This window comes from Dromaius novaehollandiae, chromosome 1 (assembly GCF_036370855.1).
Source record: "Dromaius novaehollandiae isolate bDroNov1 chromosome 1, bDroNov1.hap1, whole genome shotgun sequence".
Lineage (NCBI taxonomy): Eukaryota > Metazoa > Chordata > Aves > Casuariiformes > Dromaiidae > Dromaius > Dromaius novaehollandiae.
In genome coordinates, this window is record NC_088098.1 from 4,822,750 (window position 1) to 4,965,082 (window position 142,333).

The 142,333-nt window shown below is 41.8% G+C and overlaps 5 protein-coding genes and 1 non-coding gene across 17 annotated transcripts; 4 read left to right on the forward strand and 2 right to left on the reverse strand.

The window, feature by feature from the left end:
- Window positions 1-16,398: 16,398 nt before the first annotated feature.
- Window positions 16,399-30,623, forward strand: HSPA14 (heat shock protein family A (Hsp70) member 14). Of its 2 annotated transcripts, none has more exons than XR_010387228.1 (14): window positions 16,399-16,534; window positions 16,621-16,701; window positions 16,779-16,861; window positions 17,921-17,969; window positions 18,877-18,970; window positions 19,087-19,177; window positions 20,531-20,635; window positions 21,417-21,578; window positions 22,638-22,793; window positions 24,067-24,169; window positions 26,469-26,684; window positions 27,127-27,251; window positions 28,211-28,281; window positions 29,937-30,005. XR_010387228.1 is itself a non-coding variant. In XM_026119352.2 (14 exons), the coding sequence occupies exons 1-14, from the start codon at window positions 16,478-16,480 to the stop codon at window positions 30,013-30,015; spliced, it is 1,521 nt and encodes a 506-aa protein (XP_025975137.2). In that variant the 5' UTR covers window positions 16,400-16,477; the 3' UTR covers window positions 30,016-30,623. The 2 variants fall into 2 exon arrangements, 1 of the variants encoding a protein (XP_025975137.2); XM_026119352.2 differs by having other exon boundaries at window positions 16,400-16,534; window positions 27,078-27,251; window positions 29,937-30,623.
- A 1,582-nt stretch (window positions 30,624-32,205) lies between these two features.
- SUV39H2 (SUV39H2 histone lysine methyltransferase) lies at window positions 32,206-43,286 on the forward strand. The gene is made up of 6 exons (XM_026119307.2): window positions 32,206-32,315; window positions 33,499-33,644; window positions 34,641-35,312; window positions 37,169-37,315; window positions 38,954-39,083; window positions 40,192-43,286. Exons 1-6 carry the CDS (start codon window positions 32,297-32,299, stop codon window positions 40,299-40,301), a joined length of 1,224 nt encoding a protein of 407 aa, XP_025975092.1. The 5' UTR covers window positions 32,206-32,296; the 3' UTR covers window positions 40,302-43,286.
- Window positions 43,287-44,551: 1,265 nt separating this feature from the next.
- DCLRE1C (DNA cross-link repair 1C) lies at window positions 44,552-57,715 on the reverse strand. Of its 8 annotated transcripts, none has more exons than XM_026119304.2 (14): window positions 57,554-57,715; window positions 57,408-57,459; window positions 56,620-56,704; window positions 54,174-54,233; window positions 53,508-53,563; window positions 52,770-52,871; window positions 52,381-52,453; window positions 52,077-52,217; window positions 51,378-51,479; window positions 50,633-50,769; window positions 50,415-50,469; window positions 48,830-48,918; window positions 47,876-47,976; window positions 44,552-46,059 (listed from the first exon to the last, which is right to left on the reverse strand). In XM_026119304.2, exons 1-14 carry the CDS (start codon window positions 57,660-57,662, stop codon window positions 45,056-45,058), a joined length of 2,166 nt encoding a protein of 721 aa, XP_025975089.2. In that variant the 5' UTR covers window positions 57,663-57,715; the 3' UTR covers window positions 44,552-45,055. The 8 variants fall into 8 exon arrangements, with proteins under 8 accessions (XP_025975089.2, XP_064360904.1, XP_064360931.1 ...); XM_064504834.1 differs by having other exon boundaries at window positions 53,445-53,563; XM_064504861.1 differs by lacking the exon at window positions 56,620-56,704 and having other exon boundaries at window positions 53,445-53,563; window positions 57,554-57,580.
- Window positions 57,716-57,774: 59 nt separating this feature from the next.
- LOC112994814 (uncharacterized) lies at window positions 57,775-76,733 on the forward strand. Of its 3 annotated transcripts, XR_010387254.1 has the most exons (5): window positions 57,775-57,927; window positions 58,760-58,866; window positions 61,466-61,628; window positions 67,975-68,192; window positions 69,574-70,448. It is a non-coding gene; the product is annotated as an uncharacterized LOC112994814 (transcript). The 3 variants fall into 3 exon arrangements; XR_010387259.1 differs by lacking the exons at window positions 67,975-68,192; window positions 69,574-70,448 and adding an exon at window positions 76,145-76,733; XR_010387256.1 differs by lacking the exons at window positions 67,975-68,192; window positions 69,574-70,448 and adding an exon at window positions 63,012-63,136.
- Window positions 76,734-78,108: 1,375 nt separating this feature from the next.
- TMEM243 (transmembrane protein 243) lies at window positions 78,109-88,769 on the forward strand. Its single transcript, XM_064504894.1, has 4 exons — window positions 78,109-78,260; window positions 85,119-85,169; window positions 86,642-86,746; window positions 88,101-88,769. The coding sequence occupies exons 1-4, from the start codon at window positions 78,183-78,185 to the stop codon at window positions 88,221-88,223; spliced, it is 357 nt and encodes a 118-aa protein (XP_064360964.1). The 5' UTR covers window positions 78,109-78,182; the 3' UTR covers window positions 88,224-88,769.
- DMTF1 (cyclin D binding myb like transcription factor 1) lies at window positions 88,597-119,895 on the reverse strand. Of its 2 annotated transcripts, XM_064504879.1 has the most exons (17): window positions 119,711-119,894; window positions 112,005-112,121; window positions 111,433-111,552; window positions 110,343-110,437; window positions 109,470-109,584; window positions 106,278-106,354; window positions 104,749-104,906; window positions 103,772-103,804; window positions 102,520-102,629; window positions 101,547-101,775; window positions 99,699-99,850; window positions 97,988-98,203; window positions 96,087-96,172; window positions 94,893-95,051; window positions 93,765-94,151; window positions 90,857-91,004; window positions 88,597-89,949 (listed from the first exon to the last, which is right to left on the reverse strand). In XM_064504879.1, exons 2-17 carry the CDS (start codon window positions 112,111-112,113, stop codon window positions 89,840-89,842), a joined length of 2,304 nt encoding a protein of 767 aa, XP_064360949.1. In that variant the 5' UTR covers window positions 112,114-112,121; window positions 119,711-119,894; the 3' UTR covers window positions 88,597-89,839. The 2 variants fall into 2 exon arrangements, with proteins under 2 accessions (XP_064360949.1, XP_064360955.1); XM_064504885.1 differs by lacking the exons at window positions 88,597-89,949; window positions 90,857-91,004 and adding an exon at window positions 91,011-91,672 and having other exon boundaries at window positions 119,711-119,895.
- Window positions 119,896-142,333: the final 22,438 nt, after the last annotated feature.

Genomic DNA, 142,333 nt, shown 5'->3' on the forward strand with positions numbered 1-142,333 from the left:
CTCCGAGGGTGAGACTCGCAGAACTGCCTGTGTGACACAGCACTGTGCTATCGGGCCGGTGCTTCACGCTGGGGCGAACGTGGTTACCCCCTCCTGCCCTGTGTCCCCACATGCCGGATGCAGAGGATCACCCCCATCTGCGTCCCACGGTATCCAGCTGCATCTCACCTGGGCGACCGAGAGCAAGAGGAGCAGCCGGTGCTACATGGTATCTGCCAGGCTCCAGGGGGGACCAATGCAGCACGTAGCCTTCGCTCGAAGAAACCTAACACTGCTGCTCTTACGCTCCGGAGGTGAGGTTAAACAAACAGACAGGACAGGCAGAGACAGAGGCTATTATGAGGGGACCTTCTAGCAAATAGCACAGATGCCAAAATTAGCTGGTCTGAAAGCTCCCCAGCACTGGGTCCTTCCACCCTCCTGCTCCTGCCCCTCTCCCCCCAGGATATTATTTAATTTAGGACAGCTATCAACTTCATAGCTGCATTTTGAGATCAGTGGTAACTGCCCAAGTTGCAGAGATCCCGCAGCGGAAAGACTGAAGAGGAGTATTGTTAGCGTTTCCAAGACGGACACGGATCCCTTTGTCACTACCAACAGCGCTTTTCACTTCCGAGGAGTTCTGGGCTCACTTCAGCACTCGGCCCAATAGTCCCTGCTGGAAACTGCTTCACCTATTTACAGTAGCCTTGAGGGAAGGTCAGATCGCAGCCTGTGTCCTTCTGGCAGATTCCTGCTTTATGGCTCACTTGCCAGCAACAGTAACTAGCGTTTCACAACTTCCTTCTTTGCCACTAGCTCTATTATAAGCGGACAAAAGGCTTTCTCCTGTCATGTGATGTTGCGAGACAGAAGGCACCTCTTTTGCCAAAGTCTCTGAAGTGGTGGTCTCAGCACTAGGGAAAAAATAGCTTTTTGGGCTGATGAGTTTGTTGGCATCAGCAAATGTAGACTCTTACAGAGCGAGACAGCTCCAAAGCACTGCAGGCTGATGGCAGCTATTTCTGCATCAGTTAATTGGGTACGGGAGTCCCACCTGATACACAAAACATTTCCACTCCTATATTTTGTCCAGAGTGAATATTTTCCTTCCCCCTAATTTTAAAACTGCTGCTTAACCACGTATCTGACTTGAGTGCCTTTCTACCTAATCCATTTTGCACAGGAACCCCCAGCACGCTATGGGAGGATGCAAATAGTTTGTGCTCTGCTGAGTTCATTTGCCTCACAACAACTACAAGTCTATCCTTACGTGCACACCTGGCTCTATGGTCACTCCACGGGCAAATGAAGACACAGCTGAGCAAACAAGACATCTTGAATCAAGATCTAAATATCTACCCAATAATACATATATGCTCTTGGCCACAGGGAAAACTCTGGTACTCTGCAAACTTTAGGCCAACATAATTTCATCCATTTATTGAAATGCTTTGGCAAAGAAATACATATTTTTACACCTCACTGCAAAATAATAAAGTAGTTTTGGATAGGAAATGCAGAATATCTTACCCAGATGAACCTGGGAAAAAATGAAGGTAGACAGAAAAGTTAAGGTGTGTTTGTCCAGGTCCCAAAGTTAATACTCTGCTCTTTTATGAAGTCCCAGGAAATCTTAATAAGCTGGAAATGCAGAGGAACATGGATTTAACTTCTGTGACAGAGTAGATCCAAAAGACAAGAAATATTAACACCAAAGCACGTCCTTTATTCGTTATGGATGTGGAAGGAGTAATGCCTCTTCGAAGTTACCTTTACCAGAATGAAGACTGAATTACATGTTTTGGCTGAAATTGAACTTCCAGCCCATCTCCTCCAAAATATGACTATCAATCAGAATTACTGTCATGGGGTTGCACTGCTGTTTCTGCGGAAGAGGTGAGCAACAGAGTGCTCACATAGTAGATGGTTGAGCACCATCTTGGTGTCTTCTTCAGCACAACACCTCCAAAGTATAAATCGGCCACCACCACATGGCCTTCTGTGAAATGGGAGATCTCAGTCCTGACTGAAGATCTTTGATACCACAGCAGAGACTAAAACCCAGCCACCCCAAATCACAGATTTTAAATACCGGGCCATAAATCTTAAGGTTTCTTGCTAACGAGCTGTTGCAAGACAGAACCCGCCCAAAGCAGCATGCGCCTGACCGGACAGTGTATCAGGTACTGTGCTGAACAGGGAAAGGCGGTGGCAAATTTCATCAGGTGGTGGCTGAACTGATAACTGATGCTTCTCTGCAGTTCTAGTCCTCACTTTTCTTTGCTTTTCTTGAGACTGCCCAGAACTGGAAGTTGTGTGTTACATGAAAGGTGGCTTCCTTAGTCCCTTTCTCAGAGAGGAGAAAACTGCATTTCTAATTTCCTTTCAGTTCAGTAGACAATCTAAAAACTTACTTACTCATATTTTCCTAACAGTTTTGGTATTTTCTAGGCCCAGGTTAGCTTGCTAGATTTGAGAAGATCAAAGACCAGAGGAGACCCCTAATTAGGAGAACAACATTAAGTAGATTTCAAATGCAGAGCTACAAGTGAATTCAATGAAACCGAGAGAGAAATGAGTTGCTGCTGAAGTCAAAAGAATTACATAAATAGAGACTACAGCTTCAAGGATCTGGATTTTCTGATAATGTAACCCTTGACATCCATGAACTTCCTCTCCGTCTGTGAAATCAGACTGTTGTGTCTAAGAATGAGACATTTACGTTCTTTCTGTCACACAAGAACTGCACTGGTGGACAGATGGATTTAGCCCTTCAATAAGTTAAGCCAACTAGTTTGTAATAAAAATAGAGTATGCTAGAGTAAAAACTATTTGATTCTTCAAACCACTTCAACCACTTTTGACAGATTAATTTTCATACAGTTCTGCACTTCCTTGTTTAAAGCAAATGTATCCCAAAAACTTACAAATATATTTATAGAGAGAGTTATCTATCCATCTATCTATGTTTGCGGCAGGAAACACTGAAAACATGGAGAAACAAAACAAAACACGTTCAATGCAGTTGCCTCAACACATGTATTTGAAATTCTCGAGGCTGAGACATCCATCCAATGCTGCCAGATGAGACACAGGACCGTCAGGATACGCAGACCATTCCAGGCAGCTGGAAGTCAGACAGGATATCTCAGGGCATCTCAAATGTCATTAGACATGTATGCTCAGGCAAGTGATTCAAACTCAGATTTTCCAGACAACACAAGGCTGCCAAGATTCCTACTTGAACTTTCAGGTATTTATTGATTTGTAGGATATTGGCAGTACGCTCATTACTAGTAGGAACACAGACAACCCCCCTTTTTTTCCCCTGCTAGTTACGCTACAGACATGCACCCTGATTGTCTCCTCATCCCTGTTTCCACTCATGGATCTTTGCCAGTCTCAGTGACTTTGTCCTTGAGTTACACCTAAGAGAAAACAGGATCCTGTTATTTAGTCCATCATCCTAAGAAACCACTGGTGCAAAGCCTGTTCAGTGGGATGTTCAGCAGGGACTGCTGCTATGTCTGATGAAAATCAGGGCATCTCAAACAGGTCATTAACCCAAATGTTCGGACAAACAGAAAAAGTGCCACAAGCTACCACTCCACTTTAACTAATTGCAATCTGAGCTCTTTTTCCACTGCTGTTTGGTGTGACAGTGAGCTACAGAAATACCAGCATACTTCAAGGGCTTCCAATGCATGAAATAGCTTTCCCAAGTACATGAGCTTCTTTCCTAATAATGCATCTCTTTTTGTTTCCCTCCTCTGGACAGTAGAAGGTAGGTCTCTCACTTTCCCAGGGATGGGACAAGTTAGCAGGAGAAGGTTTGTTCCTGCCATTAAGGGATTTGCTGCCAGTCTCAGGCTTTGGGACCAGCTCAGTCCTGCCCACAGAGGCTGAAGCTGTTCCCTGAGGACTCGGTATGCGATGGCCCATCCCTCTGCCACCCATACCTTTTGCAGTGTAGGTGCTGCCTGGGCAGCATGGAAGGGGGTGGAAGATGCCAGTTTCCCTTCTGGTGGGGTTGAAAGGGATTCTGCTGACTCTGGCAGGGAAACAGAGGCTTCCTGAGGTGGAAACACAGTGAACCAGCATTTTGGTTTCCTTCTATGAGAGGTACCATCACCTGTCACTGTGATGTGTGATGATGTGTCACATCTTTGTGTGTCTTCATTTTCTGTACTTAAAATTAAGCAAATACTTTTCTGGCTCAGGCTTTACCTATATGCCTGTCACATAATGCCTTTAAACAAGCAAAATGTCCTGTATTAGTGACATTTTCTGGCTGTGTTGCCACCCATTGTACAAATCTGTAACTGCAAGAAATTTGAAGAACAACAAAAAAAATAGAGACCAAAAGATTCCTCAAACTAGAATAAGTGAGTTGAGAGCTCAAATTCTATTGAAATCCTTTGAAAACATCTTAGCAGAGTAAAATGAGGTAGGAGAGCCCTTGGACATCTATAGGTACTGGCAAAATACAATTTATCAAGGCAGGAAGAAATGTGTTTAGAATAGGTCAAAAGAGTTTAAGCTTTTATTTATGACAGCTTCTAAAATGAGCTAGACAGAGGATTTGTGGCAAGCTGCTGCAACGACAACAAGCTAAGGGAAATGCAAGCTAGTTCAAGAATTATTCCCAAACAGTTACGATCTATTGATTATGGAATAATCCCCACAAGAGAAATCATAGAAATAGATCAGACGAGGCACTCAAGAACAGCAAGGAACAATCTGACAACCCTGAATTAGCAGGAACAATTCACTAAACCAGACAGGTCCTACCCTTCCTCAGACTGCTTTGTCTTTATGCTACTTATCTGCAGAATATATCAAGTTATCATTCTAACATTGGAAACTTCCATTTTAATTAGAGCGTAATATATATTTACGCCATACCAACCTTCCTACCCATTATACGTTAATAGTTGCAATAAGAAACACTCTAATTCTGTCCTTTGTGCACTACAATCAGATTTTTAAAAACACTCACAAGCTGGTTTTTCCAGGAGCCTGCCTTCTTCAGTAACGTGTAAAGGACGGGGCTATCTGCAGGAATCCTGCCTCCTTCCTTCACTGCTAAGATGAAAGATGAGTGGCTTTCAGGAAAGCTAGGATGGATTTGCGGCCAAGGAGCTGCCTATGGAAGTTGCAGCTGGTGCCAAATACCTCTGCATGAGATTATAATCTGATGTGCTTTTTCAGCTGGAGCTGATCAGGGTTTAGAACTAGTGCTTAGCCTACCTTTTCCTGCTTGCCAATGCTCTCTCTACCCTGCCTGGCCAAAGATTAGCTCCCCATCTGCTAACTGCATTGCACACACAGATCCTTCCTAGCCTGGTAACATTATGACATGCTTTAAATAAACTCACCTAAAACAGAAAAAGAAAAAAAATCCCCAAATATGATTTTTTGTTAAACTTAAGTTTTCTGATAGAGCTGCATTAAGAAGCAGTTACGTGTTTTCTCAGGAGACATCACATATCAGCAACCATCAGCAGACTGGGAATGCATCACTGGAACCCCCCCCCCCCCAGCTCCCAGCCATAATCTCAGCACAGCTCAGATGCAGCTTGTGTAGCATGGCCAGGGTGATTTAAAACTGCCTCCCGTCAATACATATTGTGCTTGTAAATTACAAACTCCAGCAATGTCAGGCACACTTAAAATCGATGCAGAACCTAATCTCCACTCCGGTTGTGTATTGATTTAACTACTTAAATTCAAATATAGTAAATCAATAGAGCTCCCTAGCACTGACACAAAACTCTGCTTAAAGGTACTTCTATCAGTGTACCTTGTCCTAAGGAAAAAAAATTTAGCGGGATTAATTTTTTGCCCAGCTTTCCCTGTGGGTATGGTTGGACAATCACAGCAGTTAAGTCCGTTCTTTAAGATATTTGTTAAGTTAGTTGTTTAAGACATTTAAGAGAGCAATAACACTGATGAAAGGAAGAAACTCCCAGAAAGCAATGGGAAAACAGCTAAACCGATCCCTGTTGCTGGTTGCTCGAGCATAACTGGGCATGTGAATCCTGCCAGTCTTCTGCCAAAGTAAAACACACTATCTTAACCCACTTTCACAAGTGGTCTGATGTCAGAGTCAACTGCATTAAGCTATTGTGGGGTTGGGTTTAAATTGTATCACTGGACATGGAAAGAACTAGATTCTGTGCCAGGTTCTAGCAGAAATTTCTTACTTGGTATGAGGGACTGAATAAGAGAAAGAAAATCAGAAAAGTGGATGCACAGGAATGGTGGTAATGCATAGTAAGAGGCAGACTGTTTCCTAGCAACACTTGCTTTAGGCTGGTTAGTTTTGGTTAGCATTCTCTGGCTAATAAGCTGCAATTTTTTATCTGTACTGCCTCTCTTGTATACCTGTGCTGAAAGGGAGATTAAAAACATTAGAGAACATAGGATAGGATCCATCTGTCCTAAATTATGCATCTGAAAGTGAGATTTCTGAGTATACCTCCACCGTGTTTTGACATTTCCCTATCCCCATCCTGTAGTACCATGTGCTCCAGGAATACCCCTTGGCTAATTCTGCTCTCAGTATCATCAGTGAGAGACCCTTAATTTCACTGATAATAGGACAAAGCTCGTAGATTTTACTTATTTATAGGTTTCTTTTGTGTCTTTATTTCACACCATGTTATTAGAGAATAAACTAAGAACCATCTTCTGTGCATCTGTCTTGGCATCTTGGGACTGAGGCCTCTATCACCTATTGCAATGAATATAATTAATGATCGTAAATCCATTAGTAACCTTTTCTGAAGGTGTTTAGCACTTCTAGGGTGCTACAAAAGCAATTCCTACTAAAACCTCCAACATTCCTTTTAGACAGCATGTGTGACCAGTATGTGCTTTGTACCAGTGTTGGCTAATGGTCTGATCTAAGATTTCTGCAGGCATACTTAGGGACCAGTGCCTTAATCAGGCTCCCAAGCTCTGTTTTCTCCATGCAGGCTCTGCTCGCTTTTCCCCAGCTTGACAGTAACTTCCAAAGCTCAGCCTCTCTCATCTTGGAGAGCTCCATGGATTTTAAGTCCAGTTTCCTTTCTGCAAGGGGAAAGAATGTGAGACATGCCTTAGAGAGCACGTAAGTTTTCATGTTGTCCTCAACTCCTCTGTGCTGCCAGAGGGGAAAAAAATCACTCAGTTCGCGCAAATGCTGCAGAGGGACTTCTGTAATTAAGGGGGTAGTGGAGTCAGGGACAGCAGTTGCTATACCCTGACTGACACGGGCTTGCAGGCTTGTGCCATCCACAGTGATCCATCTGCAGCTCAAACTATTTAAAGCCAGTGATCAGTGTTTTGGCAGTCTACGACTTCTCTAGAGTTGCTAGCACCAGCTCCTCTGTCTCACTTCTTTCCCTCAGTTAGGGATCTTTGTGGCTTTCCTCTCCCCAAGAGAAAGATTGTAGAATGAGTCTTACTAGACACCAGAGAAAGCACACAGGAGAGTGAAGCACAAAAAGTGCCTCGCTGTGGGAAAAGCTTGTGCCAGCCCTTGCACTTTGTTAGCACCAGAGAAACTGAGCAACCACAAGACTCAAAACCATTCAAAACGAGGCTTCATTCATTCCATGGGACTGTCTGTTCATGTCCCACATTCAGGTTTTATCTGCCATGAAAAGCTCTCTGGGGAAGAGGACAGCAAGCATGTTTTTGACAGAAAAACAAAGCAAGGACTGATTAATTGAAGAGGCAGAAGAGATTTCATTTATTCAAGTTATTTAAAACTCTTCGGTCTTTGTTAGCAGCTGCTTAACTTGAACAAGCAACCTCTCTCTGAAGGATCCAGCACTGCTCCTCCTTCACTGAAGAGCTGGGAAAGTGCCCATCCGCCTGTGTGAGTCATCCAGACTGGCCTGCAACAAAGACTGCTCTGGCTAGGATGAAAATATAAGCCCCAAACTTGTTACTTTTTCTGGCCTAATCTGTAACTAGAGGAGAAGAGGGAGGGAGGGAATACAGAACTATTTATTTCTCTTTCTACTTAGGTTTAGAAAGGCTAAAGAATGGAAAGAGTCTGTGAGCAGGGACCAGACGACACGACTCCATGCCCAGCAGTTTGCTTTAGAACCTGCACCTACCACATTTGAGCTCAATGAACTGAGTATTTGTGGTTTTAAGCTTTTCACAGATGCTTGGCATGGGTACATGGGCACCCACAGGACAACTGACTTCAGCACCCACTTTTGTAGGTGCATAACTGGTGGCTCAGTTTAGCACTGCTCTCTCATTGTAAAGTGCATCATATTGAAAGCAACAGTGTTCCTACTAGCTTTTTCAACATGGAGAAGACAAACAGACCACCCGTGATTTTAAATTAAGGACGAGCTTCTTCTCTTTATGTAGTCAATCTGTCCTAGCAGGACCCACGGTGAATAGGCACTCTTCAGCACAGAAGTATGTAGGAGGCTGGTCTGCTGAAACTTCTGCGTATCATCTGGCCAGACTGATTCATTATTTCTTTGCGCCCTGGGGAATTTCAGTTGATCTGACTGGTATCTCACCTTTCACTTTTATTTTGATTATAAGTTCTTCATGGCAGAGTTTGTCTTTTTGTTATGTGGTTGAACAGAACTCAGAGTAATAATGTCTGGGCATGAAAACAGCCCAGGAAAATCCCCAGATGATAACCTGGGGAAATCAGAAGCTGAAAATCCAGCATATGTATATTTTCAATGAGTAGGTCCATGAGATTGGTGCTGCACATATGTGTCTCCTCTGCTGCAAGAGACAAGCCAGAATCACTCTAGAAGACATGTAACTGTGTTAAGGCACCGCTGAGCCTGAGCTAACACTCTTATTCTCAGTGGGAGCCATTAGCCCAGCCAAGCACATTGCTGCACTAAAGTGAGCATGTCCCTTCCGGACTGCTTTACTCTAGGGCACACATGGCCTTGTGGCTGGCTGTGCCCATTGGTGTACACACACCTAAAGGTTTTCTCAATGAAGTGCCACAAAAAATGGTGACTAGCCTTGGCAGAGCCTGGACCTTGAGGAGAAAAGGTGCAGAATGCATAAACAGAACAGAGCTAAAGACAGCACAGTTCTCATCCAGAGCAGGATTCCTCCCTCATGAGATACTAGAAAGCACCGAGTCTTTTGCAGCAGCTCAAGGATTCCCCTTGCACTCCTTACCAGGAAATGTCTGCTTACCAGAGCTGGGAGAGGAAGGAAAGTTATTTTTTTCCCCACAGAGCACTGGGAAAGAAGTGAGGAGTCCCTGCAGCATGACCGACTGACATCAGAGCATGGAGAGATTTTACAACATAACTCCTGTGATTGTAAGATGCTTCTTTAGTAGGATCAGCCGATGTAATGTGTCCTAACCGCAGGGACCCTAGGCCTGCCCTGAAACAGAAGTCTCTTTCGATCTCCAAGAATTTTAGACAACAATGATAGATATTCTCTTATACTCAGTTATCTGGACACAGATCAATAATACTAGATCTTCACACAGTGAAAAATATTGGGTGCCTGAAACACCTCAGCCCTAAGTTTCTCTTACGAAGGGAAAACTGTGCAGTTGTCTGTTTATAAGCAGTGCAGCCTCCCTCCTCTGCACCCCTTGCCTCTCCAAGATTCAATGTGGAAAGGTAAAAGGGGATTTCAGCATATCTATTCAGTCCTCCCTTGCTGAACTGCCAACAACTATGCTAATTTTCTCCTATTGTAATAAGCCATTTAGGGTCCCAGCCAATGACCAGGAAAGCTGCTGGAAAGAGTCCCACTGATTTCAATAGCTGTCTAACAACATGGATCCATATACACTGAAAATTAACTCCAAACTCATTTCATACAGGCCACAGGACTGTCCTCTGTTACTTGTAATTATCAGTTATTATTGTCATTAGTGGATTTGAATTAATGCCCATGAGTGCAGATGGACAGATATTTTTATCTAACAGAAATTTTACCATTTAACTAGGACTTTCTTAGAACCCGAAACAAAAGAGAATGGTTCCAGATGCTGTCCTTTCCCTTCCACATCCTCACAGCTGCTGACCAGCTCTTTCTTTATGGTGTCCACAGCAAAATCTGAATCTCTTTTTAGTGAATTGTAAAATCTGTCCAAAAATTCTTTACACACTGCAGCAAGAAAATAAAATCCTTAAGCTGAACAGCAGAAACTGGTAAAGCTGCCAAAGGAATGTTAACAAGTTAGCTAAAGACAGGGATCATTAACAATTAAAAAAAAAAAAAAAAAAAGACTGCTATGGAGTTTAAAAAAAGATGTTTAATTTGATCTTTTAGCTTTATAGATAATGGTGGCTCTGTCTGTGGGAAAGGAATTCATTCTGTCAGTTCTGTATGGATCCCATTAACACTTTTTTTAATAAAAGGAGCTCAGAATATATCACCACTTTGATCTCAGTTCAATAAAGCTAATCTTAAGAGTTGGTTTTAACATGGACATTTAATTGTGTTTAATCACTTTTTCCCAAAATCAGTTGACATGATACTGACCAAGACTGGTCAGCAGAGATAAAAGCTATGGTCTAGCTGCTACATTGTCCAATTACAATCACCTGCTTAGACAGGCCACTAATTATTGTAGTTATCCTCATAACACCTTTGGGAGGAAGGGAACTACTACTGTTGTTTCTCTCAGATGAAGAACTCAAGAAATAGTAAAATTAAATAACTTGCTCATGGTTACACAGTAAATCTCTAACAGAACACAAAATTAACTTCTTGTTTCAAGCTAGCACCCTCACCCCTAAAGCAGATCTTATGCCTAGTATAAGACATCTATCACTAACTGACCTGATGCTGATCATGACCTGTTTTGGTGTAGCCAGCTCTGGGTCACTCATTTAATTCTTAAACTGCTAATTGAGGCACTGTTCAGTGTTGTACTGAAGTTATGTCACAAAATGTAAAATTCATCCCAGTTCTCAATGAACACAGGGTTTTCCACTGTAAGTGCAAAACTGAATTTCATGCATATTTCACAGTGGAACTTGCTGGGAAGGCTCTGGGAGTGCATCACTGCACCCTTTGTAATGTCATAACTTAGGTCTGCATTATTGACACAAACATTTTATATTTACAAGGCATCTTCCAGCTAAAGATCTCAGAACACTTCCTATCTATTATTACAACCTTTCAACATCCATGTAAAGGAATTTTGGCATCATTTAGGAGATGGAAAAACTGCTACATGGAGAGGAAAAAGTCCAAAATTTTGAAAAGAAGTTATCTGAAGCTTTTCTGTTATTGTCCTTGGAAAAAAACTCACTTGAATGTATGTTTAAAAGTTCTCAGACTTGACATGAGTAATAAAATTGTTCAACCAGCCATGACCATCATAGATGTGCCTAGAGATGATAATGCCTAACACGGTCTACAGCAATTCCCAAAACAGCAATGAGGGTAATGCATAATTCTAATTTTAGTCACTTAAACTGTGTGTGCAATTATCTGTAATGCATGCTTATTCTTACTCCAAAGAAAATCTTACCTATTTGACTTTCATAATAGGCTACAAAGCCCTCTCAAAGGTGAATTCTGTAAGTTCGCAACTCTACCTGTGAATATGTCTGCTGTGTCTAATTAGCCATTAGTGCCTCCTTAGCCCCATCAAGAATAATCTGCAGTTGGCAGAATGGAGCCAGAAGAGATATCAGAGTAATTTGGAACAGGTTGGTTTCTTCAGGTCAATGCTGTTTTCAGACCAAGTCAGCTGGAGTCATTGGCTAATTCCCTCAGGATACCTCAATGTGGGTCAGCAGCTCTGTTAGTGAATACTGATCACTTTCTCAGGTTAGAGTTTTGGTTGTCTCAGGATGTAAAACAACAGAACTTTTGCTGCTTGGTGACTCAAGCTTGTGATATGGAGTGCAATAAAGGATGGGCTATTTTGCAGGCAATCAAAGCTTTTTAAAGAAAAGAGAGCAAGAAAACTAACATTCTTGACTTCCAAGCAAAAGCAGATTTTTAATACGCTTTATGTCATTTAGAATACAAAAATATTTTGAGGTATTCCTAATAAGCACTCTGGTGTAAGAAAAAAGAAATTTGGCTTCAACTTTACTGTAAACCTACTGAGCTGCCAAACAGACTCAACGTTGCAGAAAATCTATAAGGCGCTGCAATTACATGCTGCATTTATGCCACCTACAGGCATTAATACCAACCTTTCAACAGATTTGCTTGCTAAGGTTTCTAAATACTTTTTATTTTTTGGACTGCAGTGGGAAAAGACTCCAAGGCAGTCAGCCCTGACCCTCTACTCCTAAAAAGCATTTTGTTCAGCTTATTAAAACTTAACAGAAAGATTTAATCAATCTGATCTAGTAATATGAACTTGCCTTTTCCATGTGACTTAGTTACTGTGACAGCGAAGCAATGAGAATACTGAAATCAACTTTGTCAAGCGTGCTTTGAAATGTGTGGCAAGTGTTATAGCACAATCAGAAATGGCTTTCATTCTCCACTGAAATCCAGTGCCTTTGGGGGTGATACACAGACAGACCTCCCAATAGCATGAGACAGGGAAATGTATTCCTGTGCCCAAAATAAGTGATGCAAGAAATCATGATGATATAATTACTGCTTGGGATTTAGGCCTCTTTCTATGCAAAAAAAAAAAAAATCCCCTGGAAGCTTTTATGAGCGCAAGTGACGGGGGAGGAAATTTTACATCATTAGGAAGTCAGCACCTCCAGTGGGACCGTACAGTCTCATGCCATCTCAGGGAACCGGCCGCGTTCAAAACCAGGAGGGAAGTGCCACCTGCTGGACTGCTGTCCAGATCCCATGGCAGCTGAGTTCTCCCTAACGCCCTCCTGAGTGTTGACTCCACTGACCCTGTTTACATCCCAAGGCTGGAGAAGATCACAGGCCATGGTCTTGCAGCTGCTGTCTCTACCCTCCTTAGAGCTTAACTGCCTCAGAATTAAGTCAGAACATGCACGAGATAATTAAAAGAAGTTCTCTCCTCCTTCTTCCCTCACCCCAGGGGGAATTTTAGAGCATATACTATTTGCCAGCCATGAAACAGTCTGTTGTTCAATAGAGACACTTGCTTCCACTCAAAATACTTAGCAGATGTTACTCCCTTTTTGCTGTAATCTCCATGATTTTCCAGCAGTCACCTTACTATGCACAGTGCCAGGGGAATCCACTTCTGCATCCAAGCTTCTTAGTTGACTGTGAGCTCTCAGTGCAAAAATAGCTTGAGCTTTTGCAAAGGCTCATTTTATACTGTGCTAACAGCTGGTCTCACTGTGCCAAGTCTGGTTTTTGGATTGGCTGAGAGATGTGCCATGGACTGGGAGAGACTGGGGAGCTCAGAGATCCTGCCCTACTCTCACTGCGAAGGCTTGTGCCACTAGCTTGTCAGCTGGGAAATAATACTAACAAGTTTCAGCAATGTACCTGGCTAAACTGGAGGCTGATTTTTGGCAGAGGGAGTTAAGAAATCCCTCTCTGAGCATACCCGAGCATGGTGAGCCTGCTTCCTGATGAACGTACCTGCGGCTGTACAGGCCTCTAATCAAATCCTAGCCACATCTATCTCTTGCCTCTGACTTAGAGGGAAGACTCTTCCTGGAGGTGTAAAGATGTAAACCACAAGTTGCATCCTGAGTCCACACTGCTGCTGGCTTCAGTACTCTGCTCCTCAACCCTATCCTTGATGAACAGCAAGAGTATTAAGGCTTTCACTCATTTACAGAACTGCCAGTGTAAGCAGGGCAGCCTTTTACATTTTTATTTAGAAGTGTTACCCATGTCTCAGCTATCCCAGACTCAGTGCAACTCCAGAGCTTCCCACTAGCTATGGATGCTATCGTAAAAGATATGAAGGGCATGGGCAGATGAGCTCTTTTTGCTCCCGAACAACTACTACTGTCTGCATTAATCAACTGCCATAATCTTCTGCCAGGGTGTCTGCTTCCATGCAGGTTTGCTTGAACCTGAAAGGAGTATTAACTGCTTTAGTTAAAATAAGCAGAAGTTCTTTGTGTCTATCCTGACGTGTCCATAGCATTACAACATCCGGAAAATAACCATGGATGTGCATTGCAGAGGCATGAAATAAACGGTGCACATTTGTGTAGCAGAGACTTTGGCAGCATGTTCACAATCACTTTTTGACACACAAATTACACATACAGTTTTATATTCTAATCCCAATATGAGTCTATCAGCAAAAAATGTTGCAAATGGAACTAGGATTTCAGAGAAAGCATGAGAAAGCTATTCTTGGAGGGTTCCTGTACTAGGGGCTTCTTTTCTCCTTTATCCTCCTAACTTCAATGTCTCTTCTTAGACTCCCTCCATCTTCACCTTTGCCAAAGACACCCTCCTCTTCATTGCTTTCTGTCCTGAGACACCCTTCTATAATACTTTCTCCAATCCCTACAGGTCTCTCCTGTCCATCTCTATACTTTTTCCCTTTCCATTCCTCTGTTCACAAAGGGACGCAGAAAGGAGCTACAATTTGGAAACACTTTAAAGGTATTGTTTTCAGCTGTACAAGTTTTGCCTTTATCAACCCCTGGGATCATCTCGTGCACATGGAATCCAGGCAATCTGAGCTCCAGGCAGGCTTCCCCTTGGTCAGACTTCAGCAAGCTCAGTTGTTCCAAGAGAGACAGTCCTAGAGTGACTAGGATACTTAGGAAACGCAGGATAAGTTTTGTGACACAAAATTCCTTTGTGACCTTGGTTAACTCCTTTAACTCTCATGTGATCTTCACACGCTCCTTTAAGCCATCTGCGTATCATGTATAAAGCAAGGATAAGGACAATCTTTACTTCTGAATGGTGCAGTGAGATGGAATTATATTGCATTTAGACTCCTTTTGGAAATCAGAGCCAAATAAACACCCTAACCTGAGTTATTACAGAAGTACTGAGATATTTACAGTGGGAGGGCAAAAAGTTGCATTTTTTAGGTGACTCTGCTGTCTTCTAAGGTACATGGAGAAATTGGCTGCATCCAAAATCTGCTCCCTGAGTGTTCATGAAAAGGGATCTGCAGGCACATGACACCAAAAGTGCCCTGGATACTGGTTTGCGATGCCTCTCCTCTGTGCATTAGCTCAAATATAACAGTCTAAAAATACTCTCCCCTTTTCTTTTCCCAAACTGATTCAAGATCTATTGCTGCTAAACCCATTCGCCTCTCCCTTTCTATTATAGGCCCTCTTAGCTTGTTTATCAACTGCTTGATTATTGTAATACATATTTCAATACACCACACTAAGCCAAAAGCAAAAGGCTTTTGCTATTAAACGCAACTTGTGTTATGAAGTCTACTGTAACACACCTAAACTTGAGGCGGGGGGGAAGGTAGCCAACCTTTCTTTGCTGTCCCTAAAGCAGGCTGTTGCCTGAAGCACACCTGAGAAACACAAAGGTCCAGGGTTTTCTAGGACCAGAAAGACTGCCCCAAAACAGCTGTTCATATATCAGGTCCTGTGAAACCTGAGCAGCCTTCAGCATGGCAATGGTTTTTGTCGGAAAGAAGCGAGCTCTGTATGACATTAAATTCTCCCAAAGCATGACTTAAAAAGCACATGGATTCAAAGCTTTTTGTTTTCTTTTTTCATGTAATAATCATGAGATGGACTTCACTGGTGTCACTGTAGCATAAGGAGATACTGAGCTTTACTTTTCAGACATTGGTCATGCACAGTTAGACTATGCAAGCTTGACTGGCAGCAATTATGACACGTGAAGCAAATACTTGCACCGTCTCCATGTGCTTCACTGCCTGCAATTAAACTGTGAAAGAAACCTTTGACATAAAGCAACCTCCTGCCGCCCCCGCAGTGCAGGCACGAAATAGCCTCATTCACCTTCCTCTGTTTTAACCCCTGCTTTCTTAACCATTGGGTCGTTTGGGGCCAGGCTGAATTTTTAGCTGCGGTTTGGCCGTTGCTGGCGGCAGGTTTCCGTGACAGGGAGCGGCGGCGACCGCGGCCGCCAATCCGGGCGCGACCAGGTCCCCCCAGGGCCAGGCCGCCAGCCGCCTACCGAGCCTTCACGGCCGGGGCTTCCCGGGGCTCGCACGCAAGGACAAGGGTGCTTGGGGGCTGTTTCTAGAAGAAAATAAAGACACTGGTATTCCTCGCGCAGTTCTGTCATACGAAGCCCGGAGGGGCCGCGAGGACCGCGCTGCTAACGGCCGCTGACGCCGAAGCCACCGCCCCCTCCCGCGGCGGCTCTGCCCCGTTACTATGCCCGATGATGCCCTTCTCCCGATTTTTCTCATTGGCCGCTCCGCCGATGACGACACCCCCAAGCGGCGCGGAGCGCGGCGGCGCAGGGAACGAGGGGCGGGAGAAGGGAAGCCTTGCGCTTCTCTGCGATTGGTTTGAGGGGAGGGGGAATTGCGGGCTCTGATTGGTGGGTGGGTCGAAGCGGGCAGCGTGATTGGTCCAGTGAGGGGGGCGGGACCGGAGAGGGCGGCACAGTGCATTGTGGGGGGCCGCGCGCGGAGCGCGGGGGGCTCATGGCGGCCATCGGCGTCCACCTGGGCGCTACTTGCGCCTGCGCCGCCGTGTACAAGGTGAGGGGCCGGGCGCGACGGGCGGGTTGGGGTCCCTGCGCCCGTGTGGCGGCAGGGCGGCTCACGGGCGGTGCCTCTCTCCTCAGGATGGCCGTGCGGACGTGGTGGCCAACGACGCCGGAGACCGGGTGACCCCCGCCGTGGTGGCGTTCTCGGAGAGTGAGGAGGTGAGGCTGGTCCGCGGCCCTGCCCCGGGGGAGGCCAGCGCCGCCCGGCGCTTACGCTCTGCTCGCTTCTCCCCCAGGTTGTTGGCTTGGCCGCGAAGCAGAGCAGGATCAGGAACATTTCCAACACTGTGGTGAAAGTGAAGCAGATCCTTGGGCGGAGGTAAGGGAGTAGGTGCGAAGCGAAAGTCGAGGAGTTTGGTTTCCCCCGTCGAAGCTGCTCAGGGAGGTGTGGTTGCAGTGCTGAAGTTGATCTGCTGAAGATATTTTATATCGTAGATAACTTTATACTTGAGCAATAGCAGTTTAGTTGACCTGGCTTTGACAGGAGTGTATGTATGTCATATTACTAAAACTCATCCTACATTGCATTACAGATGTATTTTGTATCTGAATTTGTTTCAATATTCAAATTTCAACAGGAGTTTAATAATAAATAGAACATTTGCTTTTGATAGGTACTTAGGTTCCTTACCTAAAAACTCATATTTTTTAGCTGAACATCTTACTAAAGATAAAATCAGTTCTGGCTTAGTTCATCTAAAAACTTGAATTGCTTATTATGACAATGATGAAATGCATTGATGAAATGCCTCCTGTTATTCTGCAGTTAGTGGACCTGTGATGATTTGCGGTGACAACTACAATGATTTTAAAACTAAACTTGCTGGTTTAGGTCTGACGTGAGAGATTCCACAAAACATTTCAGTGATAATTTAGTTGTATGTTGCAGCTCTTTAAGTGAAATGAGTTGACAAGAAGCTGTCTGTTCTGATGTTTTTCTTAGCATTTTTTTCAGAGCCATATCTTTCTGTAGTCAATCAGAGTTTAAAGATGGTTAGCTTATTGCTGCCATGTTGTTTCAGTCAATGCAATAAAAGTGACACTAAAATCTTTCATAACTGATTATTGAGGGTAACATTAGGTTAAAACAGATTTTTTTTTTTCCTTTTAATGTTACGTGCTGTTTATTCTAACTTTCAGAAATTTGCTTCTTTCTTAGTTTGGGGGAGGAGATTGAAGGATACCAATGGTCAGAACCATTTTTTTTCCCTCTGATACAGATATATCCATAGGGAGAACAGGAATTCTGGCTGAAGTGTAGTTTTATATACTATAGAACTTACTGAGAACATCAGCAAGATGAATTTTTCATATTTATCTATAATTATATTGAATTATTTATATGATTTATTCTGCTGTTCTGAATTTGTCTTGATAGCTCTGGTGACCCACAAGCTGAAAAATATATTACAGAAAGCAAGTGTTCAGTAAGTATGATCTAATGTTTGTTGTTGTTCTCAGAATAACTTGTATCACTTTCTAGTATTTTTTATTGCATTGTTTGTGTCACACCGTGCTTGTGTTTTTTAGCGATCAGCTCCCATTATATGAGGTGTGTATGATGTTACGTAGAACGTGTTTCTCTTTTCACAAGGTGGAGGCTTCACCATGTCCTGAAATCTGCCATCGTAATATAGTCCAACAGAAAAATTACATATGTCTCTGGGCCATTCTTAAAAGGGATGATTCTTTAATATATTCAGATAATAGCATTGTTGTGTTTCTTAGTGCTGGTAGAAGTTACTCAGGGTAGGGCATTTTGTGTTCGCAAATGGTTAACCCCTTGACTTAATCACATTATTTGGCTAATACTGTGCTTGTTACTGGAAACTTTGTGGCAAAGCGAGAGAAAAATTACCTTAAATCATACAAAACTCGCTCTTTACCTCACATGCTTTTGAGTATGTGAGCACCACTTAGGAAGTTGTAACCAGGTTTTGACTCGTCGCTAAGGGAGGAATGAGTTTTTTCACTAGTCTTTGACTCTTCGTATTGGTAGGCTTATGTGGATAACCATTACTGAATATAAGCAAGCAAACACTCTTGCTCTGAAATTTACTTTTGTACTAAGGAAAACCCTTTAATTGTGAAAGGAGGTCTGGAGCCTTTAAGTCCGTATCAGTGTCACTATCCTATTGGTTAATACAAGGTTTCTTGGTGAGCTGTCTTTGATAAATATTTTAGAAGTGTTTATTCCCTTACAGCAGAATACTAGCATAGAGAGTATTTACAAAGTCCAATGTTTTTGACTTCGAACGGAAATCGAATTAAACATTGTTTTTCAATAATAACCAAATTATATGTCTTATGAATATGTGTTGGTTTTGCTTACAGATAATTGAGAAGAATGGAAAACTTCACTATGAAATAGATAATAAACTTATTAATCCAGAAGATGTTGCGAAACTCATTTTCAGTAAAATGAAAGGTATATAATAAGTAAAATCATAAGATATTTTAATTTAAGCTGTCCTCATATTTTTGAGATGTGGTGTGTTGGTTTTTTGCTTTTAATCAACATGTTCTGCCTATGTTTATAAACAGAAACTGCTCAGTCTGCATTGGGTTCAGATGTAAATGACGTTGTTATCACTGTACCATTTGATTTTGGAGAGAATCAGAAAAATGCCCTTGGGTAAGAGGATTAAGATTTTTCTGTTATTTAATGTGCCTAAAGCAGACCGGCTGGCAGATCAGCAGGAGACTTCTCATTGCTGGACTTCAGCTTTTAGCCATCAGTTGAGAATTTGGAATGCTAGTCTGAATAGCGAAAATGCAATAATTGGAAATAAAATCCTAACTTTAGTAACTTTTTGTGGTATTCACTTTGTCATAACCAGTGAAATTCTGAATCAGTTTAAGTGGGAGGGAGTTTTGATAACATCAAGGACAGAATTTCATTTCAGAAGTGTTATCTCTAATGGCTCTTCAGTGTGCTCTTAGAATAATGTGTACAGTTTGTCTCTGTGTCTTCCTCAGTGATTTTTCCACGTCTTTACACAGCAAAACTCACCAACCCAAGTGGCATTACATAATATTGTTGAGGACTGTTTTTGTCACAGAGCTGATGCTGAATATGTACAAAGACAAAAATCCTGTTATTGGAGATATGGTTTCTTGGCCAAGTTTAAGAGAGCCTGGCAGGGCAGTATAGGATATCTCATGCTACTGTTGCTTCTGCTCTTAGTGTGCTCCATGGATGTCAGTCATACTCTTTTCAGCAAAAATGACTTAAGTAAAATAAAGTTCTGCTTGGAAATGCAGCTGTAAAATTTTCTGCACGTGAAAAGATGAGCAGACTTTTCGACATGTCTAAAGTCTAAGCTATGCATAATTGGCAGCACCTCTTATCAGTTTCTGGTATTTAGAAGCTGTTAAGAGCCCTCCTGAAATGTTCAGGGCACACCTAGTCAAAAAATGTAAGTGAGCTGGGTATTTGCAGTATGTATAATGAAACAAAACCCCCCATTATTCCAGCATACAAGTATCAAAATAATTTCAGAATGGATAAAATGAGTTGTGGGACAGTTGCAGAGATGCTAAAGTTTCAAGAAGATGTTTAAAGTAAGCTGTGGCAACTTGAATTGGAAGTAAAAAACATATTTTTCTAGCATGACATCTAGCAAAATGACATACCAAAACCTTTTAATGCCATACACTTGGGAATAAGTTACCACGATTGCTTGGGTGTGGGTTTTTGATCTTGCTGTTGAAGGGTTTTTTTGCTTTTTTTTAGTGGTATGTGTAAGACTGATACATCAGTGTTTTCCTTGTCCATAAGCACAGAGCAGAACAAACTACCTGAAGAATACAGTAACAACTGAAGTTTTTCAGTTTTTCTTTTCCAGTCACTTCACTTTGTTAATATCATGCTGTAGCCAAGTTCTGAGTTGGTGACATATCTACTTCTGAAGAAGTCTTAATAGCGTGCATAACTGTAGTGAAATCATTAAATGCTATTATGAAATGCTGTTATGCCTTATCACAGGGAAGCAGCTGCAGCTGCTGGATTTAATGTTATGAGGTTAATCCATGAACCATCTGCAGCTCTCCTGGCTTACGGAATTGGCCAAGATTCACCCACTGGGAAAAGGTAGAATTCTAATATTTTACTTCTTAAATTTAAGCTACCGTAGTTAATCCATAGAGGCTTAACAAGTCAAGTTTTATCCTGAAAAATCTTAAATGGGGAGGGAATGCTGTGTTGCTTTGACAGTAAATACAAAATTAGTAATTTGAAGCTTTGTTTTTTTCCTCAATAAAGCTGTTTGCCAATAGCCCATAATGTTTTAAACCGCTTTATAGTTCTGTTTTTTTGTTTTTTAAGATATATCTGCTTCCAGATTCTGTCTTGCTCTTTAATGAGCAGACTGGCTTACGGAAAGGTGCATCCCTTTACTTGCACAGCGTTAGGTGAAGCTGATCTTTAATTGTGGGAGTCACTGTCATTTTACGTGCAATAGAATGACCAAAGCTGAGTTCCTAGATGCAGGGTATTCAGATAATTCACAAGGTTTTCAAAATAGCAAAGGCTGCCCACAAAGCAAACAAATGTTTTGTTTTTTTCTTGGTATTTTTTACCCTCATATAACTGGGTCATACGATGTTAAACCTAATGTTCAGTTCTCAGTTGTGTTGTAGGATAAACATTAACTACTCTTGCTGTGTATGTATCTTGTTCTTTAGGGAACATTGTCAAATAGTTGCCGGTACTTCAGGTGTATTAAATCTAGTCATCCCAAATCAAATTCTCTTTGCAAAGAACTGATCAAAACCTGAAATATATTAAGATGGTAATCTTTTAGAAAGTGTGTCAAAGCAAACATAATTGTAGATGGTTTTAATACTCGTTTCAATTTTTTTTGCTGTGGCAGCAATGTGTTGGTTTATAAACTTGGTGGAACATCGCTCTCTATCACAGTCATAGAAGTAAACAGTGGAATATACCGTGTTCTTGCTACAAGCACAGATGATAGCATAGGTGGACTTTGCTTCACAGAAGCCTTAGCACAACACTTAGCATCCGAATTTCAGAGGTACGTTTTGAATTCCAAGTATGTATGTTGTTGTTAGGACAAGAACTTCATTGTCTAATGTTTGCTTTCAAAAAAATATTGATATTACTTTGTTCTGGCAGACCAGCAGACTGTCCCTGACTGAAATGACTCTGAAGTATTAAAGGAACAGTCAGCTATTGGCAAGGACTGGGGCGGGGGGAAGGATTTTGGTTTTGGGTGGGCATGGTCTGAATCAAGCATTGAACTAGGGGTGACTTTTTTTGTGCTCTGCTACAAACTGTTCTGTGTTTGGGGTGATGCATGTAACACTGACTGCATATATCCTTTTAATTAAAAGCTTTCAGGGGATTTAACTTGCTGCTCAGTGTGTGTATTTGTGTGTACGTGTGCACTTGTTGGCTTGAAAGACCATGCAGGGGCTTGGGTCATCAGGTTGATGCCTGTATGTCATATCACACTGATGATGAACAAAAATCCAATGTATTAGCAGAAGTTATGTTTTTTGGTAACAGTTCTCTTAAAAGTTTCAGTTGTTGACACAAAGGAATATGCCTGAAAGTGTCAGTGTTTTCATGTCCTTCTAAAGTCTGTAAAGTTTCTAATCTTTTGAGAGCTGGGTTTTCTAGTTATCTCTTTGAGGTGGTCAGCTGAGTACTATCACACAATTGAGACTTTTTGAATTAAACATTATTTTGTTAACAAGTCTTACGTTCAATGTTAAATTACTTAAAATAATCTCTGTGGCTAAAATCGGTTGACTTGCAGGCATTTTCTTGCTGTTTCTTGCAGTTACTTACAAGATTCGTTCAGAGGAGAAGCTTCTCTGTAAGACTTAAGAAATCTCTATCTGATAAGCACCAGTATCTGAGTTCACAGGAGCACCTCTATACAGTATTCTTTAGTTGAATTCAAAATAGCCATTTTTATTCTTGGTAAACTTTCAATAGTGGCATTGTAGGCAATGCTAAAATGTAGGTTGAAAACTGCTCAATAGCTTTTAACCCCTTTTTCCTTTCGGAAAGTTAGAGTATCTCTCAAATATCTGCCTTCCTAAATAGACGTTTCTGTTTAACATAGGTCCTGTAAACATGATATCAGAGGAAATCCCAGAGCCATGATGAAGTTAATGAACAGCGCTGATGTTGCAAAGCACTCCTTATCAACTCTGGGAAGTGCGAACTGTTTTGTAGATTCACTGTATGATGGCTTGGATTTTGATTGTAATGTGTCCAGGTAAGACAAATCTTGAAGTTACTTCTCTTATTGTATTATGTTTTAAATTTTTCTGCTTCATTTTAAGGTTATTCAACAAAATTTGATATTGGTGACATTAATTTTAGAGACAAATAAGAAAAGACAAAACTTGCTTTCTTTCAGCTTTGTTTCATGTTAGTGGTTCTATTATGAGTAAGGTCTGCAGTAGTTGGGCAGCAGCACTAAACAATATTGCCGTAGTGGTTTGAAAATAAACTGAAAAAAGATACAGGGAGACCCATATTTGGAATCTGTTTGATTGAAAGGGGAATGGATGCTGGTATTAATCAAGGCACTTTTATTCTACTATTGCACTTTTTAAAAAGAAAAGGCTTTTGGCCTCTTATCTAAATGAGCTCCAGAGGTACAGCAATTGGGGAAACTTTGATGTTGCCTCTCTTTTCCACAACTGGGAGTGGAAAGATGCTTTCTGTCTCTGTTTGGTTTTGTTTTTGTTTGTTTACACTGCTGTGTCCTCCTGCAAGCTTCTCCCTTGCAGTGGTCATTTAATGAAGTATTTGGCTGATTTTTTTTTAGTTGCTTATCTAGTCAGCAACTTTGGCGAAACGAACTAGGTTTTTTTTAACTTCAGAACTGTGTGTGCGTTGTTGCAGCAGTTGGATTTGGTGAGATAAGGCACAGTATGTCTGCAGATCTGAGAAGTTCTGCTGTACAACATCTGTTTGGCTCAGCTTTGATTAGGATTCTAGTTCTGTGGACTACAGCGTTGCAGAACTTGAATTTGTGCTTTTGCAGAGTGAAGCTTCCTCTTCAGGCTAGAAAGCTTGAAACAAACAAAAGTTAGGGATTTTGTATGCTTGTTTTAAGTACCTACTCCTGCATACATGCAGGAGGCAATTTGCCTCTGAAAATTCAGCTGGCATGTTTCAGTCTTTGTTTGTCTTCAGCTTGAAGCTGGTAGAGTGGTTCCAAGATTTTCACTTCTTAATTGTTTTCACTTGTATGTGAAAACTGAGTGAGGATGGGTGTTTTTCTAGAGTGCACTTAAAAGGGCAGTCTGAATAGATGTTAGTGATGGAAACAATAGTGCAGATATTTTCACAGCAAAATCATTTCTTTGTGATTAATAATTAGGGGGAAAAATTTTGCCTGCTTGAAAAAAAATTACTTAATGGGAGGTTTAGCTAGGGAAATGAAGTATATTCTAAAAATCATTGTTCTTCCATTTCAAGTGTGTACTCCTCTAATGGATGAGACAGCATTTCTTATTTCTTCTTTTTTCTTTTTTTAGGGCCAGGTTTGAACTTATTTGTTTTCCACTTTTTAATAAATGTATAGAAGCAATTAAAAAACTCTTGCAGCAAGTTGGATTTACAGCAGATGATATTAATAAGGTAATAATGGAAATCATTTTTGTGTCCACATATGCTTTTTAACTCTACAGGAAATATATTTGAGATCTGTTCTCTTTACAGACTGTTATAAGATCATTTCCTGATGTGTTTTAGCATTTTGGATCAGGTTCAACAAAGTATGTAGGCTCAGACTCTTAAGGCTCCTATCCTTGCTTTGATTTCAGTTGAAATTAAGCGGGAATTAGTTTCCAAATCAAAAGTGTGTTTTGAGGCTACACATTCACTAAGCAATGAAGTATTCATTTGAATTCTGTGTCTAACTCTCAGTAGAGCTGAGGAGTACTGTAAGTTCAGTCAGTAGACTTTTTTCCTCTACCTTCACTAAGCTTTGGATTGGGTTTACTCACACTTGTAAAGACACTCTTGGGTATCAACTTCACCTGTCCTATGAGTTGAACAGATCACTTAATGTCTACTTGGTGCCCATGTTCATCCTCTTTTCGTTTCCCTTGTTAACCTAAAAACTTATGAATACATTAGATGCCAAATCATAGTGTTTTAGGGCCAAAGATGGTGACTAAGGTAGCAAATATTACTTAGCTTCATTCAAATGCCTCTAGCTTGGTACAAGAGTAATTTTATCTTAACTCATGTATACCTATGTCTGGCAAATCATGTTGTATTTGCTACTGGTGCGTTTGGCACACCAGTACAGCATTCTACAGCAAAAGTTAGCCAGTGCTTCTAATGGTACAGGATGCCACTTCAGACTAATTATTGTTCACTGTGTGACTTCTGAATTCCAGACTAATGAAGTATCTTAGGCTGTTGTTTGCAGAATGTCTTTTGTTTTCTGGTGGCAATACTTTAAAGTGGCCCAGTGTGTTGTCCTCTCAGGCTTTAATAATCCTTTTAAATAAATGCAACTTTAGTATAAAACAAATGAGCCTAATTAACAATATCTGAGTTATGCTTTACACAACTAAAAGTGGGAATTAGCTTCATTTCCAGATCTGCTTGACCTCGAGTAAGTTACTGTAAGAAGTAAAAGGGTTTTAAGTGTTTTTTCCTAAGCAAGATGACCAAGCAGCACAAAGTCGAGTAGATGGCAGCTGGTTACCAGTGACATCCCTCAGGGTTTGGTACTGGGGCCAAGATTGCTTAATGTCTTTATTAAGAACCTGAATGATGGGGTACTATGCACTCTCAGCAAGTTTGCAAACAATACCACATTGAGGGAAGCAGTTGATACACTGGAAGGGTGGGCTGCTATTCAGAGGAACTCAAAAGGCAAGAGAAATGGACTGACAGGAGGAGAATCATGAAGTTCATTAAAGACAAATGCAGAGTCCTGCATTTGGGATGCAGTAAGCCCATGAAGCAGGAAAGGTGGGGGTTTGACTAACTAGAAAGCAGCTTTGAAGAAAAAGACTTGGGGTTCCTGGTCAACAAGCTGAACAGGAGTTGGCAGAGTGCTGTTGCAGCAAAGAAGGCCAACTGTCTGCTGGCCTGTAATAGCAAAAGTATAGCCAGTAGGCGTAGGAATGTGTTTGTTTCCTACTTGGGAGTTGATGAGACTGTATATGGACTCTATGCCCAGTTTGGGGCTCCCCGTAGAAGAAAGATTGACATACTGGAGTGAGTCCGGTTGGAGGGGTCCCAGGATGGTTTGGGGCTGGAGCATATGACTTAAAAGGAGAGACCAAGAAGGCTGGGTTTGTTCAGCCTTAAGACAAGATGGCTCAGTGGAGACATTGTTGCTGTCTACAGCTATCTAATGGGAAGGCATAGACAAGGCAAAACGTGACGCTTCTTAGAGGGTATGTGGTGGAAGAGTGCATGGCAACGGACACAAGTTGCAGCATGGAAATTCTAGATAAAAAGAAAAGAATTTTTACTGTAGGGGTGGTCAGACCCTGAAACAGGGGCCAAAGAGAGCTTGTGGATTCTCTGTCTTTAGAGATAAGGTCCTGAGCAGTCTTTTCTAACTGGACCTGTTCTGAGCAGGAGGTTGGGCTTGATGACCTCTGGAGGTCCCTTCTGACAAAACATGATTTTATGCTGGGTTCCTGAATTTTAAAATGTCACTTCATCTAGCTGATGCTTTCTGTAAGAGATACTTCTTCAATATACTTTTGCAGATTTGTGCAAATATACTTGAAAGCTATTTCCTTTCATTTCAAATGCAAAAAGAACAAGTCAAGTCAACATATTTTTTCTAACAGCTACAGATAATAACATATCCCAGAGCAGTTTGTACTTCTGTATTCAAAGCTGGAGCCTGCCTCTCTTTATAATTTTGAAGAAAGATTTGAAGTCATTGAGGCATATTTTCTAGGTTGTTCTGTGTGGCGGGTCTGCTCGAATCCCAAAGCTACAGCAGCTGATCAAAGACATCTTTCCAACTGTGGAGTTGCTGAACTCTATTCCTCCAGATGAAGTAATTCCCATTGGTGCAGCCATAGAGGCAGGAATTCTACTAGGGAAAGAGAATCCTTCTTTAGAAGATGAAGCGCTCTTAATTGAGTGTTCTGCCAAAGATATTCTGCTTAAGGTAAGGCTAAAATTATTTAACTTTTGAACGTTTTACTACTGCGATGAATACATAGTACTGCATATGTGTTACTGATGTTAGACATGTGGTATCACTTTAAAATTGGCTTTACAAATAGGTTATAGGTCAGCTCTAAGTGCTGATCTAAGTCTTTTAGAACTGACAGAAAAACTCTTCTTGACTTCAGTGGGAGTTAGGTTTGGTCCTTGCTATGTTGTAATAGCTGGATTTATCATTTACTTATAATTTCAATTTTTGGAATTGCTGTGATGGTAAGTACAGCAGAAAGGATGGATAGTGAGTTTCTTTTCTTTTTGCATGGCTCACTGTTTTATAGCTTCCAGGTCACTGAAGTATAGAGAAAGGCATGAACTTTTTTTTTCCTTTTTTAAGGGAGTAGACGAGTCAGGGGCTGACAAATTCACAGTGCTATTTCCATCAGGGACACCATTACCAGCTCGAAGGCAGCACACCTTGCATGCTCCTGGAAACACTTCTTCTGTATGCCTTGAGCTATATGAGTCATTAGGGAAAAGTCCTTTGAGTGAAGAAGGCAAATTTGCACAGGTGAGTGTATGCACATTCATATACATTTTAATGTGAATTATTTGGAAATTAAGTGGGTCTGCAAAAAAAAATTAAAACCAACCCCACCCCTACCAAACCTCTTGTTGCAAAACTAGAATCACAAGCATCTTGGAAACTATCACTAAATATTCTTCCATAAATATGCTATAAAATATTTAAGCACTTTTTAAAGAAATTTAACTTTTTCCTCTTAAATTTCTAAATGCTTGTCTGGTTTTTGTGTGTGGAACTAGGGCAGTGCAGCTGATCTGGGATGAAAGATCATAACCAGTGATCTCAGTAGTATACACATCTCCAAGAAATTAAAAATATACTCACTCCATCATTACCTCCAGCAATTTTATGTACTGTTAGGATATTTTTTCTTAATATTCCTAGATTGGACAGGATCTTAGTATTAAATACCACTCTGAAAATCAGATGTGGTAAGATGATTAAATCTTTATCTGGTATGAAGGAGTCAACCCTTTAAGAGAACACAGTTTGCTTGAAACAGTATGATGTGCTTAGTTTTGCCTCAGTTGCCTGACTTACGGAGGCAGTGCAGGGAACGTGGCTAGAAATGGACGTAATGCTTGAGGAAAGTTTCATTCTACCTTAGTCTTGCCCAAAGGTCTGTGAGGGGATAGGACAGAACCGACCCCAGATAAAGGAGCATGTTCAGCCCTTACTCTAGTCTATGAGAGTTGTAGGTTCTCCAGTCATCTCAGTAATAGACTCTGAAACATGAAAACAGGCAGGTAAATAGCTAAATACATAAAGAATTGCACTATAGATGTATGAAGTCCACTAGGGCATGCTTTGATGTTGAATTATTATTAGCAGATGCTAAACAAAATGAATTGTGCACCTGATCACTTGTATCGCTGTTGTCTTTTTATTAAACTCTGTGCAAAGATCTAGAAAATTTAAATATAAAATTTATCTTTTTTTAATAGATTGTACTCCAAGATTTAGATAAAAAGGAGGATGGCCTACATGATATATTAACTGTCCTCACCATGAAGAGGTAACCAAAATATTTCTTGTTCTGCTCTTGAACTTGCTGTGTGGTGCTTCTGAGAAACAGTGTTCCCCCCGCTCCCCCACCAGTTCAATTGTTGTCATCTTTCATTAATGCAGCAACTTGACGGAACTGTTTTGGTATCATCATCAGTTCGCAAATACCATATTCATGCAGATGTGGCAGAGTTTTACAGTTTTATTTTATCTCTGGAATCATGCAGCTTTCTGGTTTGATTTGTAAGGTAATAAAACTTAATGTAGTTGTGCAGAGAACTCTGTGTAACTTTTGAACAGCTGATCAGTTTAACTATGCTTGACAGTAGCCAACATCTCAAATTCCCTGGCCGGGGGGGTCAGGTAGGTTGTTTTTTTGTTTTTTCAGGTTTTTTTGTTTGTTTTTTAGTATGTCCACACTGTTAGGAAAAACTGAAGTGTAATATGTCTTCCTTAGTTGCTAATGAATCCATGAAGGACTTTGTACATATGCTTCATTTGTGATGAAAACCCTTGGTGTTATCCTTTTAGAAACAGTATTGTTAAGCATGACAAACAATGACGCAGGAAATCATGCTTCCTAAATCTGCCTTTTACAGTAGATTAAGTGGAGAAGATTTTTTTATCTTGCATTTGAAAAGAAAATTATTTGAAGGGATTGCTCTGACTTGCTTAGGCCTTAATAGTAGTGGTTGGATCATTTGAAACAGAATTTCACTTTCCATTATCTTTATAAATTACTTAGTCTAAGTAGTTAAAACATATGCTTGTCTTCTGAGGATTGCCATGAAGTTCACATTGCTTTTCTAAATAAGAAAGTTGTCTAGGTGTTGCTAAGAAACTACTTGCTGTTTCAGTACAAAATACTTTTTTTTTCCCTAATGTTAACTACCAGATGTATTAATGCTCTATTCATAGACTTACTGGAAGTGCCCTGTTAGTCATGCAGAGATTTGCACTTAAGGTTGATGGGGAAAACATTTCATAGCTTATGTATGCAGTTGTATATTGCAGAAAACTTCCAGTGTGTTAAAAGGGTTTTTTGATAGTATTTAGGTAAAAGGTTCAATGAAAAGTTCACCACAACACATCGTCTATTTCTCCTAAATATTAAGCATGACTACTTCATATTATGTCTAGATGAAGTAGCATTTGATACTATCTTTAACTCTTTGACTTAAAATTGAGGTTTTCCTCTTTGAAGCCTGCTTAAAAGAATACCTCTGCTTTTCTCAAGTAGAACTCGTGCTTTGAGAAGACATGCTTATCTGTTGGTTACCATTACTCAGTGTTCCCAAGATAAATATTTTGAATGATGTTACTACATATCTGTTTACAAACTCCTGTTAAAGGAACTTAGTTACAGTAATAACATAAATATGTAAGCATGTTCCGAAGACTGTTTCATTGTATTCAGAGAAGATACAAGGTTTAATAGAGAGCAAGTGCATCTCTAACTATTCAACACAGTAAACTAAACTTAGTTTCATGAATCAATTTCATCTATGTTGAAGCTTGTTCTCCACTGCTTTTTGATGTTACTTTTTTTTCTTCCCTTTCATCTGCATGAAGTATATTACTGTTAATCCTCTCTAGAACATGCAGTAACATATTAATAAGCTGTGTGTTGAGATAGTACTAAACATACCTTTCTCTTTTATTTAGGGATGGGTCCTTGCATGTTACCTGCACAGATCAAGATACAGGAAAATGTGAAATCATCACTGTTGAAGTGGCATCATAGTCCCATTTGAAAGGAAACATTTTTCTGAGTTGTTTTTGTCTCTTTTTGGCTTGTCTTCCAAAGTGGTGACTATTTCTAAAGTGTCTTTGGTTAAAACATTAATTTGCCACCAACTCTATTTGGAGTGAAAAATAAGGAATGTTGATCTAAATATGCAGACAGCAGAGCATTGAATTATCAGCAGCACTTTTAAAAAAAAAAAAAAAAAAAGTCCAAAAGGCAAATCATCAGGTCTGTGATTCAGGAGCAAGCATATTACATAATCTGTAATATTTGTCATTTGATTTGATATGGATTTTTCTGTAGACTAAGCAAGACCTGTACCCATTTGACCAGTATACATGCAGTTTCAGCAGCAAAACTAGAACCAGCAAAAACTAGTCTTGTAAATATCCGCTCTCAAACAACTACCAAATTGTACTAAAATCCTGTATTGTTTTGAAGAGATTGCGTAGACCTCTGGAGGTGATGCCCATTTGAGCTGGGCTCTTGAGAGTAGAATCTTTTGTGGAACTATTGTAAGGTGTTTTTGTGATGCTACCTGAAAAATGTGTTTAAGGGGTATATGTGCTTATTTATGTTATTAATAAAATACTTTTTTTTATACAGTTGCTGGTATGCTCCCTATTGTGGCACTCTTCTAACTTATAAGTGATTACATATATTGATTTGTTTAGATATTGACTGATAGCCTTTCTTTCATTTTAGGTATGGGATTAATAAAAAGGAGATGGAGCAGGCAAGGGTACTTATGGGATTTGGGGATTTCAGCCTAATGTGTGGGTAACGGGGACATCAGTTAAGCCCATCTTAGGGTCACATGTTATCTTGCCAAATAATATATATGTTCTGTTACCTCAAAATTAGAGGCATAAGCAGCAACTAGAGAGGGGGATGCCAGTCTGGGAATTAAGAGACTTACATCTCATTATCTGCTTTTCTACAGACTTCAGAAGTTTAGGTCTTATGTTTCTCAGTTATGTATCCTAGAAAATGTATTTTAATATTCTTTCTACCTCCCCAAAGCAGTAGATGCTATAATAGTGTAGTTATGGCATTCCAAATAACTGCATAGATCATGTGGTTTACCAGACTAAACATTGAAAGGGTAAGGCTGCCTGAACTATCTGAAGTGCTTTGTAAGTTCTCCCTCCCTTGGCCCTGCTTCTTTAATCTCTTAAAAACAGGTAAACAGTTCAGGAACTCCTGTGTGAAAACCCATAAATGGAGCCTTGGAAAACCCAATGTCTTGTACATTCTGGCAGTGAAGTCCTACAGCCCTTATCCAGAAATCGGTGCGCTTTCCATTGCTGTGGTATAAATCCAAGTAGAGAGACACTGAGCACTAACTAGTGCTCAGAATTGTTTAAGGGAATGTAAGTTTTGCTCTATGTAACTTTAATAGTACAAATTCATGTTTTTAGGGGATTTTGCACTGACTTGAAAGCTATATTAATAGCAGGAACCTCTTCTGAGAATTGTGATGAGCGCATATGTCTTGTATTTTTAACCTCTTGGAAATCTTTGCATGGTCCATGACTTGCCGTTGTAGTAGGCACAGCACTGCTGTGGGCCTGAGAGGTCTTCCTGGGGTGTTTTGTTGAGTTTCCTCTGCCCCAAGTGCCGATGTGTGTGCAGTGACCTAAGAGAGCACCAGTAACGTGCTCGTGGGCTCCTTTACTAGGTGTGTGACAAAAAGAAAGTCTATGAAAGCGTTTGTGTATCTACGTGCCTTTTAGGTGGTCAAATACTAAACTCTAGTACCAGGTTCATATTAGCGTGAGCCTGGGAGAACCTACTATTTTTAAAAAGCACTAGTTTCACTTCAGTGGCGTTTCCTCTCTCACAGCTCGCTGTTCCTATTCCGCCGTCGTTGCTGAGGGGGAGCCGTGAGGGAGCCGCGCCCCCCCCCCCCCCTCAGGGCGGGCGGGCGCCCCCCCGCCCCCCGCGCTTGGCCCCCCTCACGGCGGGCGGCTCCTTCCCTTCCCCTCGCGTCACGCCGCGCTGGCGGACAAAAGGCGGCGGAACGGGGAGGGGGGGGCGGGGCGGCCCCGTACGGCCGCGCCGCGCCGTGCCGAAGCGGCCGTTGCCGCCAAAGCCCATCGCGCGCCGTGAGGGCGGGGCGAGCCGCGCGCCTGCGCGCTGGCGCTGCGCCCTGTTCTGCGCCGCGCCGCGCAGCCCGGCGGCGCCCCGCCCCTTTCCGGCGGGGGCGGGGGCGGAGCCGCGCGCGGGCCCTCGACCCGCGCGTCGCGCCTCCGGCCTGAGCGCGGCCCCCCCCAAGATGGAGGGCTGGCGAGGAGGTGAGGTCGCGGCGGCCGCCGCGGGGGTTGGGGCCGGGGCCGCGGCCGCTCGGAGCGCCTCTCCCGAGCCTTCCCCCCCTCCTCCTTCTCCTCCTCCTTCTCCTCGCGCTGGGCGGGCCGAGAGGGAGGGCGAAGGGAGGCCGCCCGGCCGCCCTCGGGGACGGGAGATCCGCCGCCGCTCCCGCACCCCCCCTTCGCCGCGGGGCGCCGTTAAGACGGTTTCCCCCCCCCCCAACACCTCAGCAGGGCCCGGCGGAGGCGGGGGGGGGGGTGGGGGCCTTGCCCGGCGCCTTGGCGGGCTCTGCCCGGTGCGGCGGAGGGCTGGGCGTGGGGGCGGGGAGGGGGCCGGTGCCTGAGGTAAATCCGGCGGGGAGGGTAGGAGAGGCGCCGGGGAGCGGCGGCGGCGTCCGCCGCCCCCTCGGCCCCTCCCCAAACTTTTGGCGTTGCGCCGCGGAGGCGGCCTGCTGCCGGGGCGGCGGCGGCGGGGCCCGGGGGGAAGGGGGGAGCCGCCCCGCGCCCCGGCGGGAGCCGGCGCAGGAGAGCGCCGCCGCGGCCGGTAGCCTCGGCCCCGGCTCTAGACTTCCCCTAACCGCCCTCCGCCAGCGGTGCTTCCCGCGCGGGTCGGCCCTGCTCCGCAGCCGCTCGGTAGCCCAGCGTCCCTTTAAACCTTCCTCACCGGCGAGGCATCGGCGATCCTTCTCGAAGAGCGCTTCGGGTCTGTCTTTCTCATCCAGTCACCATGGTTGCATCGCGGATGCTCGGTCCCCTTGGCTAACTGCGCCTATCTGGCGGTCTCGCGAAAGAATGAAAGCTTCTTTGTAACCGTAGTGCAGTGCTGGGATTCTTCATAGGAAGATTACTTAATTCTTAGTATAGCTTTTCACTTGCGAAAGGCTGCTGCTGCAGCATCTGCCCTCTAAAAGGTTTTGTTGCTACTAATAAATATACCTCCTCTTATATGGAATGAAGGTTCAGGCAGGGAATCACTGGCCTGTTTCACTTTACGCACTACAGTAGGATTAAGTTTGGCTTTCTGAAACACTATAGTTGTACAAAAGACTCATGGACTGCTATTGCGAATGATAATCTGGGGACTTTGGGATAAGGCGAACAATCAAGTGCATAATGATTTCAATTTAGCCGAGACATTAAATAGGATTCTTTACCAATTTTCTTATTGTAGCTTGGTATGTGCCATGTCTAGCTTCACTTGAGACCCTCCAAGAATTATGTAGGAAGGAAAATCTCAGATGTAAATCCATTGGAATCACCAACAGGAATCTAAAGAGTTATGAGGTGGAATATTTGTGTGACTACAAGGTAGACGAGGTAAGAGAAATCCAGACCAATTTGATCACTCTTTCAGCTGAAGTTTGGAAGCAAGCAAAAGGTAGTTTTGCTGCTATTATAAAGTAGTAGGCTGTGAGGACAAAGCTTTTGCTGACATCAAACAAAATATCTTTTAAACTTTGCACTGTAAACAGAAAGTGGTATATGTACCGCTTTCACTATGTTGAAGGAAGGTCTATTTCAGAAATGATGGAGATATTGGAATAAAAAACGTTACACCCTTGTGTATCCAGAGGTAAAGGAAAATGTTGATGTCTTTAGGTTGTAGCTTGGTATGTATCACGATGCTTCTCCTCTGTTTGCAGGCAACACTCTATTTTTCTGTTGAATACTGTTGTTCTTTGAAGAGTCAGGGCCATGTGCTGCAACTGGATTTGTATGGCTTGATCTTGCCAGTGAAATTCAGTTTCAGGATTTGGCCTTGTTACAGTTACTGCAGTTATTCGGTCTCTCTTTAAAAGTACAAAATGTATGCTTGTTGATCATAAATACAAAATTAAGTGTTTTGAATAGCTTGCTCCTTAGGTTGATGGCTGATATAACAAGTAGTGGGTTGGGGTTTTTTGAGATTTGCTGGGTAAGTTTAGAATTTTTTTTTTCTGTATGTGATGTCACTGTATTCTGCTTGTGCATACAAGATACACAATTTACATGACTGTTTTAACAAACTGGCCTCCTGCTGGTGTAGCATTAGTGATTTGAGTTCTTCTTTCCAGCTGTGTATTTCTTTGCCCCTAGAGGTGATACGCAGAGTATGCAAAGTTGTGCTATCAGTTAACTTGCAAATGGAAAACTTGGTTTTCTTTTACCTTTCTCCCCAATCCTAACTATTATGGGGACATCAAGACCTTCTTCACTGTATGCCATTACTTAACTCCAGTGACTCTTTTGTATTTATCTGTATACTCTGTGATGCTAGATTTCAGTAAACTGTCTGAAATGTGGCTAAATCTGTATCTGTTTCTGTATTTCAAGGGCACAGAATACTATCTTGTGAAATGGAAAGGATGGCCGGAATCTTCAAATACTTGGGAACCTTTGAAAAATCTGAAATGCCCATTGCTTCTTCAAAACTTTCTCAGTGACAAGAATGAATATTTATCTCGGGTAAAAGAAGGCAAAGCACTGAAAGTGAAAAACCATGTTAAAGCTTTGAAACCTGCAGTTGCAGATTACATTGTAAAGAAGGCTAAGCAAAGAATAGCTCTGCAGAGATGGAAAGAAGAACTCAACAGGAAAAAGAATCATAAAGGAATGATTCTTGTAGAAAACACTGTGGATCTTGAAGGCCCTCCTTTAGACTTCTACTACATTAATGAGTATAAACCTGCTCCAGGAATAAATGTAATAAATGGAATAACAACTGGCTGTGAATGCTCTGACTGCCCTGCTGAGAAATGCTGTCCAAAGGAGGCTGGATTTCTTTTGGCTTACAATAAACGAAAGAAGTTGAAAATCCAGCCCGGCTTGCCAATTTATGAATGCAATTCATATTGTAGGTGTGGTCCTGACTGCCCTAATAGGATAGTACAGAAAGGTACACCATATTCTCTGTGCATCTTCAGAACTAACAATGGCCGTGGTTGGGGAGTAAAAACCCTCCAGAAAATTAAAACCAACAGTTTTGTGATGGAGTATGTTGGCGAGGTATGTATTTATCTCGTATGGATAAATAATTATAATAGAAGAAATAGGAATATAGGTTAATAAGCTTTCTCACCATTCTGACACTTCTTGGCTTTTGCTATATAACAGCTAAGTATACTATTGAGTTCAGGAATACACTAAACAGACATTCAAGTTGGCAGTAAAATTATATCGTGTTGCTCAAGACCTTCTCCATTCCAGAGCAATTGTAAAAGGTTGAACATGAAGAGAATACTGTTGCTGAAGGATTATTTTAGCTATGGGCCCTGACAGTATTTCTAAAGACAAATCCTTTTCTTTCATGTCAGTCATTCTTTATCCTTCCTGATCATCAACTTTGATTATTACAGCTTTTGCTTCCAGGGCCCTTTTGATACTGAACACGCTTCCCAGGCGCAGTTGTTTTCAAATCCCCCACCCAGTCTATCAGACCATTCTTCTGTTTTGTGTGAGCTTTTAAAATAGTAATTCCAAACATGTTTGTTACTTTTGACAAACATCAAGAGCAATACTTAAAATGTGGACATTAGAAGTAAAGTTCTGTTTGAAATTGTATGAGATTAAGTAAACAAACTATTCTTGATTTTTGTACTGCACTGTGTTTCTGGTTCAACATCTGCTCTGCTTCAGGGCTCTTACATCAGAAGGTCCTGGCAGCCTTTCTGATCCCATCTATTGTATTTCTGCCACATAATCTGCCTTGCTAGTAAGGCCAGTCCAAATAATTTCTTTTGTCTCTTCTTACTATATTTATTATCATCTTTACTACACTTTCTGAATGTTTCCTGTCCCAAACCTTCTGCCGTGTCATGTTCATACCCTTTTTATAAAATCTTGCAAACAGACAAGAGATCAGTTACTCAAAATATCTCCACTGACAATTTAATGCAGAAACATGGTTAAGTTATTTTACTGCTCAAAGCAAAGAATGTATATTTACCCTTGCACCTGAATGTACTGATTCCCTACAGCCAAATAAGTTCTTAAATCTTGTTTGTCTGAAGATTTCTCTTTTTGTGAAATTCTGTTACGTTTCATGTCTGTTTTGCTGCCAAGTTGGGATTTCTTTGCTGAGTCTGCACAGCAGAATACGCTTGAAGTAACAGGCTGCGGATGAAGTCACTTGAGCTGTTGCTTCTGTCAAAAGTGACTATAGTTGTTTTGCTCCTTTGGGGAGCTTCTAGTTTTCTCCCTTGTGCTCGTATTTACTGGCCTTATTGCGTAGATCCAGCTTTGCACAGTGCTTGCATCTGTCCAAGTTGTCGTGAAATCAGAAAATCCACAGGGGCATTAAGGCCTTCCATTGCAGTAACAAATAGCAGGGAGAGATGCTTCTAGGAAGAGAAGAGTACAGGATGATAGATGTGACTCGGTTGTAAAGACTGATACGTGTTGTATCTTCATCTGTACAAAGGGAGAGAGAGGGATGAAACTTCTTTTTTGAAGTAATAAGGCTTTTGGGGTCTAAATGAAAAATTACGTGGATGGAAACTGAAGTTTAGTAGAAATAATTGATTGTACCTGTCATCAGCAAACACTTAAGAGACAGTGATGGTATTTTTTTCCTGAGACAAGGTAGTACTGCGCATCAACCACAGGCAAATTACATCCAAAAAAGTCTTAGTCACTAATTAGTTTAAATAGCTGTATTCGTGCATTCTTTATTCATTGTAGACAGAATGCTGTCTTAACATCAAAACAGTGAATGTGCTGGGGTTTTGTTACTGAGTAAGTGTAAGCTTTTTCTAACTTAATTGTGATTTTGTTGTTTGTTTTAATTAAGTAATAGTTAATAATATGACACAGTTTTTTTTCTTTTTTTTTTCTTTTTTTTTTCTTTTTTTTTTCTTTTTTAGGTGATCACAAGTGAGGAAGCAGAGAGACGAGGCCAGCTGTATGACAACCAGGGAAATACATACTTGTTTGATTTGGACTATGACTCAGATGAATTTACAGTAGATGCAGCTCGATATGGAAATGTGTCCCACTTTGTGAATCACAGTGTAAGACCTTGTTTTGTATACTAAGAACTTGGGGAATTATTCAGATTGCACCAGAAACATCTTCACCTATTATAGATATTTTCTTATATAATCACAGTTCTTTCTGGAGTCATTTGTTTCATGCCAACACAGTTCAGTTAGTTAAATAATATAATAGAATAAGTAGACTGGAATACTTGCCCTTTATTCAGAGTAAGACTACTCATTACAAAAATGTGCAAATGACAGGCTACCTGAACTGGACATATGGTAGGACTGAGATTGTCACTGAATTTCCAGCACATCAGGTGCTGGTTCTAGACAACCGAAAGGGTTTTCTTTTCCAGTGACTAAAAGACCTGATGTATGAAAAATATTTAATAAAATCAGTAAAGAGGCAAAGATGATAGGAACTGTTGGATTCTTTGTGGCTAGGTGGCGTGGGGATTATTAAATGTCATCCTTCAAAACTTGGTAGAGGAAAGAACAAAATTTTCTACCCTTTCTTTGCTGTTCCTCTCCTGTAGATACCATTTTCCCCCCTCACTACCAAATCTAAATTTGGCAGAGAACTTGGAAGTAAATTTTAAACAGGATATTTTTGTAGTGTTTTATTTCCATTCAACTGAAATACTAAGACAAAAGGCTGAACTGCATTTATAAAGTGAATTATAATAACTCTTAGTTCAGGAATGATTTATTTCCTACTGATTTAGTGTTTGTGAGGAATACAATTGATGTTCAACAAATATAGTAAATTCATGTATTTTCTTTGTATTTGTGAGCTGCTGACATCATTTGTCTTTTGTGTAGGCTTGTTAGGCAGAAGACTGAGGAAGAGTTTTAGATTATGCCGATTGTTCTTCACTTTTGCGAGTTGGACCAAAGTAGTCTTGTGTCTGAGCGTAAATTTAAAAGTCAAGTTTCATGCCTGACTTTCTAATATGGGATATTTTGCGTTCTTGAAGAGCGAAAGAAGGAATGCTTAGAGTTTTACAGACTGTCTCATTGACTCCTGACTTCTGACACTTAATCTAGAAGAAGTGATAAAGTAATGTTTAGTCTTGCTTAGTGTGCTTGACCCCCTCCGCCCTGCCCATAGCAGATAATTCAGAAGCTGAGCAGATTAGCAATTAAAAATAGAAATTTACCCATAGTATCAAAATATTATTTCTGGCCTGGAAGCAACTCTTAAACCTAAACACAAGCATGGTGAATATATGTGATGTGAAAATAGGTCATCTACCTGTTCTTTCACCTTTAATTCTTTCGTGCGTTTTGTTAGTAAAACTTAACTTCTGAGTGTAGCTTAAATTGCTTTAAGTTTGGTCATCTTTTTTGCCATATTTTGAAGTTACATTTTTTTTAAATAGGCTGTTGCACATTAATACAGCCTACATACTGCGTAAAGGTTAATTCTTAAAAGAAGTCTACTTGAAGATACAAATGTTCTGTTAATGCTGTTTACAAGAATGTAATTCATTGATTTTAGGAGATAACTTGATTTCAAACTTCTGTCACTGAGAGAATAACCAGTGCTTCCTTTCCTGTGACCATTGTTTATTTGCACAAAAAGCACATTGTTTATTTACACTGCTTTCCTGCATATCTGAAGTGTTTATTTTTTTAATCGAAACTACATTAATTTTTGCCTTACAGTGTGATCCAAATCTTCAGGTCTTTAATGTGTTTATTGATAACCTTGATCTGCGTCTTCCTCGGATAGCACTGTTTTCTACGAGAACCATCAAAGCTGGAGAAGAGCTAACCTTTGATTATCAGATGAAGGGTCTGTAGATCTTTAAAACTCTTTTTTGTGTGGGAGGCATGGTTTACTAGCTGATTTTGTTGCAGCCTGATTGCAGTATATTAAGTCAGGCACTGCATCTCACTAATACAGCTATGCGGATTCTAGAGCAGAAATTGTCTCATTGACTTGTAGCGCAGACAGAGCAAACAAAAGATTTTGTGTGTTCCCTGCCTCTGGTATATTATGTCCTTCAGCATTCCTAGTTCAGAGGAAGAGATTGTGGTTGGAAACTCTCAACTAGGCAGCTTATTTGGAAGATTTGTCACAAGGATGCTCAAAAGAATGGTTAGAACAAAAACACGTTTGGATACCATCTGAAGAAACTCTCCCTTATTTAAACTGGCATTTTAGGTGGACTACTTTCTAAGTAATCTCCTTAGATGCAACTGCTGGTGACAGTAACAGAGAAAACAATGGCATGGTCTAAGGTGCATCGTAGGTTTGTGTTTGTATTCTAGTGTTTGTGGGCCTCAGCTGTGTTGTAGGTCCCATGGTGCAGAAGTTAGGAAGGAGGAGGGAAGGTCCAAAGTCTGTAATTGTTTTGCTGAGTTGAATATGTTGATCGTTATGCAGAGAATTCAGGAAATAAATTTCTTCGTAAAATGTTACTAGCTCTTTGATAGTTCATCCTGCATTCAGGATTCCCTTCATTCTTTTCCAATATTAAATAAAATTCTGAAGTCTTGCTAACAATGATTTTCTTTGTGTCAAACTTTGCTGTTGTGGCTAAGTGATTGCACGCAATATATTGCATGCCTAGCAGTTTATTTTGCATGAAAATACTGACAAATTGATCATATTTAAATCTCTCCTTAAAACTTTTTTGTAGTATCTGTGACACTAATGTTCAAGGCAGGCTGAAGGCCCAAGTTCTTTGAGCTTTTGATTCTGATACATATGCTAGGTGTTGTATAAGTAAGTAGTTGTAACATTAATGTCAATAGGATTTGTGTTTAGCTTCACACGCAATTCTTTGAAGAACCAGGGCGGTAGAAAGCCTTTGCCTGTCTTGGATACATTGCACAGTTTCAGTTGTGTGTTTTGTTTGTTTTTTAAGCTTCCTTATTTGCATTTGTCTGTGTCACAGGTTCAATAGATCTGACTTCAGACTCTACTGATGGTCTCAGCCCCTCGAGAAAGAGGATCAGAACTGTCTGTAAATGCGGAGCTGTGTGTTGCAGAGGCTATCTCAACTGAGTTCTGGTATCCAAAGTCACAAATACATTGTTCTCTTTTAAGTGGATTTTAAGAAGACTGTTCTCTTGCGCATATTTTAGAGTATTTTTACATCTAATATAAACAAGTACAATGAAAACAAGGCATTACATTTGTATTTGAAATGGCACTGGCCAAAGAAAGAGATCTAGTGTTACAGGCAAATATGAAACCGATAACATGGATTAAAAGTTGATTTTTTTTTTTCCTAGCACTGTTATTTAGGAAGCAGTAAAATGTATGCTAAGAGAACTCTTTAAGATGTACCTTGATTTGAATATTGAGTGTGAGCTTACAGCCCTAAGCCTTTTAGGAGCTGATTTCAGTGGGATGAAGGGATGTTATATACTTTGTGTACCTTGAAAAGAGAAGACTGAAGGCATTGTATTTAAGTCCTAAATCATATCTAACGGTCCTCTTGCTGTTTTTTTTGCTGTTTAAAAGAAAAGCTTCAAGAGATTAGCAATAACATTTATGGCACCATGGTAAAGGATTAAGGAAAGCCCTCAGACTTTGTCTAGATGAAGGTTCACAGGAATAAAGATTTTAAAATGTCCATGGAACTCCACAGAAGTTAAAGTCATTGGCATTAGCAGATTCTGGATGTAAGATCAGAGTCGCAAAACAAACATTTTTAGTCGATATTACTTTATTTAGAAGTTTAACAAATAGAAATTTTAAATTCTTATGTTCTAATTTTTAGTTAGGATGCTATGGAAGGTCTGCAGTTCTACAGAGAATTTGTAAATATCAGATCATTGGTAGCAACATATGCTGTTTGTTTTCATTGTAGAAATTTGGCAGTCATTGCTGAAACAAATTACTGGTTACAATTTGGAAATAGATAACAAAAGAATAGGGAAAGCTGCCCCGTTGTTTAACAAAGCTGATACAGTACAGAGATTTACTCGGTTATCTGTTTAGGTACAGAAATATCCTGGGAAATGATTTGTATTCACAACTGTTTTTGATTAAGTTTTTACATACTGTGACTTTTTTTATCTAGTGACAGATTTTTAAGATATTAGGCCTCTTTTTTCTTGTTGCAAAAATGTTAACTTCAGTGAAGTTAGACTAGGGGTGAGTTTACCTACTTGTTGTAGACATTTGTAAGATGTTTTTGAATGTAAAGGCTGAGAAATACACTTTGCTTCGGCTGCTTGAATCTTTTTTTTCTGATCATCTTAAAGTTGTGTTGATTTATTGATAATGTATGCTAAGTTTTGCTTGGCTTCAAAAACACCGGAGAGCAGTTGAGTTGGGTTATGAGTAGAGTTACAGCCATGGTCCATACTCCAGGGATGATTTAAGTGCTTTACGCTCACGGATTAAAAGCTTGTAAAACTTGCATACCACTTACAAATCATGTAAATGTTGATAGGTCAGGCAGAAAAATGTTGCTCCGTAAATGGATGCTAGCTATGTATCATAGGTCAGCTAGTTACCTTTATAAGGTACACAGCTGTTGGCTCAGGTGAATGAAGTCAAGTACCCAGCATATAACAATTTACTTTAATTTGTTAGAAAATGCCTTAAATTCTATGTTAATTACTAGCACTCCAATAAGAGTGTTTAAAAGGATAATACAGGTTGGTTGTTGATTAAGAAGCACAGCTGCATTTGCACTGAAGATCTGGCTCTTTGGCAGAAAGTGAAATTTTCTATGCTACTAGACAAAATCAGTTTCACAGTTGGGATGAAGAGTGAGGCCACTGGAAGTACTTTGTAAGTTTTGTAATCTACAGAGAGATACACCTTGAAATAGATACTCTATATTGTTTAATGAATAGGCGAAAGCTTGCCTAGATTTAAAGGTATCCGACGTTACCAGGCTTGCCTGTATCCACACTTGGATAAATGCTGAATCTAAACAATTTTTATCATATCATGTCTCTAACAATCTTTTATAAAGCTTAAGTGGACTGTGGAGCTTTAATGTTAATAAACTCTAGACAAACTTACATCATTTGGAATCATTAGGTTTTCTCTTGCATGTAGCCCGATTCAGCGATGCATTCCACGTGGATGGAATCTGTGATCTCCAGCTCCTTAATCTGTTGCAGGTCTGCAGCCTTTCCTGTTGGTTTAGGATTGCAAGAGTGGCTGTGGCAAGAAGCAGATTCCTTGCCAAATCAGTTTCTCTGGCCTCTCCTGGACAAGATGACGTAGGGGTGATTTGACTCTCTTCTTTTGTTTATGCCCACACCCAGTTTGACTTAATCACAAGTAAATGTGTTTTAAAAGACAGTTTTACTAGTTGTACTTGAGTTTAATGTCTGCCTTTTCTCAAGGCAGTATATGTTATCACCAGCATTGAAATAACACTGCTGTTCTTTAAGGGTATGTATGTTACCTCTTTGTGTGACAAATAAAGGACCTTTAACTTAGACTGTGGGAGGTAACAGTATTTTGTATTTATTTGAAGTAAACCCATGGATCCAGTTTCTAATTTAGAACCTTAAACAGTATTTTATATTTACAGTGCATTTCAGTTTGCCATCTGTGAATTAGCTAAATGGGACACTGTCACTTTTAAAACTCCTTTTGCTGTTTTCATGAGTTCAGGGGAAAAATTGCCAAATTGGAAAAGAGAAAAAGCTATTTTCAATTTCTTAAGGAGCCTAAACCAGCCTAGCTTCTGCCTGTGGTCTGTTAGCTTCATCATGGCCACCAGTTCAGCTGTGTAAATGCACATCTTAGCGACTGGTAACCTGTGATCTGTCCTCTGGCTGGTTTTTTTTAGGTAGCAGAACTAATGCTACAAGATCATCTGTAAGAAAAGCTATTATGTATTTATTTAATCTCAAAGTTAAGTCAATCTTTTGGTTATTTCTAATATATGTTTAGGACTGTGTACGTTAGAATATACAGTTTGTAAGCTCAGGAACATTTTCTTTTCATATTGTGTGATCTCTAGTATTGCTATCTTCCTATAGTTTTTGATAAAATAAATTAAATTTAGTTTTTCTTCTGTTGTTGTCATTCTTAAAAATCTGTCAATTAACTGTAGATGAAGCAGTAGAATTTACTTTAAAACTGCACCATTACTACATTCCTGTACCCAAGTTCTGTAGCACTATAAAGCCTGTAGTTTAGCAAATGGCATGAGCAAGTCATGTGTTTCCTATTCAGTTTATGCTAGTAAGAACTGGTATAAATTTTCATTGATTTGTCTAAAGCAGACTGGGTTCTGTTAAATTGAACCACTCTGCAAACTTAGCCCTAAACTTAAATGTATTATAAAGCTAAGGAAACAAGCCAACAGAAAATATTCTGTTCTGTATGTCCTTATGCATCAGAGGTAGTTACAACAGCAATTACAATCACTTAAGCCTGCTTAAAAAAAACCAAAAAAAACCCAAACCTATTGATAGGTTCAAATTGTGATTTTAAAAAAAGTCTGAGAACCCAGGAAAAGAGTGGGCAAGGTGTGACAATGGAAGAACAGGTGGACTTGAATATCCTTGAAATCGTACATAAATGATAGCAATTTTTCATCTCTCTCTTGTTTTTCTGATACTGTTCCCAGTAGCAGAATGCTGGCTGGTTCAACATTAACGTTTCACAAAAGATGGTATAAAAACTAAAATGTACACAGAGAAAAGCTGTAATACCAAAAGTCTTTTTAATTCTTTGAGACTTAAGACCTCATAGGTGGGAAATGTCATGGATTTTTAGAGATGACTTCTGTTGTTTCGGTATTGTCACAGCTACCAGAACTTAACAAAAATCTGAAGTTACATTTTCACTTTAGAAGGTGGGAGCTTTGCAAAAAGTTGGTTATCAAGGCAAAGGTGGATGGAGAATCTGTTGTTTTGATACAAAAAAAGAAAATCTTAACCTGGTTTAGTTCAATGAAGTCAATGGAATGTTGCAGAGGAGGCAAAACTGGGTAACATTAGAGATCGTTAAGTAACATAGCAGAACCTGTCTAGGATAACATGTTAACTTATGTTACTATGACTTAACCTCCTAAACAGGCTACTTGTGGTAGCTTTTGAACCAAAATCCCATAGGATTTTATTTTTTAATAGTTTCAAAAGACAATTTGGAACAAATGAAAACACCAAGGAACTGATGACAAGTTCTTTACAACAAGTCAGATTTTAAATCATAGACATTGATTCATTGTATCTTGTTAAACTGTTAAATTGAGTGACAACACCTGCTCAGATTAGAGACACTGCTTGAAAAGAATGATTAAAAAAAAAAAAAAAAACTTTGCTCAGTAATTCTCTGTTCTGCTGTTGTTTATTAAAAAAGTGAAAACTCAGATCTCATACAGTTGAAGTGTAACTACTATATTTGCATGATCATTCATGAAAGGGAGCACATTCTTTCCCACAGTTAAAAATATTTTATTAAAGCTTGAGATCACACGCGTCTGTATCAAAGGCAAACTCTTAGAGTTTATAATTTAAAAAGGAAAAAAACCCACTAAATTTCATTTAGTGTTCCAGTCTTCGTTTTGTCTGGTCTAATTTCTATCCACTTATGCTCCTAGAGAACTGAACTGTATGAGGTAGAAGGCTTTTATAGTCCCTTTTAGGAATACTTTCTTTTTGATATTTCATGGAAGGGGGGAAAAAAAAGTTAGGCTGCAACTGTCTATTTATGATAATAATATATGTTTGAAGAATTGCACAGATTACTGTGCAAGAAAATACTTAGCACTAAAGATAAGAATATTTGGGGGGGTTAAAGAACAAATTACAGTATTTATTTTCATGATGTAATCACTTAAACCTGTTTTCAGAAGAGATTTTTTCATTCAGTATGTTTTCACCTGCTGCTAGCTTCCTATATAAACTGCGCAGTTTATCTGGCTGAGGTAGTTCAGCATCAGGAGTCAATGGAATTTCAAAGTCAGAAGAGCTCTGAGAGTCTTTCTTCAGTTCTAGATCAGGAGTCCTGGAACTGTCACTTACTTCAAATAGCACATCTTGAATTTGAGCACTGCCAGTTTCTGCATCTTCCTCACAGTCTTTGCTTTTCAAGTCATGGACAACATCATACGCAGAAGATCTGTTTTGCCCCACTGGCTTCCACCTACTGTTTTCAGTCTGATTATCTTTGGTGGTTTCATGTGATACAGAAACTCCTGTTCTGCTCCCACCTTTGTTGAAGCAGCTGAAGTCAAAGGCATTTCTCTCCTGCGAGGTAATGAGTACTGTGTCCATTTGGCTATCCCAGCCCTGGCTCCCCTGCTCTGATATGTGCGTTGACTGAGAAGAATTTTGGGAGGAGATGTGTGTTGAGTCACTTACTCCTTCTGAATCGCTGAAGAGTGACTGGGACCCACCAGCATCTGCTGAAGATGGAAAGTTGTCCTCGTTTTCAGAGCTTTCATCTGTTCTGTTACACTTAAAAAACGCATCCCAGCGGGGTAAGTGTGCATTAGGCTCCTGTTGGTCACCAGTTACCCCAGAGGTCAAGTCTGAGTGTTTTTTTCCACTGGAATTTGATGCAGATGTGGCATCTGAGCCATGGGAAAGAACTTCAACTGTATTTTCTTCAGGTTCTTCATCATCATCTTCATCGTCGTCGTCGTTTGATTCTTCACAGTCCATGAAGTCTACCTTGTGAGAGGTATATGTTGTGGTTGCTTCGTAACTTTCTGTGTTCTCATTGGTTCCTTCTGCATTTTCACATGGTGTCTTAAACGGCCTGCTCTCTGCCTGCTGTTTTGGAATCTTAGGCCTTACAGAAGTTAGTTCTGTATCAAAGAGATCATCTTCATCTGTCAAGAAGAGAATCAAATCAATCACACTAAGAACACTTATTCCAAATATTTTAGCAGAGATCTGAGAACAGTGTTTTTGTAATGAAAATTCTTTTAGTAAAGAAAGGAAAGAGTTAATCCGGATGCAGGCTTAGCAGGACATTACCAAGTTTACCATACAAAAGATCACTTTTAGTAGCGTTCGCCTTGACTTGTCTAGTATAGAGCCTTACAAGGGAAGCTGCTAGCTGTCACCTTCCATATAAGCCACAGCAATTAGCTCTACCATTTTGGTTTGTATTACTCAATGTTGTAGGTACCTGTCAGAGCCTTCTTCATTGATCAGAGGCATAACTGAGTTCTGAAAGTTTTAGCATTCTACTGGAGCAGATATACTGATAAAGAGAATCCTTATACATAATGACCTTCAGGATCATCTTGATTATTCAGTAATTATTTGTAGGATCATACCCTAAACAGGGATTTAATAAATGAGTTTCAGATACTGTTTAAAGAAAGTGGGTTGCGTATTAGCAAAATAAAGGGTTTCTTTTGTCTACACTACCCATCACAATGTGGACCGTTACTGGTATTAGGAGACACCTTTAATCAAAGCAGTAATGGAGTCTCTGGAGGTGTCAAATGACTAGGGAGTTCTTGTTACTGAAAGAGCTCACCTCATTTCTTCCCTGTTTTGAATAAAGGTTGACTCAAACAGAGCAAACAGTCAGATGGAGCAGTTTTAAGCTGACAAGGCAGACATCCCTGCCTCTGGCCTTTATATGAATGGTGCAGATCAGATGTAGCCCTGGTAGACAGTGATGTAGCTTAACTTAATCAGACCTCTGTCATGTTGTGCCTGGACTACATCAGCCTCACATACCTGGCACTTCAGGAACAGCTGCAGAGAATGCAGCAGGCCTGAAGTTGCCTTCTGTTTCCCGAGTAGCTTTCCAGAGGCTGCAGAATTTATTTACCATTGTAGATGAAAACAAAGAAAAAGCTACTAGGTGCTAAAAAGCCAATTTTTATGGATAATGAAGTAGAACAATTCCACTGGCATACCACTCTGTCCCCCCCCCCACACACACACACATGTTACGTGATACAGAAAAGGTCAGTCCTGTTAGGAACAACTTTACTAGGGATGGTCTAGGACTGTGGAATGGAGTTGCTCTAGAAGCTTAAAGGGATATCAGGCTTTAAGATCACAAACCTGTTAAACTCCAAGGCAGACATAAGGAGGCCAGTGTCTATTGTGTACTTTCCTTACTGTGCTATTGAAAGTCACTCAGAAACCATAGTGCTAATGATGAAAGAGGCCCTCAAGGGCGAGAAAGCCCACATAGAACAATTTGTACCACCTTGTACTTGTCAGAGTAGTAGTTAGGGGGGCAGTAATAAAGACTGCATTCACTGTAAGTTGACAGCGTAGTTGCAGTTCGCTACTAAGCAAACCGTATGAGTTAACACTGGGATTATTTTTAAAGCAAAACATGTCATCAGGCCCAGCCACCTCAGAACAGCCACAGATGACTTCAGGGTGAGTCTGCTACTGTTTCAGGTTTTATCTGAATTAAAAGTTCACTTTTACGCAATTAGTCCATCATCCTCATGAAAAGTGTTGATTTCATTTATATTTCTCCTTTCTAACAGTATTTCTTCTGTTGTTTTGTACACAGACATACTAGTGAGCACCGCTGCTTTTGGCATGTGTTTACAAGGGGTGGCTTGCCTGCTCTGCTTAGTCTCAGGACATTCAGTTAAGGCACAGTGGCACCAGAAAGTTCATGAAAGGTTTGGTCACAAAACCTGGCTCTTAAAGAACTTTTACCTGTGTCAGATAAGTCTGTTTTGTGGACTCTCTTCAGTGTTCCTAAGGGCTTGTATTTGGGTTCCATGTTTCTTCTGTATGATCTGCATAATGGCTTTAATCTGAGAAGAATATGAAAGTCAGGATTTAGAGCTCAGTAGATACATTTTCAGGAACAAAAGTAAAACTTTTAACTTGATCCAGGTACATTGCTTCACGCCTTTCATAAGCACTGCAGCAAGCTGCAAATTTGCAGCTCTGCTGCAAATGCAGCAAGAACTGGGTAAAAGCTCTTACTTCTTTGCTGACTTTAGCCCGTTTAAAGGCCGTAATCTGTCATTTATCTTAAAGCAAGCACTGTTTCAAAACTGTCTTTCAGTCCCTTGCTTGGAGGAGACAAGATGACAGGGATCCAAGTATTTGGTTTTAATCAACAATAGTGAAGTTCTTCTTTTCTTATTAAGAAAAAAATAAAAAAAGAAGCAAAGAGTCAAGTCCTCATTTTGTTTGGGCCCTGTGTGAGCACTACTCTTCTGCCAACCTCTGTAGCAGGACAAGGGTGCAGGCCTTTGTGATAAGATACCAGGGTGCTTGTACAGAGGCTAGGAGTTCAAGTCCCCAGAGAAACTCCATTTAAGAGAAGCTTCCCAGAGGTAGCAATGACATATCAGCAGGTCACAGAATAAAGAAAATAGGATACATGTTCAGATACTACCAAAGTATAATTATCAGAAAAGCATCTATACATGTGTGTGGAAGAGAAACTCTCAGACTTAGCACAACATACAAATGCTCTTCAGAAAGCTGAAGTTTGCAGAAGGACTGAATATAGAAAGAATAGGACTGAATGAATTAGCAGAAGAAAAGTAAACTGAAAAGCATGGGCCTGCTTGAGAGACTGAGACTCAGGAGAGAAGTTGTCTTGACAATAACAGAGGTTAGATCACCTCCATTCACCAGCCAGCTGCTACTTACAGTTCAATAACTTGGTCTTCTCTCAGACCCACTGGCAATACATTGGGATACACGTTCACAGGACAGATATAGCTCAAGAAATCCTTAATCTAAATTGAAGAAAAGGAGAAACAGTTTAACAAATTAAACCAACAGTTAATAATTCCACTAATGGCAGCACAGATCAAAGCACAGAATGAGTACTCCAGATGTCTCATGTAAAGACCAATACAAGCCATGAGCCAAACGCTATCAGAATGACTAGCTTTGTAATAAGAGAACAGGTCAGAAAAGGATGCTGAGTACTCAATCTCACCTAACTGCCCCGTGGCAATATCAACTACACAGACCAGCAATACCTTTGAAAGAAAAGATAAGACAAACCTATAATGGTGACTCCAACACATTCCTAGGGAATATGATCCAGTCTTTGCTACTGTAGATCTTTTCCCTAACATTAGATTGGCATTTTTCTTACTGGACTAGTCACTAGTTCTACAGATTGGAGTATTCCCTTCCTCTTTGTTCTAGACCTATATAATCAAAGACTTTTTTCAAGTCTCCCTTCAGGCCTCTATAAAAAGACCGTATCACAAAACACGTCACTTGCCCAAGCCTTCCTTGTTTTCACTGTTGTCTTTTGGATGCTCTCCAGACCACAAATTTCTTCAAGAACTGTGTCCAGTTTTTGGCACTCCAGTCCAAATGAGGCTTTATCAATGCTGCAAGTTGAAAATACTTGGATGTTTGCAGACTCTACTCCTATCTATACACACCAGTAGGACCCATCCAATTTTTGCACGAGGAGGTATAACTCTCTTACTCACAATATCCTATAGCCCCCATATTCTGACAGCAGTGCTGCCATATGGTAGGTACTACTTAGGACTTCCATTAAAAATGCTGCAAGGCAAGGCAGAAGAAATCAAAATCATTAACTGGGTATCTTAACAGCAAAAGCATCTTCCTAGGGTGCTGAATAGTGTCCATTTTGTATGTGCAATGCTTTGTGACAGGCTGATTGTTAGCTCTGATCCACTTTCATTTCAGCTTAAGTTTCAAATGAGAGAGAAGTGTTTTAACAACTGGATCAAGTCATATTAAATGAAGGTGTGTGATCCTGGAGAGGGTGTTGCAATGATCCATTTAATTTAGTCTTCAATGCGGAAAGAGGAGTAACAGTGGCTGCTAAGATGCAGAATATTCTACTGGAATACGTGGGCACAGGAGAGAGGTCAAACCAACCCAAAACTGAGTCACAGCAGGTAAACAAAGTAATGAAAGCCTAAACTCCAAGCTTTACAAGTATACTGCAGTTACACAGTGTTCTAACATACAAAGGCAGTCAAACAACTGTAGCAGTAACCTATACTTCCAGCAAAGAGAACAAGCAAAATAGGTTTGTAATCCTGCCTTACCTTAACATGTTCTGCTGTAGCTATATTAAAACATTGCCAGTTTTGGGACATCCCTGTCTTCAGCATCCAGAACTTCCTATTCCCTTATGTCTCATTACTGAAAAGTCATGTCACTCACTCCAAAGTGATCAGAACTACTTTAAATTTTTTGTTTGTCAGTGTCTGCTCAGTAATATAGGTTTACAAACCTCGCTGTATGAAGAGTGAAAAGAGAAACAAGCTCTGTATGAACTCTCCCCAGTCCTAAAAAAAGGAGGAGACACAAAATTAGGTAATCTGTCTTCATGCTCAGTTAATAGGCAAGTACAGACTACTCTTAGATAGTCCATTCTGAGTCTCAGTTACAACAAATTGAGGCAAGATTCACACCTGAAATAACAGGTTTCCACATGGCCCAAATGCTCACCTCACTATTACACTTGTTTTTTTGGTCCTTTCTCCAAACCACATAGTGGACGGTTTGATGCTAATTATGTGCAAGGGAGTTCCATTTTGGGAAGTCACTCCACATGGCAGTCTGTTCCCTCGAAAATAATAATCATCCTGTCAAACGAAAAAGGAAAACCAGTGCAATCCTAACCTTTTTTCCTTCTTTTTTGGTCAGAAATTAAGCACCATATCAAGCCAGACTAATTTTTCATCCATCTTCTAACTCTTTTGGAACATCACGTCTTTGCTGATGCCTCTTGCTTCCATAGTGTAGCTGACAAAGCAAATCAATCATCAAGAGCTGCATCCCTGTGTGCCACCTCCAGTTCTACCTGTGCTCCTCCACATTGAAGCATTCAGCTTCATAAGTGTCCTGGGAAGGGAAGGCCATAAGCTACCAGCACACTATCTGCATGGCTGCAGGAAGCATCACACAGGCTGCTTTAGATGCACTTTGACCTATCTAATCTGCTTTTCATCATCTCACTTCATATTACAATAACATTTTCAAGTTTCAAATACAATTATTTCTAACATCAGCAGGTATCTTTTTTAAAAAAAAAAAAAAACTGTAGCCCACTAAAATTGTCACTCTCTTTTGCATAAGCCACCATTTGGCCTAAGTCTCTTTGAGCAGAAAGGGGCTCTAGGAACAACAGCACTGGAATATTAGCATCTACAACCAGTCTTTCATAGCAGAGGCTTTGCAAAACAATACTCACCCGAGGATGTCGACAGGCATGAATTTGAGTGTTTCGATCTGTAGTAACATGGTAGAGGATTTCTGGCATATTTTTGAACATGTCAAGTTTGTTCACATGCACCTAGAAAAAAGCAATGTTTATTCTTAAATAGCTGTGTTTGCCCAATTGCAGCTAGAGTAACTATAGAGATGTGGTTTTGCCCTCAACAAATATTGGCAAACATTTAAACAATTACTGCTCAGCCCAACTAGAGAAGTGTTAACCAAAGGTGTCTTTGATATTTATAACAAGCAGAACATACCTCCTATGCTACAGAAGGATAAATAATAAAACACAGTCAAAAGTTATCTGCTAATTATTAATGTCACTTGTAAATGAGAAGACTTTTCTCATGGCTTCCAAGACATAAGGGAAAGAGATAAACACTGAGCTTGAAAAATGGGGCTTAATTAACTTCTGCCTACAGAACAACTAGTTCTGTACCAACTAGTTAACTCATTCTAGAATACAACTGTAGCTTTTTAAGAATAGTTAATGAAAGTGTACACACCTTTCACATACAACAGTCCTCTGAACAGGCATTTCCAGCTCAATGACTGGACACAATCATTATTTTATTTTATTTAAATTATTTTTATAATATATAAGATAATATATAAAATATATCATTTATCATTTATTATTTCTGTTTTAAAGTAACAATTATGCAAGTGTTACCTTGATTCCAAGTTCCTCGCTGAGGTTTGTGAATAAATATTCATATCCATAGGCAGCTTTGCAATTCAGCCACACAACATGATAGCGACTCAGCATGGTCCAGCTTCGTACTAACTCTAAGATCCCATTTAAACACTCCTCCTAAAAGGATTAGAAAGCATTGTGAATTTGTTGTTGAAGATACTTCTACAGTGCTGGGATTCAGTAATGTAAAATGGCATTGCGTTCAAGATTTACCTAACAAAAGGTTGGATAATTACGAACGGCTTTAGGAGATTTCCTCTCACAGCTGATTTAGACTTACCCTGCTTGGTATATGATGAAATTTGGGATCACAAAAAGTGGTGTCCAAATACACACTCTGGATGTCTCTTACTCTGAAAGAGAGAAACGTAATGTCAGAGCAAGCAGTGTATCACAGCACTAAGCTATATCTCTTCCTCTGTCTTCAAAAGGAGAGAATTCTTCCTCTTTATCTACACAGAGCAAGTCAAAAGGGGCTTGTAACTGCAGTATCACCTTAACTGCCAATTTATTTAGTCCACAATGAAAAATGAGGAAGAAGATGACATTATACCCAAATTCTCCATGCCTGCTTGATCTTTTTAAATTGATCTTTGAGTCTTTCTAAATCCCATCAACAGCCAAAACCTCACCAGAATGTGAATTAAAATGTAGACATTTTTCTGATACCTGGTCCCTGAATGCAGAAGCTCCATTCTGGCTGCTTCTCCTTTTGCAAGCCTGAAATCCCCTGTATACAGCACAGTGCCATTTTCACCTTGAAACAAAAACCTACAAACAGAAATGCTCTAGTCAAACTCAACAACATAAAACATCAACTGTCAGGTGTGAGTTTGTTACTTTACTTAGAGAAGTCTATTTGAATAGCAGATTTCAGAGAAAGTACATGACAGTAGAAATGCTGGGCTCAATTTTGTCCTAGAGTAATTTCAGATAAACGCAATGATTAAGACACAGTACATCTGGGATGTGACCTGTCTTCAACTCTGACCAGCCTACACATAAAAACCTCACAGGTTCTGTGAGGGCAGCCCCACTATTGCAGCCAAGGGAGTTTAACAGGCATCTGTACCATGAAGCTGGACAACTGTCATACTTAAGAATGGGAGAGGTTACTTTTAACCACAGGTTTGCAGGTCATTTTTAAGTACAGCTGCAGTCAAGAAAATTGCTACTCAAAGGCATGGGGAATGGTAACCTGCCCCACCAGGGTAACAAATAACTTCTGTCTGGACAGATCCCAGATAGCACAGTGGTTTTCCAACACTGACCAAAGCTGGCGGATGCTACCACATTTCTAAAAACTAAGTTCACTAGCTTTTTCTAGTTAGAAAAAAACTGTACTTATTGAGGACGTTATAGGACAGATTTCCCAGCAGAGACACTTGGAGCGTTGAAAGGACGTACATAACTGATCCTGGGCAGTGACCAGCTGGTAGAAGTGTCACCTCTATATCTTCTTTCTGGAAGAGATGGGTTAGCATTATTTTCACACTGTAATGAGCACTGCTGGTACTTTCACCGAAAAAGTCAGAGCAGTGCATTACTCCCCACAGCCTCCTGTGGCATTTAGCATTGCTTCTGGAGGGAAGAGACGGTCTCTTCACATTCCAGCAAGTGCTGAAGATCAGCGACCAGCCTGTCATCCCAGCAGAGCTGACTAAATTTTGTATGGTGCTCACAAATGCCATTCAACCAGAAGACAGTCCTATTTCCCCATTTCCTGGATGAACAAGCATCACAGAAAAATCTTGGAATACATTTTGCCTGAAGATGCTCTACAGGACAAAGTCTTGCACTTAAATCTTGTTAAGATAAGCCAGGAAATAAACAGGTGAAAAAATCACAAGAGAAACAGGCAAGCAGATCACTAATAGAGCAGAAAAATGTAACCAAAAAAAAAAAAAACCCCGTGATCATAAGAAAAACAGAGTGAGGAAGACAAGGAATTCCTGTGACTATACACACTGGAGAAAAGAAGAGGGAAACATATATAAGTTCTGTTTCCCATGCTCTTTTTAAACACTATTATTGTCCATTAAAAATATATGAATATTGTTTGTAACTGATTACCTCACCAGATGTTTCATCTACTAAAGAAATCTGAGTGGGAGTTTCAATTTCCAAAGCAACCTGTAACAAAGTGAATAAATGCATCACAAGATGTACTGAACATTTTGTTTCATATTTACGGCTATATATTCACTACACAGACATCTTTAGCACCCACTGTGGCTAATGCTAAGCCTGTAAAATTAAGCCCATTTCCCTCTAGTAAGTTATGCATTTCCATTGAAAAAAAGTTGGTATCTAAAAATGAAATGGAAAAACCCCGATTAAGGTGTACATGCCTAAAAAAGACAAGCACTGGACCTTAACACAGCTCAGGTTGGCTTTCTCTGGCTGGATCACATACCTTATTTTTGGAAGAGCGCAGAGCCTAAGATACTCCATTCCCAGAGCAAACCAATGGATTTGCTAGGACAGGTCTCTGTGCTGCTACAGCACAACTTGCCCTCACTGTTCCCAATTACTTCTGCAAGCTTGTGGCCTCTGCTTCTGTTAATGACAAGTCACATGCAGCAGAAACTTCTGGGGTTTTTTGTTTTTTTTTCTTGTTTGTTTTGTTTTTTTAGAAAAGCTATAGACAGTGATTAATCCCCTGTTTTGCTTCATCCTCTACTAAAATCCAGAGACCTTGAACATAGATGCTTTGTGGCCCTCTGCAAGGTTAATGCTGCTCAGCAGGCTCCTCTCTCACCCTCACCCACCCTTTTCTCTTTCTTTCAGCCAATATTTATATGCAATTTTCCTGCCAAAAAAAGCTAAAGTGGAAGGAAAGACTCCTGTCATCACCCTTCTAGCTGTAACCTCTAGCTTCTCATCTGAGCAGTCTGGGGTTTGCCTGCATTAGATGGATTCACAAGACACCACATCCCAAATTTCTGTGCAGCTCTAAGCATTCCTTTCAGCTGGTACATACACAAGCCTGTAACATTTGGCATCTCTGCCAGAAACCACAACATCAGTCAGCCAACTATCAAATTCCTTCCTTGCTCCAAAACAGATACACATGTCAAAAAGCATTTTATACTAAGAATTCAAATGGATAGCAAGAGTCCTTTTTTAAAAAAATCAATACTAGTTCTATCACCTGCATTTTTTCTTGAACCTGAATGAACTCACGAGGCTGATCTTAATTCCACATGCTCAATGTGCTCTTAAGTGTACCTCCACCTTGGATGGTACCTTGAGAAACTTTGCGGTCTCTTCCCAGATAAAGAGTTTCTCAAACAAGAACTCCAGGACTAACACTGCCTACCTTTACTGCCCATACAAACTCCTACTACACATACCCTCTCAAGGGGCCTCTTCTTCTAGGTCAATCTTAAAAGATACTGGAAGCAAAGCTTCAAAAAAGGAAAAAAAAAAAAAAAAAAAAAGAAATTCCACCCTTTATGCTCCCTAGGAGCATAACACATTCCTAATGATTGCTCAGAGACCTTTTTACAGAGCCCAGGATCACATTAATTCCCCTAAATCATGAAATCTTTCAGTCTCTAAAGGCTTCATATGCAGCCAGTTACCTTCTTCCTCATCTGCCTTCACAATTAAACTAGGACCTCATATGGACAAGTGCCCTACTTCTCTTTCTTTGTACCCAGACTTACCATGTGTGTAACCACCTCCCAGCTCCCCCTCGTATGAGTTTCTTTGGACACAGAGCTTAAGACCCACCATTACAACCTCTTTAAGGAGACTCCAGGCTGTAACTCCCCAAAGAAAACAAGTTTCTGCTTGCCAGAAGTCTTTCTTGAGCTTCCATTTGGCTAGAAGGATTTAAGCCTTGTCTGGGGATACGGAAAAAACCTTACATCATCTGATTAAGTACATACTCAAGATGTGAAAAGACTCACACTTAATGTCAAATCTGCAACTACAAAGGGAGGAGATAACCAACCACAAGTCACACCTACACAATGTGACCACTGATCACTTGAAATTTGGCTCCAAACAGTGGAAATCAAGTAGAGCAATTGGGTTCTTTAATAATTTCACATCACCAAAACATTTTCATGTTAGAGATAATCTATTTTCCAAAAAGCACAAGGCAAATAATATTACTGGAAGATTATACTCCCCAAGTAATACAGGACTTTAAATGAAGCAAAGGAGAAGTGAAATAACGACAAGAGCAAAAAGATATGAGCAAGGTAAGGAAATGAAGGAGCAACAGTAATGAATCAGGGCAGAGTTATACAGATATAGGATATGTGAAGCTCAAGTTGAGAGGAGGATTAATTTTGTAGAAGGAAAAGTAAGACTAGATGGTAAACGAGTACACCAACCTCACATAGCACACAGCAAGGGAAGACATACTATTGTCTGAATTTAACCTCTGAAACACCATGTCAATACCAGCAGCAACACTGAAACATTTCTGAGGAGGGGAATGTTTCCTCCTCTCTAGAACCATGACTTGGGAAGTTTTAATTAAAAAAAAAAAAAAAAAACTTACAATGCGATTCTCCCAAAATTTGTATTTTGAGCTAGTCAACAGCAATTCCTTAGTTACTGGTGAGCAATATAAGTTAACTTTCAAGCTGTGAGAAGACAAGAAAACAGATGAGTATTTTTTAGAGTAGCGGCAGAGAACAACCAGTAGTGGGGAGCAATCAGTACCTGTACTCCAGACCCTCTCTCATCAGAAGAAACCTGCAGGACACAAAGTCTGCAGGGACTGTTTCGCCCCAACCTGAAGCCTTGAAGGTCAAGGTGAGTTGCTCCACTATCTGCAGACTTCTCTTCGACACAGCAGATCCAAAAACTTACCTATGTGTACCCATGCATGTATAGTTTTGTACAGAAATTAATAAAGCATGCGATAGGTCATGTGCACACACATCTTTGCTCATTTTTGTGCCCTTCAGGGGTGCATGTTTTCCCTGGTGCAGGTGTTTGGGAGAGGATGGCTGAAGCTCCTGCCTTTGCACGGCGTGCAAGGAGGTCGGATGAGCAGAGATACTCCCTGCTCACATTTGAGAAAATCCAACATCTACTCTAGCAAATTAAACAGTGCCTAGAAAACACCCAGGCACTGAATTTCCTGCGGAGTTGGCAGACCATTCCCGAGGGCGCTTTCGGTCCGTGCCAACTGGGAACTCGTGGTTCACGAGCGGGATCGCCCCACGGAGCAGCCCCGACGGACATCAGCACGCAGACGCCTGTTTCAAAGACCAGGAAAGTCCGAGCCCGGACGCCGCGACCGCGTGAATATTCACCAGAACGCCTCCCCCGCCCCGGTACCTGCACTCCAGCCGCCTCCGCAGCGCGGGCGCCCGCAGCCCCCTCATGTGATCTAGGAGGGAAGCGACACGGCCGTTACGCCGCGCTGCCCCCCGCCGCGGCGGGCGGGCGGGCGCGCGGTCGCCATGGCGACGGGCGGGGCTCACCCTTGTGGCAGTGCGAGAGGAAGTAGGCGCGCGCGCGCAGGTTGTGGTGGTCGAAGCGGTCGATGGACACCCAGGGGTACTCGCGAACGCGGCCGCCGAACCGGCTCATGGCGCCGCCGCCGCTGCCGCGACGCTCCCACTGGCCCCGCCTCCTCCGCCCGCAGCCAATCGCAGGGCGCCCCCTCCCATGCGTCACGGTGCGCGGAGAGGAGGGCGGTGCTTCTTGGGGGAAGCGGAAGGCGGTGGTTGCTTGGCAACGCCGGGCCGCGGCGACCGTTGGTCCTTTCGCAGCGTGGCCCGGGCGGCTCCGCGCTGCCCCGGCTGCGGAGGGGCTGCGCCTCCGGGGCAGGCCCGCCCGGCGGCCTCAGGCCGAGGTGGCTCCCGCGAGGCGCGGCCGCACTGGGGAGCCGTCGCCAGCCGGTCGCGGCCCCGTTCCGCTGCTCTCTGCGGGCCCGGCGCGGCGGCCCCGCGGGGAGAGCGGCCGTGGCGGCGGGCGTAGGGGTGAACTGGGGGTTATTGCAGTAGCGCAGGGTCTGGCATTCATGGTGGGGAGACTGGGGTCGTAGGCGCAGTCATGGTGATGGGCTGGCCATTGGTGTCCTGGTGGAGAGGCTGGGGATTATGTTCTCCTTAATAGCAGAGGTGTAGGAGCTTGGGGTCATGATCATGGTAGTATTTGCCCTGGGAAAGGTGCCTTCTCTCACAGCTTCAGCCTATGGCTGCCAGGGCTGGGGAGGCTCCTGCTGCCGTTTTTTGCTCTGCTGTGCCCCCTGTGTTTGTGAGGGACATGCCAAGGCCTCGGTGTTGCTTCCTTCCTTTCTAAGGGCTCTGAAAATAGAAAGGGGAAAACATTCACATTGTGCGCTGTTTCATTCATTGATCTTTAAAACAGCCCTTCTTTATGTGAGTCTGAGCAGGGGTTGCAATTGTTGGGTTTTGGCTGGCTAACCAACTTGTCTGCCCTTAACCTGCAGGCTCTTCAGGGCAGGGGTTGCTCTCCTAGGATGGCACTACTGGGACCGTGGGAGCCCTTCCCCTTCTTGATCTATAGGCACTGCTAATCTCTGTGTGAGAGCAAATGCTGGCTAGGGACACAAGGCATTGTATCCTGAGCAATTTATTTTTGTCTCTCTACTATGGTGGTGGTGAGTGCTTCAGTAGTCTTATTTTGTAGAAGACATGTTCTTTTCCTTTGTGAACTTTAAGGAAACAAAGGGAACAGGAGTGGGGAAAGAAGATAAAAAGCAGCAGCATTGTGGAACAACTGATTTGGTGAGAGAGGAATGTTGCACCGTTTCAAGAACTTGAAATAAGTAAGTAGTGAGCTATTTCTAGTTGCTCACCTCCTGGGGGTGCTTAATATTGTCAAGGGAAGCCAAAACTACAGCTCTTCAAGACCTAGGGAGTTCTCCTGTCCCAGTCCCATAGATGCAGGCTGCTGCTTTTCCCGTTCCAGCAAGTAGCCAGGCTGAGTATGTATTACCAATACACACACTGCGCGTGCATGGCTGGCCACACAGACCAACAGCCTGAAAACAGTGCTTTTACCAGCACCCACATAAACATGCATAACACAAACAGTTGGCTCCATTCTCCCTCGCCAGCTGATCAGGGCTGAGGTTCCCTAGTGAAACATGCTCCCCCTCACTCTCTTGATTCTTCCTTCTCACTAGGCTAGTCCAGCCTGAAGTTTGCTAGTGAATTACACATACGCACACAGCATAGAAATCACCCTTGTACAGAATATAGGTAGGAGGTTTATATAGATAATGTGGTTTAAATAGTGGCATGAAAATATCAGGCTGTTCTAATACTTGAATGCACTAAGCTGGCACTTTAAATATCTGACCTTTATTTTACATAAGTTTGGGGGCAGGAACACCTGTGTACAGGCCATCTGAATCAATGGTCAGTCAGGAAGTGCCAGGCATATCTAGATGTACTGAAGAAGCACATTCATTAGATGAATTGAGTACATCCTATTCAGAAGTACATAACCCTAGTAACATGTAAGTTTCTGTAAGATGCTTATAAAGTCATAGTAATTTAGCATTTATTAAGATCTAATATTATTATTACTACTAGTATTGTTAGTTTACTAGTACTTTTTTAGTCTGTCTTGAGTCCCAGTTTGACAACACATGTAAAACAGGTCTACAGCATATGAAAAATTCTGTAATAGTTACAGAAGGGTCCTTTGCAGCAAGGGAGGAAAAAAACAATGTTGAGACAAATCCTTTCAAGACTGCACTATTTATAATACAGATACAGCTGAGCATGCTAGTTTGTGCATGGCACCTCATAACTGGGTGGGAAAATGACCTTTTTTAGTAAATGTCTACTTTCAATTACAAAATGCCGGTAAGACTGCAGAGCCTAGTAAAAGAAGATTTAGAGTACTGAACTGCAAGAAACGGTTTAGTGTTGCCAGAAGAGAGTGTTCATGTGCATTTTTTTATTGATCTTTATTAAAGTGTATGCAGTAAGAGAGGAAAGGCCCTTTCTTTGTTTGTTAATGGCCCTCATACTGTTAGATGAAAGATGCAGATCTCTGCTGTTTCCATGTTATGGTAAAAGTAATTCCTGACATTTTCCGAATGCATTGTTTGCTAGAGTGTAGTTTCTTTTCTGTCCTTGTAACAGACTAAAAGCATTTATGCCTCAGCATTTGACTTATAGAGCTCCCAGTTGATGTAGAAAATTGCTAAATAAGGAATTTTACCTTGAGCACAAGATTTGGAGGCAACTTATTAAGTGTGGGGAGGAAGACTGTTCATCCTCTCAATACAAAATCCAGAAGCTTCCCCCCCTTTTGGGAAATACCTTTTCTAATTACTGAACTGAAGCTTGGTGACAATACATAACTAGGAGAGGACTCATTTCTGATCATATCTTCAAGATAGTATAGCATTTCATGTATGTTCCTTGTTGAAGTAATTCAAAGTTTGATTTTTTCAGCAACAGAGTAAGCTATGCTCAGGAAAGCTAATTCACTGAAACTCAGATATAAGGTAGAAGGCAAATGATTCTTTTTAAGTACAGTTCAGAACCATCCCTGGTGTGTTTCCACTGACTTCTCGGAATGTGTTTTTTAATTGTGTATTTTATTCTTTTGTGGTTTGGGTTTCATCTGTGGCTGAACTAGTCCTAGTTCTGCTCTGGTTCAGGTTTAGCAGTTGATTAACCTATCTAGAACCCATTTCTTAGCATGTTTGAACAAATTCACATGGGGCTTTGTGCAGGGAGAAGGAGTATAGAGGAAGTCAGTACAGATTTGTGAATGGGCAAAGGTAGACTAGGGTGAGTTTTGGTAGATTGTGAGCCTTTCCTCCTTAACCCCGTTCCAACATAATTCTTAAGAGCTCTGCCTTGTCATCTCCACTGTTGCCATGGGCATGTGCCTGGCAGTACATTTCCACCTTTCCTTTCATGTTCTGAGTGTTGGCTCTTCTTCAATAGTAGCCCAGTTCTTCATTTTGTGCCCAGTTTGGTGTCCTGTTGGTAGGAAGGAAGAGAAACCTGATGAGCTGCCTGCCCCATGGAGGCAGACAAAGAGGCAGTAAATAGGAAGATGTGAAATTTAAAAAATACATATATATTTTTTTTTAATGTGTCACTGTGTCCAAATGAATTTTAGATGACACTAACCTGAAGCAGCAAAAGTATGATAAAAGGTCCTACAAATAGAAGTGTAGGTGGTTTGGGTTTGTTTGAGATCAACTAGTGCATTTAATCTGATTCTGACTGCTTATAATGTGTTTGGGGGTTTTATCTCAGACTTTGAGGGAAGGTATTACTGTGCTATCTCTATTTTCCTTACTCTATTTTTTTGATTTTGATCTACTCATTTGTATCTAACCCAAACAAATTGCTTGAGTCTTCTCTATTTCATTTTAAAAAATCTAATTTCAGGAAAAAGTCTGGAATTTCTGGAGTCATGGCTAGAGCTGACATCAAACCAAAATCTATATGTCATGCCAAAAAATGGTCGGATGAGGTAGAGAACTTATACAGATTTCAGCAAGCTGGATACAGAGATGAAGTTGAATATAAACAAGTAAAGCAAGTTGATACGGTAAGATTTAGAACTCTGCAAGGGTTATTACTTTAAATGTCTTTGTTTTGTACTAAATGATTAAATAAACATGGAAGTACCTCTTATTTTCTTTCTGTTAAACTGGCTTCTGATACATTTTCTCCCTAAATTTGACTTGAATTCTTTAGCTATGATTAACTGTGCAGAGTAACTTGTTTCACAGAAATGAAATGGAAACACTAGCCAACCTGGGTTTTTGTTCCCTCTCTCTCCCTTCTGCATTTAGAAGCATTATATATTTCTTTGACTAGATTTAGCTGCCATCTAAAAGAATAATTCAGTGTTGAGAAAGGAATATATCAGAGGCAGTTGTCTGTAAAGTTTCCCTGTTACTCTGCCAACAGGCCTGATAAGAAGGTGGTCCAATGTCCAGGGCCTCAGTCCTGCATCATTGCTACTAACTTCAGTTTTAAACTGAATTGCGTGCTAGCCTGATTTGACTTTATGCACCCTCAGAATTTGCCTTCTATTGCAACTGTCCACAGTAGAAGCATTTGATGGTTGTGGTAAAGGGAGCTGCTCTGTGGTTCATTTCCCAAAGCAGCATTTAGTCTCACAAGTCCAGCTTTAAAAGATCTTAGCATCTTGTGCACATGGGTGCAGAATGTTCCTAAGAAAGTCAGTCCTCATCTAATTAACTTAAAACAGTAAAATATAGATGTGCAAAATAAGATGCAGTTAATTCTGTTGTCTTGGGCCTAGGTACTACAGCAAAGGCGGTAGTGTAAAAATCCTTTAACAGTGCAAAAGGAAATCTGGTAATTAGAGTGGTAGAATCAGTCTGGCTAAGATTTATGGCAGGCTATAAACTATGAACAATCAAACCCTGATGTAGTTAAAGAACACCGCTTACTCCAGTTAGAAATTAGCTCGAGTTGTGTTCAAACTTCCCAGGATCGCTTTATTTTTCTCAGGTTGCTAATGAAATGTGTGATGTATGTACACATTTTTCATGATTAGAGATTCCTGAAGAAACCTTTAAATGTCAGTCAGTCTTTTACAAATGGAATCTTCTAGCTTCTCAAATTACTGAATAACTGATGTTTTATTCTAATATAAAATATTTTAAAAGCTTTGACTAGTCCACTTTTAATCACTCAAGTCTACCAGATAGTCTTAGATACTTATTTCTAGACTTTTCTGATCACAATTTTTTATACTAGACAAGGAAACTGGTTTCTGACTTTTTGCTCTTAATCTTTACTAAAAGTTAATTAAATTAACAGTAAAGCAGTGTTCAGATGCAAATGAACTTTTTCCGTGAAAGTATATGCTGTATTCTTTACAATATAATGCACAAACGTAATTCAGTGTGAGCATGTTCAGGTGAATGTATATCCTTTTTATTCTATTCATAGGTAGAGTGTTGGCCAGAAACTGGATTTGTTAAGAAACTGCAGAGAAGGGACAATACTTTCTATTATTACAATAAGCAAAGAGAATGTGAAGACAGAGAAGTCCATAAAGTGAAAGTTTATGTGTATTAATGTCATTGTCGTTCTAATTTGTTTGGATATTTTTTTGTAAATCTGTTTGTCAGTTAAAAATAGGGCAAGTCAGATTTGTCTAATCTCCTTTACTTAAAATTTCTAAGTATAGGTGCCATTCTTGGATAGAATGGGGAAGACGGGAAGTCTAAAGAGAACTTTGGAATTCTGGACAAGGAGATTTCAGTTTATTCCTGTTGTAACTTACAGTCATATTATCCCTCATTTTTCTAGTTACAAAAAATGTTTTGGCATCTAGAAAATTAAAAACTGGCAAATGAGCATATCATGTATTTAGTTTAACTGTGTGGAAGGTCCATTATAATTAGAGGCATTAATCCTTATTCAAAACAGTATAATTTTGTTGACGCTGGCTAATATCAGCCACAGTCTCTTGGGATAGCTAAGGGTAATGACACTACAAAGGGCCCAGCTTAGGCCAAAGGCTAATTCAAATACAAGCAGAGAATTTATTAGAGGATACTGAACAATCAAGTAGCAAGGACCAGTGCTGAGCTGCAGATTTAAAAGTGGTTATTGCGATGGTAATCGTCATAATAAAATTTTCTTTCTAGACCATAGGTAAGGTATTCCCAGAGTATTTTTTAAGATGTAAGTATTAATAACTTGCGGAAGAAGTACTTGTTGACTTGGTAGCATATGTCTTTTTTATGAGAGAGAAAAAGGAAAAAACAACTATTGCGAAGTTGCATATGGTGCAATCAAGAAGTATGGAGCTGCAAGGAGAATGTGAAACACAACCTGAATAAGATTTAAGGTTAGGTAAGTTACACAAATGATGTATTGTACCTCTGGGCAGGATTCATCTCTTCTGACTTCAGATGTTTATTGTAGACCCCTATACCTGAGCATGTCATTTAGATACCCTTTGTTCTGAATGGAGGGAAGCTGGTCCTTCTGGGCACAGTTAGTTGGTTCTGAATGTAGATCTGTAACATTCGCTTTGAACATGTTACTGTGCCAACAGCTCTGTAAAAATTGTCCATGTAGATTCTGTGAGACACCCGATAAACCAGAGGTATCGTACTTACCTTTCATTCATTAGGGAATCTAGGTATAATACTTTAAGATGCCAAAAGTCTTTAGAGGATTGATGTGTAGAACAGATTATTATCATCTAAACCAGTAGATGTGTTCATGATAGTTGCCCAAAAGTGTTATTAATATCTCCTGTTTCTAGACTGCAAAGCAAAGGGTTGTCTAGAGCATGTTTTGGACAGGGATTAGGACATCAGTTTGCGGATTTTGTATACAGCAGTGTATATTTGACTATGCTATGGATAGTCTTCTTTAATTTGAACCCAAGATGCTGACCAATTTAAGATGCAAAATAGAGGACTTATGACTTTAAGTCAAAATAAGTATTCAGAATATTCAGTATTCAGAAGCTCTCTGAATCAGGTGAAGATGATCTAGGCACCTTATTTAGGCTAGTTTGAAATTTTTAGCCTAAATTTATATTGGTTGTATTATTAAATAAATGAGTGGAAGGCACTCAGAAGCAAGAGTGAAGTTATGCTACTCCATGAGGGTTTTAATGTCATATAAATAGCAACTTACTGCAGTGACAGAGGGGAAAAAAGTGTTGCTACAGTAAATTTCACTTCAGATTTTCACTGTGATTTTTTTGGGGTTACTTCCCTTTTTTGTTTTTTTAGGACCTACTTTAGAGAAGACTTTTTGCATGCTTTGCAAACAAACGTGAACAGAACAATTATAAAGATAATCTATCTATTTTGTCACTTTAAGGTAGTGGATCTCACTTTTTTCAGTTCGTGGACTCCTAAACAGAACTATTCTAGCAGACATGAAAAAGCTTTTATATGTATAGATGTGCGGTATAACCAATTAAAACTTACTGATAATCAAGAACTTATTGCTATTGATATACACAGATTAACTAAGAATTTTGATGCAACCGTTTTTTGATCTATAATAAAGTGATAGTTATATATTAAAGAACAGGAATTAAAACTGCAGGTAGCTTTTTTTTAAGCTCAACATTATTTTTGAACATAGACTTTTTAAATTGAAACGAGTATCAAAGATTATTCCTGGCTTCTCCCATTTTACCTCACTAAACCTAAATGTTTTTGTGGGGCTGTTGGGTGTTGTCTCCCTTGTAATGTCTTAAGACAAAGAGGGTGCATTTCATACACCTGCTGGGGTTTCATCATGTCAACAAGTAACATTGGAGTTCATGTTTCACTTCTGAAATGCTAATTTTGTATGAGTTGGCAGACTCTTCTAGCTGTGAGAGAATGAGTTGCCTAGATATTATTACCAATGTTTTTCAGTTTGTCAATGTGCTAAAAGGCTGAATCTCACTGTCATTTAAAAGATTAGTGGGGTGAATAGGAGCAAAAAGCTTCAGAATTAGCACTGAAGACCAAGTATACAAACAGAGCCTTTCTCAGCCCTGATGTTATATTTGAGTTCACTGACTCCAAGCCAAAAAAGCAGGTTTTATAGTGTCAGTTTCAGTCGTAATTATCTTTTGACATCTGATTTTTATCCATATCTCACTCTGATTAATGAAACTTAAAATAATTTTACACACAAAAAAAATGGTTGTAAGTAACCTTAAGACTGTTGCGGCTTTAGCTGTGAAGCAAAGGGGTTTGTTTTTCTCTTTAAAAAGAAAGATATAGGAGTTCTTGCCTGAATTGAAATTTGTTTGCAATCACAGGATAATTTTAATCTAGTATATTTGGACATTTGCTTGGGTTATTCTTCCACAAGTGGATTTTGTATTTAGCTGTGCTTGTTGAGCATGAAGCTGTCACTTGAGACGTAATTAAGTGTTTCTCTGTTACTGCTATGTTGGACGTCAACCTTTTCAGTGAAAAAGCTGTCAAAAATGTGTAATTTATCAGAACTTTCTTTTATTTGATAAATCTATAACTGAAATGTCTTGTCTGTCACCTCTCTTTTGCTAAGTATTGTGAAACCTAAGTTTACTTGCACCTTAAATTAAGATCACTAAGTTCCGAAAGAGTATCAGAAGTAAGCAACTGGAGAAGCTATGCTTCACTTTCAGGGTGATGCAGTAGTTCATGTGAATTATGAAGGTAAATAACTTGCATTGCCATTACAAAAACTGGATAAGTACTATTCATACGGAACTTTAGTAGCTATAAACACATTTAAAAAAAACTGGAATCACATAAAAAGTGGTAAAAAAAAAAAAAAAAAACAACTTTTTCAAGACCTGTCAGACTTTATTTGCCAATTACAAGTGAAATGGGAAAAGTGCAACTGTTCTGAATTCAGCTAGTTACATTGAGAAATAGAGGCTGCAGATGATGTGTTTTATAAGCTGATTTTTTCCATGTTTTCACCCTCTACTTGAATTTCATTATGTAACAGTCTGAAAGTTATACTAAATGAAATTATTTGATTGCGTTACAGCCACAGCAGCTCAAAGTACCACACAAAAAGATAGTATAAGTACTTCATTTGTCGTTCTGGTACCTGAGCGGACAATTATCTTTCCAGCTCTGAAAGCATTTGCAGAACCTCAAATTTTGTGGCTTTCAAGCATGGTTCCTTTGTTTCAAAGTGTTGAAAATGATTGCAGGTGTCTTCAAACTCAGTAGTGACAACTTTGTTATACAACGGCTGTTGATGTCACTGGTCCTTGCATTGGCTGATCCAAGTGAAGTCTGTGTGAAAGCAGCTTGAATTGCCTTGCTCTGTTTTCTTGAAGGGTTCTGCCATGTTACCGTTGCTCTACTGCACTGTTACTGGTAGGAGCTGCCCTGCTAGCAGTCTGCCTCTGTCTTGAGCACCTGATGGCAAGTTGTAACTGCTGGATAACACATTTTCTTAGCTCTCAAGGCTTTGCATTTGCTTTCTTAAGTAATGGCTCCAGTGAGAAGGACAGCAGGGTAAGAACAGCATTCAGTAAGGTGACTGGTGAAGGCCTAGTGTCAGGGAAGTTCTGGGCTGGTGCACAAGAAAATCCTGCAATGTAAACTTGGTCAAACATAACTATTTTTATAGATACTCTGTTCAGCCAATATAAATATACATGTGGTGTTGGGATGTTGCGTCTTTGCTGGTTGGTGGTTTTTGTGTCTTTTTTCCAATAAGCCCCAATAATTTTTCATGTTGCTATCTCTGCTTGCAATATAGCACTAGGGTGTTATTTGTAAGGAAGACACTATTCCACCAAGGGGAACATATAATAGCTGCATATTGAATGTGAATGGTTTTCCTCTAAATCTCAAACCATTAAGTGTACAGGAGAGCAAATATGTTTAATATTAGAGCTGTGAAGTGAATGGCCAAACTCTTAAAGACATTTTGGGTGCCACTAAATCCCGCAGACTCCAGGGCTGGAGGTTTCTCCTTCTTGGCTCCAAGACCTGGCCCGATGAGCCTGGGGACCCAGGAGGTCCCTCCATTCCAGGCCAATGGATATGGCTGCCCTTCCCTGTGCCAGTTTGGCCAGTAGCAAGGCTGAGTGTGTACTCCGGAGAGGTGCACACACACGACACTAACACAGCTGGCTTCACAGACTACTACAGGCAAAGCATTGCCTTTAGCAGCACTCGCGTAAACACCAACGCCACTCACGTAGACGTAGGTGTGGACAGTTCTGTCCCTCCTCTCCACTGGTTGGGACATATGGCTACTGGCTCCTCTCTCCCCTCCTCCTCACCATTTTCCTGTGCTTATTCTACCCTAATCCTTCCCTTTCTCCACCTTTGGCCCTTCCCCTAAATATCCCATAGTAACTTTTGCACAGTCTCCTGAGCCTCTCAAATATCCTGTAATAGCCATGATAATTGTGTTTTCCCCCTTCCTATCAGTTACATGGTGGACGCTGACCCTTTCCAGGGCTGTGCCTGCATCGTTCCTTCAATGGCCCGTCGGTCGGTGCCTGAAGACTTCTGGGCTTCATTCTTGTGTGTGCTGGGGTGCCCCGAGGGGCATGGTTGTGCCAAACAAATGCAAGACGTTTTCAGGGAACATCCAACGCTGAGATGTGCGTAGGGAAAAGCCGCCAGTGGGCTGCGGGTGCTAGGAGGTAGGTGCCCGGGATGCTGCGCATGTCTTTCCATGGACTCTTCAGAAATGGGCAAGTCTCAGTACAACAGCTGAAAAATCACTGTTTTCAGGAGACACTCGTTACAAAACACAAAATCTTTGTGGTAGCCCATCACTTTGCCCTCAACAAGTGAGAAAGATCTAGAGCTCTAGCTGCAGCCACAAAGACAGATATTTATTTAGAAGGTCATTGGATTAATATTTTTTCAGACCAGAGCAATATTTCAACTGAGAAAGATTTATGTATCTGAAGGATGAATTTAGAAGACGTATTTAGATGAGATATTAATAATATGTACAGTGCAAGCAGATTATTGAGAATGTGAGGCAAAAGAAATAGACAAAATATAAAAGCTCAGTCATGCTAAAGATAGTAAGACATTAAAATGGCATTAAGAATCGTGGTTTAGGAATGAGTTCTCTGTTGTTTATGATTTTGCTATTTATATCTATCAGAACAAAAAAAAAATGTTCATAACTACTGTGTTTGTGGGGGGCGGGGGTTCCTATTTCAAAACAAAGTAGGAGGATCCATCCATCCCATGCTGGATGAAATAATTTGCCATCTGTAACTGAGGCGGATGTGATGCATTACTTACTAAATATAAATACTTTAAACTCAGAAGGTCCAGGGTAGTGTACACTCAGGGACTTAAGACCAGTATCCAAAGAGCTCTCTTATTCACTAATTTTAGATCTTAACGAACTTCGGAAAACTGGAGATTTGCCAGAGGTTTTACAGAGGGTCAGCATCGTTCCAGTACGTAAAAGGCAAAGGAATGATACAGAAATAGGCACTTTGGAGGCTTTGTTTCTGCAACATCTTATTTTACCTCCCAAGGACTAAGACAGTTTCTGACCAAAACCATCAGCCTCAGCCTAGAGGTACCTGAGTAAAAGCAGAGGCTTGTGCTGTGCAAGGTGCTGGCATGCCTCTCATATGGGAGGGAGTGCTCCAACGCTGCAAAATCCCCGTTTTTAATAAGGTAATAGCTCCCCTGTGTAAATGAGATTTTAATGACCCACTTTCCAGTTTGGAGGTTGTAGCTGCAGCACTTTCTAAGTTGGGCACCTTGTAGAGTTTAACCAGAAGAAGGAAGAAGTGAGTGGTCCACAGCAGGGATCACTGGAAAACACTGTGGGAAGGATGCAGCACTGAAAGTAAGACCATATACTGCTAGTTAGGAAGGACAAAGAGGGAGAGATCCTTCTTTCCTGTTCATCACACTGTGGAAGGCTTAAGTGACAAGAGGAAAAACCCTGCAAAATCAGGAGGTGGTATTGTTGTTCTTTGTCTCTCTTTCTGCGATTTACTGAAAGTAGCATTTCTTTTTTTCTTTACGAAATACATAACAATCCAGATTTCACCTAAAGCAGATGTGATGTTTCTTCCACTCTCTCTGGGACTGCACAGCCTGCTCTGAGAATTCAGCAGTGAGAGGGCAGGTTTGGCTGTTGTCTGCACCTGTGTCACTACTTGAGTTGCTCAAAGGCTCCCAGCATGGAAATGACTCAGGACCGTTGGTGTCTTTTCCTCTCTACCCTTATAAGGGGTGTTTTGAAGAAGGGCTCACCAGTACACACTTGTTTAAAGCCTGCCACCAAACTAAAGAGGCATTCTGGATGTTGCCAAGTTGCTTATGCACTTACCAGAAGCTAAGAGGGGATTTTTTTTTTTTGGAGGGGAAAAAAAATTTCACAATGATAAATCTTAAAAAAAAAAAAAAAAAAAAAAAAAAAAAAAAAAAGTGATTCCTCTAAGTCGTCTTTTATCAAATGCTGTGACTCCTTCAGTTGAGATTTTGGGGCATGAAGGAGCAGACAGGAGAGCTTCTGTGAAATGTTAAATGAGATAACATAAAGGAGAGAGAATCCACAATCCCATGAAACTCAGACTCCTGGCAAACCTGTAGGAGAGACAAGGTTCTATGAGTAAGTCAAATAACATATCCATGACTCCATATGTTTCAGCTTCTTTATTTGTTTTATCTCTCATCTGATCTCAAAGATTAAAACATAAATGTAGAAAAAGTAAAATAAAATAGTTTTATGGTAGTACTTAAAGCTGCTGTCTGCATTTTACAGGCTCTGAGGGAGGAAATAGGTTGAGATTGTGTACAGATTATGTGAGCTCGTGTCTCCCTCTGCTGACTGCTCCACAGCTACCTGAAACTTTTCCTTTATTTCAAATGATAAAAAGTTCTGATTTCCCCTCCACCTGTTGTTGTGCTAACGTTTCTCACTCATATCCCAGCCCATGACCGTAATATCCATTCGTAGGTGCTGGTCGCTGCTGGCTCCCTGCGTCAGCCCAGCAGGTCTGGCCGCCCCAGGGCTCATCCATGCTCTTTTAACACTGCCGATTCCCCTGCCCTTCACATCTGGCTGCTAGCTGCTTTTTCCATTAACTGTAAAATAATGCGCAAATCCTCATTTAAAGGAAAATCCCTGAAATCTCTAAGGGAGAGACTCAGAGCTGCTGAGAGAAGGGAGCAAGGTTAGAGAGAAGGTTACAGATGGGGCATACTAGAAGTATTTTTGCTGAATTTTGGTTTTGTTCTTTTCAGCGTGAAAATATCTGTAACTCCTCTTGGTATCAGTTTAAAAACATTTCAGTCCTCACAGGCAGCTATTAAGTAAAACTGTCAGTCCTCACAGGCAGCTATTAAGTAAAACTGATCCTGGGAATTACAAAATGCAAAGGTTTCTGTTCTGTTTTTCCAAGTAACCTTGTGAAACCTTGGTTCTTCTCAGCGTTTTTTCACATCCTCTGCTGGCTCCCGCCAGCGTGCTTCCCCCTTTGGCTCTGCCAACCGCATGTCTCTTCCTCCCCGTTGAACTGCTTTGCTCTGATGGGGAGGGCTGAGAAGGGCCAAGGGTGGTTGCTGCCGGCTGCAGACACTGCAGACGTCTGAGGACACTGGCTCTCAGGCCAGCATAGCCCCAGGACAGTGCCCAGCGGAGCCCATCCCCAGCTCAACATGAGAAGCATACAATGTAGGTGCTGCAGGGATTCATCAGAAAAACTCACGCCCCCAGCTCTTGTGAGGCATACAAGCGATGCTGGAGGTCCTTGAGGTAGTTTTCCCACCGGTGGTTTGCTGCAGGGATGACCCCTTCTGCGGAGGGTGATGAACCATGCCTCCTTCAGGAACAACAGAGTTGAATCTCAGTGCCACCATCATCTCATCCATTTTTTTTTTTCTTCCAGAGCATTTCCTCAGGTTGGCAGTTGTTTGATGATTTGTTAGGGCAGAGATGTGTTTAACATCCATTGTAAAGAGGCGTGTTTGTCCATCAAGTTCCCTTTGGGCTTAAAAAAGAAGGAGAACATAGCACCTGGGCCCTACAGGAATTTCTGATTGCTGGGGCTTTGTTAGAAAGCTCAAATGAAAACCTTATCCTTTTGGAAAAAGCATGCCAAATAGAAGAGCCGAAGAGCCATGATGCTGGGAGCTGAAGGCTGATTTAATGGTGCAAAGCCAATTATCAGGCTGCAATCACTATAGGCAGCATTGAGAAGCTGAAAATGCTATGGGGAAGGAGGTGGGAGAGCAGTGGCTGCTGTTGTAGGACCTGGAACTGAGATAAATTGCAGCATTATAAAACCAGTGCTAATAGAGAGCTGCAGGATAAATTGATGCATTAGAAACCCCAGCATATTAGATCTCTTGAAAGGACACACAGACCATCAGAGAGCTGTGTCAGTGCAGAGCTACAGGCGGTATTGCCTGCACAAATGAGTTATGGACCTCCACCTTGGGACTCCACCAGCTAGCTAGCTGATGAATTATGGAGGCAGCGGCATCTATGACAATGATATATGAAAATTTTAATATATCCCAAGGATAATTATATATGTGCTGAATTAAATCTTCACCCAGAGTACAGGGAAAGACACTTGATGGCTTTTAGAATAAATAAAATATTAGACAGGAGACAGTATATATTTTCTTATGAGTCTATGGTGCTGACGTTCTCAAGGGACTCCAAAGCTCTTTGCAATTTACAGGCCAGAACTACTACTTGGAAGCAATGCCAGGACTATTTTTTGGAAAGGAGACCTCAAGCTTAGTAGGTAAACCTGGAAACTGCTTCAGCACTTAAATACAGCCAGTTTTGATAAAAATAAAGTATACTAAACAAGAACAAGGGAAAGGAAATTGTGTCCAACTTGATCAGAACAAACCTGTGCAATGTTATACCACCTGAGATTTCTTTATAAATTGTATTGTCTATAAAAAGCAGGTGGGTTTTTATTTATGACCAGAAGAGCTTACCTAATTTTCTCTGAAGATTATTTTAAATTGTAGAAAGAAGTAAGTCAAACTTGTGGCAGTAATGAAGGCTCTTGTTTTGAACCTGACGCATGTGAGCGGCTTGTCTTTATTCTCAGACAATATCGCTTGATTCACATTTTACAAAGAACGTCTGTATGGGAAGGAGAACAAATTGCTAAGCAAATGGGCAAAGTCATTTTATCATTTGTTCGACTGTACCAGGCAATAAGGATGGCTGGATCCCCTCCGCTTTGAAAAGTGGCAGAAAACTAAACCAACAGCTCTGTTAGGTGACCTGGTCCATTGGTTAGCAGCAGCAGAGACACGGTGCAGGCACCCTGCACATCCCCGTCGCTCTGCGCATCGCTGCCCAAGCAAGACACAGCATATCAATTCAGAAGATTTATAGCAGTTTTTTGAGGGTGAGACATGCCTTTTCATAAGTGCTATCATAAATGTTAAGGTAGGGAGGTCTTTAGCCACATGTGCCAGGACTAGAGGCATGGTCTCATTTTCCAGGGGAGATTTCAGAAGTGGACAAACTCTAAAATAGGAGCTCAGTGGATAGGGCAGACATAAAGCCAAAAAGATACCAAATCCTGCGCTCTGATTCATGTGCTGTGTATAAGTCCTCCTGATGTCAGCAGAGTTTGTTCTTTGAACTCTGACTGCAAGAGAGAGACCAAAGCAATTGCATTAAAGTGCAATAGCTGGAATAGGGTCTGCCACCACAACTCTGCCTGAAAGCCTGTCCTAAGTGCCTCTCTTTTGATCGATTGAAATCTTCCAGTTTGAACACAATACTACAGGTGCACCATTCATACCCATTTGTTCTTGTGCCAACATAACCCATTAGCTTAAACATCTCATTCTCTAGTGTTCACCGCTTCCCACGCTGAGTATAAAAACAGCAGTATCCCTTCTCGACCTCATTTTTGCAGCGCTGACCAAGCCAAGCATTTCAGCCTTCTTGTAAGACAGGCCCTGCCTTGTCCTGTTCATCCTACAATACCTATTTCAGAACAAAATAGTCTATGCTGAAGTCAAGTGACCAGAACTGACTATTCCAGATAGGATCTCATGAGTAGTGAGACTTGTGTAGTGGCCTTTTCTCCTGCTATATAGTGGCAGCAATTCTTCTTTTTTTCCTGCTGTATAGTGGCAGCAATTCTTCCTTTTCTCCTGTGAAAATTCCTCATTTGAGATCACATTAGCTTCTGCCATTGTTGTACCAGAGTGGCTTATGAATATCATATGACTGATCCTTAAAACTTTCTCTTCCTTCCTTTTTCTACCAGAGGAATTTGCAGCTTAGGGCAGAAATTGCTGTTAGTTCTTAAGTGTGTGATGAGTCTTAATATGTATGTGTTGATCTTTCTACTATTATTCCATTATAGTCTTAAATAAATAACGTCCCCAAAAAACTTCAGAATCCTAACTTATTTTTTCCCTTCCCTGAGGACTATTGCTACAAAGAGTCGCTCAATACTAATCTCCAAAGGAATTCACTTACACCAGGCACTGAAAGAGAGAAACTTGTGAATTGGACTGTGTGCAGAAACCAGCAGTCTCGCGCTCAGATACTTCTCTGCTGTGCAATATCATTGCTCAGAAGAAGTAGACCAGCTCCTGCTGGACCTATCTCACCTAATGATCTAAACGTGAGTCCTATTGAGCAAGAAGACCCTGTAAAATGAGATACATCATTTGCTGAACAAGTGTTGTCATCCACTGAAAGAGACACACAATTTATCGAACCATTTGTATCATGAAACGAGACACTTCGCTGAGCCAGCCGCTAAATCAGCTGTGTTATCTATTGAGCCTAATACATTAATGGCTCAATCAGACCCTCATTCATCAAACTCACGTTGGTGCCTACTAATCGAATGTGCCACCTGGTAAAGCGTTTTGATATCCAATCAAGCGGTCCAGGAGGGAAGTGCGGACCAGGCAAGTGAAGGTGTACAGAACTGAGATAGTACACCAAACCGTGGGCTGAGTAACTCCCCTGTTCTGATCTCAGCATGGACACCTGAACATCTGGGTTGTCCTCTTCAAGGTGTTGTTTGGGTCAGTTATGGCCCATGCGCTACTTACTGTGTTTTGGTTTTGACCATCATGGGTCCCTCTGATCTCATGGCCCATGGTGGACTTCCAAGACAGGGAGGAGGGCAGCCTTCCTTAGCAGTGATGATGGAACTACAGGCAGAGATAAAATCCTGTCTTCTTACTCCTGATCAGTCTAAAAAGTATCTTAAATACCAGAATCCTAGAGCTTCAGGTGCTGGAGGTACTGATAAGAGGTAAGGGAGGAAGCAATAAAGTGGGAGCTTTTGTCAGTTTATGTCCTAAAGAAGTCGAAGAACAGTTTAGCAGCTCAGCCAGAACTGTAAGAGGGTCATGAACTGAACTACACAAGTGAAACCACTGGTGAAACAACAGATAAATGGTTTTATTAGTCTAAAAAAACCCAAGTACAGCAGAGTGTATTTTTGAGTGTCACTGATTGGCATCTTCACCTTTTCTACTAACTATCTACATATGCCATATCTGTTCAAGTAACAGCTTGAATTTTTCCTCACCTTTTCCCTCTGTTTTGCACCTTAATTATTTGTAATTAGTTGTTTGTTCCTGAAGGAGGTTGGGTCCGTTTGTCACTTTGAGCCATATCTCCAAGCATAAATACAGTACGCGACACAGGGGACTCCTGCAATAGCTCTCCTCCAATAACGCAGTGCTTCCTTGGGTCAAGCCAGATGGTGTGCAACCCTCAATATTTCCTGCAAGCTGCCATGTATCCTTCCCATCAGTTTTTTAATTGGAAACAAGATAGCTCTGCAGATCAGCTCCCTCAGCTCTGGAGAGCATCAGTGCTCCTCAGCACCAACGCGGCTAATGGGGAAGGAGGGGTTCAAGGTGTCGTAGAGGTGACCTGGGAGCTCAGCAGTGCTCCCAACTTTGAGGAATTTTCTGACTTTTTTCAGCTCTTAGGTACCTTGAGGAGGTCTCCGTGCTTCTGAACATAACACCCTCACATTGCCTGTGTCAGGGCCCCACGGGCACTCACAGGCCCCATTTCGGCCCAGCCCAGGGCTGTCAGTCCTTGCTCTGCGATGCTGCAGCGGTGCTGGGCTCCAGCCCTGTGACAGCCCTGCCCCTGCCCAGGGGCTGTGATCCATATCCCCACCCAAACTTTTTGGCTGTGGACCATCTGTAGAAGTAGTCTGTAGGGTTAATAAGAAGTTGTGCTAGACAGCAGGTTCAGCGCTGCCTTGTAAGCCCTTGCTGCCTGCGTAACATGGAGATGCAGGCAAGGAGCGGAGGCAGAAACGAGCATCGAAGGAGGGACCGCTTGCAAAGCATGTTCGAATGTAAATACTCAGAAATTATCTTTAAACGCACAACAGACGGACCCAAGGTAGGGAAAAGTGTCATCGTTATATCACCACCAAACTTCTAAGAGCTTTATCTCCCAGCACTGAAATTGCAGGGTATTTGGTTTTGGGGTAGGGGAGAGAAGTTGGTAGTTAGCCCCTCAAATACTGTCACCTTATTCTACAGGCCAGACCCTGTGGATTGGCTGGACTATGAAATTTGGTGCATAATCAAAATTATCTGGCAGCAGGGACAGCTTTGCGTTTTCTTCCAGGTCTCAAGACTGTGCAGCAGTGGGAACGCTGCATTAGATGCCAGATGGCTGCATCGACCTCTTGCCCAGCAGGAGAGGAACAAGAGAGCTTCAGGACAAGGAGAAAGGGGGAAAAACCCTCTGCCTTTAAGTGTCTTTTCTCTGCATGGGATTTTTTTAATGAGTGGATCAAAAGCACCTGAAGAGTCTCTCCACCGAGTCTCAAAACCCTCCTTCACCAACCAGGGAGCGTGTGAGCAAACGCCGGAGCGGTACAGGAGGAGCTTGCGACTTTCCTCCCGGTACTTTGGCTCAGGAAAAAAGTCAAGCTCAGAGAAAGCCTTGCTTGAATTTAACATCTTTTGTCTTTGAAGTTGCGGTGCTTTGGTCTGCCAACGCGCTGACCACAAGTGGCTGAAGCGGAGCCGCCGATCAAACGCGCCGGCAGCCCCGGGTGCAGCCCAGCGCCGCTTCCCGGGTTGGCGCGAGAGGTGACGCGTGTCTCCGGACTGCCCGGGCCGTCTTTGGTGCCCTCTCCGGGGGCTTAACGTGCGACCTTTGCTAGTGGTAGGTGAGCAGACAGCTGATATTTGGGGCTTTTTTCTTCTTCTTTTTTTTCATTTTATCTATGGAGCTGGCCTTTAAAATCTTTCCTACCCAGCAAGAAGGAAATATCCAAATTATTCCTACAAAATTCCAGCGATATTGAGTGGAATTTGCCTGTCAAGGCAAGAACCCCCCCCAGGAATTACCGGAGAGCCAGAGAGGGAGAACAACGGTTTGGAGACAAAGCTGCTGAGAAGTAAAATCAGTCCTAGGAGCCATTAACAGTCAGCGCGCCTTAATTGTTCCATTCCTATCCCAAAACGCACTTGGAGACCTGTCGTAGCCATGGTGGTCTAGGGACATCCATGAGGAAACACATCTCCTGCGAGCAACTGATGTAGTTAGGAAAAAAAGAAAAAAAGGAAGAACAAAGCCAAAAGCTATGGGGCCGTTCACGCGCCAAACCCTTCTTCAGCCCTGAAAGAGCAGCCGCGAGCTTTCTGCTAAACGTGGACGCTTGGACCAAATTTCCCTGGGTGAATCCAAGGGAAAATTTTGCCTGATGTAGGAAGCAAAAATATGTTTTATTGCCCCAAATCTTGGCCCTGGCTGACAATCCCTCACGGGTTTTTTGTGCACGTAAAATGGGTGACCGGGGAGATGCTGCCAGCTTGTTTTTCCTCTCTGCCAGCATCAAATGGTTAAAGATAAAAATTAAAAAAAAATGACAAATAAAAAGGAATAAAATAAAAATAATAAATATAATAAAAATAAAAATAATCAAGAATAATAAAATATTAACAAAAATAAAAATAATAAAAAATAAAATAAGAATAAGTAATAAAAGAATTAAAAATAAATAAAATAAATAAAAATAAAAGTAATAAAAATAAAAAATACAAAAAATACAATAATAAAAATAATAAATAAAAATAAAAATGACAATGAAAATTAAAAATAAAAATAAGGAAAATAAAAAGAATAAAATAAAAATAATAAGAAATACAAAAAATAAAAATAAAAATGAAAAAGAAATAAAAATAAAAAATAAAAATAATAAATAAAAAATAAAAATAAAAAAGAAATAAAAATAAAAAATAAAGAAATAAAAATAAAAAATAAAAATAATAAATAAAAATAAAAATAAAAAAGAAATAAAAATAAAAAATAATAAAGAAATAAAAATAAAAATAAAAAATGATAAAGAAATAAAAATAAAAAATAAAAGATAAAAATAACACGGCCAGCGGGGGCTTTTCCGCAGGCAGCCGCGCCGCGGCGGGGAAGGCTGGTGCCGGCGCGCTCCGCCCAGGCGCGCTCCGCCCGGAGCGGGGCCGGCGGGATCGCGGCACCGGCGGGATCGCGGCGCCGGGCGGCGGCTGACGGCGGAGGCCGGGCCGCGGGCGGCGGCGGGGCCGGGCCGGGGCCGGGGCCGCGCGGGGCGCAGCATGAGGGCGCGGCCCCCGCGGGCTCCCCGCCGGCGGCCTGAGCGCCCCCCGCCGCCGCCGCCGCCATGGAGGGCTTCGCCGCCCGCAGCTACGGCACCGGCGCGCTCGACAACCGGCCGCTCTTCGGCGAGACCTCGGCGCGGGTAGGGGCGGCCGCGGGGCCGCCGGCGCGGATCGCGGCGGGGGGGTGGCGGGGGGGGGGGTGGAAAGGAGAAGAAAATAACATCCTAAAAAGAAAGGGGGGAAAAAAAAGGATCCCGCCAACAGCCTCCCCCCCCCCCCCCCGCCAAAGCCACCCAAGAGGAAAATAATAATTAAATAAATCTAATCGTCCAAAGAAAATACGGCAAAGCCCCCCTCCCCAACAATAACCCCGCACCCGGTTAAAAAAAGACCCCCCTCAAAGCCTGCCCCGGAATAACCCCCTCCCCCAAATTCCCGGGGGGGGGGGCCAGATAAATACACGGAAAGACCCCCCAACAAATGAATAAAAAGGATCCCCCCGCAAATACCCCAAATAAAAAGGACTCCCCGAAACAAACCGAGTTCCTCCCAAGCCAAAATAAACACAATCCCCCCCCTGAAAAATGACACCCTGCAAACAACAACAAAAAAACCCTGCTCAAGCAACAAAATTAAAACGCAAAAACTCCCCCCCCCCAAAATGATCCCCCCGCAATAAAGAGAAAAAAATAAAAAAGCCCCCCAAAACCTCAAAAAATTGGGACACCCCCCCCCCACGCCGGCCCTCTGGCGAGGCAGGACGCCCCCCCGCGTCCCCCCGGTTTTAGGGGTGCCCCCCCGGAGCTGGGGGGGGGGGGGAATTGCTGCTGCGGATGCCTTCACGGCAATTGATCATTATTATTAAAATAATTAAATTATTATTGTTTTTAATAAAAACAGTATTTTTCTCACGATGGCGGCTCCTCGGTGGGCTTGCTTGGGGAGGGGTCGGTCGCGGCTGGCAGGACGGACAGACGGACACGGCGGGGGGGGGGTGCAGCCGGTTCCGACAGGTGAAGGCAGATGTAGTCTGGGTTTTGTCCCTTGGTAGGGCTTTGGGGGAAGTAATCGATATATATCTGCATGCACGTGTATATCTCTATGTGTGTGTATAAATATACGGACACATATATATTTGTGCATATATATATATATATATATACACGTTTACACACCTGTGTGTATGTATTTGGAAAGATGCAGGTGGAAGCTGACTGAGATAATTCACAGATGTCCGTAAGATCGGTCATCCCGCCTGCCCAGATACTTGGGAGCACTTCTAAAATGATAGTGGGTTTTGGGTTTTCAAAGCGAGCGATGAGCTCTAGGGCACGTGCTCGTGAAAGTGTGCCGAACGCGGACCGTTTCGGGTTGAGCGAGATGCTGAGGTTGGACCCCCGCATGGGCTGGCGGTGGGAAAGGCTGGCGGGGCGCGACGTCGCAGTGGAGACGATGCTCGCGCTGGTCCCGGCGTCCCAACTCCATGGAGTCTTTCTCTCTAGGAACGAAAGAAAAAAGAAGGTAGCACTTCCCTGCGTTCAGTATTTGCTTATCGCTTGGGTTAGGGAAGACCTCTGAGGTTTTTCTCGTTTAGATGTTAGCTCAGTGCTTCTGGTTTTGTTGTAAAAATGTTGCTGGCGTTACTGTGTACGAGCCAGCAGCCAAATTTTGAGGGGAAAAAAAGAATGATATGGGATATGAGGAGGCATCCAGGCTGGGGTGGGATCCCTGTCCAGGTGCTTTGGACCTCTACGGGGATGGTAAGTGATGGACAAACACGGTTTTGTTGCTACTTGCCGTTTCGAAACTCTCCTCACAACGTAGGGCTCAGGCGCTGCAAGCATTGGGAGGGCGTGCCGGCACGCGGAGGTGAAACCCTGTGCGTGGCTGTCTCCCCCGGCCCCAGCTCTCGCCCATCAGCGAGGTCCTGTCCCAATGGCGAGCTCTGGGCGTGGAGAGGGGTTTGCTGGAGCTGTGTCCTGGGCAGGGTTCCTGGTGGATGGTCCTCGGTCAGAGACTTTGGGAAGCCTTGTGGAGGATGAGGTTCGGGAGGGAAAGACCCCAAATCTCAAATGACCGAGGTTGAAAGAGAGAGAGAAACGGGGGAGCTCCATCCGGACTCTGTAGGATCCTCTGGTGTCCAGTGTTTCTGAAGGTACCTTCTGTGTAATTTATTGCCCTTTGCTGCTACCTGGATCAGGAAGACGTGTGTCCAAGCAGAAGTGTCTCCTGGGTAGTGCCTGGAGGTAGCCTCAGTGTTGTTCCGAGAGCTACCTAACTCTTTTCCATGCGGTACCTTCTGGACAGGAGAGGTCTCCAGTTGTAGTTAATCCCCCAAGTCACACGGAAGGTGCTGGCTGTCCTACCCACAGCTGAAAGTGGTTGCTGCTTTTCCAGGTAGGGAGCCAAGCTCTTACTTGCTGCTGCCAGAACTCCTGGGCATTTTGCAGGGGAATCGAGCGCTCGCAGCAAGCTGCTATGTCCGCTCTGTCCTTCCCTGTTGCAGAGATGTCCATCATTACTCTCACCTGACTGGGTGACCTGTCCCTGCTGAGCCGTGAGTGTGTGCACGTGTGCGTCCTCGTCTCCTAAGGAGAGCTGGAGTGTAGGCGTCCTTGCCATCTGGCAGAAAACTCTGCTTTTAAGTATCTGCAAGGGATGGCCAAGGCAAGGCAGAGTCCTTCCTGCTTGGCATGAGCTGCGTGGAAGAGCACAAGGCTGCAGTGAAACACAGGAGGAAAACCTGCGTGGTGTCTGCTGGCCACTTGCTGTGGCTGTGCTCGGTTGGTATCGGGCTTCCTCTCGCTGAGACCATGTCCCACGTAGCTGCCTTCTGCAAGCTGTGGCTTCCCCAGGTGGCCGGGCCAGAGTTCAGCCTTCGGTGCCAATTCATCAGGATGTACTAGGGCGAAAGTTCTTAAGCCCAAAGTACATGGCCAGAGACTAGAGATGGATGTAGAGGCAGAGGAGGTTTGGCTGGTCTGGTAGGTAGCTATCCTGGCATCCTGCTAGCTTAACTACTTGATCTCCCTTTATTTGTAAGAAAAGTTTTAGGAAGAAGGAAGATGTCTGACAGCTTTGCAGAGATGTCTTCTTTGGAAGAAAGATGTCTAACAGCTTTGCAGGCAGGTGTCTTGCGGGAATGCGTGGTGGTGCTGGTAAAAGTTTTGGCAAGTGGGTGATGGAGGCTCATGTCTTGAGTTGGCCTGGTCTGGAGCTGCCTTTCAATGCTGAATGGCAGAGTCCTAGGGAAGGGGGGATAGCTAGCCTTGAAATGAAGATATGTGGCTTTTCTTTTTCTTTCTTTTTTTTTTTTTTTTTGTGACAGAGGAAGGAAATGCAGTAGAGGAATGCATAAGCACAGTGCCAGCTAGGAAAGGGACCTTGGCAGGAGGATTTTGCATAGAAACGGATGGATCAAATGGCTTTGTCAGAGCTAGGGAGATGGATGCTGCTCCATGGTGGTATGAGAGGATCAGAACCGTGAGAGGAGCGTTTTTGGGCTAGCTGGTTGGATAGATCCTGGAGATCTTACAGCAGAAGTTTGGGAAGTTTAGGTGGGCCAAGTGTAACCGTTCAGCCTGAGCCCTCTTCTTTTGTGTGTGCCTTTCTAGGACCTCTAGCAAAAATGGTATAGCTACTGCAGAAGGGAGAAAAAGGACTTCTCTCTGCCTCGATATTTCTCCCCACCACCTTCCCACAGGCTTCAGGGACTTGTGCCTCAAAGACATGCCGTCCCCTGGTTCCCTGCTCCCTGCTGCCTTCGGCTGGGCTGTGGTGCAGGAGTCTGTGCCGTGCAATGCCGTCGCTATCAGTGCAAAGAGGTGTAGATTCAGCCTTGGTTACTGTGGATGCAACGCTGCCAAAAGCTAGGTGTGAGACAGCGCAAAACAAAAGCACCAGCGACGATGTGACACGTAAGAGGCAAAGCATCGCAGACGCAGGGTTTCTCAAGAAAACAAAGTTAAAAGTAGAAGCCACTTGGATTCTTCCGTGACAAGAACATTTAAATATAGCCGGGTGGGTGCTAATTACCGTAGTTTGGAAGCAAAATGCAATAAAAAGAGAGGCTGAGCCCAAGACGGGAGTGAAGAACTGTTGAGGACGTAACGGGAATTCCTCTTGTTTTGCAGCTGGGATCCTGGCCAGTGAGGCTGTGCACATGGCTCATCCGGTGTATAACGTGTATATATATATATGTACATATATATATATATATATACACACACACACACATGATGTTGTCTGTCGTTCCACGTAGCTTAATTTGGCAATAAATTAATACACCCCTTGTGACTGCAACGGCCTGGGGTCTCACTGCGATTACTGCTGATTGCTGTAGAGTTGCTGGTGTGACATATGAAAATGTCCCCTCCATCATCTCCAGAGCTATAGCGAGGTAACCCGCAGTTGTCCACCCTCTGGGGAAGCAAGTCTGTCCCCTCCCTCCTGGCAGAACTGCTCGGCTTTGGGTTCGCAGCATCGCTTCTGCTGGGTGAAAAGAGTAAAGCTGTCGCTGCCGTGTGCAAGGTGTGGTCCGTGCTGCCAAAGGTGGCAGTCCTGCCTCGGTTTCCCCATTGCTCAAGGCCATCTCAACCAGATCCCAAAGGATCCTGGACTCTGCCCAGCTTGGTGCCTTCTTGATCCCGTCTCCCCCCTCAGGAGCAGCTGGAGAGGGACCTCTCTCCTTGGTTGTCTGGCACAGTTCACTGCTCCCTGGGGATCAGGGAGCTCCGTGGGTGGCTCAGGTGCTATGAAACTATATCCTAAGTTAGCTTCCGTGTGCAAAGGGCTTATGCTGCACAGGTGACCTTCCAGCAGCGCCTGCTGGTGTGGGCTGCGGGCTTGCATGGGTTTTTTTTCTTTTTTTTCTTTTTATGGTAGCAGTTACAGTAATAAGGAAGTGCACAGTAATCCTCGAGAAGGTCCTGCCCGGATCAGCCGTGCTGAATCCAAGGCACCCCGGTCTGCGGGCGTCCCTCCTTGACCTGGGCCTGGCTCTGGAGCCAGGCGGCTTGGGGCGCTGCCGGTCCCTGCGGTTTTTTCGCAGCGCTTGTAGGAAATCCTGCTCCTCGCTGCCCGTTTCGGTGCGTTTCAGCGTGGCTGCAGGCTGCTCCCTGGGCGGTGTTGCGTCCTCGGGCAGGTGAAGGCTGCGTCGGCCCCAATCCCCTTAGCCGTCTCGGCTGCTGCTTAGGTATTTTTAACCTTTTTGCTGGGCTAAGCTGCCCGGGGAACGCAGCCTCGGCTCAGGGTGCCCATCCTGGGATTTCAGGATCAGTTGCTCTAATCTCCAGATCCTCCAATACTTCATCCTGCCGGGGGCATTTCTGGACCGTTTTGGCGCCCAGGGTGAAGCTGGGGGGAATTGGTGCCCCCAAATCTTGAGTTAATGAGGAGAAACCTAACGATACGTGCTGTTACCTGCGATACAACCTCTCCACGTGTGATCCTGCCTCCATCCCTCCCGGCGCGTCCGGGGAGGCCGTGCTGTGGTTGCACGTGTACTCGGTTGGTTTTGTAGGATGTTTGGCCATTTCTGCTCTGCGGCGGCAGCTCGGCTTCCTCTCCCCTGCTCTCATCCTGCTTTTCCGACCCTTCCTCCCCGGGGCGCGAAGAGGAGGCGAGTAGCCCAGCTGCTGAGCCCTCGCCACCTCTTTCATCGCCGAGGACCTGAGCCCGAGCGCAGGCTGCCTCCCTGAAACCACCCTGGCCAGGGTCTGCGGGCAGGAGCCGAGCGCACGGCGTCCTCCTGGGCCTGGGGCTGCCTGGACGAAAAGCCGCGAGGGGGAAAAGGGTGCGAGTTCGGCAGGGGGAAGCCGTGTGTCACCGCACAGCTCTTCTGCTCTACCTGTTTTTCTAGTGTTTTATTTGGGCAGCGAACAGTCTCGGGTGAGACTCTCCACTAAGACGCAGGTATCCTAGCAATTTGGGAATATTTTCTTTTTGCCTAAGTCGTTTTGCTGGAGGTCCTGCAGAAACAGTGTTGTTAGGAAGACCCAAACTCTCAGCCGCCCTCCTTACGATAAAGCTTTGATGTGGACTACTGCTGGGGGATTAAAATGCTCTTACGGTGTGACGGGTTTGTGTGCTCGCATGCAGAATAAATATTTGTTGGGGTTAAAACAGCCACAGGAGTGTAAAGAAACTCTCTTTACAGTCGCTCGCACGTCTGCTGGATCGTGGTCAATACCTTAATCGCGACCTTGCTGAGCTTAACCCTTCTGGCCCTGGTTAGTGGCCCACGCGGTGGAAGGGGACCGGGTTGCCCCGGCTGCCCTCCCGCGCTGCAGCCGCTGTCCCAGCTTTCTCGGGCTTTTGCCCGTGGTCTGGGTGCAATTCTCTGCGCTTGGATCCTGAACTGATTCACAGATTGGGGAAAATTGGGCAGATTGCTCGAAAGAAAAGCGATGGCCGGGTCCTGGAAGTCCGCGGTCCTTCTGCGTCCTTGCGTGCCTCGGGGGCAGTGGTGGAGGGTCCTGCTGGGCAGCAGGGGCCCTGGATCGCTTCCCGTTCTTCTGGAGAGCCTGTCCATATGTGCCTCTCGCTGACCATTTCCAGGGCTCCTTGGTCATGCCGTGGTGTATTGTGGCCCCCTCCCATCCCTGCTGTGACATGGGCCGTATCTGGAGTGTGATTCTGGGCCAGGTCGGTGTCTTGTGTGGCCGGCACCAAGTGAGACCTCACTTGATTCAGAAGCAGTTGATCCAGAAGTAGTCAAAAAGACAATTGCAGGCTAAAACCTGTTCCTGCTGCACAAGGGGCGCCAGGTCTGATTTAGCCAGCCCAACCTCTACAAGGTCTGTGGAGGTAGCAGAAGGGAAACTTGGCTTTGCGGCAGAGCTTATTTCGGAAGAGTTGAGTTGCTGCTGCTTGGCGTGCCTGTGCCTTGTGTAACGCGGGTCCTGATTTACTTGGTCCTCTAGATGTTGCAGGTTCACTGGTCTGTTTTATGGGTTTTTTTGCAAGGCCTATGTATAATTCTCTTCTCTCTTCTGCAGGACAGAATCATCAATTTAGTTGTTGGTGGCCTAACGTCCTTGCTGCTTGTAGTAAGTATCCCACATCATGTCCTGCGTTTCTTGTCTCCTCAGATGACAAGGGCAAAACCAGAGATCCTCCTATTATGGGACAGCAAAACTTCTGCTAACTAAACAGGGTGGAGTTTGGGGCTCCGATGGTCACTGGCCTATTTGTCATTTGAAACTCTTTGACAATAGGGGGAGAATACCTTTCTTCAAGCCATCTTCTGGTTTTTAAGATGTAGCTGTTTTCTTTACAATGAAATGCCCCAAGCTCCTGGGCAGATGATTGTACTTTTCAGCAGAAGATAAGACTGAGTGAGATGAGTCCATTCAACCATTGCTGGTTGTGCTCCTAGCAAATTCATCCTTGAATTTTTGAGTGAATTTTTTAATTAAATGCTTATGGCTGGGTGTAACACAACTGATCTGTTTTAGCCAGTGTGACGTTGTGGGGCTGATCACACTGCAAGACTGTCAGCAGGTGAGGACCTGAGCTTATGTCCGTGCTGTACCTCGGTACTGAGACCTTTCCTGGACAAAGTGTTTATAACCCAGGAGAGCTGGTTTACTTCTCTTTCCTTCTGTTTAAGTATAGATCTATATATGAGCTTTTTCCTAAGTCCCTTGCCACTTCGTCTCAAACTATACTTTCCCCCAGCTTTGAAGACAAGCACCGCCATCGTAGATGGAGATTTTCAGTTTTGCAGCACTTGGTGGTAGCAGCAGCTTTTGAGAGCCGCGACATAGGGACGTGTTAGGGAGAGCAAAGATTCAGGGAATCCGGCTGTCCATTGGCAAGCTCGTCTGAAGCGCTACTTGTACATGGTCAATGTAGACTCGTGTGCTGCTGTCGAGAACAGCGGGCAACACACACATGTCACAGGATTGGTGAGGGATAGCAGAGAGCATGGCCATAAAGACTGGGGACTGTATAAAACTGCCCATTAGAAGAATTTCAGAAGCCAGGTATGACTGCACACATTCAAGTAATACATTTGCTCTCCCTATAGCCTAGTTAAAAGGCAGCTTCGAATTTGGGTCATCACATTTGATCTTCTGAGCAGCCTTTCATCGTAGATCCTCACTGGTAGGATCTTTGACATGAAAAGATGAAGTAGAAAAATATATTTTTTGGACAAATTAGCATGGTTTTCTGGGTGTTTGGAGAACAGTTGCCAGAAACAAGACTCTTTAGATTGGTAACAAAGCTTTAATTGTTTTTTTTCCCCTGAGTTTGCAGTTTTGACAAAGTCCTTTTCCCCTAGTATCTTACATTTTGCTCTACTTCTTCACATTTTGAGAGTTAAACGTCATCCACTAAATTTGGTGGTAGGTGCCTCTGGCCCCTGCAACTGCTCAGACTGTCACACGTCCTGCCCAGGGCTGCTGGGGTTGCATGTTGGGCACCGGAGAGTGGGCGGCGGGGGTGTGTGGGTGTGTGTGTGGCTCTGTACAAGGGTAGGAGAGATCAAAGTGTTTCTTTGGTTTCCTCCACACAGGTCACTCTAATCAGTGCTTTTGTCTTCCCGCAACTACCTCCAAAACCTGTGAATATATTTTTTGCTTTCTGCATCTCCTTGTGTTGCATTTCTGCTGGCATACTTGTAAGTACCGCCACCTTTACTGTGCAATCTTTTGAGTGTGTGACTGTGTCTGGAATAGTAATAAAAACCTGCTTACATGGTTCCTTTTCCTTTTTTTCCTTTTTTTTTTAATACATATACATATACACACATATATATACACACACACACACTGTCCTAAAAAAGCTTTCCAGCATACAAAAATCTGACAGTCCTCCTTATGGCTCTCTGGCTTACTGTCCATAAATTTATGTGAAACACCCTGTTTGTGAAAGTTTGTCCCTGATTTCGCTCACTAATTCTACTCTTCCCTTTCCTGGCTGAGGAATCATGAGCTGCCAGCTGAAAGTAGTCAACTGCAAATGTCTTTGTTCTCCTTTTGTGCAATGTGACCAGGTGCAAATGACCAAAGACCCTGTGAGAGCAATTAAATATAGCATCTCTTGCAGGTGCAAGACATCACCATGATTGACCCACCAAAGTTTTGAGAAAGGAAACTGGACAGCAGAGCAATGAGATAGGGAAATGTAGAGATGACTTGTCCTGCAGAAGACCAGTGGTGGGTCAAAAGACTTGAAGTGGTGGGGCCAGCCTCACGCTTGCAGAAGTCCCTGAGCTATGGAGCCCAGGGAAATGACAGCAGGTGACATTTCATCAGGGTACTAGGTTGAGGTGAAGCGAGAAAACATTAATCACAGAATAACACAAAAGCAGAGGTTCTCTGCTGAACCGCTCTAGTGTCCTGAAAAAGTTGATCTCAAGCGTTGGAAAATGTGGTGGCAAGTCAAACTGGCTCATTCCTCTGCCATATTCTTTCAGACCCTGAGTGGTCTTCTTCCTGCAAATGTTTTGTGGCAAGGTCACTGCACTGAGATCCTTGCAGCTCACTCCTGTGTAAGATGGGACCTTGCTCTGTGTTGCCTAGTTGGTGCCAGTGATTCTGGTTCTCTGGTTGGCAGCCCCTACACAACCCGTGACAGACTGTGTAGTGCAAAACCCTGCCTTTGTCCTCACCTGTATGGACACAGCCACATTTGGGTGCTGAAAAACAAGTCACTAATACAGCTGACAAGATCACCCATGTCTTCATGCTTAACCTAGTACCAGGGCAAACCAGCTGTGTTTTGAGGGGAAACACCTTGCTGCAGTCTTGTTGGTATATTCCACAAGCCTGCTAAGAAAGCACAGCTGGTATTCCTTAATTTTTAAGGAACTTTACTGATTGCTATGCCTAATAATCTTCTCTAGGCAGATTAAGCAGGGCTGTTGGGGGGGGGGGTAAGCTCTACAAGTTGCTGGTCTGGTTACTGTAGAGTGTTGCCTCAGAAGAAATACCTATCCTTTTTAAGTAATACAAACTCATTCTCTCTTCTAGATCTACTGGTATCGACAAGGAGACCTGGAACCTAAATTCAGGAACTTAATTTACTACATATTATTTTCTATTGTCATGTTATGTATATGTGCCAACCTGTACTTCCATGAAGTGGGTAAATGACTGACATTGGGAATACCCAGCAATGATGCTACTGTATCAGACTGCTCTCAGCTCTACCTGAGAAACTTAACGGAGGATAGTGCCTGAGAGGAGAGAAGTGGGTTGTGCAAGGATAAACCAGTACATGATTTTCATGTAAATGTATATGTAATGTCCCTCTTGTTGGGGAGAATTATTGCCATAAGACATGACATTCTGCTTTTTTTTGAAGAGCTACTGTTGCACTTAATGAACATTCCAGTTGTACCAATGTTTCAGAATGGCACAAGCTTTTTCATTTTGGAAAAAAATGCATTTTTTTATTACTGTAAAAATAAACTGCAGCCCTGCAAGGATCTGTAGCAGTATAAATAAATGGCATCTTACAGTTACATAAGACAAATACTCTTTATTTTGTTTAAACTGAATATACAATTATTTCTGTTCCCTAGGCAACCATTTGAAACTACAACTTATTTTTCACATTAACAAAACCACAGACTGAAAAAGACCAACTCTGATTATGAAGAGCTAATTACAGAAATAAATAAAATAATTTATACATGAGTCTTTAGTTTCTATAGTTTTTTCTCCCAAACCCTAGCTAACACGCTGCTCAGCCTAGTGTCTGTTTCAGCCCTTGAATGTAGGGATTAATTCATTTCCTTTGCCTTAGGGCCCTATGCCCGAGTCCTCCCAGAGCTATTTCTCCAAGACTAGGCCACCTCCACACCATCCCCCATCTAGTAACTTGCTGCATAATTCACCTCTAGAGAGGTGGCTGGTAGTGTAATGTAAACAGCGAGACGGACACACGTTTCTATCTTATTTGCTAAAAACCTTCCAAAGTTACAAGCTTTTGGGCGATGCTGGTGGGTCCCAGTAGTTTCCCTTTCTCATAGACCTTCCCTTTTTATTCAGCTTGCTGTAGTGACGAAAGAAAAAAAAAAAAAAAAGACTTTTCACAACTGTTGTTTCTGAACTGTATCCACTGCCAGCAATGGACTCTTCAGGAACAAGCAGAGCAGGAAAACCCCATACGCATCTGTGAGTTGAGTCCTCCGGTGCAGAAGTACTGACAAACCAGATGAGATGGGAATACAGACCATTTCTTTATGAGGCTGCCCATGCTCCCTGAAGTCTCTGATGGAATACATTTCTTCCTGAAATGTAACAGTCTCTTACTCCATATGTTACAAGAGTCAGTAAGTGCAGAAATCCTCACCCATTCTTCATGAAACATGTGCAAACTAATTCTTGCTGCGGCACTAAGAGGCTACGGTCCACAATCCTTGGCTTCTGTCCAGTTTTCAAGATATGCAGTTCAGCACACTAATAACAAGTCTGATCAAAATTGACCACGTGGATCCTAGCAGTGAGCACTGCAACAGAGATTCTTTAAAACTCAAACACCTTGGCTGAAAAGTAGTAAACTGGGCTTCGGTTGGCTGCTCTGTAACCCTTTCCAAGTGAGGTAAATAGCCTGAGCAGAAAAAGTGCACTGTAGTCCTTTCAAACGGTAAATCTTGGTTTAAAGACATGGACTGACTGCTTTCTTTGGAAATGTGGCACAAAGTTGTTACTAATTTCACAATGCGAACATGGTCAATAGAAAAATGGACACAATTTACTGCTTCTCAGTGACAGCTCACTAAATCTTCAACATCCTTTGAATCTTCTGAATCAGGACTGCCCAGTGATGAGCCAATAATGTGTGACCCATCTCCATGATGCTGTAGGATAGGATCTGCCAAGAGATGCAGTACATTAGGACTCATTATTTACTGTGCTGTTGAAACAATATATAAAATGCATACTTTTGACAAGACAGAAAACTCAGCCTGAGCTTTGAACCAATTTTAAGCAACATTACATGAGCTAGTCAGTTCTCAATTACCAGTTTCAAGATAAGCCTTGAGTAATATAGATGCAACCTGTGTGATTTAAGTTTGGATCCAGTAGGTCTTACTAGCTATGGCCCAATGCTGACCCTCAGACGGCTCTGCAGTGAGATCCTTCCTCCGTAAAGGAGTATTTATTTAGGTGCGGCACTGGAAGAATAGATCTATGCTGCTTCCAAGTCTGGGCTGACTCTTGGCACTTGAGAAGTGTTGCACAAGCTAAAAAACCCTTTCAGATGAGTGCTGTGCAAACATACCCCCAGTAACCCAGCCTTTCACCATCTAAGATAACAAGCAAGCAATTGCACTTCAGACGCCTTTGGTCTTCTCTCAGATCAGAAACAAATTTGATTGAAGCACCAGCCATGAGGAAATGCACATTAAACAGAGAGTTACTCATTAGCCTATGTGTACTAATTCAAGGCTCCAGGATGAGGGAAGCCGCTCAGTTAAGAAGCTGCTGCTGTTCTAGTGCTTTTCCCATGAGGCTAAGCTGGATTCAGACTGATTTTCTTCTATTTAAGTAAGTGGGGTAATCAACTTGCTTACAAAGTTATATATTAACTTTGTAAATATATATTAACATTATATATGATGTTATATATAAACAGAAAGATAAGTATAATAATTACATGGAAAGCAATTTAAGAGAAAGCAAGAATCTATAAAGTGGTGTCTACAGGAACTCAGAACTGCCACACTGAATTGAAGAATCCTGCCTACAGCACCAGCTATATAAAGGAACCATCCTACCTGTTAGGGTTGTCAGGGGCAAGACTGATTCGTTGTCTATATCATCCGATGTCTGAATAAAACCATGGGAAGAAGGAACAATAAGGACAGTCTCATCATCTATTGTAGGCTGATCAACTTGTTCTTCTATTGTTGGGGAACCCAGGTCCTGCACAATGGAAAACAGAAGGACAGGACGTGAAAGGTGTATTCTTGGTAGCATAGACAGGAAAACCTGCTTTGGCCAGCCATACTCCATAATTAGCAACAGACTTCCTGGATGAATTGTATCTCATTAAATTGACGTGCCAACATCTGAGGTAGTTACCCAACACTTCCATGGCATGTTTCATCCTAGTGTAGGCAGCTAAAAATGAGATGAGAGGAACTCTACCCTGTGAGCAGCATAAAGGCACGTGAAGAGGAAAGGAGAGGCTGCAAAGTGGTGATAAAACATTCATTTTTAAGTAAAATATTCTGTCTATAAAAAGGAATAATTAATCTTTTCCTTTACATGCTATTTAGATAGATTTATTCTGAGATACTGAAGCAATACCTTTATAGTACTTAACAGCTCCACAATTGCTATTTATTATTTACTGCTTACCTGAACTTAATATTTTAGTTTCACAACTCCTGCTTCTCTGTTAAGTTTTAACTACTGGACTTACAGCTCAAAAGACCAATTTTAACTCTGTAGAGTGGCTCCAAACTTCTTTAGCTGAACCTTATTATGTCAGAAAATTAGCAGGACACTGATTCCCTCCAGGTTCAAGTTGTCAGTGTCCCTGTTTTTTCCTAGTTGCTGCTGCCTCCTCTTCCCAGGCTCTGGTAGTGCTGAAAAGGGAGTAATACATCTGGCTTACTCAGTGCCATAGCACACTCCTGTGGACTCCTGGTTCTGGGAATGCAGTGAAAAGACATCTTAGCTAATACTGCCAAAACAGGCACAGATATCTGGATTCCAGTTTGCATGTGTATAATGCTTAAGGTTTGTTCATGCATCAGGAATCACTGATGCGGAATGCTAGCAACTGCAGCTGGCAGGGTGAAGGCAGTTTTCAGAGGGAGGGGGAAATGTTAGAACAGCCCTCTCTGTTCAGGACAATCTTGAAGTTCCAGGCAGTTTTAGGAAGACTTGTTTATCTACATAGTTTCACAGTGTAGTTTTTGTAAAGACAGCTGTGTGGTAACATTACGTTTCTCCAGTGCTGCTGAAGAGCAGAAATTCATTAGCTGTGCTGCAACTCAAGAGATTTAAACTCAGTCCGAATGTGCACACACTCATGCAAGGCACAGTATGCCCAACCAGAAAAAGCAGCTTTCTGCAGAGAGCTCAGCTGGACCTCCCCATGATAAGCAGTATGTCGCAAGGTTTGAAACTGGGGAAAGGATGCGTGAAAAACTAAAAAACCATTGTGGCAAATGGGCACCTTTCCCAGCTAGAAATAATAAAACCCTGCTTCTTACTACTCACACCTACAGTGATAATACAATATTGGCAAGTGCATAAAGATAACACTGACTTAAAGAAAGCAAAATTTAGAGAAATTTTTCTAGAGCAGTTTTTCACTTAGAATCTCAGACAGTTCTCTCTCTCCTGAAATTGAAACGTGTCAAACTTGAATCCAACTAGAAGAATAAAACATGAGAATTACAAGCCTAGTTTTTTTTGCACAGAATAAAGTTTAATACCTCTTTAAATACTGTTAGCCATAAGTAATTTCTATGAAGTTCAGTTAGGAATTAGCAAAAATGTACTGACTCCTGTTTGAGAAGCTGAAATTTTGAACTGAAACCTGATGGGCTGCCTCAACCATCACAAATTTTATCAGAATTGTTTAAACTACAAGACAAGAAAGAGGAAAATCAAAGAAGAATCTCCAGCTTCGTATGTATTCAGGATACAAATACTTCTGTAGTAGCAGACTGTTGAGGCACACAAAGATTCTCCTCTTAATAAGAGCATAATGAATATGCAGTGTCTATTTACCTTCACAAAGGCAAAGCCTAACAAAGTTCAAGCATATTAATAGTGGATTTTTAGTCCAGAGTGGTAAAACAGAGTTACAGCAACTGTAAAGCATATCGTTTGGAGAAGAGGCGAGGGTATCTGAATCCACCTCATCTCTTTTTGCAGTCTGACCTAACCAAGCTTTTAAGGAAAGGTATTTTCTACCCACCAATGAAAGTGTCATATTTTTAATACCCCTATTTTCCTTGTCTCATTCATTATGATAGTTCCAGCAAATGTAACATGGAGGAATTTAGTACAAACAATCCAAATGCCTCAATTAATTTGGATAACCTTGTGTCTGCAACTGACTAAAACTGAGGCCAGAGAAAGACTTGGCTTATATGCTTTTCATTCCAGTTTAACAACTATTGAAATGGTCTACTTTGCTTAATAAAAGCCCTCAGAAATGGAAGCTGTGATGCACCTAAAGATATATTATTAGATTCATAGAGCATGAGTGAAATACTGTACCTAACCTCCCTTGCTCTGTAAAGTACACGTTGGACGATTTTACACCAGGTTTAAAGCAACAGCATCAAACAGTAATCAGATGAAGTCCACTGTTAGGTGCCACCACTACTCCAAGAGTCACCTGATCACACAGATACCTATTTTCCATAGTCAGCAGGCAACATGGCCTGAGCAGTGAAGCAACTCCACAGCTAGTTGATGCCCCAGATCAAGCCAAATCTAAACCTTAGTCCCAAATTAAAGCCCGTCCTTTTCACATCCATATAACATTAACGAAACTCAAGCAGAGGATCTGAACAAACTGCTCTTAGAGCTAAGACATGCATGAAATCACTGGCGTATTCATATTAATATCTTGACATAGAGGTTCACAGAGATAATGAAATCATTCTCTCTCCATGCAGAGAAGGGAAAAATTTCAGGTATCACACGCTTCCTTACCTCAGTGACATAAGTGCTGGTTAAATCAGTGTGAGAATCCTCCTCTTGCTTCAGGCTGGCCTCTGAAATCTCCTCTTCAGTTCTTACCATAACCCCATCCATCAGTTCATTACTATTCCTGCCACTAAATTTGGAGGCATCATCTTCGTTGTAGGCTGACTGCTCTTCATCACTCAGCTTGGACTGGTGGATATCATCTGGGAAACTATTTGCTTCTAAGGTGTCGGGAGGATCTGTCAAGTCAGCTGACTGAATGTCTGAATCAACAGTAAGTTCTGCCTGAGTGACAGAGGAGGAGATATCTTCAGCAGCAACGGTGCGGATTATGACACTTGGCGTGTGGCACTGCACTGTGACATTGTCACTTGTATTTAACAAGTGCTCTGGCTGTAAGCAGTATTTGGAAAAAGAAAAACAAAACAAAACAAAAAACTTAGAGACTTTCCTCCAAGTGTCTTAAACCTTTCAACAAACAAAGCAACTGAATTCAAGAAAGTCATTATTAAGTGTAATTTAAAGGTTTACATATACAGTACATCAGCCCAGATCATCTCTTGACCTTTCATGGAATTAAAGAATTTGCAGACTGGCTTTAACTGTTCTATAATTCACAAATAAATATGTAATGTGAAACAGAGGCTAACTTTTCCAATGAGGAGGACTGTCCTAGATGCAAAAGGTCAGAGCTTTTTTTTTTCTGAATTTTGAACACATTTATTATGCAATCTTCAACTTGCTTCCTTTTCTCTCCCTCCAATAAAGAGTAGTACAGTCACTACTATACAAGTTTTGTGAGGACCAACACACATTTGTGAGCATGACTGAAAACAGCAGGAAAAAAAAGTAGTATTTTGTTTTGTTGGGGCTAGTCAGTAGGTGGAGACATCACGTTTAGCCACAGTAGGAACTATCCAAGCTGTTTCCAAGCAACATGAAGTTGCTTTTGAAAAACATAAAAAAATAAATTCTCACTCTTCAGTGAGAATTTTAAGTGGTCAAAGTAACATTGTTATGACTTAAGAACCCTTTTACAACCCTAATATGTACAAGGTAAGCAGGGGCCTGCATTGTTATGTTACTTTCACCACACCCCCAAACTTTAGTCTTTTTGCTGCTCAGAATACCTACAGATAAGGCATGAACTATGATCTGCTCTGGGGAGGCTGGAGCGGCAGCAGCTGTTAGGGTCATGGTAGGACTAGTTGTCAGTGTTAAAGGAAGGCCTTGGCTTGAGCTTGTCTGTAGTAGGTATGTACCTGGCGTTCCGGTGGGCTGGAGATGGAAGGACTACAAAAGATAATACGAGTTTAATACCCAAACATACCGCCTTCCTGGGTCACAGTTAGCATGCTTATTTACAGGTAGATCTACAGCAACTACTTAGCTACAGAACATTCTCTAGCGTGACAGTAATCCCCCTGGAAAAAAACCCAAATCCTACTGCCCTGATCGCTGTACTGAACTCAAGAAGTATAGAGAAACTCATTTACAGCTTTAGGTTACTGAAACAAGTATTAAGGCTGAGTCACACATGTTGTACAACAGCAGGTAAGAAAGTTAAAGGAAAAAAAATACAGTTAAATTGGAGGAGGGGGAAAAAAAAAGAAGCTTTTCTCAGCTCTTACAGAGGACTGACTTTATAGTGAAGTAAATGCTGGTCACAACATAAAATTCCCATGAAATGCAGTAACTGTTACCCACAGGTAAAATTAACCCTGGCTTGGCCGAGAGGGGTGGGCATGATACAGATTCTACTAAGGTCCACTGATGCCCTTAATGGGACCAGAACTGGGCCCGAAGGAAAGAACACGACAAAAGGTGCAGCAGTGAAAAGAGGAGAGACTCCTGACTTTGTGAGTGTTGTTCTTACCAAAGACTGAAGGCCATATATGCAACTCTTCCTAGTAAATAAAGACAGCGTCCTAACAATCCAAGATGCAATACTAAACTTACTCTTAACACTAAGATGAAAGAGAAACTGCTATTAATTACAGTACAATGGAACTGAGGAGAATCTTTACTTGCTGGGATCTTGCTCTAGCTCTGTTATGCTAGATTGCAACCAAAAAGACAAGGCATAAAGGAAAAATTCATAGCATTAAGACAGATTTAAAGCATTTAGCTGTAATTCACAGCCCTACTGAATTACATGTTTAGAAACAGACTTTGCTCTGAACTTTTAAGTTTTAGATCAGTTAATTTTCCCCTCTTTCAATCTCTGTATGAATAAAAACTGGGGGGTGGGAATACACAGTTCCATAATCTAAGAAGTAGCTATGCTTAAAAGTACACAGTAACAAATACCAGTTCTCTGTTACTTACTGGAAGAATCTCAAAGGTCTGTAGCGTTCCACTATTTAGTGTTATTGTCTCAGAGTCAACAGCAGCAGCAGGGGAATCAGTTGAGGCTGCAAAAGGAAGGAAAACAGAAAAAGAACATACGTAAAGCCCTGCAGAGAACATAACATACAATAATTGCTACATAGCAGGATATCATTACTTCCAGTAATAATAATAAGAAAACTGGCAGCAATCCTAATGACACAGTTCTCTAATTTGTACCTAAGACACAGTAGTATTTAAAGAAAGCATTCTCCAATCCAAAGGAGCAAAGGAAAGAAAGTATAGTTAAACTGCCCAGGGACACAAGCAAACTGAAGTTAAAGAAGTAATCAGATATCATGTGATCTAATTATTTAACATTTTAATGAGATTTGAAGGAGGTTCTAGTTAAACTATATCCTTTGACCCATGTATTACTTGTTTTAAACCAGTGTCAGGTTTAATGTTGCTATGCTTCCTGTTGACCTCTATTTTTCATTACTTTTGTTCTTTATTTTTTCTGCCATCCAAAGTGTGTCCACCCCGATGAAACATGAGGTGTGCTCCAGAATACTTGCTTATGCTACGTGTTGCAGCTGTAGTGTATAAAAGCTATAAGTACCCTTACTGCAGGTGTGTGACTATGTAGTTACTGCCATTAATTCTAAAGGTAACTAAGAAGAAAATTAAAGTTGGTTTAAGTATCAGACATTCCAAGATCACCAGGTCCAAACAGTTCATACCACAGGCTTTAAAAGATACCAAAAAAAACTCTTCAGTGCCATAATTATGATTTCTACTTACTCTTAGGAGGGGGAAAAAATCAGAAAGTTTCAGGAAGCTGGAGATTAATATTTTGCCTGGGATTATCCAGTAATTCCATAAATACCAAAAGGGCAAGAGACCTAAATGACTACAGTAGTGTTATAAGCACTGGAAACTTGGTGATCTCAGAATATGCTGCTTCAAAGTAGACTAATTTTGGTATCCAAGACTGCATAAACTCTGATTTTGAAGCTTTTTTTTTTTGCTGTAGTGGCATGTTCGCAGCTTCCCTCTGCAGACTCCCTGGCATCCAGCTGCAGATAGCTGTGAAGTGTGGCCTCTCTCTTACCTAACCATTTACATTCATAAAGCAGGAATTACATATCCGAAACCTTGAGCCTTTTATCAAATGCAGCTGAAAATGGCTAATAAGTTAGCTCTTATGGGATAGGCAAACAGACAGAAAAGACAAAGTTCAATTTGATCACATGAACAGAAATTCTTTAGGAAAGCAGACTGAAAAAGGGAAAAGAATCCAGTAACTACGAGCTTGTTAGGCACAGAGGCAGAATAACCATTACAGGATCCAATTCCTGCAAGGCTGAAAGTCACAGAATGCCAGTAGATCTTCTCTGCTCACCAAAACCCAGTAGCTTTGACAAAGCGTGGTTGAAAGTATGAGGCTACTAACATGTTACTAAAGATAAGAAGGTTTGTGACTTGGTGTTGCATGACATTCTTATTAAGAAACACACCAGGTAAGATTAAGATAGCACTTAATAATAGGCTAGCATAATGTAATTACAAACAGAAGATTGCTTACCAGGTGCCTTTCTAGTCAGACTCTGGAAGAATCAGTTCTTGGCCTGTTTTAAACTTTGTAATCAGCAAGACTGAGGCACTAAATTTTCCTAACAAAATTCACAAATGACAAACTGCAGAATAGTAGGCAATAGAGAAGAAAGGCTTCTCTCCTTCAGACTAACTTCCTTAATCTCAACTTGTTTTAGGATGGCAAGACCAATGCAGAACTAATAAAACTCTTACAGATGTGTTTACCACTCCATCATCATCGTAACATAAGAAAGCTATAGCCTTCACTGAAGGACAGTGATTCATGTGTTTCAACTACTTACAGACATGCGTAATCTGGACTGGAATTTGCAAAGCTGCCACCGGGCTTGGTGTGTTGCCTGCATTCTCCTCTAGGCGAGCCACTCGAATCTGTACGTGCTGAACGCCCGAACTGGAATTAGTGTTTGGTAATCCACTTCCAGACTTGTTCTCCGAAAGCTGGTGCCCTGGATTGTTTTTTTGATTCTCATGAAGTTGTTTAAGACCCTTTATTAGCACTGGGAGAAAGAATATTCATTCTAAAGCATGCCAAAGAAAAGCATTTGAAATGCTACATGTGAGATTTATTCAAGATGAAAACAAAAAATCTTTCTGAATTTGGAACCTGAGTAATTTATAGGTATTTCAAATAGAAATTTAGTACACACATAAAATACATTTATAGTCAACTATCTGGGTGAAGTTGATTTTCCTCAAGAAACCTACATGCTTTAGGATGCTTGGGAAAAACAAAAAGCTGATACAATTTTCAACCTCTCTAAAAACGTGTACAGTATCTTCCCAAGTTACAGTCAAGCCCCAATATCAATAGTTGTGTAGTTCTACAATCAGAAATAAAGCCTCCAATATTGCAAAAGACGAAAGCAGATTTGTTGAAAAGGTTGAGAGAAGTGTGACTGTAATTAGGGAGCAAGAGACAGAATTAATCTCTCAACGGCTACACTGCAATTCTTCATCTGCAGATAAAGTGGCGGATGGCTCCAATAAAATTACCTACTTCTTCACCGTAACCACTGTGGTCCCACTGAGGGACCAGTCTGTTTGTGTAAGGTTGCAAAAGCTCAGGCCTCTGCTTTTCTACCATTCGACTCAAGGAACTGCTAAACATCTCCCACTCTTGACCGCATGAGCATTTTATCTGGGGAATGGGAGTAGATCCTGTTGATTCAGTGGTGTATTTATATTATCAATTATTTGATGGAAGAGCTGTCCATTTATATGACTTATGCCATATTGAGCATGGAAGGACTATCCTCTCAATTGCAGCCTCTAGGCATGACTAACACCTAACCATGCTGAGGACCACAGCAGAAGTGTCCATTAAATTATGCTTTTCGTTATGACATATGACTCTCCTCTGGGCTGTTTTTTTCCTCTCCCCAAGACAAAGAAAAGAGGACTGAAGGAAAGGTCATGGAGACTGAAACACCCTTTGGCTAAGACACAAGTCTTTCTGGGCCAAAAATGAGAACTATTAGAGAGATCTGAGGACCTTTATACTCCATTTCTTCCCCTCCTCTCCATTCTGCAGCCAATACTAAATCTACATTCTGTCTACAAGTAAAAATCAGCACCTCAAACAGATTATATTTTAACATTTTAAAGGTAATAGATCTAACCTGAGGTGATATTGTTAGGCTGCAGATACATATCCTCTTCCAGCTGAAGAGGTCACTGCCCTCCATACCAAAGACCATCATCATCCAAGATCTGCCAGCTGAGCTGCTTATATACTTGCTCTCACCTCAGCCAAAATGAGGGGAGTTGACAAAATCTGTTTCAGTTGTATTGTTGGCTTGTTTTGACTGAAACACCTAAGGACTGCTTGTGGGAGCAACTCAGCCAGCAGATCCAAGGGGTCAGTAACTTCCAGCAAAGGAGCAATGCCCTCTTTCACCAGCAATGCTGTAGGTAGACAACAAAATGCAGCCTTATTCCTTTGACATTTGTGAAGAGAGCATTCAGAAGGGAAATGCGCAACTAGAACGTTACCAGGGAATGAAACGTCTTTGTGGTTTGCAATCTGTCTTTTAATGGTCCACCATTTGCTCCGAAGCCACTGTGGTGAGCGGACACTAGTCCATCCTTCAGCTAGTAAATCCCAATTGATGTCATTTTCATCGGAAACTTCAAGTTCCGCTATCCTGACAGAATACAGAAAAGATTCATCTGTTAAAAACTACCCTCCAGACTGGAAAGGGTGTTGCACATTTCTGGTCTTGTCACAGTAGCAGAGGCAAAGTGGCATGCTATTGAATAGTCCACCAGACCTCATGAATCGACATAGGCTTCCAAGGCTCCACGCTGCCAGAGGTCAAGCAGAATCATAAACAACAGAAGATGGACTAGACCTGTTAGATCATCCAGTCCATCTCCTTGCCATGCAGGATTATTCTTCATATTACACATACATTAGGGTTTTGACCAGATTATTGTTAAACATTCCAAATGATGGTACTTGCAACTTTTTTCTTTGGAAAACCATTCCCCAAACATCTCCAAGGCAGGAAATAACTTCTTGAGATTCACTCTCAACTTTCACTTAATTAATTTCATGTTATGATACTTAAGTTACTTCTGTTTTCTCCTAAATAACACTCATCCATCCTTAACATGGATTTTTGCCTCCTCTCAGATGCTTCTTAGCCAAAGTAGATGAAGTTAACCATAATATTAAACCATTCCTCAGAAATCAATCCCACCAGGCTCTCCAGGTCAGGGAGTCTTCACAGAATTTTAGCAGATGTTATGCACACACTGGATTTTATGAGAATCTGTTTCAATTAGTTTTTGAATTGATAAATATCTCTAAATTGCCTCCAGCTCATCTGTACCTGGAGCATATCAGAGATGTGCGCAGTGAGAAGGGAAAAGATTTTTGTGAAAGTTAAAAAAAGTGCTCTTCACAAACCAAGCGATAGCACTGAATACTCTTGCTAGATTAAAAAAAGAAAGAAAGAAAGAAAGAAAAAAAGCTACCAAAAAACAATCCTAATGGATGAGTTAAAGATAACTGGACAGACCAAAACAGATTCTATTTGCATAGAAAAATTAAGAATTATAACCAGCACATACTGAAATGTACAATCAAGTTTCTCATTTTGAGTTCAAGTCACACAGCTTCAGTAAATTAGTGAACAGTGCTCTGTAAATAATATTTAATTCTCTATGTGTCTTGGCTTTTTATTACCACCCAAAACTATCAATCCATAAAAATCCACTGGCTAAAAAGCCTGAGTTAAAGGCATTCAGAATGGAAGGAGGACTGGAGAGATCAAAAGATTTCCAAAGAATTACTGAGCTTTTTACTACCAGGTTGCTAGATCAAATGTAGTCATCAAAGGTGCTGAAATCCAATCAGTGTTTGGTGGCCTACATGAAATTAATTTGCAGTCTCAGTTTAGTTCTTTGTAGACAGATGTCCACATCACAGAAACCACCACCACACTTGACCCTTGTTGGTCCTCTCAGCAGAGAAGCCAAGGACTGAATGGGCAGGGAGACTGAACTACCCTCCAGTGTAGGGTTAAAGCGCATTGGTGGGGCAACGTGTGGGGAGCTTGCACGGTCGCTGCCTGTGCTGTACCTGTTCTGTGGAATAAAGAAGACTTCAGTCTCCAGGGCTTTCAATCTGACACCTTTCACGAGCACTAAAATTCACTAAAAAAACAAAAAACAAAAAATACGTTCAATAATAAATCTCTGGGAACTGTAAACACAGCAGTGATTTTCGGAGGGTTCTAGAGTTTTTAGTGTCTAAGAAACCAGCAAAAGGGACCCCAGCGGAATCCTGCTAGTGTCATGTATTATGATCCTTCTAAAATAATGAAAATAACAAACCTCAATATCAGATTTATTTCATCTTCCTTGGTCCACTCAGTTCCCCCACTTTGTTTCCAGTTGAGATAGTTGAGCCACTTAGAGCGGCATTGCTTTTCAGAGCGTGTTCCAACCCGTTCTGCTACGGCAGCCCACGATACACCTTGTGTGACAATGTCACCTGGTTCTGTGCTAGTTAGCTCATGCACTACTTCTGCAAGTCTTTTTTCTTCTTCTTCTGTCCACTTCCCTGAAAGAGAGAAAAGCCCTCCAAGTTAACTAACAGCAGATGCCACCTGGAGATCTGATCCATCACATGTGAACAGACATTTATCTTCATTGCCTAACACTTTATTCAAAATGAAAGTACTGACTTGTGCAGAAGATATCACTGTTCTTACTAGCAATTTACATTACATTCATCCTTGTTTAACAGATGTATACTTCCACTGTTCTGCTGTCAAGTTCCTTTCTCTTCTCTTCCTCTTTCAGATTCAAGAACTTGACAAAATATTGACCAAAGCAAACTGGTCCAAGCTACCTGAACTATATTATTTGAAGTAAACTAAGCATGTAAAAGTTTAGTTTACAGTAATTACATGAGCTCTGACTAAATTTTTCTTCCATGTGAATACATACATTTCAAAATAAAGAACACTTTAATCCTAAACTGAAGCTGTCTCCTGACACCTCCATATACTGTATTTGCCTATTAACATTCAGTGCAAGAAGTACTTTTTAATCCACCTCAAAAAAATATGTTCCAGTAGTCTCATATGACGGATAATGGACTGCAAAATTAAACAGGGTTTTCTGATCTTTAAGAAAGGAAAACACGAAACCCCACACCACACATGTTCCTAAAATCTTCCCAGATTTCACATTATAACTTACCTAGTTCAGAATTATACACCTCTGAAAACACCATTCACAAAGGCAAAGGTGGCACAGTTTTAACTAGAATAGCTATTATTGACACCGGCATTTACCTCACCTGTGTTGCAGGTGTCCTTCATCAATCTACATCGATCTTTTACAGATGAAGCACTTCTCCCCAGTGCAGCTCCTATTGTGGCCCAATCGTTACCATGCTTTATTCTCAGTCTAAATGAAAACAGGCTCATTAGCATTATACCCTGTATGAAATTACCAAAATACCAATTACTCTCTAACAGAAACAGGATATGGGCCATTTATAGGCTAAAGAACAGAATGGGGAGTCACTGCAATACTACAGTATGCTTAATATTTGCTGTCATCACTGCTAATTTTTCCATTTGTTTCTGAAAAGTCCTTTGGGCTCGCTAAGACTCAGGATGCTCACTTCTAAAATGTGTATGAAAATATTTGTATTGCAGGAGTGTTGTAAGGCTTAACCACTGTGTTACATACAATATAAAAATTTAGATAAAAATGCAACAACCACTCTATACAAGTTCCTCAAGGATTTTCAGGTGGTATACAGCTTACTTGAGAAACCTAAAGAATGTCTGATGAAAACACAGGCATCCTACAATTCAAATGAGACAAAACACTGTATAATCATGTTCATAATACCATTATTTTCCTCCCACACATGATCTAAGGTTCTTAACATACTGACCCATGATTTATTTATTATGACACATCTGGGACAAAAGGCACCTTGCAAGTCACACAAACTTCAGCTAAACTGATATGCAAACAAATCCATCAAAACAACACAATATACAGTTTTTTTTCCTCCAGTCTAACACAATTTCTTCAAATTGGCCAAACCAGAAAAGCTGCAAGAGGACATAAAACTTGCAGCTCCTGCCTTGATCTGGCAGATTCATAAGCGAAATCAAAGAGCCTTACTGGCAGCTTACAGATCTCACAAAGACTTCATAGGGGAAATCCTGCCCCTCTTTAGAAATAACCTTTTCTCAGAGTTTCTGAAGAAAGTGGACTTCTGTTTTTCACAAACAACCACATATGAGCTTGTAAAAACCTGAAACATTAGTTTCAATAGAAGGCTTGTTTAAAAGCTTTGTTGTATTGTTGTTAAGTCCTGAAATTCATACTATCATATATACAAAACTGATCAGAAAGTAGATTTAATTTCTCTTCAGATTAATTTAAAGTGACCACTATTCTCTGATAAAGTTGGAGCAGTCAAATTTACCTGTGACTTTTCAGTGATTTCATATAATGAAACCTGTAAAAACTATTCAAGCTGTTAAACAGAACTTTGGTACCATGACTTAATTAACAAAAGGACTTACTCTTTGAGCTTTTCAATTTCCTCAGGTGTATACCTAAGCAATAGGTAAATAAAAAGATATTATTTTATATAAAAAGCGTACAGCACAAATATTTTTATTAGCCACAACGTACACATTTAGTTACCATAACAGATTAGGGAATTTCAACTATATGAAAAAATCTGACTGAATACTTGCAAAGAACGTGAAAAACAAGTTCTATTTTTCCTATTAATGCATTTCTGAAGTTATCTGTTCTAAGGTTCTTCCCATTTACCAGTAAGACTCTCCATCCTCAGTGAACTTGCACCTAAGAACATGATTAGAATTTAGTAGATTAGTCTCTTAAACAAACAGCTCTTTTTCCCTCCTGTCTCAAGTTAATAATCACCATAAGGCTGAATTTGCATTAAAAAAAAAAAACCAAACAGCATTGAGATGACATTTTTAAAACTCATGTATCTTGAAAAACTGTAAGTTAACATTATCAGCACCATACCCACTGCTTTACACATGGGGAAACTAAGGGCACAGGTATTAAGAGCAATTAGCTGAAGGTCACAGTTCTAGAAAGAAACTAGACTTCAGCAGATAACCAAGCTTGTCTCGAGATCTTCTAACCGCACCAGAAACCCCTCTACAGCCCGCTTTTTTTTTTTTTTTTTTTTTTTAAAGTTGTTTAACAACTATTTTCAGGGCTGATCAAGTCTTGATCCTGCACTGAATCCTAACAGATTAGCTCCTGTAGACAATCAACCCTCATTTGAGCAGGCTGCAGTTCTACTGCTTCCCCAGAACTGCCGTCTTGCAATTCTGAATAAATAACAACACAGGTAGAGAAAGACATTTCTTGGCAGAATTCAACAGAGGTCAGTTATGATCGGGAAAAGCTACGTCTGTTTGGCTAGAATCCTCTGTCTCACATATCATGTGTCAAACATTAAATACATGGCCCTACTCATACTAATAAAAACATGCAGCATTACAGGTTGTCATACTTTCCAACATGGTTTCTGTCATCATACATGCGAAGAACTCTTCTATAAACAGCAAAGAGAGGCCTATTCAAACCCCAAGCTATTGTCCTGTAGAAATCTTTTCTTTCATCTTTTGACATTTCAAATATAATTTCAGTGGCATCTTTTATTCCACGGGCCTAGAGGGAAGCATTAAAAAAAAAAAAAGAAAAAGTCTTACATAGAGTCTCCATGAAATCAAGAAGCAAAATATTTAAGAACAAGTCCAGCACACCATTATGCAACTTCCTACGTATTTCAAATACTGCAATCCAAAATTTAAACTAAATGAGTATTTATGGATTTAGTTACATAAAATACAGAGCCCTGAACAATAATTTTCTTACACTATAGGCCAAGTATACCTGAACACACTAACTTTCATCCATGTTTAAAAGAAATTTCAAAAGTGTACTTTGTGGGTCAAAAGTTGAGTACCATTTAGAACATCATGGAAAATACAGTTTGGTGGCATTAGCCTGGAGTCATACAGTGGAAAGCTGTGAAACAGTTCTATGTCAATTTGTTACATAATTACTTACTCTTTATCTGAAAAGATTTTTTTTCCAATTAAACTGCTCTTCTGTTCTGATGGAAACATTTCAGCTTAAACTAAAAATCACTACATTCTGATTACTCAAAGCAGTAAAACTCCAAAAGACAAGAAAGCAGATAAATGCAAAAACATGATAAATTTTGACAACTTCTGTATTAGTCAAGAATCAGCAGTAACTCTAGAAAAGGTATCTAGCTAGCTTAAAAAAGTTTATCTAGATCAAAAAAAAGTGCATGATTATTAGTGCATGATTTTGTGGCAGAAATTCTAATATACATGTGGGTAGGCACACATTTCCACAACTGAGAATTTGACATGTACACTAATGAAGGCTGAATTCAGGGCTTTTTTTTTTTTTTTTTGACCCTTAGATGAAGGATGGTGAACCTATAAGATCCAGACTGTATTTTTCAGCCTACTGCATCACAAGTAAATATGACTTATGGGCATTTACCACTGCAAGCTTGTTAAATGCATGCCTATTTCTGCACTGAACCCTGATACTGACGTATTAAGGAAAGAAAGCAGATACAGGCATCCTCTTGGTGTAGCGAACAAATGCAGGTATTAATACACTGGCAAAGGAGTTTGGAAGTCATAGTCAATTTTTTTACATGGAAAAGCAGCTCTACCTTCAGTGCAATCTTTTTTTCCTACCTTCACCACAAATTTTATGAGTGATGTATATTCAGGAAGAGAGTTTAAACCACTTGTACACACTGGTATGAAACTTTAGAATGTGTTATACTCAGTACACAAATTAAGAGCAGTGTCACATCGAGTAAAGTCTTAAATCCTGTGCGTGAATACAATTATCTTATGAACAGGTGACGACTACTTGTAGTATGAACTGTTCAGAATCACTTATTTGCACATTCAGGGAAGTACTACAGAAAGTCTCTAGCAGGAGCTGCATAACCAGTCCAACCAGCAGATACTGTACTCTAACACATACCTTTAAATAACGTTCAATGTTACTCATCAAAATGTCAATTTCTTCCTTCGACCACATCCCTTGCTTCCACTTATGGCCTTAAAATAGAAATGACAGACTAATTACCAGAGTGAAGGCCAGCAAAATGGAAGAAATCAAAAAACATGAACCTCTTATTATTGCAATTAAGAAAAAAAAAAAGTAGTAATTTTTGCTACTTAAATTAACTAGAATTAATTCAAAACAGATGCTATTTCAGAACTGATGAACAATTCTCAGTAAATGCCAACTTCAAATGTTTAATTAATGTGAGTCAGACCCCTCCTCAAAACCATGTTTTTAAAATAGAACACTAATTTTTCTATGTGCTGTCAAGTCACACTTTCAGGCTTTCTCTTCAGCCAGAAAGACTAGAAAATTTCTCTTTAAACTGACAGCCGGAATTTTCATGTACCCAAATGATTCTTGAAGCTGGAACTTAAAAGTAAATGTGACTCATAATATTACTTGAGAAACTGACAGCACGATGGGGTTCTCTTATACGCCTCATCGTTACCCAACACTTGAGTAGTGCAACCTACCGTGCGTGCTTTTCCCAGAGCCAAGTGTTCTACCTAGCGTACTCTGACAAGCTGGGCCCTCTCTGTCTCTTCTTTGTATTGGGAATAGTTCCCCGTGGTCACAGTCAAGAGAAAGCCTCAAGCTGAGTGTTTTATTTCCCAAATAAAAGTGACACATTAAAAAAGACAAACCTTACGTTTCATCTGTGTCCATGCCCTTAGTAACTTCAACGCCAGCTAAGCTTTAAAATCAAAACAATCAACTTATATTCAAAAAGAAAACTTCGAACCTGGGGTCTGTCAATAAAAGACTAAAAAAACCCTCCTCCTTTGAATTTATATTAGTCTCCTCTTTTCTCCCCCTTACGCTCATACCATACTTACTAGTAAAAGATCACTGACAATTAAGATTATGCTGGTGACCCAGTTTACATATATTGGTGAATGCTGGCTATCTGCCCATCTCTGCTCAGAAAACCAGGGTACTTCCTTCTCAGCCTGCTAATTACCAGGGCAGAGAGGCAGTACACACCAAAAACACTGTTTATTTAAATCCAATTATAATGAAAAGTACAAGCATTATGGCTAATGCTCTCCAACTGATGGGAAAAAAATCTTCTCTTGTGCCTGATGGCTCCAATCTCTTCTTCCAAAGCTACATAGGCAGAACGATAAATAACCTGTTATTACAGTTGTGATTTACACTTCTATCTAAGTCTGAACTGACTTAAAGTGAAACCACTACTCTTTACATGGAATAACCTTTAATAATCAACTATTTCAGGAAAGGAAGTATACTTTGCCTTTCATATGCTTGCCTATTCAGAGATAATATTATTATAATGTGCCCATGGATCTTGAAAAAAGGATTTCTATCAGCTGGAGACTACCATCAAAATGATGAGTTCTTGCAACACGTGCCAAACTCCTAGCAACTGTAAAAGGAGACACAGACTGGGATTCCTCCACAGCTGATCTCTGACAGAGCATGGAGATCCCAAGAAAGGTGCAGTTAGTACGGCTTCTAAAATATTTTTCTAGGCATGTTTTAATGGAAGGATCTTCCCAGTATTCATCTCTCAATTACAATCCCTAGATTTAGTACCCTCATTCATTCATAACTATAAATGCCACTTGTGGTTTATGGTCAGTTAATATGCCCATGAGATGACTATAGAAGCAACAAACACAGTGAGTTTCTAATATGTTTTAACAAGACACACACATCAAACAGGCCACCAAGACACATACAAACAGTCATTTCTCTGCCAAGCCACCAGTAAGTACTCCTTCAGAAACAGCTAAGAATGTGCTGCTCCCAACCAATGGTATGAAGGGCTTTGCCAGTGGCTACCAAAAAGATTATAATGACCCTGCTGCCTCTCATCCTAAAGCAAGCCAATCACAGCAAAAGGGTTTCTCACTTACTCTATCCTAACTGCCTCAGTGCTGTAACGCAAAGGGATGTCTTTGCTGTTCTACCTCTCCCACAGTCCCTGGACTGAACAAAGGGCTCAGAAACTCTATAAATCTAATAAATATGAAGGATGGAGAAAACAAGGGGATGCTTATTAAAGGCAACTCTGCACACTTGGGATCAGTGAGTGAAATGGACCCACAAAACTGGTCAGCTCCCTTCCTCTGTATTTCCCATATCCAACACCCAGACACTGCAAGCCTCACCCAAATTCTTTCCCTGACTGCAGCACACTCTGCCCTCTGGAGTATAACTGGGTAAGAGAGAACTTGATTCTGGGAGGGAAAACCATTTTTCCCCCCTCAAGCTTTATAGTAAAAAAGGGTCTTGCTTTGTACTGATTGAGAGAGATTTTCAGTTTTATTTTCCTACAAAAAAAGGCAATGTCAGGGTAAGAAAAACAGTTGAGAGACTGGGGAAACTGAAGAGACAGGAAGTCTTCATTTGAAACTCAGCTGTTTCCCCATGTTTAGAAAGGTACTCCATCTTCCCCTGGGGGGAAAAGGAAAAAAAAGCTCTAAAGCTCAGTGACTACTACATGATTGCACAGACACACTTTGAAATGGAGAAATGTTGATGGGGTGGTAGTTTTAGTAGTAGCAGTGATTATTTTAGTAGACTCTGGTCTGCATAATCCCAGCTCTTTCTGAGCCAACTCCATTGCAGAAACTGTTTAGCCTGAATCGCAAGAACAGTACCTGGACTAGTAAGCCCCACTTAGAGGAAAGATTCATTAACCTGAGCATAGATTCATTCCTTCATGGTGTGCTCCCCGACTGGAGCTTCCTAGCAGCCAACTAGATCAAAAGATCAAGATCATTAGATCAAGTGGAGCAAATGTACAACCATCTGCACCATCTGTGCAGACATACTAAGTGTGACAGTTCTCCAACATGGTCACTGAAATCACTGTCACCACTGGAAGTACCATGGCATCCTCATTCTCTCTAAGAGTATCTGGAGTTCCAACTTCTGCCTTGCATACAAAGTATGATAGCGATGACGAGGACTTAACACGTTAGATCTCTTACTAGTTTTAGATTCTGTCTGTTTAAATATTTTCACTGAAAAAGCCAGGCCAGAGATTACTTTATGCAAACTCCAAAATATTCTCTGAGGCATCTGGAACAGCTTACCTTCTTACAGGGTGGGAGAATTTCACTTTAGGTATCCTACCTTTATTTGTTAGAGAATCCTTATCCTCTTTGGTTGTGAACCAGGCTTGACTAACAGCTGACACTTCTTCATTGCCCATTGGGGAAATTTCATCCAGCTGTTCATTCTGAAGAATCTTGAAAAGAAAATTAAATCTAGTCAGTTCTAGTCAGATCTCAGTTCATTCCGACACCTTGTATTTCATATGAAAATATAATTTGAAGGAAAAGAAACCCATCACACCGAGCTGCCTTGCTGTGTGCTGAAAAACGGCCATATTTTTTAGAAAAGGGATTACAAATACATCCTCCTGTCTTAAAAGACATGAGTAAGACCTAGCATCTTAACACGGATGTTCTGAGAATTAATAAGATAACATTTGTTCATCCTGTTCAAAATACAGTGAATACCAAGAGTCTCACTGGCTTCAGTGGAAAGAGGACTATGTCTAGTATCTCCAATATAGAACTTGAAACAGGAAACCCACAAGAACACCACAATGCAACTATTAGGACTGTTGAAGAAAAAGCACATTTAGACCTGTTATAAAGCTTAATTTGTACTCAAAGCACTACAGAAATAACAGAAAAAACTCTCCAATTTCTATGCAGATCACTACCAAGGAAATAATGAGCCTTGGAGGGCTACACCTGTCACAGGTTACTGTATTACTCTTTGAGCAGAAAATTACATTACAAGTCACCTCTTTCACATAAAAAATGATTCAACTGCACTTTAATAGAACAACATTTTATAAAAAAAGATCTGTGTTCAAATACATCGGTTTCATACTAAAAATACTCATATTCATTTAGTAACCCCTTTCTGATTATTTCCCTTTTAATTTAAATAAAAATATATGACAAATAGGTCAACTTAGAAGTTTTACTGTACCTGAATCTGAGTAACAGTTCCTTCATTAATCTCATCTTCAGCTACCTCAGTGGTAGCAGTCATGGTCACCTCAAAGCTCTGATCATTTTCTGAAACTTCAGAATGGGCAAGTCAGTTGTATACTTTACTCGGTTTTATAAATTGCTATCTTTGCAGTGAAAATTTTTAGAGTGATCTTACTGGGTATTTGTTTATTGACATAATAAAATCACCAGCTGATTACCAACAGTTGCTCTTCGTAAAATTTAAATAAGGGCTTAAGAACACTCAGTTTTGCTTTTGACTATAACTAAGAGCTAATGTAAATAAATAAGTAATAAATAAATAAATAACAGCTACATAAATAAAAGACTTTTAGTTGATGCAAATAGTACTGTATTAACGCTTCTTTTCCAGCCCTACTTTCATTATTTTCCAATTACTAAAATTTCCAATCTTTTGGCAGCACTCTTTTCCCCCCATTTCTTTTTCCTCCAACTTCAACATGATGATTCCTTTACCTCTAAAGAGTTTCTGTTAGTTTCTGCCAAATAAACAGCCATTCTAGATGATGTAAGTAGGTATTTTGACTTGCTAGACCTGTTTTCCCTTCTGTTTGAGAAATTTTATTAAGCTATACATAATATTTGATGAAATTCCTAAGTCTCAAATTCACCACTCAGCCTACCCTTTGTACTACAGCAATCTATACCTTAACAAGACCATGTGTTTGCAACAGCTATACAATTTTTCTCAGTATTTTAAAACATGGAAATACTAACTACACTGTTTCATCATTAAAAAATTTATCTCATAAGCTCTCTGAAAGAGTACAGCATTTACTTTGCTGTTCATTCACCTATCTATCAACTTGTGCAATGCACCTTTGCCTGCAGATCTCTGAGGCAGGTTTATTTCACTGGTACTGCACAGAAACAGATTGCTGCAAAAACATCTAGGGCTCATGAGAGCTAAAGGTCATACACAAATTTAAGGTATCAACAAAATTTTAAAAACATGCAAAATATTCAGTGTGATCAAAAGAGCCCACTATTCACCTTTACCAACAAAAACATTTGCTTCAAGAGCACACAAACTTACAACAACTTACTTGGAACTGCAACAACAGAAATGCACGGAGTGGAGTCATCAAGACTCTGATCATCCTCTGATAAACAAAGCCTCTTGTGTGGAGGTTCAGTGCTGTCTTCAGAGTCTACTTCATCAGCTTCTAAAAACAAAAACATACGCAGGTCACTTTCTGTTAACAAAGCGGAGCTCTTAAAATAAATCTAGCGACAATGACCAAAACAAAAGGCAGAAGCAAAAGTGACAGGCTGGTTCAGAGCTTCACTACTGCCCAGGATCTAAGCGTAAATTATGGAGGACAACAACAGTCCGTATGCTTTCTTCAATGTACTAAAAAAAACCCACAAAAAACAAACAAAAAAAGTCCTAAAAACATAAATGCCATCCACAATCCACTATCCTTTCCAACTTACCTCTCTGCCACGCAAACAAATTTGACACTTCGTCCTCCTTTAAACAGAATAAACCCTGCCTCAAAAAGCAAACAGAATCCAAATATCTCATCTAATTTGGAGAGAGGCCACAAAGACCAAGAAGTACAATAGCTGGATCAATGAAAAGTGATGAAAAATGCTATGAAATACAATTGTATACCGTTTTGAGGGCAATGAAGTATAAGGTTCCCTTCAGTGTCCTGGGTCAAAGTCACAGAGTTCACGGTTTCTACTGTCACTGTGTCAGACTCTTCTTCAACTGTGCTCATACTCAAACCTGAAAGAGTAATACACAAATTACTCTTCTTTGGTACAGCTGCCACTTTGATAGTCCACAATGCTGTTCCCTTTATCTCAAACAATCAGTACAAACTCTCACAGAGGGCGATGAATCTCTATTCCATTGCTTCACATCAGCAATTCCAGGGTGTAAGAAGTTTAGCTATCATTGCTTTTCTTGTATATTTACACATCAAGTGGAGTAACCTCGGATAGTTTCAAAGGTACTTTTCCAGCTAAAAATAGTACCTAAAGTCCCCATTCAAGAGCATTTGCCATCTGCATGGGACAGAAGTCACCCAAGAGTATGGAAAGGATCTTTTGTAAGTAACAGTTTGCTTGAATTTACAAGTTGGGAATATAAAAAGAAAGGACCTTGCAGGTGATGCAATCAATTTTCCAGCCTGCACAGGATTATTTCTTGCAGTACATTTTGTACTGCTTTGTCCAATTTTAGCATTTCAGCAATTAGGCTTCCAGTGGACTTCCCTTAAGAGACTCGCTGTGCCAAGTAGTTCAGGAGGACAGCATCTAGCTCAGGCGAGGTTGGCAGATAAACGAGTTGCAACTATTAAGAGACCATTCTACACTCTAACACAGTTCCCTGACAGCCAGAATGGATTTCCAGTTGTTGGAATTCATCCCATCGCTTCTCTTTATGCCCTTTAAGTTGTATCTCCAGTCTTACTCATTGCACCCTTTTCATATCACAGACTTCAGTCATTGCTTTTCCAAACTAAATATAACTAGTCCTTATGTATAAACAACTGCCTCCGCTGCATCTCTCCATTCCCCCCCTCTTTATCCCACCCTTTTTGAGTAACGCAGTCCCTCAAATTAATGGTCTAGCTGCAGGCACATGAAATTACTACTGCGAGAGACAGCAGCATCCCTGGTACACAATACAGTCTCAAACAGGCTGCATGATTTTACACTGACTGCTGCACCTAAGTAAATATTGTAAGCATGTTATTACTGTGCTGCTCTTGTCTTTTACTCTTGTTTCTCTCCGTGTTTAATCTATTGCTTTACATTATTTTTACAAACCTATGCTATGACTGTCAGTGTTTCTAAATTCTCTACATCTTCTCATATTATTTGTCTCTTTACTATTTGTAACATTTCTCATTTGATAATTTTCCCATAATATAACCTTCTAAGACCAGTCAGGACTGACAAATGTTTTTGTAATGTTATACCGTTCATAGCTGCACTCTTTATAGATTGCTAAGTTTCAAATTTTTATTCTTCTTCCACCTGTATAATTAATTTATGAATGATATTTTTTTAACCATTGAAACAATATGAGCAACAGAAAAGCTGGGTGCAAGCACTCACCAGTATAAAAAATTACTCTGAAAATAAGTTATCTGGGGTAAGCAGTATGCGCTGAAATCAGTGAGCTAGGGCAATAGTTCTGATAATCTCACAGATACTATGAAGAAACCCAAACTATTACTAGCCTATAAGAATTATGATTTAAACTAGCACTGTTATTAATTTTGAAAAACAGTCTGAATCCCTCAAATACAAAGAAATGTAAGGTCTGTTGAGGCAGAGGATAAATAAAATCACATTTAAAATATTCAGAAGCTTTGCAAAGATCTCATCATGTTTGAGCACTCAGATTTGGTGAGCCCACCTTTCACACAGCTTGGCAAGAAGAAAACATCACCTATTTCTCCTTTAAATTCTTTCTAGTCTTTTTCTGTGTTTTTCATACATCAGCAATAGGAAAAAAATGATAACTTTTTTTAATGCCAAAGTAGCACCACCAACAATTTTAACTTGTATCTCAAAAAGCATGATAACAACTTTTAAGGATCACAAGTATATTACAGTCTTCAGTGTAGTAGGTAGGGATATCCATACGCCCATCCAACTTAAAACCCATGTTTTAAATCACTTGTGTAATGTTAACAATACTGCCTTGGCAGGAAATGATTTCATTTTTAATTAGAAAACATGTTCTTTGGTATGGAGGATTCCTAGCAAGAGCAGTATTTTCTTGGAAAGATGAAAACTACTGTCAGTCTTTCAATAAAATTACTTATCACCTCTCAAGCTTGATGAAGATTTGGCACTTTGAGCACTTATAGTGACTGATTTCTAGAATGAAGTGATATTACCCTTCTGAACATCTCAAACATTTCAGATACTGTTAACATTTTAAATCAGAGAGTTCTCAAATTTACTTTAATCATCTACCATCAGTAACAGCTCCCTGCCACATGCAAGTGTAAGAGGAAATCACCTCCTCGTGATTCATCTGCTTACAAGTTTTGGAGCCTCTGCCCTATCTGTTCTTTACTAGTATACTTTACTACTGTTTTACGAATGTCTGCTGCATGGCTATAGTACTGATTTTAAAGAACTAGAAGAGATATCCTTAACTCTAAAGGAGAAGAAACTTAAACTGTTAGAGCTAAATGAGCAGATAGTAATTTCTTTGACCTAATTCTACGCTGCTCACTTAATTTTTTGGGAGTTAACAAATTGGACAGTTCTGGAGGACAAACAGAAATAGGAAAGATTCTTTTCTTCATGTTTATTACATGCACTTTCTGGATAACTTTTATGAGGAACACTGTAGTAAATTCCTAGCAAAGCTACTTGAAATGCCAGGGATTATTCCTCTTTATATGTGAACAGCTATTGATAAAACTTACTTCTCCCACAATATGCTGAAAGCACCTGTTTTTGCTCTTACCACTACAAAGGCTTGAAAGACACGAGATTTACTTTTATAAAGAAAGTTATATCAATCATGTATTTCAGCTAGAGCATATTTTTATGTGTCTAAAAGCAGAGGAAACTATAGCACTATCAACAACAGGAGAGGTAGATCATGCAGAACAGCATTCTTTCTTTTACTGAAAGAATCCTGAAAACTGAAAGACAGATAAAACTGACAGAAAGATAACAAAGCTGGACCTTTTTTTCATCAGTTACTCAGGACTTGTTGAGAATTAGAGGAATGTGCTTACAGTATGTTCCCAAGTCAAAAACAGGCTAATTGGGCTTATCTGTTTTGCATTCTCTCCCTTGCTGGTTCTCCACGTTAAAAGAGAGATGGATACAGCACAGAAGGGGTCCATGTTTCCAAACCTGAACTGTCCGTGGAAGAGGAGAAAAAGAGATATGCTATGCTCAGTGCATAGCTGCTACTCTGTCACTTCCATGCAAAAGCAGCTATAACAGGACACTAAATTATGCAACAATACGAGGCAGCACATCCAGCAACAGCGCTGATCCTTCTGATCAAGTTAAGAATCTCTGCAGATGTCTGCTTGAGATCCCAGCCACTCCTTCCATAGCACCACACACTGTGCACAGCACATTCACCAGGGAATGGAGTTTTCCAAAGAAGGAAGCGCCTCTCAGTGTAAATCCTGGACCGGGCAGGATTTCGTAACTTTCTGCCAACCTCCCAAGAACAGTTTATCCCAATTCTAAGATGAAATAACAGATAAGAGCCAACAATAAGTGCAGCCTCTCCAAAAAAGACAATTTTGTTCTATGCCAAACATCTGAGATTTAGAATATTTTAAGTTTTCTGAGTTAAGGTAATAATCACAACCAAGCCTCGACAAAAACTGAGCAAGAGCCAAGTCCTTGACTTCAGTGGAAAAATTCCCATCAACGTCAATGGGTGCGGAGTGGACCCGAATAGAAAACTCTGACTGCAAAAAACAAGAAGAGCCAAGTCAAAGCCAAATACATATTTTGGACATTGCTTTTTATTGATTAAGCTATAAAAATACAAGAAAAACAGAAAGAAACAAAGAAACTTACTCTTTCAAGACACAGTTAGACCAGGGCAAGAGCCCTAACCCATGAAGAAATAGATTAGTGATTGAATGGTGAGAACAAAGGAAAAAAAAATCTTGCATTACTGTAGTGGTTACTTCTGCTTCAATATGAAACAATCTCCAGGTCCTATGAAGAGCACTGCTTTCCACTTGAATACCGATGGAACCACCACGTACGATGGAGATCTATTGTGTATGATGGGTAACGGAGTCACTTGAAGCTTAAGCGGGTGAGCACAGCGAGGAATGCAAAGTGCTGCCGCAGGAGACAACACCCTCTAACGCAGGCTTCTCCGAGACTGACTGCAGGGACACTGTACTTGCTGGTTGTCCTTGATTTATCACAGGATGACAGCTGAAGCCACTCTAAACAATGCTGTACCACCGCAAAGGTCTTTTAGTACGTGCCATGCAAATCCCATTTAATACAAACACCTGCATATCCACTACGTATCTGCTATTGAAAAAGTTAACTATGCAAACTTAATGATAGCCTATAGCTCTTAATTGCTGAAAATTATGGCATGAATAGTCTCTCCATCTCCAAAACATCACCTTTTCATAAATTCACTGAAAATAAGCGTCTGTTTTTGAAAATGCAGTTTCCTGGTTGAAACAAAAAGGTTACTCCTTTCATGCTAAATGCACACCTCAAAACATTTTTTAGTGCTAAATTCAAGCACACTGTCTAAAAAACACAAGTCTACTACTAATGATGTTAGCTTGTGGGGGAAGGGAACACTGCTGGATGCACATACGCTAACACTGTGGATGTTTATTAAGAAACGTAGCAAAGATGGCATGTAGGTAGCTTAGAAATTTATGTAAATTTAATATGCACTTCTTGCATTGTTAGATTTTTGGGTGTATTTACCTATTTAGCCAAACCTAACATTTTTAAGAGTCAATTACAATTTTAGGTTTCTACATGCAACCTAACAGATACTAAAGTATTTTGCTCACAAATATCATTAATATATAATTCCAACATACATTTTCCAGGGTAGCTCTCCACTAAAGCCACACAGTATAGCAGTTCTTATTTGTTTTGGGAAACACACAGCAGATTTAAGCAAAAAATAACAAAGCTGATTTTACACTAAGTTGCAAAAAATGAACATTTTGATATAAAATTCTTACAATTCTAAATCACAGGAGGATGGGGTCAAATGTTCTGTGGGCTGTAAGAGATTCAATAGCAGTTCTATACACTTCTAAGAAATATTATTTTTCCCCTTGCAGATAGAATTGCCCTCATTCATAGCTATTAACAGAATGTTGGATGTCTTGTCTAGTCTTCTGTGGACTGCTGTAAATCTTTCAAAATTTCTACATGCATCTGTATTAAAGGCTGTGTAGAGGTGTATTTCACTAAATTCTGTAAAAAGCAAACACTGAAGTTCACTGAGAGGCTATCAGCTATTAATCAGGAAAAGTCTTACTGGAAGCACTTGGATTTCACTGCATTTATTCAAGACTAACACAATGGAAACAAGGTGATTACGTGACCCCATATACCTTATATTTAAGCAAGCCCGAAACGTTTTGTATATTCCATACTTTGTTTCTTATGTAGTCAACATAAGTCATAATCAGGAGTTTTTAACAATTTACCAATTTGCTTATGTTATTGTTTAACAAAACACCTTCTTGTTGCACCAAATGGGATTGATTCAGAACTAAAAATCATCACAAAAGAATTGTCTTCAACAGCTGCAACAACGGATGCAAGATGGGGACCAATCCGGACAGATTTCAAACAAAAGGACACAAAGATCAGAGTTCAATAGATAAAAAGATTTATTAAACTGTATCAGTATAAGATTACAGGCCTATAGGAAGTTACATTCTACTCATCAATGGTATTTAGAGCAGTGAGCTATCACGGAAATGGAAGATATGGAAGACATACAATGGGACAAACTGTTCTGATTTGCATCAATGTAAATTTGGCAGAACTCCATGAATTCTAGCCTATCTGTTGATATTTAAAAAAAAAGCACTGAGCATGCTTTAAATGTCACACAAGGGGAAAAAATGCTAGCTGTTTCAGAAGAAAAAATACAGAAAATTAAATCTACATTCCCCCCCCCCCCCCCCAAAAATAAAAAATGGATCTCAGGCACAAGGTTTTAGGTGTGGATAAAATCTTGGTAAGACTGATATATATGAAAATACATGAAAGAAAAAATATTTAAATGCAGTTCAATTGTAAATATTTCAATTACCTCTTCACCTTTATAACAACAAGCAGAAATTTAGCATGCAATAAATTATGAACAGCTGATTGTTATCCTAATTGTAAAAGGCATAAGACTGATAAAGAAATCCACAGCTCTAATGCTTTTTGATGGATGAACATATAAATAACTCTCATAAATGTGAAAGAGACTATTATAAACAGTAAGACATGGTATGGACACATGGTGAGTATTTTGAAGTCTTTATGTCTTAAACATTAAAAATTAGAAAAGGTAGATGTATAAGATGAAATCTGTATTTTAGAGGCACTCTAATTAAGGAGCTGTATTTAATGTTCAACCGCTTGGGTAAACCATCAAACATGATGCATAAACTTTCAGCAAGGATCCAGAAAAAACAAGCACCAAGTTGTTGCCATTACTACACTCATCTGGACTGACTGATTTAAGATTGTAATTAGATGTTTCCACCTCATTATAAGAGCTACATCATCTGCTTTTCTAAGATGGTTTCACCTATGCTGCCAAGAAACTTAATGCCAAGCAGCGCTGGCAAACAAAAAGCATCTAGATTACTTCAACATTTAACTTCAATGTCCAGCTGGGACTGAATAAAAATCACTATGAGTAAGTGTGTACAAATACTATCTGTCAGGTAAAGAGATGCTGTATAACACATAACCTTGCATTTCTCAAAAAAATATTTCCTAGTAGTATAATATGCTTCACCATGCCCAAGTGCGCAACCAAGAGACCTCAAAAAAAAGAAAAAAATCGTGCTCCCTCATTTTGGTAAGACACTGAGCTTAACTCTGGCACAGAAAAACCTGGTACCGCTCTTAGCTGAAACCCCTGCTCTTAGCGGAGTTATACATTTAGGAATTCACTTAAAAAATAACGCCTCGAGCAACCTCAAATCATAACCCTGACCAGAAAAAAAGAAAGGAAACAAAACACATAAAAGCCACAAGCTTAGGACACCCCGACCACAGACCCAGGAACGGCAAAAGAGAGCTTTCTACGCGCTCACGCAGGTGGCCTTTCACTGCAGACACCCAAGACAAGGGGGGGGGGGGGGGCTCGGACAGAAATAGCGAACAAAAACCGCCGGACCCCTCCCCCAGGGCCCGCGGGCCGGGAGCTGCGCGGGTTGGGAGCTTCCAGGTTTTCCCTCATTTCCCCCATTCCCCCCGTGCTGCGCAGCGCTCCGCGGCTCCGCAGCACCGCGGGGAGGCGGCAGCCCGGCCTCAGCGCAGCGGAGGGCGCCGGCGGGGCCCCCCGGGAAGAGCCCCGCGCCGCGACCCCCCGCTACCCCCCAGCCGTCAGCGCCGCCATTTGGCCCCGCGCTCGCGCCGCCGCCATTTTCCCCTCCTCGCGGCGGGCGGCGGTGCCGGCCGAGGCCCCTGCCGGCCCCGCTGCCGGCTCGGCCCGGCCCCAGCTTGGCCCGGCCGAGGCGCGGCGCCGGCCGCGGCCGCCTCCCCGGCGCAGCGCCCTCGGCCCGGCCCGCCCCGCGCCGCCGCCCCGCGGCCCGGCCGCTCCCGGCCCTGGCAGCCCGCAGGCCCCCGCGCACTTACTTCCTGTTTTGGGTCCGGGCACTTGAGAAACCAGGATGGAGACTCCGAAGTACCAGGATGGAGGCGCCGAGCGGCAGCGAGCGGCGAGTGGGGGAGGAGGAGGTGGAGGAGGAGGCGGCGGCGGGGCCGGGCCGGGCGCTGGCAGCCGCCGGAGCCCGCCGGAAGGGCCCGCCGCCCGCCCGCCGCGCCTTCCGCCCCGCCGCCGCGCCACAAAGCGCACGGTGCGGAGCCCGCCGCGGCGCCGCGCCACAAAGCGCACGGCGCAGCCCGATCCTTCTCCGGGCCCGGCCCCGCTCCCCCTCGCCGCCTCGTTCCGCTTCCCGGCCTCGGCCCCGCGGCCTCCCCCGGCTCGGCCCCCCGTGCCTGGGACCCTCTTTCCCCCCAGGCATCCTTGGGGGCTCTCGTTTTCGTTCCCTTCCTGCCTCGCTATCCTTCCCCCCACAAAATGGCCAGTTACCTGCAATGAGCCTCAAAATTCAACGTAAAGAAGCAATCCCCTTACGTCCAGCTGCGTGTGGTGCTGGCTGTGTGCAGGCCTCCTGACCCCCTCTCCGAAAGGCACTGTTGATACGGGTTTTGGCCCTGAGTCCAGCCTAGGCCCCTTTCGGAGCCCTTCACTGAACGGCGGCGTGGAGGGCGGTTTTTCTTTCCAAAAGGTTTCTGTATGGTAACAGATGGTCTGGAAAATGGACACCCTGTGCTCCAGCTCTTCGGAGGGGCATACGCGGACTTTCCCCGGGCACAAACTGGGTCGAGTCGGGCTTGCCCCAGGGGAAGGAACCAAAGCGGCCTGGTGCGTCGGTGTCCATCCGCTGCCAAGGTTTTTCCATGTAATACCTTCACTAAACTTGTACCACATAATCCCCTTCTGGATACTTCCCTTATATGGTGGAACTTGGATCATATCCTCCCCCAAACCTTCCCAGACTAGCTTTAAAATACACCCATGTCATCGCTTACTAAATGGTAAAGAAATGCACGTTTTTGTGTTCTGTGCGTGTTTTGAGATGCCACTGGTGGAAGCGAAACTGCGTGTGGAAAAGGCTCTGTAGAAAAGCCAGAAGGGAAAATGTGGATTGTAACCATTAAAGCTTCCCAAGTTTTCTCAGACATTCTTTAAGACAGTAAACATCTCTAAATAGCTTTTCTCCAAGCCTTTCTCACGGGCTGCAGCGATCCTAAAGCGTTTGCCGTTTCTTGTCGTTAAAAAAATGGCTGAGAATACTTTTGCCAAAATGTAAAAGTTCTGGCTGTAATTTCCAATGCCAGGTCAAATACTTTAGGAATGTTTCAGTAAAAATAGGTGAGAGTTTTATATTTTTTGCCCAAATGCGTTTAGGGAAAAGCTTGTTTTGCATGTTAAAAAGGCAGTACAAGAAGCTTTGTGCTTCAGTGCAGTGCTGCAGGTGCTGGAACGTATTAGGAAATGTGCTCACCTCTCAGCCCCTTTGCCAACGTTTGGAACTTCACCCAAGTTTAGTCAAGTTGTCAGCGTCTAAAAATTGCAGTTCCCGTGTTCCCAGGAGGGACCATACAGAATTTGTTTACCAGGCAGGATTAAGTTGCCCTAAACATACCGTGCCTTTTACCATCGTTAAACCCTAAGGTTTTGGGGACATCCGCATGGGGCTGATCAGTATGACCTGGAGGAAACCTGTGTGCATAGGGGAATTTGAGTCTGTAAAAAGCGTAGAGATTTGTAATCGGGACAAGGAAACAAAGGGGCTAAGACTCCGAGTTGAGATAGAGTAGGCATGGGACGTAAGACTTAAAATTGCAGTGCTAAAAGAATGGAGACTGAACGTGTAGCTGAGACAGGGAGAAAATAGCTAGCATAAGTAAGTGAAGGCAAGACTTACAGCATTCGTTTTGTTCAAAGCCCACTTACATTAACTGTTTGGTGTCTGTATACTTGGTCTTCCTGCAAATCAAACCTCAGGGATCTCAAATTCCACATCAGAAAATGAGGAACACACCAGGGTGGCTTCCAGGGAAAAGTTTGTTTTAAATGCCCAGTAACCCTCAGGACCTCCATGGCCGAAGCAGAAGTACAATGCACTTTTCCAGGGTTGCTTACATCTGTTTAATTCACCAGCCCATCATCTCTTGCAGCTCCCTGATTTTTTTTTGTTTCATGCCTTCCAATTTCTGCAGCAAATGAAGATAGGATCCTACACTTGCCTTTTTTGCAATAAATCTCTACTTTTTTTCTTTTAAGGAGGCTGTGATCTTGCTGTAAAAATAATAAGATATCATTTAGTTGACCTGTACCAAAATTCATAATCTGAAGATTGAGTTCAGACTATACAGGAAACAATGATTCTGATGGTTCTTCTATGTTAGCCTTCACCACATAAAAATTTCTAGGAAGACTTTCTGTGTAGCAAGTGGCAACCACAAATAGGGCTTCTTCCATATTGTACTTATTTTCCCCATATCTTACCTCCTCAGTTATGAGCATTTTTCATTCTGGGCATAAAGTTTTTCCCGCTATTCTCTTTTTGTCTTATTTATCTGGCTGTACTTTGTACAAAACAGTATTTTAACTGTAAAATCTGTACCTGCTTTTATGTAATGATGATCTGGGAAGTGTCACAGTGTGATAAGATGATGGTAAGCTACCACTGTCGGATCATATGGCAGCACTTTGTGAACTGGAGAACTGGAAACCATATGCAAAAGTCTTGTGTCTTAGTCAGAGATCTGCAAGACTTTTTGCACAGTTTTGGGATCGTGACCCCTATTTGTGCCCCATTTGTACAAAGGGAATGATACTACTTTCCTCACAGGTATATTATATAACCGAAGTCAGGAACATATACTTAATATAAATTCAATCCACGTTTATGTGGAAAAAGCAATGACTAGAATTACAATACTTGTAAGATGACAATCCTGAAATTAATATGGACTTTTCTGAAGATCTGATCACGAGAAGAATTCAGCCTCAATAGCCTCTACTTTAAATATGCTGTTAATGTTGGGCAGGAATAATCTTGGTAGAAAAGCATGACCTGTTAATACAGTAGATGACGTGTGTTTTTGCAGAGAGCACAGAAAAGTGCTAGAAAACAAGAATGGATCTTCATTTGTTGAAGGTCACAGATTATTCTCATCATTGTTATCCTTTTGCGGTATGTTAACATTTTTCTCCTCTGAGGTTTATTGCTCTTTCATTTTTGTTGTTAAAAAAAAAAGTGGGTGTTTTGGTCCCTTTTTCCTTTTTTGCTGTTGGACGGCCTTCCTGTCCTGGACTGTTTTCCCCTCAATGACCTTCACTTCTTGACAGAACAATAAATTAAACAAAGAAACTTTACAGGATAAGCAACACAGATTATCCTTAGCAGGCATCCTGGAGGATGTTCCTTGTGCCACAGGACAAGGGCTGCCCCTGTGCACCTGCCAAGGCAAGTGACTCCTGCACTCGTGTGCCTCACACACAACTTGTGCCCATCCTGGGCTCTGTATGCTCTGTATAAGGGCCGTGACTCAAGCTGTGGCCCAGCCTCTCTGTCCCTCACTGCACAGCTATAGTGCCTCCTCTTCCTACTGCCAATAGTGTCCTTACTGGGATCAAAGAACAAAAAATCTCCTCCAACCATAAGGTGTGGTATACAATAGTCCTTGGTGAGCTGAAGAGAGCCTGGGGTCTTAGGTATCTTCATTACCTTAGAGGCTGCCACTCACTTCCCTCCTGGGATATAGGCCAACAGCCACCATCTCCCATGCTGAATGACATTTCTGATAGAGGGACAGCTACTCATGACTATTTCCTCCTCTTCCTCATTTGAGATAGAAGAGGGCTAAGAACTTTTGGATGACATGTACAGTGTGTAAACATTGGTACCCTCATGTAAACACCTGCTGCCTGTCCATGTCCTTGGGGCCTCATCCCTATATTCAGCAGTCACCCTATGAAGCTTGGCTGATTGAATTCCCACCATCAATGAGAAATAAGCTCAAAGGGCTTAGTGGTAGTGGAAGCATGAGGTCATTCTACATATCTTGTATCCCTACATAGCTGAGATTGTAAAGGTATTCACCCCTCTTTATACAGTGTCTGTGCTGGATGACTATGTGATTATATGCTTCAGCAGGAATACCACTCTCTGGTCACAGAATGACAGAGCAGCTGGAGTTGGAAGGGACCTCTGGAGATCATCTGGTCCAACCTCCTGCTCAAGCAGGAGGAGCTAGAGAACGTTGCCCCGGATCATGTCCAGTGGGGTTTTGAATATCTCCAAGGATGGAGTCTCCACTACCTCTCTGGGAAACTTGTTCCATTGTTCAGCCACCCTCCTGGTGAAGAAGTGTTTTCCTGTGTTCAAGTTTAATTTCCTGTGTTTCAGTTTGTACCCATTGCCCCTTGTCCTGTCACTGGGCACTACCAAGAAAAGTCTACAAGAGATATTTAGAAATCACAAGGAATGATTTATGGATACTATAGCATGCTTCACTGACCAAATACACTATACCTAAGATTTTTTTTTTCCATCTCATCTGGTAGGGGTTCTGTCCTACTATTTTCTTCCTTCCAGCGATTCTCCCTGTATATATACTGTTTGCCTTCTGGGCCTTCCCTTTACTGGAGGCCTCATGGGTAACACACCTGTAGGCCATGAGTTGCAAAACGGGGAGGGGAGAGAAAGCACCGAGAGCCCAGAAATTCATAGTGAGGCAAAAGAAAGCATACCAAACCAGCTGTACAGATGGATTTATTTTATTTTACAGGTGAAAGCTGAAAAAAGGCTCAAACAGAGCAAGCAAACAACACAGGAAATGTAGAACAGTGTCTCTAAATATAACCCAAACAAAATGTTTGAGGTTCTGGAGGAAGACCCTATAATAAGGAAGATCCAAAGCATTGTCTCCAGACTTCCTCATCCTCTTTGCAGTGTCATGGACCCCTTTGATGTGAACAGTCTGAAAAACATAGTAATGAGCTTCCCACTCATCTCCTACTTCCTTTAGCATCCACCACACAGGATGCAGATCCCTGAGCCAATTTTTGGTGCCAGCACCCACAGTTCTCTTTCCTGAGCCTTTTGTTTCATGAAGAGGATGAATGAAATCTTGCTCTGTAGCAGACTTTTGTTCTGTGGAGCAAAATGAGATTCTTGGATCCTGATTTATCTTATATTAATGAAACAATTATATCTGTTTAAGGTGATGAAAGAATCAAACACAGAGTGTGCTATGGACCTAACAATGCTTTTTTTTAATAGCAGTTAATTTTTTACTTGTACATACATATTTTCTTCCATAGGGCCTATTTTCCTCGTAGCCACCAGATGTCTCTGCTGCAATGTGCTCTGAACCCACCAGTTGCATCCCAGAGACTGAATTTTTCTCCTTTTGCTGTGATGAAGTTAAGGTTGAATTAGTTTTGCTCTCTAGGTGCAGTACTCTCACTTCTTGTCAGGCATTAGGAGAAAAACAAGACTGTGACACTGGGGGCTTGATGAAAAGAAGACATGGGACAGAGCATCATCAACATGTTCATGACTCACCATGGTGCTCAATAAATCCTGAAGGCAAAGTATAAACTCTTAATAATCTGAAGTCTGATTACATAGGCTGTGACAGAAAGTATAGAAAACAGACAGCTTGGAACAGATTTTTTTTTTTTTTAATAGAAAAAAATGTTTTATTCTACAAGATTCAAGAGAAGATAATCAGAAGGTAAAAGGTAGAGAAGGCCTTGAATTGTATGTAGTAAATACTGGGGGTGGGCAGGATGGATTAAGTACAAGCTGACAAGCAGTGTGCCTGGCCTTAGCAGCTTTCTTTGGCATTGACCTCTAAGGGGCAGCATGGTGTGAGTATGAAGTAGACGACAGAAGAGGAGGCTGTGGCTGCCAATCCAGAAAGGCCTAGAGCAAATTTTGAAGAAGCCACAAGTGAAAATGTTAGATCTTGGATATATTATCAAATATATGAGGTAGGGTATAAATATGTTGCTTGTTGCCTTCAGGCTGTTGGATTAGGGAGAGTGGGTGATGTGCAGGCTAAGGGCTTGAGTGGTGTGAAGGTTTCTGGAACAGTTTCAGGGATGAGTGGGTAACATAGAAGAGCTGACACTGATCTCTGAGGTGGAGTCAGAGCAGTTAGCAGAGGTGCAGGAGGTATTTGTACAACTCTGTTACTCTTTCCCATGTTAACTGGCTGGAATCAGCATGCCTAAAGCCCCCCTAAATTGACTTAAACACTGAAGTCCCGCAAATCCCAAAGGATAATCCAGTGCTTCAGCTTGGCTCAACCGTTTTGTGCATCCTTAGCCAGAAAGTTCTTGAGGCTCTTAACTTTAGTTGCCCAGATAAACTTCAAAGTATCCTTATTCTGAGATGAACAGCCCCACCGAGATCCACTGTCATGTAGTAGACAGTGGGGTGATATTGTTTGTATATAACCTGGAGGGGACATCATTGGCCAGAAGCAAGAAACTGCATCGAAGACCCCTCTGATTTGAGAAGGTTTGAGCCCATACTCCCACGCTCTAGAACAGAGCCCTCACTACCAGAGTGGGATGTTACTGGAGGGGAGCATACTCCATCCCTCTTGCTGAAGCTGGGCCACCGCCTCCTCCTTTCCTTCGGTTTAGAGAGCCCCCCGCGTGGCAGTAGGTAAGCCCTCTCCTGCAATATACAGGTGGTACAGGTACAAGTTCCCTGGAATTTTAGAGGACCTATGTGCGGCAGGCAAAACTGTCTTGACTCAGAATTTTTACTTAATTTGATTTATTACCAGTGAACACCAGCTTCTGATCACTGATTCAGGTACAGGAAAAAGAACATAAACAATCAAACAAACACTTAAGTAAATGCCTTTCCTCCCCCTTCCACAGACTCGACTTAAGCCAAACACCTATCCTCCCCTTTCCTAGTCTTGACTTCCCTTATTTTCCTCATGGGTTAGGCTCAGGCTGTCCCAACTCTTTCAGTGAGGCAACGGATGGTACAGGAGGTTGGGATCAGGTGCGTAACGGTTTCTTTCTTCTGCTCTTTGCTTCTTACTGGTTTTCCTGTGATCTAACATGGGTTACCCATGGCTGTGGTCCCTCAGGGGTGTCTCTACCCCAGCACGGGTCGCCTGTGGGCCGTGGTTCCTCCTTGGATGGAGAGCCTCCTTCCAAGAGCATGTATCCAGCTGCATGTCTCCTCAGCAGTCTCTCCCTCCGCATCTCCTTACGCGTCCCTCTGTGTCTCCTTACATATCTTCTCAAATATCTCCTCCTTTCGTGACTGCTGCTCTTTCTTATGTCTGAGCAGAGGTATCACATGTTCCTCAGACTGGCTGATGTTTTGGGGCGCAATGGATTGTTCACACTGGTTTCGGAGCTGGCTGGTATGGCTGTGAGCAGCCCAGGGCAGTTGATGGCCTCCTCCCACACAAGTCGCCACCCTGCAGCCCCCGGCTATCCAGACCTGGCCATTTGTGCCTCATGCATGGGGATCCTGCTTCTGAGGCAAGAGTGCTTTCCACTCATTATTCTGTAGAAAGGATGGTGACCTAAGTGTTTTGACTCCTAGAGGTTCACATTATACATGAAATGCAGAATGAATTTTGGTGGACTGGATCTCACTGTGGAGGTCTTCAATTGCATGTCTCTGCCCTGACAGCAGAAGGAGCTTCGATACTCACAGGGACTGTGGTCTTTCTGCTCCATCTAGGTAGGTCAGACGTGTCATGGTTAATGCTGAGTCTGGGGCACTGCTCCCTGTTCAGACACTCTACTAAATTATTGTTCTGAGATGCAGTTTCATGGAAAGATGCTCTCACTTAGCCATACCTTTCCCCACAGCTCTTTGCAATCCACAACTCCGGAGGTTCTCATTTGGCTGCATGTATTTATCTGTCAAGTCCATTTAGTGTGAGATGCCCTCTCTGTCACTTTGGCCTGGTACAGCTGAACCACGGACTTGACCCACCAAGTGACCACCATTGTAATTCCTTCCGTCCACAATCAAACTGACAGGTGTCAGGGTTGCTATGCGGTAGCCCAGGATTCACATTTTAAAAATGCATCTTCATGTCAGTCATAAAAATTTTGCTCCAGGCAAAAGGCAAATTCACAGAGATGAGCTAGACTATGTCCTGTGGATTATCCCCTGACTAAGGATTTGTATATGGTTCTTTCCATCCTTTGCAGGAAACAGCAGGCAACCTCTCCTGAGGAACTGTATCTTGCTGTCACAGACACAGAGATGTTACTCTCTAGGGCAGAGAATTTATGAGTGGAAGTAGCAGTTGGCACCAGCTGGAGGGAGCAGGCCCTGAGGGGAAGACACCTCTCCTCGCTGTGCCATCCTGCAACCAGCCTGCCTCCTGTTTATCAGCTTATTTATATTTACATAGATTTATATCTGTATATGTGTATCTAATTACATATGGGTATAGTAAATATATTCATTATTTATATAAAATATATTTTTAGAAATAAACGATCTATTATTTATATAACACTTATTCATTTATATGTTTGCAGTTTGGTGGATGCTGGCTATGAAGGACTGCTCAGGCTCTGAAGAGATGCCATGAAGAAGAGAGATGCCAGAGAAAGAGTAGCAGTATATAGTGCAAACTCGTGTGGCTTCTCCACTGCAGAGTGAATGTCCCATACGAAAAATTGTTACCTGGGCTGCCTGGGCTAGGAAGAATCCTGGAGAAAGCTGTCAGTCATTTTGAGACTTCAGACCTTGTCTTTGGGAACAATTTCATATGTTTCCTCACTTGCACCTGAGTGAGGTTGGAACAGACTGACTTATCTTCAAAGCCTCTGGTGATATGTTTTGAATACCTGCTGTGTCATTTACCCTCTGTCAGAGTCCTAGAAAATAGAGAATGTCAATGTATTCAGGAGCCTCAATACATAGTCTGTGAAGCTGAGAAGGAGGGCAATTTCCTCTCTTTCTTCCTGAAGTCCCTACTGAGGCACCTAAATTGGGATCACGGGCAGTCTAGGCTGCATGGCTGCTCAGAGACTGTTCAAACGTACTTACACCTTGGTTGCCCCTGTCTCCCCATAGACTGGGGCCAGAGGAATAGTGATCCCAGTTAACCTTCCTTGAGCCTAGGGAGGTTTGTGTGGATGTTCATACATCTAAATGAGAAGAAGAAAAAGGAGCAGAGCCCTGGAGACTGTGAGTAGAGGGTAAACTGCCATCAAGAGTCTGCATGGTAGCATCAGGATGGTGCATCCTTTGTGCTAGTGAGCACAACAAAAAGGGAACTGTGCAATTCAGTGTCCATAACGGATTTGGTGGCTGGACAGGATATCCATGGGAACAGGAAGAGGAAACAGCTTCCGTAGGATGAGAGTGTGGAGGAAGAGAAGGGTCCAGGCTTCACAGAATTGCTGACGGAAGAGAAGGGAGAGAAAAGGACAGAGCAGATGGGAAGAACAGATGGATCCCAGCTGGGAAGCGGCTTGCTGTGTGCCACCAAAATCAAAGGCACTAACTGCAGGGGGAGGTAGGACTCAGCATGAAGGGAGGGTGGCAAAATCTAGTTCTTGCTGTAGGAGGGACAGATAAAAGTGGGGAGGCACGTTCGGCATGGTGTCTTACACGGACTGTATGCGCAAGGGCTACGGATGGGGAGGGGAAATGCAGGCACAGCTGTGTAGGGCAGGGAGGCAGAACATGGGGACCATAGCTGTCTCCTTGGCCTATGTAACCCAAGAAACCTCCTCTGATGGAGCTGTATGACCACGATCTCAAACTTCCTGGGGAACCATGGGGAGGAAGATGATGTATTTCGCACTTGAAAGACACATCTTGTTTTGGAGCTACAAGCTGGTTTAGCTTTCATATAGTCAATTTAAATCTCATGTAGGTTCAGCATTTTGGCAGTTTGCCAAATTCTCCTTACTGGGGAAGCAAAGACAAAACTCTCACCTATTTGAGAGAGACAAGGTGTTTTCTTTAGGCAAATATGCCATTTATCATGCAATTCTACTCTCTGCTGGCAGATGGTGCTACTATATACTTAGGAGCTGTGAGCCAGCTTTTCGCTAGCATAGAGGGAATGTGAGCGGGGAGCAACTAGTTTGTATTTTAATTTAATTTAATTTCTAGTTTCTTCCTAAATTGCTTTTATTCACTACTAAATGAAATTCTTTCCATATTTGTTGTTTTGCTTTCAGCTTCAACCAAACAGGTGGGCCAGTTTTATTTTTGTCTCTTTGCATTAGCACAGAGCTGGCAGGCAGAACTCAACCCCAAACCCAAATCTTTCCATTGGAAGGAAAGATATTCATCACATTATTCCCCCCAATGCAAGATTTTCTTGTGGTTACAAAACCGGTGTTTTGGGTCTATGCTGATCTTGCAGTCTCTCTTTAATAGTGGTTTGGAGTTTCCCTCAGTAAATGTACCATAGACACAGCCTAGATAACCTCTCAGGGCCACTTCTGCCCCCATTTTCTATGTTTCTCTTTATCTCACTTGCTTGATCCTGTGGCACATTGCTGATTGTTTTTGTTGCAAGGCCCGGTGAGATGAAAAGTTTCTCTCAGTGGCTTGTTTCTCAGAGGGATGTTCTGAAAAAAACTACTGGGGGGAATTAATGAAGGGTGGCATCACTCTGTTTAATCTCCTCTAAATTTAAATCCCTAAAAAGATGCTGAAAGATCAGACAGTGACAGACCTCCTCTGCTTTCCAGAACTGCTCTCTAGGAGGTGCTTGAACTCTCTGCATGTCTCCTTGCTTTGCTCGAAGGATCCCTGGGTGCCCTGCACTCATATTCTTAGAGAGTGGCTCAAAATGCTAGAGTCGAGGAGCAGCAGGAGACCAAGAAAAAGGAAGCAAGATCCTATTCTAACAGCCAGTGCACTTGGAGGTAAACAAGTCTCAGTTTTACTTGGTGATGTTTTCATGTAAAAGCCCTACATGCTCCAGGGAGCTGGATGTGGGACCCACGTTTTGTCCTGCCCAGCTGAGCATCGGGCTGCCTACTCTGGGTTGTCTTCTGGCTCCATGTCAGGAGAGAGGGAGCAGCTCCCTCTGCTTTCCCAGTTCCTGCCAGAATACAGAATGACTGAAATGATCTGGGTTAAGAAAAACATCCAAAATAGGGTTTTTTTTTTTGTTTTGCTTTGCCGTGGATCTTTTCAGTGACCTAGTTTTCAGCAGAAAACCCACAAAGCTGTTATACAGCCACAGGAGAGGGGCTGAAGAAATGCAGGGCATATGGGCAGAAGAAGTGCTTCCAGGAGGAGTACCTCTGAGGTGCCTTTAGATGGCTTCACCAATGAGGAGAATGTGCCCAGACCCATGCCCCCCGCTGAGGAGGCCTTAGGACATGCCAACTCCCACATGAGGCATTTAGTCAGCAGTTCTCATGCAGAAGGATGTGAGCACAGCTGCTCCTCTCACCTTCTTCCCTTTTAAAAAGAAACCAGTTCTCCTCCACCAGGGACCTATTCTGAGGTGATGGCCAGGTGGATGGGTCCTCTTAGGGTGCCAGTAGGTGCCTAGCACGTCCATGGATGCCTCACACTCAGGAGGGAGAGAAAAAGCCAGCTTAGACAGATAGGATCATCTTCCAGAAATATCCAGAGGTTCTCTCTCCTGAGACATGTCAAGAAATGTCTGCATATATTTCAGAAGGACCAAGGAGAGGCCTTGAAATATAACTATGTCTAGTCCTATACTAGTAGTTTTCAAACTCAGCACTTCATAAATGATATTAATAACGTGAGTCCGATCCTGCATAATTCTGAATTGCCTGGATGATGAAGCCAAATGCACCCTCAGCAAGTTTGCAGATGACACAAAACTGGGAGGAGTGGTTGATACACAGATGGTTGTGCTGCCATTCAGAGGGACCTCCACAGAATGGAGAAATAGGCAGAGAGGAACCTCACAAAGTTCAACAAAGGGAAATGCACAGTCCTGCACCTGGGGCGGAATATCCACAGGCACCAGTAAGGCCAACCAGCTAGAGAGCAGCTTTGCAGAGAAGGACCGGGAGGTCCTGGTGGGCAAATTGAACAAGAACCAACAATGCGCCCTTGTGGCAAAGAAGTCCAATGGTATCTGGGCTGCATTAGACAGAGCATTGCCAGCAGGTCAAGGGAGATGATTCTTCTCCTCTACTCAGCACTTAAGAGGCCACACATGGAGTGTTGGGTCCAGCGCAGGGTCCTCTAGTACAAGAAAGACATGGAGTTAATAGAGTGAGTCCAGTGAAGGGCCATGAAGATGATTAAGGGACTGGAGCATCTCTCATACGAGGAGAGGCTGAGAGAGCTGGGACTGTTCAGCCTGGAGAAGAGAAGGCTCCAGAGGTTCTTATTAATGTTTCCAAGTATCTGACAGGAGGGTGTAAAGAGGATGAAGCCAGACTCTTCTCAGTGGTGCCCAGTGACAGAACAAGGGGCAGTAGGCACAAACTGACACACAGGAAAATCCACTTGAACACAAGAAAACACTTCCTCGCTGTGAGGGTGGCTGAACACTGAAAACACCTCAGGTTGCTCAGAGAGGTTGTGGAGTCTCCATCCTTGGAGACATTCAAAACCCCACTGGACATGGTCCTGAGCAACCTTCTGTAGGTGACCCTGCTTGAGCAGGAGAGTTGGGCCAGATGATCTCCAGAGGTCCCTTCCAACCCCAACTATTCAGTAATTCTGTGATTCTGTGAATTCTTCAAACTTATATCTCGGCTGATTGCAACACGAAGAACTGAAGAATTGAAGAGTCTCAGCACAAGACTGTACCCATTGCCAGTGCCCAGTTTGAATATTGTTTTGAAGTGCCCATGTCCCTCTTCTTAGGCTCTCTGATGTGTTTGGAGTAAGGCTCAGATCTGCTATGTGCCAATGCATTGTTATCAGGGAGATTCTACATGGGTACAAGGAATTCATCTCTGGAAAATTTATTGCAGGGTATGATCTGAAACCCGAGCCACAGTCAATCTATTTTTCCTATCAGAGATGTGAAAAAACTGGTAAGAATAATCTTCAGAAGCAATCAAAGCAGTGAATCAAATTAGCCAATTTACAGGGCAGTGGTGAAGAAAACAGTATGCATTTCCAAAAATGACACAGTGTTATGTTTCTGGACCTTAAACAGGTCTGTATTTTCATGGGATTTAGCAGAAATATGTTTCATATTTTAATCTGATTTCCTAGACTAGAGAAAAAGTGACTAAATGAGGTGATAATACTACCTGGCAGCTGTCAAACGACTTTTTGCTGTCTAGAGAGAAAACGGAAGAACATATGTTCTGAGCTCCTGCTACTTAACTTAGAGGATGAAAGAAATAGAAGGGGTTTAAGTTGGAAATGAGATCATGCATTATGCCCTTTGGACAGCGTGTAATCTGGCTAATGGCATCAAGTAGCTATATAAATAACTTCGTTAAAATGAACTTGTTTCAAATGAGCTAAATAAATCAGACTCATTTGTCAAAGAGCTGGGATGAAATAATCAAGTTAATTTAAAGCTGCTCACTGGGGGGATGATTCCTGAATTTGTTCCATTGGTAAAACTGCCATCCGTAGATTCAGTCACCAGTGGGAGCCCTGAGCACAGCAGGAAAACGCAGACTAGGCTTCCACATCTGTGTCTTTCAGGAGACCCTCACTTGCCTCTGTGTGGCTGTCTGCAGAATCCCACAGCTGCATGTGTGTGTGCTCCAGGGCATTTAGAGGATTGTCCAAGGTCCACCAGATCTAGACCCTTGGCTGGTATTTGTGAGTAGCTCTGTCCCTGAGTCCGCACTCTGCCCTCTGCCTCTGAATTAAAGCTGAAATGAACTATGGGAAAAACTGATTGCTGTTTGGTACTTATCCCTGCTTTGGTGGGAGGACTACATGACATAACCTGTCTTTTCTCCCACACTGACTTCAAGGATTTGTGCCTATTTTCTTCCTTTTTTTTTCTTTAAGCCCTTCAGAGATTTGTGTGAAAGCCGGAAGGCTGAACTGAGCTCCTCAGGCTATAGCTGGACTTGCTCCTTCATGGTCCCGACAACCTTAAACTTCCTGGGGCCAAACAAGTAGCTAGTGTAAACCCACTCCACTTCAGTGAAATCAGCTGAGCTATGCAAATATATACAAACTAAGGATGTGACTCCTGGGAGAGTGAATGAGCAGGAAAATTGTCCCATGCAGAGGCTGGCTGACTGGATCTCTGCGTGCTGTTTTCTGGTTTACTGCAAACCTCAGTTCTGAGTTGCTTGGACTGTGCTCTGATGGAGCAGGAACTACCCTGTACCGTCATCATGCAGTGTCTCTTATCTTACCCTTATCGTATGGCCAGTTTTCCTCTCTGGTGTGTTTTGGATACACTTCTCCTACCTAGTGGAGGGAAAGGATGAGAAGGACATGGATCTTACAAAATGAGTTTATAATCAGCATTTATAAACAGCTGCGTTTCAAATGAAAGAGTGAGAAATTGATTCTTCACTTTTATATCTGCCGAGGTAAGAGTTCAGGGTATGGCATGTCGTGCTCTTATGTAACAAATCCGGCCTGAATTGTCTGTAGCTGACAGCTATGGATTTATTAAATGAGAAACTGGACCATGAATTCAGCTCTCAGCAATAAAAAACCTTTCAGCTCATTAATATCTCTCGGCCCTGCTCTTTGGTTTTCCTCCAGGAATGATCCCGCAGCTCAGGTAAAGGGCTGTGCAAATGACTTTAGGCTGCCAGAGAAATTCCTCGTTCCTGGAACTCTGGTTTATCCAGCGTAGTTTGCTGATAGCAACCTCTGGGTTACTCTGGTTGTTTGAGAGGAAGATAACTTTAGTAATCTGTTCACCAAAGACATGGTGGATACCATGCCACATTCCCTACCTTTATCTCCATCAGCCAGGGTGACAGACTCACTGTCCAAGGATTGTGCTAATCACCGGTTATCTTCTCGTTCCCAGCCTGAGTTTATGGTCTGTACCTGTAGATGGGCACAGAGCTGCCTTCTCGTGGAGCAGTCTGGCCCGGTGGGGTTTGCTTTTTTGTTTGCTTCCTCCCAAAGTCCCAGTTGAGGGGAGGCTTTTCACCTCTGATCGACATTAACAAACACGTCAGCTCACTTTGGGCTGATACCGCTGCAGCGTTTACGCACGCGACACTGGTATCAAATAGCAACCGTATGTGTGGGACCAGAGGTGATACTTCTGCAGTAAATGTGATGTGATGCAGAATGATGTGCTAATCCGTTAGTAAATGTCAACATGCTGTCTGCGATGGAAATTGGATCACGTCCAAGCAGAAAACTTTGCTTCAAGTATGAAAATGATTTGTATTGTTATGAATTTCTTCATTATGGTAATTTTGATAGCGGCAGTTTCTCTCTATAGGACCGAAACACATTAGTCTCTCACTTTTATGAGCAGAAAGGAATGATCCTCTTAGGGATTTGAATGCATCTGGAAGAACTTTTTGTTATGCGCTTTTTTTTTTCCTGCCAGGTGGGTCAAATCCTCCTGATTTATACCGCTGTAAATCTGTAATAATCCCAACTGGCTGACTCTTGTCAGAATCTGTCCAATGCTTTTTAACATTTTTTCAGTGCAAACTGCTTTAGCTACCCAATAGGATACTCTGACTAGTGCAGTGAGCAGGATTTACATTTCAGCTATCAGACTCATTCCTTTAACTCTTTTGTAAAAGCTTTCTAACCATCTTGAGCTAACCAGAATTAAAGCATAAAGTATTACACTCACAAGCATATGGTTGTTTTCCTGTGTTGTAGCACTTAGTTAAGCACAACATTTAAGTTGGACATGTTTTAGGAACTGCAGCGTGAGGAGCTGCCTTTCCACCTGCGATGAGGGGACAATGGTAAACCATTTATTGTCCCCAACGCATGGTATTCACATGGGGGGTCATGGTCTTCTGTGATGGAAAGAAAGATCCCCACAGCACAGAGCTTGAGCGATTGCCAGTGTGGCACCTTTCAGGGCAATCTGTCATCTAGAAGGAGCAGGAAGCAGGAGGAAAAGGTGGTGTTGGCCTGGGATGCTGCTCAGTGATGCTTGAGAGCTATTGAAGGGGACATTTCTGCTAGATGCAGAATCTGCCTCTGTATTTCCATCTTTTTGTCTCACTAAATCCAAAATATTTTTGAAACTCAGAAACAAGCCTTCTCCAACACTTATAACAAGGCAAAGCTACCAGCAGAAAATGAAATCATTATATCACAAAAATCAGTATTAGCTGTCAGTCTAAGGCACAGTGAGAGGACACCAGGCTTACCTTTAACAGGTGATCTCGAGTTATCTGTGTAGGAAATTCTTTTTCATCTCTGCAGCTGATGACACATGTCACCAAGGATTAGGAAAATCTATGTTGAGGAAAAGAGGCATCTCTGCTTACAGGACTGGCAAGAAGAAAAAGAAATGACAAGCAGCATTTTTTTTCAAATGAGCAGTAAGCCAATTAAAATGATCCATTGTCAATCAGCTAGTTTGGAAAAGAAGTGGAAAGCAGTCAATGTTAAGACCGTGGTCTTGACATCCAGTTCCTTTTGTGTTCTTCGCTTTGAGACAACGTCACCATCATATGAGCAGAAAGAAGCCGGTGCATTCAAAATCTGCAGGATCTGCACCTTCTTTGGCACAGTGCTGAGAAATTAAAAATACCAGCTCTCAGGATTCCCAGCTTGTAAATATTTGCATGTATTCTTAACTTTAATCATGACTGGTTCTACGAATTCACTACATATCAGGACCAAACATGTGGGAGCGATGCTATATAAATATTTTAAACTGATATTTGGATATTTAGGACCTGATTCAGAATTGTGGAAATCCAGGGAGTCACAGAATTTAAAGAGGCTGAATTTCACGTCCTTGGACAAATGGTGTAAATTCCTTTTAGACTTTTCTTTGCAAATCCCTGCTGAGGAGTGTTGTTCACTATGTCTCGGACAGCTGTGGTAGACAGCCTTGGCATTAGGAAGCCTAGAAACTTCTTTCAGAAAAAAAAAGAGTTTTGGTTACAGACACGAAAAAAACTAGAAGAATACCCAAACAAAATCTGTACAGCCTTTTTAGGTATTGCATAGCATCTCAGACCTCTTGAAAAGATAAGTTTCAATAATTCACACTTCCCTGTAGTGCTCGAATTAGATATTACAAGCAGTTGCGAGGAGTAAATGGGAATAAATGGAAACGAAGCCAAGAGAAGTCTGTTTCAATTGCCAGTAAATATTGAAGCTTTGCATTCAATAAAAGAACAAATAAATACTGCTGCTATATATGCAGTGATGGGCTGAAATCAGTTATTTTGTGGCTTTTTTCCTGTTCTGCACTGTGCCTTTAAACTGCGAGCTGGTGGCTGCTTGCTGGGGTGGCAGCTGGGAGCCAGGCCAGGTGGCCTCTCGGGGTGATGCAGCGTGCTGCACCCTGAGCTCCGGCTTTTCCCCATCTTTCCCTTTCTAATAACGATAAGGCCATAGACACTTTTCTAGTTGATGTTACTGGGGATCTAGCCTGCTGCGTGCTGCTCTGTGGGGCTGCCTCAGATGCGATACTGCTAATTTTCAGCAAGAAAATGAGACTCCAGCCTTCAAGAAGTGGCTTTCAAGCGCAGATTTCAAATGCTGCTGCTAAGTTGGCTCTGAATATTTCCTGAATTTCAAGCTGCTCGGAGCTGGAGTTAAGGCTGAGATACGGCAAAGGCCACATGTGGAGATTACGTCTCCGTCCAAACTTCTCCCAGATTTGGTGGCATCCAGACCAAGGTATTTGGATGCAGACTCTTGCCTAAATTCAGCGGGGTCAAATGTTTGCCTGGAGCAGTGTGGCGTTGCGGGGAAGTGCCTACTGCTGCCACCTGCATGGAGTCTGCCAGGGACGCTCAGGTTTTTCTGTGCAGCCGTTTTCTAACCTAGCAGTGTGTAATAGCTCCATCGCATGCATGAAAAGCTAAGAGAGCTGTGAATATAGCACTGAAGAAGTTACAAAAGCATGATGTGTCTTCCCAGGAATCCTTTCTGTAGAGCTTTATTACATTGTTTATTCTCAAAAAAAAATTTGCAAAGAGAATTAACTTACTGGTAAGTTAACAAAAATTCTGTTTTATGCTTTACCCTGAGAAAAAGGTGAGTCAAGCTCTACCATGTTTATAACCAGGAATAAAAATCCTGCTCACAGCTGATTTAGACTTGAAAAAATTCAGAGGGGCAGCAAAAGCAGAGCAGTATGTATGATGGACAGACAGGTTTGTTTAGAAATATCTCTTATTTTCATGTGTTCATTGCAAATAATCACTACCTTTTGAGTTAAACAGCTCTGTGCAAATTTATTACATCCTGTGGCAGGGTATTAGAAATCCCTCACTGTTGTAAATATGTGGAAAGAAGCATGGTATAGTGGTAGCATCATATCAACAGCAAGGAGGCAGGAATTCTGTCTTAGGTCTGCTCACTTTGCTTCAGTGTTGCTGGTTAACCTTGCATGAATTACTTATGCTTCATCTTCCTGCCAAAAACGGGAGGTGGTCAATTTTCAATTTACTTTTTTCCATCCAAAAATGAGGCTTTTTTCAAAATAGTTGTTGATAAAACTCTTATTGGTGATACTATGTGGATTTAATCACAAAAATTTATTACAAGTTTTAAAACAAAAGGTTTTCAGTTTCATTTGCAGCAATAAATCCCTAAAAAATGCCATTTTGGGGGTTTTGCTAACTGTCAAAACTGAAAATTTTTCCCTGAGAAATAAAAGTTTGGGTTGTCTTTTTGAAATATATTCCCCTCTAGGGCATCATCTGTAACACAGTGCTTCTCACAGTGTGACACGTCCCTGTTTGATCTCCTACACAGGTTTTTTCACAGTTTCATAACATGCTTATGTTCAAAAAATTTTTAAAATTTGAATGTGTCTTACCATCTCTCTGTTTCTCTCTCTCTCATCATAAGCCCTGCAGTTTTTCCATTTTTAAGATAAGAATGCTTTGAAAATGCTGTGAAGTTTGATGGAATATCCTGAAACTAAATAACTGGTAAATAATTATGTAAATTTCTTTCTTGCATTTGAAAATTTCTCCTTAGTTTTTCCTTCTGACATTGTCATTTATATAGCCTTTTCCAGTTTGATACAGTTTTCAGGGCTGAATGATTCAGATTACCGTGGGAGACTGCACATCCATTTGACCATTTGTCCGTCACCGTTTGGGAAACGCATTCTTCTTTAAAGCATGGGAAGCTGGAGAAGATCTGGCTATATTTGCCTGGGATTTTAAAAGGAAAAGTTCCCTGTGGCATGGACAGAACAAAAATGAGAGGTGAAGGAGTAGGCGAGCAACTGCATCAAGCTCAAAACCTGCCCCAGGGTGGTGACCTGAACCTCAGCAACCTCCTGGATACCCCAGGCACCAAGACTATCACTCTGGGGTGATTCTGAATTTCTCCTGTGAGATTCTTTTCCATGTTGTCCAAGCGATTAAATAATCCTTGGGTCAGTGGGAGATTTCCCTGCTTTGGAAGCACTTACCAGGGATGTGGAATAGAGGGGCTAAATTTATCAAAGCAGGGACTCAAAGCTGTGTTCCCCCAGCCCAAATGAATACTTTTAATAGCATGTTCTTGGCCATTCTGATGCCTTTTTCTGCACCTCTCCACAAAAGAGCTTGCTCCCTGCACAAAGAGAAAGCTGACAATAGCCCCCAAATGTCACGTGGTGGGAAAAATATTTCCTGGCCATCTGTGCTTAGGATACTGCATTGGCAAACAGAGAACTATGTAATGGGATATATCGTTTATAGAGCCGTTTGCACAATGATGGGATTTTTCTTGTGGTAAGCATGAAATCTGATTATTATTACTTGCAGCTATCTAAGGGCTAACGCTTCGCGTAGGGACTGAGGGGCTGGATCAGAACCGACGTCCGTGTTGCTCAGCATCCTGCTCCCAGCGCGTCGGCACAGCTGCATCTGAAATCTCATCAGAGCAGATGTGGAAGAAACCAGTTCCAGCAATGACCTCACCCTCACTGGCCTTCTCCAGTTTTGACCCATAGAAAATGAATACCCTTGATATCTGTATAGCTGTTGAATCTTTTCCCCAAACAGCAGTGGTTGGTTCTAAAGACCTTTTCAGCCAGTGCAAGTTATTCTGCTTATTTCCAGGGAGTCTGCACACACAAGCGGTTAACAATGAAATATTATTTATTACTATTACAGCGCTTTCCATAGATCCAAAGTGTGAAAGCCAAGACCAGAACCCCATCGTGTGACCTGCCGCATAAAGAAAGATTAAAAGGATGTTTTTTTGCTCCAAAGGCTGTATCAGAGAAGAGACAACAGGTGGATGTGAATAAACAGATTGGGGACTGGTGTGAAACGGTGAGCTTGGTCAGCAGGATCGGCAGCGGTCTGAGGACACCAGCTACCTTTTCAGTGCCAATTTGTTTGTACAGGCTCCGCTCCTGCATGCGGCAGGATCTGCGGGACTGCTGGGAGGAGTTGCTGGCTGCATTACTCACAGAATCAAATGTTTTTGTGTGGACCAAACTCTCATCTTATTTGTCTTTTTGAACCAAACCGTGCTGGTTAAAAAGCAAGACTCGACCTTTGCTCGCGCGTTGTTAGCATCCGCAGCTCCAGCCTGGTGTTTATGGCCATTACCCGCAATTTGTATTTGCGGAGCCAGCTGCTGTTTGCTTTGGCTCTCCTTCGCCCTTCGGCTGGGCACAGTCGCAGCTGAGGCTTTATCAGCCTCCCCTTTCTGCAGCGCTCGTGGAGAGGGGCAGAGCAAAAGGCTCTGCACACGCAGGGCACGTGTAGGCAGACATTCATCATGACACGCAACATCCAGTGTGCTGACAACTGTTGCTGCAGGTTTCTTATTTTCCCCGTCATGCTTCTTGGTGGTGGACGGGCAAATGCTGAGTGTCACCTTGTTTAATAAGCTGTCTGCTCTGAGGGCTTCTGAGTTAGGTTTTGAGACCTCACACCCCTGTTGGTAGCGGTATCATTTTGCATCCATACCTACTTTCAGAAGTGTCACAGAATCATAAATGTTAGCTAGAAAGGCCCAGTGTTGCTTTTAACTCACCTTTTGCCTAACATAAACCTCAGAGTCCCTTTAGTAATTCTTGCATGAACTCAGAAATCCTGTTTCAGCTGTAGCACAACTTTCAGAATAATATCTGGACTTGATTTAAAGATTTCTGGTAATACACCATCCACAACACTGTCCATGTGTTTTTCTATGACTCACCTTTCCTGTTACCTTTTTGTTCCTTATCTTATTTTTAGTCTGAAATTATTTAGCATCAGCTTCCAGCTGGAGCTGTTTCTCATTACATCTTTTTTTCTGGAAAGAGCCACCTAGAATCAGAACTGTTTCTCATACAGGCTGAACAAAGCACCTCTTAACCTTCTTTGAGTGAGTGGAAGAAAAAGAGCATTTTTTTCCTCTTGCTGTGAGACATGCTTTCTAGACCAATTCAGATTAATTAAATGTCTGTTTTTTCATTTGCAGATATGATTGGGGTCTTAGGTGCCTGTGCTTCGGTTCCAACATTTCACAATCTCAGAAAATGTCTGCTTAAGGCTGAGCTGACAATCTCACCCTATAAATATTCTGTGGAAATGTAGAAACCATTACATGCACATCCATTACGGCGATGAGGAATGAGAAATCAGAGATACCCAGCACTGCAGCTCCTAAGCCTTGAATGAAATAGTTATCATCTTGATTAGGGAAGTAATCTCCATGCTAAATCAGAATTAACTTGAAGAGCTGTGATTTCAGGAGCTATAGAAAGCAACTCCTATTTTATTAGAGTTTTGTTAATTTTATATGGTGAAATCAACCTAATCAGGAATGGCCTTGCTAGAATGTAATTGCACATTTCCATTTTCTTCAAGAGATCTGAAGAAACCCGAAGGATCTGTGCTTGCTCCAGGCAGCCCATGGTCTGACAGAGGGCCATAAAATAGATGGATTGCCTGCTGCAGAAGTTCGGAACAGGATAAGTCAGTACTTCTCTGAAGCGAACAAATAGTTAACAGTGAAATGGTATGATACGCTGTCAATGTAAGTTTTTTTTTTAAAGTCGACATTAATTAGGCAAGAAAAATAAGTGGGAAACAAGCAGTCACAAAGCTTTGTTTTTGCTTTACATATACTCTACCAATTTCTGCCTTGACAGTATTTCATGTACAGTTGCCTCTGTTTCCTTTATCACACACAGACGATCCAGACCCGACCAGGTCCTACCTGCTGGGTAAGGGACAGTGATGCGGTTCCAGTTTACTGGTCACCTATCAAGTAAGGGATCAAAGAAGTCTTTATTTACTCAATATTTTATTTGCTGAATATTTTATTAATATTTTGATTCTATAAAAAGTCCTAATGGCAATAAAACACCCGCTTACTAAGAAGTCTTTTTTCATGGATCTACAGCAAAGATGGTCATGAACTCCTGGTAGCCACCTTCATGGTAGTGTTTGATCTTCCTTCAACTTTTAGGCTTTCAGGCATTAGAAAAATGGTTTCCTAGCCAACAGTACCTCTGAAAGCTGCTGAGAGTTAATCACACGACACCCACTCCTCCTCTCATCGCTACGTACTGTGGTAGCTGCTGTTCTGCTGCACACTGCAGACCGGTTGCAGATTGTAGTACTCTACTGTCAGTCCTGTGGGAACAGCTAATTTCTCT

Coding starts and splice junctions, on each gene's coding strand:
- SUV39H2 (XM_026119307.2), top strand. Junction 33,645..34,640: donor GTGACTACAAGGTAGACGAG/GTAAGAGAAATC, acceptor CTGTATTTCAAG/GGCACAGAATACTATCTTGT. Junction 39,084..40,191: donor CTTTGATTATCAGATGAAGG/GTCTGTAGATCT, acceptor TCTGTGTCACAG/GTTCAATAGATCTGACTTCA.
- DCLRE1C (XM_064504834.1), bottom strand. CDS start 57,662: ATGAGCCGGTTCGGCGGCCGCGTTCGCGAGTACCCCTGGGTGTCCATC. Junction 57,460..57,553: donor CCTCTCGCACTGCCACAAGG/GTGAGCCCCGCC, acceptor CTTCCCTCCTAG/ATCACATGAGGGGGCTGCGG. Junction 51,480..52,076: donor GCGAGGAACTTGGAATCAAG/GTAACACTTGCA, acceptor GCTTTTTTCTAG/GTGCATGTGAACAAACTTGA.
- TMEM243 (XM_064504894.1), top strand. CDS start 78,183: ATGGAGGGCTTCGCCGCCCGCAGCTACGGCACCGGCGCGCTCGACAAC. Junction 78,261..85,118: donor TCGGCGAGACCTCGGCGCGG/GTAGGGGCGGCC, acceptor TCTCTTCTGCAG/GACAGAATCATCAATTTAGT. Junction 86,747..88,100: donor GCATTTCTGCTGGCATACTT/GTAAGTACCGCC, acceptor TCTCTCTTCTAG/ATCTACTGGTATCGACAAGG.
- DMTF1 (XM_064504879.1), bottom strand. CDS start 112,113: ATGAGCACAGTTGAAGAAGAGTCTGACACAGTGACAGTAGAAACCGTG. Junction 106,355..109,469: donor GGATTCTCTAACAAATAAAG/GTAGGATACCTA, acceptor TTCTATTTTAAG/GCCATAAGTGGAAGCAAGGG. Junction 101,776..102,519: donor GAAGGACACCTGCAACACAG/GTGAGGTAAATG, acceptor TCTCTCTTTCAG/GGAAGTGGACAGAAGAAGAA.
- HSPA14 (XM_026119352.2), top strand. CDS start 16,478: ATGGCGGCCATCGGCGTCCACCTGGGCGCTACTTGCGCCTGCGCCGCC. Junction 17,970..18,876: donor TTACAGAAAGCAAGTGTTCA/GTAAGTATGATC, acceptor TTTTGCTTACAG/ATAATTGAGAAGAATGGAAA. Junction 27,252..28,210: donor AAGAAGGCAAATTTGCACAG/GTGAGTGTATGC, acceptor TTTTTTTAATAG/ATTGTACTCCAAGATTTAGA.